This window comes from Benincasa hispida, chromosome 8, assembly GCF_027475165.1.
Source record: "Benincasa hispida cultivar pf3 chromosome 8, pf3_genome.v1.1, whole genome shotgun sequence".
NCBI lineage: Eukaryota > Viridiplantae > Streptophyta > Magnoliopsida > Cucurbitales > Cucurbitaceae > Benincasa > Benincasa hispida.
In genome coordinates, this window is record NC_143485.1 from 36,077,322 (window position 1) to 36,221,500 (window position 144,179).

Consider the following 144,179-nt stretch of genomic DNA (forward strand, 5'->3'; position numbering starts at 1 on the left):
TATTTTCAACACTTTTTGAACTCTTATCATGTAGAGCTATTCCTTTATGATTATCATTTTGTGTGATTCTTTTGAAATTTAAATGATTAGAACAACCATTACGAAAATAATAATTATTTCTTTCTCTGCCATGGCCTCGACCACGACCACGACCTCCACCATGATTATTATTAAAATTGAAAGCATTCACTTCAAGGAATAGTGTTGTTCCAGTTGGTTGAGATTCATGATTTTTATTTTATTAATAACTCGTTATTTTGTTCGGCCATGAGAAGACGTAAAATTAGTTCAGAATATTGTTTAAAACCTTTCTCTCGATCTTGCTACAGAAGCATATTCGAGACACAAAATGTAGAAAATGTATTCTCTAACATATTAGCATCAATAATTTTCTCTCCGTATAACAACAATTTCGAACTGATTTTAAATAATGCGAAGTTGTAATCACTTACTGATTTGAGATCTTGTAGCCTTGAGTGCATCCACTCATACGAACTTTAAGAAGAGTAATTATTTTTTTATGATCATATCTCTTTTTTAAATTTTTTCACTAGGGGAACTTCTATTGTAAAATAATCCATTTTCAATCCCTCGTGAAGATGATGATGAAGGAAAATCATAGTTTTTGCTTTGTTCTGTATTTCCCTCTTTAATAGTCTCTCCAAGATTCATAACATCTAGGTGGATTTTCGCATCAAGTACCCATGACAAATATTTACTGCGTTAATATCAAAGGTGACAAATTCTAATTTTGTGAGATTTGTCATGGCAACACTATCATAGAATATTATATTTACATTAGAAATCTAATAACTATTAAATATGCAAAATAATATTAATTTTATTAATTATAACGAAGAGGAAAAAATCCGACATACTTTTATGAGCTACCTTTAGCGGGGAAAACGTTAGGAACTCGTACTAATAACGTGGTATAAATTTGAGGCGTACAACGACGCACAACGAGAATATAGATATGGAGAAAATATATAATATGATAATAATATATAATTAAATAAATAGATATTAAAATAAATAAAACACAATACATAAATACATAAAATAAAATAAAATAATAAAATATGAAATAAGAATTTCTCTAAAATCTCCACTTTCTCCAATTTTTATGCCAATGTGTGTCTTATAAAACCCATCAAATATCACTATAGACACATGACTATATATATAGAGAGTGTAGAGAGAGTGACATTTGACTTTTTTTTACACTAAGAATGAATATCTATTTTATAGATAATTTGTGATATTTATAATAAAAACAATTATAAAAAACAATATATAAAAAAAAGGTAATTTGACTAAGTCAAAACTAAAAAATTGAATTAAGGACAAAAATTATGCCCTATTTTTACAAAAAGTTTCTAAAGTCTCTTATTTTTGCAATTCTTTTTCAAAGTAGCACTACATCTACACTTAATCTTGAAGACAAAAAAATATATTTTTTCCTTAATTTTACTATGGAGGTCCAATTTCATATTAATTTTGTCATGAAATTAATCTCATGATCACATTATCGTTCCTCCTTGAAATATTAATATGGTTATTTATCTCTAATCTTACTATGAATGGTATTAGAGAGTTGATCAAAACTTAACATTGGTTCAATAAAGAGAAGTACATAGTACTTAGTAGACAATGTTGATTTTCTTATAGACATACATTAACGTTAATAATAATAAAAAAAAATCGACTAAGTCTTAGAGTTATAATAATATATCATATATGATTGTTACAACAAGTGCTCATATTAGCTATGTAAAGTGAAGACTTGTGGCAAATCCTTGTTGGGCTATCTACCTTTAATGTGCGTCTTTTACATTCATCCATGATTTTACTTGTACTAGTTTCATAACATGTGCTTTTGCACGTGGTTAGTAACTTTAAAAATAATTGCCTTGAGAACATATAAACAAACAACTTGTAAGTTACTTATAAAAAAGAACGTTTAAATTATTAAAATTAAAATGTTGTGTGATATTTTTAAATTTTGAATTATGTGCTTTTTGGTTTTTATTCTTCTAAATATTTAGGTTTTTTTTTCTATGCATATCTAAATTAATATATGATCATATTATGTTTTTAGAACTCTTAATGCGTAAATTAAACTATAATTTTTAAAACAACTCATATTAAAAATTATAAAATGGTGACATCTTCGGCATAATTTGATTGGTCAAATATTATATATCCATCTTTTTAATTTTTCACTTTATTTATATATTTTTTCTTTTAAGAGAAAATTTTTATATGGTCGTAGCTAATGATTAATCTTAAACTACTATTTCAACTATATACTTCGCAAATATCAAGTTACAATAATAAAAATGTTCAAATATTATGTTATTTATGCAAGTAATCATCTTTTTATGATCCACTATATTGCGCTAATTATTTTAACTTCCAATCCTTTAAACTTATAGAATTATCCAATTAAATATTTTTCTTCAACTAATTTTTAGTAGATAATTGGCCTAATTAATGGTTATTAATAAAAATGAAGGATTGAATTTTCGTGGGGCATATATTAGTAATTAATATAAGAGAAGATATTGGATAGAAACTAAATCTAAAAGATCTTCAAGATTCTTTTTCCTTTTCAAGGATCTTTTAATATAATTTTTTAAATTTATATAAAAAAAATTATTTGAAACCATATATTTATGCTACAATCTATCTCATATTGATTACAAATAAGCCAACAATTTCCCTTAAAAATAAAATTCAAAATTGTTGTTATTGGAATGATTTTTTATATTTAAATACAATGGAATAAAATAAAATAAATTTTAAAAAATAAAATGGAGTAAACAAATTGGTAAAAAATTATGTATTCTATGAAATGAAATTTATTTAGGTGAGTTGAAACAAGCAGATAAAATATTTATATGAATTCTAAAATCAATGAAACATATTACCTTGATCACTCCATGTAAATAAATTCTTAAACTCTTAAATCAAATTCCTAAAAAGGCACACATTTATAAAAAAAGAAAAAAAACAAAAACAAATAAATAAAATTTTTTGATACAACACCCAAAAGTATTGCTAAAAAACCGTTTAAAAACTTTCAGGGCGAAGATCCATGCTCCGACAAGACAATTTGTTCCAACGGCCTCTCATAAAATTAGGATTTCTTTTGGGAATGAAATGAGATATTAGAGAGAATTTCTCCATGACCGAATCTTGTTATCTCAATAGAAATTATATATATGCACCTTTATATATTTTTTTTTTGTTGAAAATATTTCATTTGAATTGATGTATCTTTTCATAAATGAAATGACGTAGAAGTTTTAAATGACAAAAATTTGAGGGTAAAGTCGACATTTTTAAAAAATTGAAAGGAAGAGAGGAAAGTTAAAAATTCTTCATTTTTTGTCCAATTTTAATATAGTATAGATACAATATAGATATGGGAACATTATATGAGAGCTTTGATATCAAGTAACTATTTGAATATTTAGGTTAAATCTATGACCAAATAAATGAAATAAAGAGAACTCTAATAATCTATTTCAAATGTAATAAAAATTCTAAATATAACCTCAAATAAGAAAATAAGATAATTAACTAGTTATGGTAAAATCATTAACTAAGCAAATATTAACTCAATTACAAACTTTTTAACCTTCATCCTGCATCAAATGAGAGTGAAAATTTGTTGAATGGAATAAAAAAAAATTGTTTTCCCCCTAATTGTTTTAGCTATCATTTATCAACAACGACGCAGAGTTTGTACCAAAAATAAAATAACAATTTAAAAAAGAAAGAGAAAAAAAAAAAATCCAAGGCGGAGTTCTGTGTGGGGCCCAGAGGAAGGGGCAAATATAAAGGGGAAGAGTTTCCAAGGGTACGTTAGCAATTTTATATAATTTTATTATTATTTTGAGATTTTAGGGTTAATGGGGAAAACTAAACCAGCATGCCTGTCAAACAAAAAGTTACTATCCAATAGAAGCAATGCACGTCAACCCCAACCAATATTTTTCTCATCCTACGGTCTTGATTCTCCCACTTATAATCCAACGGTCTACATGAAGCTTTAGTGTGTATTTATATTCCTTCCCAATGCGGCCATCATAAAACCCTGCTTGAATCGAAGGCCTAGGGTTTAAGGTCGTCTGGGAAAGAAAGGAAGAAGAGAACGAACAGAGGTTCTATTCTCGTTTCCTGTTCCTTTTCCTTTCATTTATTTATCTTGTAATGATGTTAATCCTCATTTTTATGTTGTTGTATCTTTTTATTATTCGTTGTACATTTTGATTGCTTGTGTTCTGTGTTTAGATCTTTCGTCTTTCTGTAAAGATATTTTATTTGTCCATTTGAAGAAAATACAAAGATTATTCTCCTGAATGAACTTAGATATGTTCTGATTTGAAGGTTTTCTTTCATTCTTCTTTTGTGTATACTCGTCTTTTCGATTTCGAAAGTTTACTTCCACTTTAACGTTCTGGGTATATATGTTCTGCTTGAGAATGATTTCGTTCGTTATCGAGTCTTCTGCTGTGGTTAGGACGGATTGAATTTGATACGTCTCTCTAGACTGTCTATTTAAAACGTGCACGTTTTTCTTTTATGAGAAACAGTCGATGAAATTATTATTGTATGAAATTACATAAGGAGCAACAAGTGCCATGGAAGATTACACATACATGTGAACATAAATTAATTTTGGAAGTGCTAAAGAGTAATGACTAACTATTTTGGGTATTAACTTTAAGCTTTTTCACTTTCGAGATAACTTCGATCGTATATTCTCATAGATTTTGTTTGTTTATCTGATTATTATGGATTATAATTTATACAGTAGTATCCAACACTTTCTTTTCGATTATGGGGTTAATGTACATTGGAAATTAAAAATATTTTGTCCCTATGTAGTTTAATTTGTTTATGGAAATGTTGCAGGACGTAAACATGGCTTTTCTTAGTAAAGTTGGAAAAATATTTAGTCGGAATTCTGCATCAAGGATCGGTTCAGATTTGCAAGCTTCCAATCTGTCTATCTTTCAAACTTTTAGATTCATGTCAGGTTCGAGAGTTTTTGTTGGAGGTTAGTTGGATTCCAGTTCTTCTACTCTTTCTTATCCCTTGGTGGTTCTCTAGAACTTTCCCTGAAATCCGTTGCTTTGTACTGCAGGCCTTTCATACGGTACTGATGACCAGGGTCTGAGGGAAGAATTCGCCAAGTATGGGGAAGTAGTTGAAGGTGTGCAGGGAACTTATCTAACTAAGCATTATTGAGTAGGAAAGCTAAATTTTTTATTCTAGTGTATATACGTACTGTTACTCATCATCCGTTTTGGAAAAATTGATTAACATTTAAATTTTCTGTAAGAACAGTAACATTCGTGGGGGCACTCCTTTAGTTGGTGTTGATAAGTGAAAGAATCTGATTCTTGTCTATGCTTACCTTTGTCTTAGCGAAAGTGGTGATGGACCGTGATAGTGGTAGATCCAGAGGGTTTGGGTTTGTCACTTTCGCTGCCAATGAAGAAGCTTCTAGTGCTATTCAAGCTTTGGATGGACAGGTAAACACCAGGATGACTTTGCTATGAGTTTGTTTGGTGACCTGATGAAGGCCATTGAACCACCAGTTAAAAGTAATTCAGTTATGGATTGATATTATCACTGCTTTCTTCACCCTTGCGTTCATTTTTTTTAAAAAAAACAGGAACTCCATGGTCGTCGCATTAGGTGTAACCATGCAACTGAAAGGCCTCGGGGTGGTGGTGGCGGTTATGGTGGTGGCGGTTATGGTGGTGGCTATGGTGGTGGTGGTGGCAGCTATGGTGGTGGTGGCAACTTTGGTAGCGGTGGTGGTTATGGTGGTGGAAAGTATGGAGAGGAGGATGACAATGACTATGCCAAAAGGGCTTGAGGGAACTGCTTGATTTAATTTGAAAACAAATTGCTAAGTGTAATAATGTCTTTTGTGCCTACTTGTATCGCCAAAAACCCTAGGACTTGCACTGGTTTTTGTTTTTTATAGACATGTCATTTGTCAATTTTTACGTCTTAAATGAGATTCGTTTGGATTCAGAATCATCCCCCGAAATCTCAAAACCCTAGTTTTGTTTTGATGAATTTGAATGCCCCTCCACCAGTATACAAGTAATCTATTAATTTTTCTTCAATATTTTGTTGCTTATATTTTAGTAGTCATTACAAATTATGAAAGTTGATGAAAAGGTCTATGCTATAAAAGTTTCAATTTACACCCGATTCAGCTTATATTGAAGTTTCCTTCGTATGTTGCATTATCGAGCTTTTGCCCACTATTTCTCAACATCGAGCATCCTCACCCCTTATTTGCCCTGAATTTTTGCCCTGCGCTTGGAGAACTTGCTATTCAAAGTCGACTGGGCCTCTAATTTTTCATGTTAAAATAACATCCCCATTTTAATCCTTCAAATCAGTTTTGTAGTAAAGAAATCACTTAAAAAATGTAAAACCAAATATTGATTGGTTTTGAATGACTGGAAGTGATTTTAATCATATACCTTTGGAGTTCAATCAATGAGCTGTCATTCAATCTTTCAAAAACTAAGAATATGTTTGATGCTATAGGAGAGTTTGCTCATTGTGTGAATGTCCTTTCTTTTGTTAAGTGTAATGGGTCGTGTAATTTTGTTTCATTCACTTGTTCAAGTTATATATGATTGTTTTGGTGCTCTACCTTCTCATATTTAAGAAGTTCATGAGGCTGATCAGAACTCTACTTTTTTACGGTTAGCGTGTTGACTTAATGAATTCTTTTTTTAAGAAAAAAAAAATCATATACCCTTGGGATGATGTGAGAGTTACATTATAAAATCAACATTAGAAATCAGGTAAAAACCACCCTTCTTCCAAACTCAACAGAGCTTATCAATGGCTTCCTTCGAGAAATTCATGTTCAGAGATTGGGTAGCAATTTTGGTTTCATTTTCTCTATTTGTAAACTCCAATTCACCATCTGCTAATTCAAGCCAAGAACAACTCCTATATTCTGCATCAATTTGCTGCAGTTTCTGGTGGTTATTCAGAAGGGCATTCTCAAGCTCCTTAATACGTGCTTCAAGTCTTGACTGAATAACATCATGCAAACGCAAGCGCAGTTCCCTCGGTGACACACTATAATTTCCAGACTGAACTGTTGAGTTGCTTCCCTCTTCATTATGCTTGGTCCAACCAGAACTTTGTTCACTAATCATCTCATTCCTCAACTCACCTTCAGCAAAATCTTCTTCGAATTCTGGGTCAAGCTGCACATAATGATTTGCTTTTTAAGCTTAAGGGTGATTGCAGACCATACTACTTTTAAAACTAAAAGCGCACACAACATTTTTAAAGAATTGCAAATATAGTAAAATCTATCACTCTATTGTTGATAGACTCCTATCAGATATGGTCTAACTTATAGTCTCCAAGAATTGGATCTAAATTTTTTGCTATATTCTTTTGCATTGTGCATACATGATTGTTATATTTGCAATTGTCCCTTAACTTAAACCATCCATAATGAAACCATTGTACTTGTGTTTCTAACATGACTCTACTTAACAAATCTACATCATTACCTCTTCGTTGTCGGAAAATCTCCCCGTGCCTTCGGTGCTTATATTTAATCCTAACCTCTCGAGTTCCGCTTCCAGTTCGGCTTCGATTCTGCTCATTGATTCAGAACTCTCCCCTGCCTTATGTTCATATAGTTCTTCAGCATTGAAGTTTAATGTGTAATCCATGACATGTTTTGGAGAAGATTCATCTCCTGTTTTCTCAGAGAAGGCATTGCTATAAGTGTATGATTCACAATTATCATTACTGAGTTCCTTCAGCTTCAATGAGTCCTTCATTTCAAGTTCCTCTTGAAGATCTTGAACCAAATACTCACTCTGCTTTAACAATTCTTTCAACTTGTGAACTTCCCTGTTATTTGATATGAAAGAATACATCATACCAATGAAGAATCCAAGATATAATACAAAGGATTGATCAGGAGCACCTGAAAGGTATAAGCAATAAGTATAAGTTAGTAATCCGAGGTATGGATCAATCATCAATCTGTAGAACGAAGAATGATTCTCAAAAGCTTCTCAACTTTCTTGAAACTTTCATATTGCAATAGATTTTTCTCTTCCTCAGTTGATTATTTCCTTTTCCCAATACTACAGTCCTAATTATAAAGAATGATTAGAAAGTGTACTTCAAAGAAATAGTGGCATAGTACATGAACAACACAAGAGTCTGTTTGGTAAGGAATCTTAAAAACGTCCCTCAAACATAAATTTGAAAATAAAGGATTCAATAAAAACAAAATTATATTTTATATTTTTAGATGTGTTTGATAGTAGATTTAGAAATTGGTTTCTAATTTAAACAATTATTTAAAATGTGTTTTTATATTATATTTATAAATCACGAAACTAGACGTAGTTAACCACAAAATATTAGTCGAAAACAAACTATTGTTAATGTATTTATGAACATGTTTTAGGTTAAAAAATTTGTATAACTATTATTTTGTAATATTATATAATCTATAATACATTACATAACATGTACTTTAATTTAAAAAAAAAAAAAAAAAACAGAATTGAGCTCCTAACATAAAAATGGTATATTTCTAAACGTTTTTACCATTATTTTATATAATCCTTCCTTTTAAAATTTAAAATTAAAAAATTAGATAAAATGAAAACATAAAAATATTGTTTTCAGAATATTTAGATCACCTAATCCGAGAAAAGCTTTCAGTAACAATATCTAAATTATCTACCAAACTGATATTTACTGAACTCAGTGAATCAAAAAACATAAAACAGAGATGGCGGACAAAACAAATAATCCTAAATTACTCACATAAGCTAAAAACAAAAGGCCAGAACAAAGATGAGTACTACACCTTTAGAAGCAAAGTGTTCCATGTTAGCCATTTTGCTACAACTTCTTGACTTTCTTTCCCATTCCTTTCCTGTCTTATTACTAACTACATCAGTGATCTTTAAAGACTCAAATGGCAGTAAAGAAACCCCATATACACTTTCACTAGCATCTAAATGGGATCCCTTGGACAGCTTATTTTCCTCCATTTCCACAGCAATACATGAATCTAAAGAACTCTCATAGGTTAGAAGATAATCTTCTACAGAACTCAGAGGTTTAATAAGAACCCCACGTGAGAATCTAGCTTTAGCTGTGCTTCTGTTTCTTGCAGAGACAGAAGAACTACAAACTAAGGTTCCAATGTTATTGCTTTTGCTGCTTTCTCCAATGTGTTCTTTAGAGTTCTCATTAATCCATGATTTCAAAGTCATATTTGGTGTAGACTGCTCATTTGAATCTTGGTGACTCCCAAAAACAAAAAGTCCAAAATCTGCAACTGAAGATGTTTCTTCCATTCTTCCATGACCAAAAACATCTTCATATAGTTTCTTCTTTTGTGAAAATTTGTTGACAAAATGATTTGAATATTGAGGACTCACCAAATTGGATTCCCCAAAGTATAACTGTGATGAAGAATAATCCCCATCCTTTGACTGATTCTTCCAGTACTTAGCTGCATATCCAGCACCAGTAGCTGCTGCAACAATCCACAAATCCATTTCTACTCTCCCTTTGCTGAGAAAAATGCTAGGAAAAAATTTCAATTGAAGTTTTCATTTTTTTCATTTTTTCTTTTTCTTTTTCCCTCCAACCCCAGATGGTAAACTCTCAGCCAGAATGACACTTGAAGAATCGACTCTATTTGAGAGAAAATAACTTAGCAATCTAATGGAAAAACCAGTTCCTCTATGAAGAACTATGCTCAAACATCAATGATAGTTGGCAAAAATAAGACACTCAAATCCAGAAGTAACAAGCAAGAACGACATAGCCGTATAATAAAATCTACTATTATCATATATGGTTGTATTTATTCTGGTTGAGTTTATTAGCAGCTCCACCACAAAATGTTAAAGAGTTTTGAGGTTTTCTTTTTTGCTGTCCACTATTTTTCTTCATTTGTCTTTTTTTGATCGAAGTCCAAGTTTTTTTATTGAGGTGTTGTGAAATTTGTTTGAACATGCTAAGGCGCTAACATTTCGCACGTGTTAACATTTTAGCAGTTTGCAGTAATATATCTTTTTTGTTCTTTTGGAAACCTGACTTTTGAGTTTTGATATATTACACTGAAATTACTGTTGCCTCCTGATATAGGACAAATGATATTCAAAATGTTCTTAATCGAGTCTATTCAAACGTAGATTAATAGATTAACAGGAATAATTTCAGTCATATTGCCAATGAAATAAATGTCAAAGGCCGCGATGGATTTAATCTTCATCAAGCATCCAAATTTAATTTATTGTTTTCAATATCACTGAATGAAAAGAATTCAAGGAAATTTCTGAATAATACATTTATTTCCAAACCCATTCTTCTCTAGACAAACGCTAGAAATTCTACCAAAAGATCTGTCAAAAGAACATTACGAATCAATTTCTGTTCCTCCAAATCGGGCAAGGGGGAGCGCTACCATTATCCCATGTGTAAGCATGGTAATCTCAATATCATATTAATTGAAAAGCAAGAGGTTTCTCCCAAAAAAAAAAGGTTCAATTCAACCAATTGGGGCATTCTGGTGGAAAAAGGATGAAGCAATCTGAAAATTAATTGATAAAACAAACATAGTTCCCAGGATAGAATTGAAACTGGGTGTATTATTACAAAAAAGCTCAAAAGGCAACATCATGATAATCAAATATAGCCTCGAGATCCTAGTTCACCAATCACCAACCATTGGGTGCACTAGCAGAAGATCTAGCAACTAGCCCTCCAATGCTGAAGCTCCGGATATAATTTCAATCAACTCGGTGGTGATAGACGCTTGCCGGGTTCTATGACAAAAATTAACAAGTTCAGTTTTCTAGAAAATAAAATAAATAACACGTTTTTAAAATTGATGCAAGTTAAGGATAGAGGAGAAGGAGAAGGATCGCCAGAAAAGTTAAGAGACCTGTTATAAGTTAATGTGAGGCGATCAAGCATTTCCCCAGCGTTTCTGCTTGAGCTGTCCATCGCAGACATCCTTGCACCTTGCTCACTGCAAGCATTTTCCAATACCGCGTTGAACAGTACCTGGTAAGCATGAATAGCTTTCAGTAATCACATAAATGGCCAATGAAATGGGAAATGGCAGCACTGAGATGTTCCCGCTACAAGTCGATATTAGAAATACAGAAGAAAGAACTTATCAAATAATCGACATTATTGCATATAACATATCATAGTTCTCTTCTTTGAGTTGGTTCAACTGCAATTTTGCAGCATCCTCATCCAACAAACATATGTGCGACACGACAACCATAGACCAAAAAGTTACTTCATCACTTATTCATCCCCAAAAACTACTAGTAACCCATGGCGATCCGGTTAATGCCAGTATCTAGAAGGAAAACTTTTGTCTAAGCATTTGCTCACCTAAAATTATCAAGAACCAGTAAATTGCAATGATCACTAAGAGACCTAAGAAAAATGGAGAGCTAAGAAAAGCAAACGGGTGATAAAAGTCAACTGATTCGTATCTTCAAAATTACTCGGTGTTTTTAATGTATTAATTAAACCAGAATTTAAACTCCATGAAATTTCATATGAATTAAAAACCTCAAGTCTCTAACCTGCACGTTTCATTTGGCACATAACCATGACGATTTCAACAGTAAACTAACGCCTCACTACAAAAATAAAAGAGGCTGCAAGGATCAACTTACACAAGAAAACTGGAACTCTGCTAGATTTTGGAGAATCTCAGCCTTTGTCTCCCCGCCTTCAATCTCATATGCGTCCAGGTCACCAAGCCTACCCCCAGATTCTGCTTCTCTTTCAACAATCTAAAATACAGAATGCACAATACTCACAAAAGTAAGGGCAAGAATTTAAGAAGGGGAGAAGAAAAGGTCATTATGTAAAAAAAAATAAAGCAATCATATTACCTCAGGAGACAGAACGGTAGATGTTGTAGGCAGAAATGAGACAACTGAATGGAACTTGTTGAAAACAATCCTCAGAGCATCATATTCCACGTTCTTTAGAATATCATCAGCTAAGACAGAGACCTAAAAGTGCAAAAAGGACAGTAAGAAATGGGCATTCATAATGTCAAGGCATCCTGTCACACAAAGTTTGAAGATTTTGCTCAGTCAGTAAACCAATAGAAATTCACTCAAAACATCGGAAACATCATTTGCTGCCAGAATGGATCATAGTAGAGGCATTATTTAATAGAAAGAAACATAAACTCGTTAACAACCAATGAAGACATTCTCTGCAATGTGGTTAACTAACCTGAGTATAATTCAAAGGATTCTTCTGCAGCTCAGTGAAGATGATTTCTATGTCCTTCTTGGAGTCACGAATTAATTGAGCCTTTGCCTTCTCTCCCAATACAACATATTTTGTTTCCTTTTCAGGACCTATGGGCAGAGTAATTACGAAATTACTATCTTACTTACTGTTGTTTAACACTGCTATGGAGGATAGGATAAACAAACATTTTGCAAGTAATACCAGAATTTATCTTGTGCAGAGCCTTGCTTATCTTGACTGAGGTAGAATTAATTCCACCACAAAGACCCTTGTCAGAAGAAATGGTAACAATAACATTCTTCTTTACATCAACACCTATGTTTCCAACAAAAATAACATAGTCAAACTTCTAAATCTACGATAGAAGGGATAGAAGGGAAAACGTACGTATGGGTGTGTGTGTGTGTTATGTCTGTTGACAGAACAGTTCGATTTTTCATTCAAACAAAAGAAAAATAATGAACATATGATACATTAACTAGTAAATAACCCATGAGTATGATGTGCACTTTGACATAATACACATGGAAATTACAAAAGAAGTAAAAGGAAGCAACTCGCGTGTCAACAGAAAGTAGAAAACATATGACATAAGCATACTTGGGGTATCCCTGAGAAGTGCGGTAAATGGTTGCCAGAGGCCACGAGAATTTTCAGCACGCACTTGAATAGCCCGCAGCTTTGAGGCTGCAACCATCTTCATTGCCTTTGTAATTTTCTGAATATTTTTCACACTCTTCATTCGGTTTCTAACTGCAATCACATATATAGAAAAATGATAGTAAATCATCAGTAAGTAAAAAATTAAAAGTAATAAAACAACTCAAACAATATCAAAGAAATGCCAGTTAATTAAAAGGAAGCAATAAACCACCACAAAAGAATTTATATAAAAGGAAATAGCAGGATCCGATGTAAATAGCACCTACCCACTTGAGTGGAGATGGAGCGTACACCAAGAGGAGCTTGTTCCCTGCACAAGAAACACACATTTAGTGATTTATGTGCATAGAGAACTTAGGCAGATATGCATGATTAATGATAAGTTAAATGAAAAAAAAACCTAATGGAGTATGGCTCTCTAAAATCTTCAAATTACCATACATTTTCGAAGTCCAACATTTTTTTTTTTTTTTTTTTTTGAAAAAAAAGAACGGTAATACTTTCACGTATCTCATAAATGGAAGATCGTTGTATTTTTTTTTTCAAGAAAAAGAAAATGCTGCATATTTCAGAATAATTAGTCCAGCAGTAGACCCCAACCAATCTTAACATATAGGGTTCAGACAAATACGTACAAAAAAAAATTAACAAAAGGGAGGGAACCCTTAATTTATGAAAATAACAAGGAATTACTTCAGAATTTTATCAATCAAATGAAACAAGTTTTGAGTCTTTAACAAAAACATCATAATCGCTAAGAATCACGCGCACAGATAACGCGTATTAGGGCAAGATAGAATAAAGGGTAAAAATGAATACTCGTAAACGAGGGAAGACCGGAGAGCGGTGATTGGTTGAGGAGAGATCACAGTAGCGAGGCGCCTCCCTTCACGTCTCAGAGCTGCCATGGCCATTGCTTCCTAAAGCGAGATCGGAACTGGAAGTTGCAGATCAAAAGAAGAAAATAAGGCGGACGAATGGGGTTTTTCTCTCTTTTCAATAGCAGCGAGCTCAAACGCTTCTCACTCGTTTTTGAGAGTTTTTCGCATCTCGCTGATGCAAGGCCTATATTTACAAATATTTTGTTTATGTACCAAATCCCTTCTTCCTTTCCCCAAAATACCCCCATTTAAATTTCATAAAATGACTCAAATCATTAATAAAATTATACAGTTGGCCTTCTTTTCTTGAATTTTGGAGAATTGTGCTCTATTGGACCATTTTTCATTTTCCCATTTTTGTTAAACATTTTTAATCCAAGGCTTGGAAATCGCTTTTAAGTTGGAAGCGCCAGCACTTTGCTATCCTACTTTTTTTTTCTTCCTCGTCTGGTGAGTTCGGAATTTTCACTAACTTAAAAAAAAAAAAAAAAAAAAAAAAAGAGAGATCGGTCCATATTGTTTTTTTTTGGGTTAAATTATACGAAATATCCGTAAACTTCCTATGTTGTGTATCAAAAATATATTTCAATTTTCAAACGTTTTAAAAATATCTTTGAATTTTTAAAATAGTAAAAAAATAAGTTATCATTAGTTTCTTATGGACATCATTAAGATTTTTTGTTTTAAAAAAAAATACAGTCAACTTTTAAAAGTTTCAAAAATATTCTTAAACCATTTTTTTATAAAAAATACTTTAGTGCTATATGAATAGAAATCATTAACATAGTCTTACTTCTTTATTTTCCTTCATTTTTCTCCTCTCTCTTCTTCAATATCCTATTACTTCCTTTTTTTTTTTAATTACTTGACATTTGTTTATCTAGAATGAATAAATAAAATTGTACACTAAGTCAATAGAAAAAAATCAAGGGATTTTAGGACTTAAATGTTTTAATAAAGTTGTGTGTTAATAGCCAAATACATTTTTTTTTATTTGAGTTTTATCGTTTTGATATATTTTTAGGATATTTTTTTATTTTAGAATTTTATGAGGTTTTGTAGAATTTTATGTTCTAACTTAAAATTTTCAATTTTTAATTGAGATTATAGCTCGGTTTTGTACTAGTGTGTAAGAATTGGAAAAATAAGAGAAAAATGAGAATATCTATATGAGAAAAAAATGAGGATATCTATACATTTTTCTTAATTGGTTATTTTTTAATTCAACAAAACTTCAAATAAATTGATTATCATATTAACAATATGAGTTTTTTTTAATTTTTATCCTGAAATTTTAGAGTTATTTTTTGCAATAAGGTATTAACATTTTTTTGTTCATACACTAAAACTAAGGGTATTTTTAACTTTTCATATAACTTATGTATTTTTGAAACTTTTTATAATGTTTTTATTAACTCAAATAGTTCTAAATTTTGACCCTAAACACCATACCACGTATATTATAAACGAATACATCTTACATTTTCAAATAAAGAAAACTTTTATTTAAAAAACAAGTAACATTTAAGAAAAGTATATATTATTATATGAACTTAATTAGATATATGAATTCCTATTTTAAAAGGAATGAAATGTGTGATTTGTTTCGTTATTTTATAAAACTTGTGGTTCTCAATTAAATGATTGAGACCTTATCTACCTTCTTAAAGATTAAAGGTTTAAATCTTCTCACAACATTTTATATATACTCAGGCATGTAGTATATAATACTTAATAAAGTTTAAGATAACCAAAACTTGGTTAACCTTCTAATTTGAATAATGTATAAGAATAATAATATTAATACAATACAAATTTAGTTAATTTTGTTAAAGAATTCAGGTTGAAAAAATATAAATGACTCACAATTTTATAAGTTATACAAGATACTTCTCTCATAACCAATTGATTTTGAGATAAATTCTAATGTTTGTCAAATATAGTACTAGAGCTATGAATCTAGATGGATAATTGCTCGACTCCAGTATGGTAAACTCAAGAAACCATCTTGAAGAGATATGTTAAACATACCACATTAAAAAGGAAAAACTTTTCACAATTTTTATAAGATATATGAATTACTCCTTATTGTGAATTGATTTTGAAAAACGCATGTTTGTCTAATAAATTAAATTTGTATAGATAGATCATTAATTTTTAGATTAAATTGTAAATTTGGACTCTATAATTTGGAAAAAGTTAGAATTTAATTTTTGTAATTTATAATTAAAACTTAGACCCCATGGTTTGAAAATCTTATCAAATAATAGAGACTATTTATCAGATCTTATCGAATCATGTAAACCAAAATTCTAAGTTTTTAAAACTATAGACAAAATTCTAACTAGACTAAAATTTCCCATATAACCTAAAAGAGAAAATCAAACATGTAATTTAACCTAATAATAATCATAACCTCGAAGCAGTGATAAAACTGTACACAAGCAAAGCAACAACGTTAAATTCGGAGTAAAACCTTTACAAAGTTGTTTTCACTGCACATACAGATATGCCACAAAACCTCCATTTTCGGTGGACGGTAAAAATGAGTACCACCAGATTTGTTGAATGCGTTTTTCAACACAAGAACCAACACAGGGTAAGTTCAATTCGAAAAGCTAACCTTGAATGGCTTAAACAGCCAAGTTGCTTCACTCACATCAGAACTACCAACGTTCCTTTTTAATCCCTGCATTAAAGATTTGGAGATACTTCTCTGCAACTCTCTTGGGAGCATCTTGTTCAGTTAAACCACTCATGTTTTGAGAGCCATCAATGCTAAATGTTGGCGCCACTCTCAAGCAATGCTCCGTTTGCAAACATTTTTTTCCATCATTTCCTTCCCCTTTAATAACTGAAGGTTCAGTCTTTACTTTTGACAGGGAACGAGAATAGGAGCTAGTCGTTGCGATCGAAGAAGGTTCCTGTCATATCATTTGCAAAATAACATAAAGAGAGGGATCAGATACTGAATGATTCTTGTATCATCAAACACAAAATAAAGAATACATGGTTTGCTCATCTTTTGTTTGTTTTTTTTTTTTTCTTTCAGAACCGTGATGAGCAAATGGAAACCAATAGGAAATGGGATGGTTCGGCAGCGAGGACGAGAGTTTCCTACCTGATCTTTTATTTGAGCATTCATATTTAATGCATTGACATCGGACTCCTTGGATTTCTGTGACCCAAATTCTAATAGTAATCGCTGAATGGTAGAGTCTACATCGTTTGCAGTAGGAGACTTTTCAGCTGTGTTTCCACCCTTGATGTCAATTTCCCTTTTAACAGCATTGTCTTCATCGTGCTTTCCATCTCTGTTGGGCGTGAATTCCAGCAGGGGAACTCTGGAATCACATTCAACTGGAGAAACTGCAGGACCATATTCTATTATAGGAAAAGGAGACTGGTCGTCTTCTATTTCACGGAAGACTCCGAAAAGGAGATATTCAGCATTTAACATGTTAACAACATCTGCAGACAGATTTGCACACAAGTTATTTGGCTAGCACAAGTAAACCTGATGGTATTAATAAAAAATCAGGGAACCAACTTTAGTATATCAAATTCACTGGAACTGTATGACAAGCTCAAATATTCAGAAGGAAGTGCTAGTATCAGCATTAGTAAATGTAACATTGTGAAAAATAGGAAATTGGCTTTACTAAATCAATGTTCCATTCTTCTGATTCAGTAAGAACGAACAAAGTACGATTCCTTTTCTTAAGTTCATTTAAAGATTAAAACAATTGTGGTTAAAGTTTATATCTGTTAAGAAATCGACAATCAAAGATAAATAGAAAGCATAAATAGTGGAAAATCGACACAGAGATTTACAAGGTTCACTAACAATGTGTTAGCTACATCCATGAGTAGAGGGAGAAAGCAGTTCATTATTAGAGAGAAAATATCAGAATACAACTTCAGAGGTGTTAGTAGAGTTAGAAAGATTATATAGCACACTCTTCTAAACCTTAAGTCAAAATTGTAAATAGCATAGATAGGAATACATATTAGGTTTCTCGAATGTGACTTAATTTGGACTTCATCAACAGTCAACAGAACAGATATCCATAAGTTATTAAAGCTTAACGTAAATGTATCAGTATATCTACTACGAGGAAGAGCCCACTATGGAAAGTACAATTATGACCTCTAACACATGAATAGGAAGAACATAACAGTATCTAAATTCAAACCAATGTGAGACGAAGTATCACACTAAAGAATGCCCGAATAATGAATGTAAAAGCATTTACACTGTGAGAGGAGATCCAGCTGTCTACATGTAAATAGAATCAACTCTCCACCGTCAATAAGACTTCTTATCAATAAATCTTCTCTCTCCATAAGTTCAAACAGGCAAGAGTTATTCGTCCTGGACCTACACTTAAATCAACACTTGTGTTACACGGCTAAACAACAACAAGAATTGTACCCATTAAATCCAAAATCATAACAGACCTTTCATTATTGCCCAGAAAGAAGTACAAGGCAACATCAGCAAGATCCGGACATTCATCGTGAAATAGATCACCCCAAATATCAGAACGACTAAGCAGCTTCACTTGAAGAATTGGAGGAATCTTCCGCGTCAATTCATAAACTCTACCACATACCACACATGGAGGCTTTGCCAGGAAACCATCATAAAATTCACCCGCCATATGTGTATCGACAAATTGGAAGCCTCCCCTAAATAATAGAAATTTCTGAAAGTAGTAAATAATTTTAATTTTTCAGTGAATCAAATATATAATATTGATATTTCATTTATCAATGAAACTGTTGTTTTCTTCGATATTATATGTATACATTATCAGTAATGTTGGAACAACGGATATGAAGTACTCAACCATCAACAATCACTGCAGAAGTACCACGTCCTACACTTTTAAAACAACTTAAAAAGGACAACTTTGAAAAACTGGAACAAGGATCCGCTAAATACACACGCAGGAACAGGAAACATTGATAAATAGAAAACAGAATCGGTCAAGGCTTCACTTTTCATGAACACTAGATTTTAGATCATAGAAAACCATTTTACATTTTACAAAACTTGAAAATGCTTTCGATCAATATCAAAGAACAGTTTAAAGGGCCAGGGAACAAAGAGTCCCCTCCCGAAACACAGATTATAAGAAGACCTTCCAATCCAGGTTGATAGAGTGAGTGGTGTAATTACAAAATAAATAAATAAAATAAAATTGTACTGGCTACTCCAGTGAGTGGCACGTGATATTTAACAAATAAGAGGCTTGAATGACCAACTTATTCAAGTCGAGCAGGTAAAACACCACCATAAATCATCCTATAAACCATCCCTAAATTCGGCAAGGAATTGAACTATATATATCTGTCGAAAAAGGGTTGGTTTGCCCTAGGGGCTTATTTGTAATTATCTTATGGGCCTAGGGCTTTCTATCTGTCCATTTACTTTAGCAGTCTTTCTGTATTTCTGTATTACTTGAATAATAAAAACTAGATCGTGGTTTTTTCTCCCTGACCTAGAGTTTTCTACGTAAATTATTCGTGTTTTTTTCTTCTTTTTTTATTTTCATCATGGTATTAGAGCAAGGCAATGAAACGCTAGCCACCATTGATGAGTCTCCTTCGACGACCAATTTTGAGATAGCTGACACAATTAATGAGGCTGTCCAACAATACCTAGAGACTGCCTTACCTCGCCTTCTTCAACAAATGAGTGCCGCCGGAACGACAACCCAATCCATCGAAGGATAGATCGGACCGCACCCAACCAAGGAGAATCGGCGTCCAGATCTGAACGACGTCCAGAGCCGCGGATCCGTCGATCTCCCAAGTGCAGACGACATTCGGCGAGTAGATCCGATCACAGCCCAACCTTCCACGCACACCAGATCGGTTGACGACGTCCAAACGACGAGACTTCACCACAAATCACCAGATCGGTCGACAGCCATAGGGTTCGAAGCCGCGGCGACTTCTTTGAGTCAGTGGGTTCTCTGACCAGCAACCTTCGGTGGTAAATCGGTCGGTCCTCTCTGACTACAGTGACGCCGGTCTGGTTGCGTTTTCGACGAACTCTCTAGCAGGTATGAATGGGGTGTGTTCTGATGAGATTAAAAGCATATTTCTTTTCCTTCAGCAATAACTCGCAGATTTTGGGTCAGTTCTCGGTACAAATTCGCAAAGTGCTCAACCAGAGTCATCCAATTTACAGCTATGCCCCGAGAACCTGGTGAACTCTTTCCATTCTTTACCTGCTGCAAATTTATTATCTGGATCAATGGGACACTCTACAGGAACTACTATTGGAGAAAAGCTGAATGGCGAAAATTATATCTCCTGGTCGCAATCCATCAGAATGACTCTGGAAGGAAGACAAAAATTTGGCTATCTAACTGGGGAGATACCCAAACCTGAACCCGGTAGCCCCCACGAACGTATCTGGAGAGCAGAAGATTCATTGCTACGATTAGTTCTAGTGAGTAGCATAGAACCTCAAATTGGCAGACCGTTACTTTATATGGCAACTGCCAAGGACATTTGAGATGCAGTACAGCAATTGTATTCAAAGAAGCAGAATGCATCTCGCCTTTATACCTTACGCAAACAAGTCCATGAATGTAAACAAGGGGCTATGGACGTAACGTCATACTTCAACAAATTATCCTTGTTATGGCAAGAAATGGACTTATGCCGTGAGATTATCTGGAAATGTACACATGATGGGATGCAGTATTTCAAAATTGAGGAAGCTGATCGAGTGTATGATTTTCTGGCTGAGTTAAATCCGAAGTTTGACGGTGTTCGCAGCAAGATCTTGGGCCAACATCCTACGCCGTCACTGATGGAGGTGTGCTCTGAAATATGCCTCGAAGAAGACAGGTCTAGGGTCATGAATATTTCAGTAGTTACATCTACTGAGGCTGCTGCTGCTTTTGCCACCAAGTCCTCCGGATCTGACAGTGACAAGAAACCTCCACCTATCTGTGAGCATTACAAAAAACCATGGCACACGAAAGACTAGTACTGGAAGTTACATGGAAAACCTCCAAATTACAAACGACGTCAGTCACAGGACAAGACTGGTCCTAGACGGGCTCTGGTTAGCGACTCGGTGAATGAAAAGACCTCGACTCCGCTTCAAGCTAACGGTCAGAGTAACTTAAGTGTTGTTGGGGTCAGTGCAATTGCACACTCAGGTACGACTCAGTCATTTGGTTTTATTAGCATTAACAGAAAACGACCCTAGATTGTAGACTCTGGAACAACATACCACCTGACCGGGTCTTTTGATCATTTTATATCATATCACCCGAGTGCCGGAAATGAAAAGATTAGAATCGCAGATGGGTCCTTTGCCCCTGTCGCAGGGAAAGGACATCTTTCTCCGATTAAGGGTCTAATATTGCGTGATGTGTTACATTTTCCTAAAATTTCGTATTACTATCTATCAGTAAAATTACAAGGGACTTGAACTGTCAGACTGTTTTCTCACCCGACATTGTTTTGTTTCAGGATCTAAGCTTGGAGACGACGATTGACACTGCCCAGCACGATAGGGGGCTCTATTTCCTAACTGATGAAACTTCCTTTAAGGATGGTTATAGGACTAGTTTTATTTCTTTGAATTTCTCTACTGTTGAGACCGATTTTATGTTATGGCACTACCGTCTGGGACATCCCAATTTTCAATATATGAAGTACCTTTTTCCGCATTTATTTCATAATAGTAATATATCATCCTTACAGTGTGATGTGTGTATCCGGGCTAAACAAAGTCGTGTTTCGTTTCACTCTCAGCCTTACAAACCGTCCAAACCGTTCAATCTTATCCACAGTGATGTCTGGGGTCCCTCACCAACCACTACCTCTACAGACAAACGGTGGTTCATCATCTTTACTGATGATCACACCAGACTGACCTGGGTCTTTCTCTTGACCAATAAGTCTGAGGTGTCCTCTGTTTTCCAACAATTCTATGCGACCATAGAAACTTAGTTCAACACAAAAATTGCTATTTTACAGAGTGACTACGGACGTGAATTCGTTAATAACTCTTTAGGGACTTCCTGGTCTCTAAAGGAATTATCCATCAAAGCTCGTGTGCCTATACTCCCTAGCAAAACGGAGTAGCCGAGAGGAAAAATAGGCACCTAGTAGAGGTCGCCCGTTCCCTTATGATATCTACCTCTCTTCTTTCCTATCTGTGGGGCGATGCTATCCTCACTGCAGCCCACCTTATCAACCGCATGCCTTCCCGTGTCTTAACCTTTCATACTCCCCTTGACTGTTTCAAAGAATCGTATCCCAACACCCGGTTAATTCCTGACGTACCTCTACAGGTGTTTGGATGTGTTGTCTTTGTCCATACCCACAGTGTCCCAATCGTACAAAATTCACTTCTCGTGCCCAAAAATGTGTCTTCGTTGGGTATCCTCTCCATCAACATGGGTACAAGTGTTATCATCCCTCGTCTCGGAAGTACTTTGTGTCTATGGATGTCACCTTTCTCGAGGATCAGCCTTTCTTTCCCATTAGTCCTCTTCAGGGGAGAGTCCCAGTGAAGAGGCTAATTGGTCCACGTATTCCATTCTCCTAAAGGTGACGGCTGAACTTGAACATCCTAGCCCTGTTCTCCCTAATCCTGTTCTTCCCACGAATCAAGTCCCTTGGATAACTTACTACAGGAAGAATCTCAGGAAGGAAACAGTACCGTCTATCGCTTCTCCAACTCTAGTTCATGAGTCTGACTCGATCTCAGTTCCAGGTATGAATATCCCTGTTTGTGATACTGATGATTGTGTTGAGACTAATAATTGTAGAGTGGACAGAGATATAGAGATTGGTGAAAATGATGAGAAAATAGAAGGAATTGAGGAGGATGGAGAAACTGATGGAAAAGACAACACTGAGGAAATAAATCCAGCAAACGAGAACAGTGGAAGGGAAGTTGATTGTGTGGGAAGTCCTTCTAAAGAAAGATCCATAGATCAGACGGCTAGCTGCAGTAAGAAACTTGGAGAAGAGGAAAACCGTGATGCGTCTCTCGATCTTCCAATTGCCTTGAGAAAAAGGACTAGGTCATGTACAAAGTTCCCTATGCATAGTTACATGACATATAGTAACCTATCTCCTGAGTTCAAGGCTCTTACTACCAGTCAGTCTAGATACAGTAATGCTTCCAAGTAATATCAAGTTGCCATGGACTCTCTCAAATGGAAGGCTGCAGTTATGGAAGAAATGAGAGTTCTAGAGAAAAATGAGACATGGGAACAGGTTGCTCTTCCTGAGGGGCACAAGACGGTTGGATGTAAATGGGTTTTTATTGTCAAGTACAAATCCGATGGCTCGATTGACAGATACAAGGCGAGACTGGTAGCCAAAGGCTTTACCCAGACCTTTGGTATTGATTACTCTGAGACATTCTCTCCTATGGCCAAACTCAATACAATCCGGGTGTTGTTATCTATTGCTATTAATAAAGATTGGCCTTTGCACCAATTGGATGTGAAGAATGTGTTTCTTAATGGAGAACTCGAAGAAGAAGTCTACATGAGCCCTCCACCCGACTTCGAAAACCAGTTTAATCATCGGATTTGTAGATTGAAGAAGTCACTGTATGGGTTGAAACATTCTCTAAGAGCCTGATTTGACAGATTCACCACATTTGTTAAAGCACAAGGGTATGGTCAAGGGCACTCAGACCACACATTGTTTACAAAAAAGTCTGGTTCAGGAAAGATCTCAGTACTTATTGTGTATGTAGATGACATTGTCCTGACCGGTGATGATACTGATGAAATTATGAGACTTAAACAAAGATGGCTGAAGAATTTGAAATTAAAGATCTGGGAAACTTGCGATACTTCCTTGGGATGGAGGTGGCTCGGTCGAAAGAGGGTATCTCTGTCTCAAACGAAAGTATACTCTAGATCTCCTCAAAGAAACAGGAATGACTGGGTGTAAACCTCCTGCGGAGTATAATGCCAAACTGAGTAATGTTAATAATGGAGCCCCTGTTAGTAAAGAGAGATATCGACGATTAGTCGGGAAATTGATATATTTATCTCACACGAGACCTGATATATCGTATGCCGTGAGTGTTGTTAGTCAATTCATGCAAGCTCCTTATGAGGAACATATGACTCGTCGAACACATTCTACGGTATCTAAAGGGCACTCCTGGTAAAGGTCTTCTGTTCAGGAAGTCTAGTAAACGTGGTATAGAAGCATATATTGATTCGGACTGGGTTGGGTCTGCTGTTGATAAAAAGTCTATGTCTGGGTATTGCATTTTTGTCTAGGGCAATCTGGTCACTTGAAGAAATAAAAAACAGAGAGTGGTTGCCAGAAGTAGTGCAGAAGCCGAGTACAAGGCCATGAGTTTGGAGATATGTGAAGAAATCTGGTTGAAGAAAGTATTGACAGATCTTCGACAAGACAGTGAGCTTCCAATGAAATTGTTCTGTGACAATAAAGCAGCAATAAGTATTGCCAACAATCCGGTCGATAGGATCAAACATGTCAATCAAGAAAGACTGGACAATGGGAGCATATGTATTCCCTACATCCCTTCTAATCAGCAGATTGCAAATGTCCTTACAAAGGGGTTGTTAAGACAGAGTTTTGATTACTGTATCAGCAAGTTGGGTCTGATTGATATTTACGCCCCAACTTGAGGGGGAGTGTCGAAAAAGGGTTGGTTTGCCTTAGGGGCTTATTTGTAATTCTCTTATGGGCCTAGGGCTTTCTGTCTGTCTATTTATTTGAGCAGTCTTTCTGTATTTCTATATTACTTGAATAATAAAAACTAGATCGTGGTTTTTTCTCCCTGGCCTAGGGTTTTCCACATAAATTATTCGTGTGATCTTTTCTTCTTCTTCTTTTATTTTCATCAATATCATTAATTAGTGTACATCATTAATTAATTAACTAATTAACATAAAATGACTACATATTTAATTATATCCATTCTAACAATGGAATCGAAGAAGCAAACTGTAGAGGAAGAGACTCACTTCCAAGAGGCATGTAATGATGGGAGATAATCACGATATGAAAGAATTTCTTGTATTATCAAAGCATCCATCTTTTGTTTTCCCATATCCACCAAATTAGTGGAAGGTGAAGGAACTTCTTTTCCTCTGTTGAACTTAGTGGAAGGTGAAGGAACTTCTTTTCCTGTGTTGTCGTTAATATTGGCTATAAAACAAATAAATGGATATGATACCACTAGAAATGGAAACTAAAACTAAGCAAGGGGCTATACTGATTAGCTTGGGAGTGGATCCCACCATAATAACCAAATTTAGGAGTTTCATAAAGATTACAAAGCTCTTCTTTCTTACCTGTATCTGTGATAGGTAAACCATGCCTTGACACAGAAGAAGTGCAAGCAGGTGTATCTGTAACCTTCACCTTTTTAGAAGTTTGTACTGGGCCTACTAGCATTGGAGGTAAACAAGGAGCTAATGCTTGTTTCTTCACACCACATATCCTTGGAGGCATCACAGCAGAAGTTCGTTCTGCAAGAAAAGAACATAAATACAAATTGAACATTCAACTAAACATAAGTCAGAAAATGAAGAAAAAAAAGGAAACGCATCTGTCTAAAAGGACATGACAGACTGATGATTTTTGGCATTATATATTTTTATTTTCCCCCTCAAAGGTTGTTAGCTTTGGATCACAAAAATAGCTTCACAGATCCTGAGATTCACACTTACAAAATACTATGTGACCACGGCATTATCACTAAATAATTTGGCTTTTATCATGAGATATTGAGCTTTCATAACACAAATTATTGGACCTTGCATGATATAAACAAAAAACCTAGATCAATTTGGTTAAAAAGTATACATGCCTAAGTGAGGATACTTCGTTAGGCTAATTTTGACACATGTCATACTTCGACAATTTGATACTTGTTGGGTATGTTATTTTTTGACAAATTTGTTGGGTATGTTATTTGTTGGGTAGGATCTGGCTTTTACAGATGCGACTTTGACAACTCTATGTGGAGTTATTTTTTTGGAGACATTTGACTTTCAGTTAGCCCACCACAGAGACCTAAATGAGATGATCAGGGAGTTTTCTCTCCATCTACCTTTTAGAGATAAGGGTTTGTTTCTTATGGCTTTTTGAGGTGTGTGCTTTATTGTGGGATTTTTGGGGAGAGAGGAACAATTGAGTGTTTAGAGGTTTGGAAAGGGATCCAAATGACGTTTGGTCCCTTGTTAGATTCCGTGTTTCTCTTTTAGCTTCGGTGACAGATTTTCTCATTCCTTGATAGCTAATTTTTCACAGAACTGGAGGGTCTTTCCTTCAGCAACCTCCCCTTATGTGAGCTTGCTTTTCTGGATGCATCTGCATTGTTTCGTCGAGAAAGGTTGTTTCTCATAATATATATATTCTCATTACTTGATAGCTAATTTTTCACAAAACTGGAGGGTCTTCCTTTAGCAACCTACCCTTGTGTGAGCTTGCTTTTCTGGATGTATCTGCATTGTTTCATCGAGAAAGGTTGTTTCTCATAATATATATATATATATAAATATATAACTTGTTGCGCACATGTGGAACAATTATTAACAATAAATCTGTATTAAACACTAGTTGTACAAAATAAATATGAGCGCAACATTTATCGGGCATGTATCTTTAGAACTCAAGGACACAGTTGTACAACCTATGGAACAGATCCTGTTCAAGTAAGGTCGTATTTGTCGGGCATGTATCAAATACTTGTTTAAGCATAATAAATAGACACGAATAATAATCTAGAAATGTAATAAAGTTTGGGAGCAAAATATATCAAATCTCATTTAAGCATGTAAATGTATAAACTTATTGACCTCGAATTTCCTTCTTGTTTAAAACCATATATGTATTTTACATTTTAACAGAGATGTCAAAGTCATATTCATGTCCTAGATTTTTTATAAGATGATCTGTCCTTTCATATTCATGTCTTGTGTCCATATACATGCTTCATAGATGGATACACACACAAAGTAACAGATGCAAAAAAGAATAAGGACATGCTCGAGAACCTACCTTGAGATTCTTTTGATGCTTGGAAAAGTGGCCGGGGCATAGAGCTATCAAAAACTTTCCTGGATTTGGATGCTCTACGCAGTACAAAAGCTGTGTTCAACTTTGAAGGTTCCTTCATCCCTCCCGATGATAGCTTTATTACTTCTTCGGTGGGTAAGAACTTCACTTTACTAGTTTTTGCATGTCTTAGCATTTTAGGTTGAACCTGCAACCCTGAATCATCAGAACTTTTGGCCTCCTCTAACGTACAATTACCACAAAGCCAGTATTTGGGGACATCATGACTTTTATTGGGCATGCAATAACTGAAAACAAAGAGATGGCAGCGTATGAGAAGGGTCACAAATATGGAACTCTTATTAGGACATTGAATGGATAAAACTATAAGGGACGTTTTAACCAATCATATCAAATCAAATGATTAAAGCACTAAATGGAATTAAAGGGATTAATGTCACCTCGTTACAATTTATTAACAAATTTCATAATCTCAAGCTAAATTTTAAAGCAGTCAATTTTTCTTCAGCTTTCTTAATCAGTTCAACTAGCTAGATTCTTAATCAGTTCAACTAGCTAAAGTTTAAAGATACACGACAAGAAGATAATGCACATAATCTCCATCGAGTAGATATACTACAAGTTGGTTTCTCCTCGGAATATCCCCAACTGAAGAATATGCAATGCCATCTATGATTCAACTGACAAGAAACTAAAATACCGAAATCAAACAAGAAAAGTCAACTTGAACAGCGTCGAAGAAAAGGAACTGAAGCACAGGTAAACATACAGATGTTCGTGAACTACTTTGCACTTGGTGCAGGTTACAATCAGCTCAGCATAACCAACATCACCACAGACGTAACAGAACTGATCCTGAAAATTAAAGTAGAAACGCAAGGATCAACATAAAAGTGACTGAGAGAAAATCTAGAATGCAGGTAGCGAGTGCTAGAGAAGTAGAAGCACTAAACACGTGTTTGAATTGTTCTTAATATGGAAATGATTCTTTACTAAAACAAATCTGAAAGGAAAACTGTCGAGTAGCCAACTAACCTGCCATTCTCACGAAATGGGAAGATGAGTATAATGTAAAATAATATATACGCGTGTGGCATACAGAAAATTAAAAAGATGGAAAACAAAGATCTTCTGTTTTCTATTTTATCTACCACGTTGATATATGACAAAATGGAAACTAAAATTTGGATTCTTGGATTAAGGATTGTTACAAGCAACTAAGGACATGTTTGAGATTGATTTTGAATTGGTTAAAATGATTTTTCTCAAGTTCAAAATCATTCCAATACAAGCCTTAATCATTCAAAATTAATTTAATGCTTCATTTTACACTTTTAAATACAATTTTCATAAATCAAAACTTATTTTTAAAAATTAGAAGCATATTTTGTAGAGATTTTGAACCAGATAAAAGTGATTTTAACTATTATTTCACTCCCAAACAAGCCCTAACTCCAAAATTTGTAATACTACATTAAAATATACAAACATATATGAAGCATCATTCAATCTCCACGTAGTTTATTAACTCATGCAAACCATAAGGAAGAAAGTTAAAACCCAAAACAAAGTGGTTTCAATATTCCACCCCAAAACACACTGCACTGAACACAAATAGTCCAAACAGCAGCGCAATCCAAACATTATAATATTCACGCAAACTCAAATTCTAACCAAGCTGGTAAACTCCTGGTCTAAGAACATTATTTTAATCCAACTAAGTTTTGTCTTCTCAGAGATGGCATTCAAATAGTCTACGTCCATTTTAGCAAAAAGAGAAAGCAAAAAACAAATACACAGGTCCATGCGCAGAAGGCCAAAACAACGCAAAATAACAACGTACCGCCATTAACCGATACAGAAACCCACATTCAGCACCGCAATAAGTTATCACCCGTCTTCACTGCACATTCAATGCTGGTCTGCTAAGGGCCAGAGAACAAAACAGAAGGAACAATAAAAGAACCAACTGGTTGTACCTACAAGGCCATTAAAGATGGCAATCTTACGTAGGAAAACCAAACAATCATACAAACTAATAGCTTGAGAAGAAACGCCGTAGTGAAGCGGAAACAGAGGCATGAGAAGAAGAAGAACAACAGAAAAGGAAAAGCAAAGGAAATACGTTACTGTCTGTGGAGATTGATGGGCAGAGTTGAAGCATTAATGACCCGCTGGCGGCTTTGATGGTTTGTTGGAGAATGAGCAGTGGGAGGAAGTAGAAGAAAAGCCTTTGAAAAACAAACAACTGACCGAAAATGAAAACTTAAGGAGGGGGAAACGATATAAATAATGCAATTCGTCGGGCGCAATTTTTTCGTGAAGGGGCTGTCGCACTCGAGACGTGCCCACTCCATATGGGTCCACCGATAATAAAGCCCAAAATGGTCATTTTGAAGTTTTTTCAATTTTAATTTCGTTTGATTTCAACCATTAATTTCTACTCGCATGTGAGTTATGATTGATTTTGTTTATCTAATTTTGATTTAAAAAATAATATTTTTTAAAAAGTCATTTTCATTTAAATGTTTATGATAAAAATATTTACGTACTTTCAAAAGTATACAAGTCTCTTTGGTTTATTATATACTAAAGTATTTTTATTGATGTCAAATTACTACTATAAATAACAACTATAAAATATTATGAACCAATGAAAGACGGTAGCAGCCACCCAACATAATAAAAGTGGGATAAGTGAATTTTGAGAATATTTAAATTACAAAGAGCTTAACTATTAAACACTCAAAAACCACTTTTCTAAAGGTTTATTTTGGGTGTTTGTCATAAACCAATTTATTTCACAATCATTTTCTTTCCAAAAGAAAAAAGATTTTTTTCTTTAAATTAAATAGTTAAAGTTAAACCAAATATGCCTTTAATTCTTATATTAGTTTGTTGTTTGTTTGTTTTTCCAAAAAAGGATATCTATTAACATTTTTTCTATAAATGTTTAAAACATATTCATATATCATATTTTATTCATGAAATTTACTATTACGGTTTAATCCATTTCAAGCCAAATTAATTTTTAGAACATATATTTAAGATTCAAGTACAAGTAAATAATACAACGAATAATGTATATATATTTTTTTTAAAAAAATAAAAATAAACTAAGTTGTGGAGATTTAAACTTACACCCTCAGCCAAGAGAGTTATGTCAACCCTTAAATGTTTGTGCTACTTTGAGTATAATTTTTATTGTCAAAGTACGGCATACAGATTTTATGATCAAATTAGATATGTCAAACTAAAATGACCATCATTCAACCGATATAATATTTGTACTCAATGTTAGATGTTTGATACTCTCACCCTCTCTATTTAATATAAAACCTTTACAATGGGATGTACATTTTTTTTAAGGTTATTTTCATATTCCCAAATTAAAAAGAATTAGAAGATACTGTTTTTTACCTCAGACAGAAAAAATGAATATATTTCTGCTAACATGCCTCTGACAGAGGTTGAAGGTGAAAATTAGTTGTATACAAGATGGAGTATTTTACATAAATATCGATATTAATAGAAATTTCAAGAAGCATGAAGATAGTTTAGTTGATAAAACTTAGATTGTAGCTTAATTAGATTATAGTAGACCATTTTTAATCACAATTTCTATAAAGTAAGTAAGACAACATTTAGAGGCATATTGTAAATGTTTGTGTAAATATTGATACAAGAGCATAAATTAAAAAATAATATAGAGTTTAGAAATATTTTGAAGTAAAATGATGTGAAAATTTAATGAAAAAAATTTGAAGGCCATTAAAAATAAAAATATGTTATTTTTATGGGTTTTTCAAATTCAATTTATTTAAAAATGAAAGTTTTTGTCGAAAATAAAGCTAAAAATTGAGAAAAAATGAAAATTAGAAAAAACAACACTTAAAAAAAGGCTTAATTATTTGTCAAAGATGACATTAGTGTTAAACTATAAAATTGTGTGTAATTAGGACCATAAAATAAAAAAAAATTTAACTAAGTTAAATTAATAAATAAATAAATCAATTTTTCCTAAAAAGGTCGAAATTTTCTCGAAATCTTAAAGTTTCGTCGGAATGGGGAGGGGGACTGGAATATTCTCAAAATTTTGTCGAAATTAGGGAAAAATCAATCAATATTTTGAGGTCATCGAAATCAATTTCGATGAAAATTTTAAACTATGATTGTACGTAGCTTTATACTCGCAAGCAATTAGGATGATGTTTGCATGAAGCATGGAAGAAATGGACATGTGATGTGTGTGGCATGAAGAATATGGAGTAAATGGTGTTGATGGAAGGAAGCATGAAGCATGGAAGAAATGGCACGAAGAATATGGAGTAAATGGTGTTGGTGGAAGGATGCATGAAGAACACGTGGCAAAGAGAGAGGAAATGGAAAATGAAACGAAAAATGAAAAATTATGATTATGGAATGGAAATTTATGATATTTTATTAAATGAAAAATTATGGTTATGGAATGGAAAATTATGATATTTTATGGAATGGAATGAGTATGTTGGTATGGAATGAGGCAAAGGTTTAATATAATTTGTGATTGAAATGATGATAAAAAGTTTGTGTAAATTGACAGTTAATAAAATAAGACTAAATTAATTGCTAAAATGATAAAGAAAGATTGATGTAGGAAATATGAACTTACTTGAATTGTTTGGGAGAAATGAAGAACTTCTTTATTTTCAACACAAGATACAAAGTTCTCTAGAATTTCTCTCTGAAGGCAAAAACTAAAGATACGGAAGAAAAAACTTTTGAAGGTAAAACTTGAAGGAAAAAACTTGTTGAGGAAAAAACTTGAAGGAAAAAACTTTGCCCCTAGATTCATACTAAACTTCCTTTATAGAGATAGGAAACTTACCATGCATTACATTGGGTGGACACCTTATAACACATATGCCACCTAAAATCTAAAAACTAAACATTTGTACAATACATTGAGACTTAAGTTTAACACATTTTGTCTTCAATTGGAGTTTGTCGTCTACTTATTTGATTGAGTTGGCGTGTGGATGTGACACATTAAATTTGCAAATTCGTTGTCATCCTCGTTGAATGTTTGATGTATTTTCTTCTTGGTTGGTAGTGGATGGAGACAAAATTTGTTGAAGAATAATATTAGCTCTTCTTCATTTGATACTTGTACCATTGCAGCCATCAGTCTTGATTTTTGAGTAAAAAATTATTGATTCTTTTATAGGTTTGGCTTCATGTTGTGGGGATAGATGGAAATCCAATTTTTCACCATATTTTTTAAAGCAACAGTTGTGTTGAATTTGTCCCACCACTTGATTCGATATGATCGAGATAGGCGGGAGATGCCATTTGATTCTTAACCAAATAATTCCAGCAAAAGATCCATGCTAGATGAAAGTAATTTGAAAAACGTAAAGTTAAGTCAAAAGAATTTGAGAAAACATTATTTGAAAAATATTTAAAACTTTCAAGAATTGGGTATGGTAGGATAACCTCATTAAAGACCAAATATATCCCACCAATCATTAAACCATAATGAAAAATTTTGAATACATGTTTTGTCAAACATTATGAACCATGAATGATTAAAATTGTTTAGCTAAAATATATATTGTACCAAGCATTTTGATAATCGATGTGTGAATAGGTTTGTGGAGAAAATTGATGAGAAAATCTTTTTTCGTTATAAATACTTTGATTCCGTTTTGTTGGAGTTAGAACACGAACAATTCTAACTTTTTGAAAAGGCAATTCTATTGGGGTCATCTTTATTCTTGTTATGGGTGATTTCAATTGAGTTGGTATCAACAAGAATAAATTCATAGAATAAACGAGTTTTTTTAGGATGGTTTGGAATATAATCGAAATTTGACGGAAATGTTTTTTGAATTGTTTCAAGCATAGATTTACCTATAAATTTTGGTTCAAGAGTGGTAATATATGAGGTCTGGGTTTTATTATGGTAAGAATAGATGAAGATGATTGATAATTAAAAGTTTTGTTTAAGGGTATAATTTCTAAATTTTGAGAGTTTGAATTTGTAATGGCTTGGACGTAAGTGGTTAGAGGAGTGGATGACTCCTCAATTTTGATACAGAAGGCCTTCAAGAGATGGAAGATCCCAAAATTTGAAATTTATTTGATAACGGCAATGCTTTTGGAGTTTTCCCTTTTCGATCCTCCATTACCGGTGATGATTCTCCTTTGATAAATTGATATGCTTGAGAGTATGATGCTTTGGTTTGTGGAGGTGTTGATCGTTGTTGTTGTTCTTGATCACGATCATGTTTTTCTTCTTTCTTGCAAGTGGACTTCATTCGTTCTTTTCTTTCTCTCTTTCACTCTCTTCTTTAGTCTTACCTTGAAGAAATTCTCGAGTGAGGTAATCAGGAAGGGAGTTTGCACTTCCTTTTATAGCTTCAATTTTGAAATCAAAACAAGAAAGTATTGTTTGCCATCTGGCAAAAATTTGTCGAGAAACCAGGTTTTTAACATCCTTTTGTAAAATATATGTAGCTGCTTTGCAATCCACACGTATTAAAAAATTTTGTTGATTAAATCACTTTGGAATTTGTTGGTACATTGATAAAATCTCTTTTTGGATGGTTGAATAATTTTTTTGAGATCTTAGCCAGATACCCGAATGATATCTAACTAGTTGCTCGTTACCATTGATGGACTGTTTGAGAATGCCTCCATATCCTATATCTGATGCATGTGGATTAATGATGGATAGACATGGAAGACTTTTGACTAGATCTGGTTTTAATGATGCATGTATGTTGTTGATTCCATGGAGGGGGATTTTTTCTGAGTCTTTGGTATAGAGGTTTACATGTTTGTCTTAGAATAAAGTCTCCACGGGGCCCAATTTTTGTGCGTGAACATTCCGACACGAAAAAATGCGAAAATGGACCCAGGGGGTTAAGAACTATGAAAAAAGCCGTGTGGCAGACGGTTTTGAGGACGGAGCTCATTTGGTGCCCCAAACGGCTCCATATATAATTTAAGCAATCTAAGAATCATTGTAATTGATTTTTATTTGATGATTTCATTTAGAATTTTGTTAGCAAATTATATTTGAATATAAGGATCATCTAATTGTTTTTTGATTCCTTTATAACATTTTTTTAGAAATTATATTTGTTGTGTCTTTCTTTTAATGGAATTAATAGTTTTAAATATTGAGAAATTTTGAATTGAATTTATTAATTCAGTGAATATTGGATTTACAAATTTGAAAGTAATGTTTTAATTTAAGATTTTTTTAATTTATTCTTTTCTCATTCACTAAGAATGGATAATGTTGAGATAGGAATGAGGTTCTAATATTATTTCTTCATCTAAATCTTTAACTAATATGAAATTATTTTTGAAACAATATCCTTGATTGCATATATGTGCATTTGAAAGTTTGTAACGAATTTTTAATCGTTGACCATTAGCACCATGTAATTTTTTGGAGGTTTTTCAAAGTATTTGGTAGGTATTAAGCCTTCTCGTATACAGTTTTGATTGGCTCCTGAGTCAATTAAAACCTTAGAGGTTAAATGGTATTCCTTATTGATGACAAGATCAATAATAGACTATCATTTTTGTATTTGAACTTTATTAATAAGATTGATAAACGATTCATGTGGAATTTTATCGGTTTCGTTATCAATTTCTATGTTTTCAGGTTTTTCAGAAGTGGAAGGTTGATCAATTATTAGTTGAGTTTGAAGTGATAAGAATTCGAATTTTATTTGAGATTTTTCTTTTTTAATGGTAGAAATTTCTTCCTTTATTGTATTTATTTTTCTTTAAAGGTTGGGAATGGTTACTAGTTTTGTTTTTGGTTCGAGGCGAGAAACTATCTCTTTAAGATTGTAATGTTGGAAACTTTTTGTTGAGGTTCTTCTATAATAAGATCTTTAAGTTTTTCGAAATATTCTCTTTTGATTTCGGGGTCTTCAATTTGGCGAATGACTTCATAAAGAATCCCTTGGTCTCTTGAAATAACATTTATAGTTTATAGTTTGCTTGCATGCACATGTCTCAATTTGATTATCACTAGAGGATATTGATATTTCAGAATCAAAATTTGTTCATAGAAAGGATTCTTCATTGTCATCAAATGAGGAAGAGGAGTCTGAATGTGTAAACAAATTTAATAATTGAATCTTTAAATCTTCATCTATTTCTAAACTATTAATTTTTCCTTTTATATGACAATTTGGAGCTATGTGTTCCTTTTGTCTACATTTATAACAAGTAATTTCTTTTCTTTTAGTAGTTTTGTAATTTTTAAATCTCTTTTTGGTTTATAAGTTTGTTTGTTTTGGTTATTTTGAAAACCCTTGGGTTCTATAAAATTTTTTGTAAAATTTTCTTTTAAATTGCTTGGGTTGTTTTCTTACTGAGGGGCTTGTATTTTCTCATAACCATATTGAGCACAAAAAGATCCAACTTCTGTTTACTTATGAAATTCATTTTTCATTTTTGCTCTCAATTTAAGGTATGTGCATAAAGCTAAACCTTCATTATTGATAAAGTTAATTAATTCACCATAGGTTAGATTATCAAAAGGAATTATACAGTGATAAGTTTGTCTTATTGTTTGGCGTACTTTTTCAGCAAATAATTTTGGCAATCCTGAGAGGAATCTTTCTTTCCAAAATTTATTATTACAATCTGTGCGGGTGTAGACTTTGCTCAAGAAAACATCTTTATACTATCTGAAATCTTCAAGTTTTGGACAGGTAAAGTTGGAAAGAATTTCAGAACTTCGTTCTTGGAATTGAACGAGTTCTCCTATAAAGTTTTTGGTAATAGTGTAAATCAAAGTTGCAACGGCGTCTTGTGTTTGACTTATTTCTGAACCATTTGGTTCAACTTTAATGGTAGTTAGTATTCTTGTTTTGTCATTTGAAGATACACAATTATCCCACCATCCTTTTAAATTGTAGTGAAACCGAAAATTAGCATTTGAGCAATTTGGTGGTCTGTATTTTGGTGTATTTTGTAAGCAGTGGCTGCTAAGGTCATTTCATGCATTAAATTTAGAATTTGATGTTCTGTCATGCCATCTATGTTCCATTCATAGATGCCATTTCCAGTATATTGAGCTTGGGTTAATTGATGTCTCTTCTCGTATTGCATGTTAGGGAGAGATGGTCTGGAATAATAGTTTCTAAATTTTGGATACATAGAATTTGTTATCTTTTGAAGAGTGGGGTTATGCAATTGTTATTTTGTAAGTTATCGGGATTATTTTGTATGTCAGAATGATTTTGACCAGAAGTTTTATTTATAGTATTAATTTTTTATGTTGATGTATTAAATTCTTTTGTGGAATTTAAATTCATGTTTTGTAATTGAATGTTAATTTTGTCTAAAATATTATTAGATTCTTTACTTGAAAAATTAATTAATTTTAAATCTTTATCTGATATTTCAAAAGGTTTAAACAATAGTTTCATTTTATCGATTAGTTGAGGTTGTGATTTTATAGAGTGATGTTGAGATTCAAGTTTGGATTCTATTCTTTCTTTGGATATTGTAGGTAAAATTTTATTACAATAATTATTTGTAATTGTATATTTTTAATATCTTTTAATGTTGGTACTTTTGTTCCAATTACATGTACATTTATCATCTTGAAAGGTGAAGCTATTACTTCTTGATCATTATTATTTTGAAATTTAATTTCTTCTAAGGGAGGATATGGGGAAGTTATATATCTTTTAGGATTTGTAGTTTTCCATATGGGAAAAGATGTATTAGTATTAATAGTTTGATATGAGGGAGATGTAAGGTTTTGATAATAGGTTCTGTATTTCATCTTTGGAAGAAATATATATTTAATTTAAGTTTTCCTTTGTTTCGTAATATTTATCACGAATCTCACTTTGTTCAGTTTTGGTAAAGGATTCAAAAAAATTATTCCTTTAAGAGTTTATTTTTGTCATACCAAAACTCTTTATCTAATTCTATTTTGTTAATTGTAAAGGGTTTGGAAATAACATTTAACTGGTTAATATTTTGCATATTGGGAATAAGGTTGATTCCTTATCTTTTGTATAAAAAGGTTGTGGTATTGTATTATCAAACCGTACTCTTTGAAGATTTGAAAATCTAGGAGGTTCATATCTTGAAGATTGAAACTGTATTTCTACACTTCCGGTTAATTTTGGATCTTCAATTGAAGGTTTAAAAGTGTCTTCTAAATTCCATCTAGGATTATGAGTAATTTAATTCCAAGATAGCATTTTTGGAGTAAAAGTAATTGAGTATTCGTATTGGCTTCAGGGTTTGGTCTTTGGGAGAAGTCTTAAGAGCTTTGGGGGATAAATTTGTATGCATTAGTTTATAATGTATCCGAAATATTCCTACAATAGATTCAATTTGTGGTTCCCAATCCATGTTTAGAATTTTAATATCAAGCATTAAAGATCTAAGTATATTTGGATCACTTAAAGAAATTGAAAAGTTTGGATAACTATTGAAATAGACGGGTTCTCGTTCTAAATTTGATTTGACTATAGAAAGTATTGAGTTTGAAAAGTTTCTCTGTCTTTTATCACATAACAAGAATAGAATTGGATCTAATCCTATTCTATAAAGTGGTTTTATGGCAATTTGAACTAGTCCTATATGAAGAAATTTATATTTTTCTTGGTGTTGAATAATTGATTGTCTTGAAAATAAAAAAAGAGTTTCTGAGAGTTTATTAATTGGGACTAATTGTTCTGTGGTTTTGTTTCTAATTTTCCTATTTGATAGATTGTTTTAATTTCTACTTTTGGTATATTCCAATTATGGAGGTTCATATCTTGAAGATTGAAACTGTATTTCTACACTTCCTCCCTGGGAAGAAATTAAATTTCAGAATAATAATGATCAAGAAGTAATAGCTTCACCTTTCAAGATGATAAATATACCTGAAATTGGAACAAAAGTATCAACATTAAAAGATATTAAAAATATACAATTACAGAATAATTATTCTAATAAAATTTTACATACAATATCCAACCAAGTAGAAAGAATAGAATCCAAACTTGAATCTCAACATCACCCTATAAAATCACAACCTCAACTAATCGATAAAGCGAAACCATTGTTTAAATCTTTTGAAATATCAGATAAAGATTTAAAATTAATTAATTTTTCAAGTAAAGAATCTAATAATATTTTAGACAAAATTAACCTTCAATTACAAAGCATGAATTTAAATTCCACAAAAGAATTTAATACATTAACATAAAAAATTAATACTATAAATGAATCGGGTCAAAATCATTCTGACATACATGAAATAAAAGATAATCCTGATGACTTACAAAATAATCTGGAAGAACAATTTCATAACCTCACTCTTCAAAAGACACAAATTCTAGGTATCCAAAATTTAGAAACTTTTATTCTAGACCATCTATTCCATGCAATACTAAGAGAGACATCAATTAACCCAGGCTCAATATACAAGAAATGGAATCTACGAATGGAATATAGATGGCATGGCTGAACATCATATTCTAAATTTAATGCATGAAATGGCCTTAGCAGCCATTGCTTACAAAATACAGATTGTAATAATCAATTTTGGAAAGAAAAATTCCTCTCAGGATTGCCAAATTTTTGCTGAAAAAGTACGCCAAACAATAAGATAAACTTGTCACGGTATAATACCTTTTGATAATCTAACCTCCCATGAATTAATTAACTTTATCAACAGTGAAGGTTTAGCTTTATGCATATACCTTAAATTGGGAGCATAAATGAAAAATAAATTTCATAAGCAAAAACAGAAACTTGGATCTTTTTGTGCTCAATATGATTACAAGAAAATACAAGCTTCTTGCACGAAAACAACCCAAGCAATTTAAAAAGAAATTTTACAGAAAACCTTATAGAACCCAAGGGTATTTTCAAAATAACCAAAACAAACAAACTTATAAACCAAAAAGAAGATTTAAAAATTACAAAACTACTAAAAGAAAAGAAATTACTTGTTATAAATGTAGACAAAAAGGACACATAGCTCCAAATTGTCTTATGAAAGGAAAAATTAATAGTTTAGAAATAGATGAAAATTTAAAAATTCAATTATTAAATTTGTTAACACATTTAGACTCCTCCTCATCATATGAAGACCCCAAAATCAAAAGAGAATATTTTGAAAAACTTATCTTATTATATAAAAAACCTCAACAACAAAGTTTCCATCATTACAATCTTAAAGAGACAATTTCTCGCTTCGAACCAAAAACAAAACCAGTAATCATTCCCGACCTTCAAGGAGAAATAAATACAATAAAGGAAAAAATTTCTACCATTAAAAAAGAAAATTCTCAAATAAAATTTGAACTCTTATCACTTCAAACTCAACAAATAATTGATCAACCTTCCACTTCTGAAAAGGAATACCATTTAACCTCTAAGGTTTTAATTGACTCAGGAGCTGGTCAAAACTGTATACGAGAAGGCTTAATACCTACCAAATACTTTGAAAAAACCTTCGAAAAATTACATGGTGCTAATGGTCAATGATTAAAAATTTGTTACAAACTTTCAAATGCACATATATGCAATCAAGGATATTGTTTAAAAAATACCTTCATATTAGTTAAAACTTAGATGAAGAAATAATATTAGGAACCCCATTCCCATCTCAAATTTATCCATTCTCAAATAAATTCAAGAATCTTAAATCAAAACATTACTTTCAAATTTGTAATTCCAATATCTACTAAAGTAATAAATTCCATTCAAAATTCCTCAATATTTAAAACTATTAACTCCATTAAAAGAAAGACCCAATAAATCCAATTTCTAAAAGAAGAAATAGGTCATAAAAGAATCGAAAATTAGATGACCCTTATATTCAAAATCAAATTAATCGCTTTAAAGAATTAATTGAAAAAGATATATGTACTACGATTCACTTTTTGAGAAAGAAAGCAACACATCGTTAGCTTACCATATATTAAAAATTTTCATGAACAAAAAATTCCTACAAAAGCAAGACCTATACAAATAAATGCTGAATTATTAAAATATTGCCATAAAGAAATTCAAGAACTTCTAGAAAAGAGACTCATACGATCTAACAAATCACCTTGGAGTCGTGCTGCTTTTTATGTAAATAATCAAGTAGAAATAGAACGAGGAGTACCTCGTCTTGTCATCAATTACAAACCCTTAAACTCTGTTCTAGAATAGATACGTTACCCCATACCAAACAAAAAAGATCTAATTAACCAAATACAAAATGCCTTAATCTTCTAAAAAATTGATATGAAATCTGGATTTTGGCAAATACAAATTACTGAGATAAATATAAAACGACATTCAATGTTCCACTTGGACAATTAGAATGGAATGTAATGCCATTTGGACTAAAAAATGCCCTTCTGAATTCAAAATATTATGAATGACATTTTTAACTCATATCAAGAATTCACAATTGTCTATATTGATGATGTTTTAATCTTTTCACAATCCATAGAACAACACTTTAAACATTTAAAAATATTTCACAAAATAATTAAACAAAATGGTTTAGTTGTTTCTTTACCCAAAATAAAATTATTTCAACAAAACATAAGGTTCTTAGGATACGATATTGAAAAATAAAACCAATTCAAAGATCAATAGAATTTGCTAACAACTTTTCGGATGAAATCACTAATAAAAATCAATTACAAAGATTCTTAGGTTGCTTAAATTATATAGCAGACTTTATTCCAAATTTAAGACAAACGTGAACCTCTATACCAAAGACTCAGAAAAAATTCCTCTCCATGGAATCATCAACATACATGCATCATTAAAACCATCTAAGGTCTAGTCAAAAGTCTTTCATGTTTATCCATCATCAATCCACATGCATCACTTATTGTAGAAACAGATGCATCAGATATAGACATTCTCAAATAGTCTATCAATGGTAACGAACAACTAGTTAGATATCATTTGGGTATTTGGCTTGGATCTCAAAAAAATTATTCAACCATAAAAAAAAAGAGATTTATCAATCCTTTTATGTACCAACAAATTCCAAAGTGATTTAATCAACAAAAGTTTTTTAATACGCGTGGATTGCAAAGCAACTATAGATGTTTTAAGATGTTAAAAACCTGGTTTCTCGACAAATTTTTGCCAGATGACAAGCAATACTTTCTTGTTTTGCTTTCAAAATTGAAGCTATAAAAGGAAGTGCAAACTCCCTTCCTGATTACCTCACTCGAGAATTTTTTAAAGCAAGACTAAAGAAGAGAGTGAAAGAGAAAGAAAAGAACGAATGAAGTCCACTTGCAAGAAAGAAAAAAAAAACATGATTGTGATCAAGAACAACAATAATGATCAACACCTCCACAAACCAAAGCAGCATACTTTCAAGTGTATCAATTTATCAAAGGAGAATCATCACGGGTAATGGAGGATCGAAAAGGGAAAACTCCACAAGCATTGCCGTTATCATAAATTTCAAATTTTGGGATCTTCCATCCGTTGAAGACATTCTGCCTTAACAATCAACTCTTTCGCTATCAAAATTGAGGAGTCATCCACTCCTCCAACCACTTACATCCAAGCCATTACAAATTCAAACTCTGAAATTATACCCTCAAACAAAACTTTTAATTATCGATCATCTTCATCTACTTCTTACCATAATAAAACCCATACCTCATATAATACAACTCTTGAACCAGAACTCATAGGTAAATCTATGCTTGAAACAATTTAAAAAACATTTCCGTCAAATTTCGATTATATTTCAAACCATCCTAAAAAAACTCGTTTAATCTATGAATTTATTCTTGTTGATACCGACTCAATTGAAATCACCAATAACAGGAATAAAGATGACCCCAATAGAATTGTCTTTTCAAAAGTTAGAATTCTTCGTGTTCTAACTCCAACAAAATGGAATCAAAGTATTTATACTGAAAAAGATTTTCTCATCAATTTTCTCCACAAACCTATTCATACATCGATTATCAAAATGCTTGGTACAATATGTTTTGGTTAAACAATTTTAATCATTCTTGATTCATAATATTTGACAAAACATGTATTCAAAATTTTCCATTATGGTTTAATGATTGGTGGGATTTATTTGGCCTTAATGAAGTTATCCTACCATATCCAATTCTTGAAAGTTTTAGATATTTTTCAAATAATATTTTCTCAAATTCTTTTGACTTAACTCTACATTTTTCAAATTACTTTCATCTAGCATAGATTTTTTGCTAGAATTATTCTGTTACAGAATCAAATGGCATCTCCCGCCTATCTCGATCATATCGAATCAAGTGGTGAGACAAATTCAACACAGTTGTTACTTCAAAAAATGTGGTGGAAAAATGGTTTTCCATCTATCCCCACAATATGAAGCCAAACCTACAAAAGAATCAACAATTTTTTACTCAAAAATCAAGACTGATGGCTGCAATGGCACAAGTATCAAATGAAGAAGAGCTCAATATTATTCTTCAACAATTTTCGTCTCCATCCACTACCAGCCAAGAAGAAAATACATCAAACATTTAAGAAGAAGAGGATGACAACGAATTTGCAAATTTAATGCATCACATCCACACGCCAACTCAATCAAATAAGTAGACGATAAACTCCAATTGAAGACAAAACATGTCAAACTTAAGTCTCAATGTATTGTACAAATGTTTGGTTTTTAGATTTTAGGTGTCATGTGTCTTATAATGTGTCCACCCAATGTAATGCATGGTAAGCTTCCTATCTCTATAAAGGAAGTTTAGTATGAATCTAGGGACACAAGTTTTTTCCTTCAAGTTTTACCTTCACAAATTTTTTCTTCCGTATCTTTAGTTTTTGCCTTGAGATAAATTCTAGAGAACTTTGTATCTTGTGTTGAAAAATAAAGAAGTTCTTCATTTCTCCCAAACAATTCAAGTAAGTTCATATTTCCTACATCAATCTTTCTTTATCAATTTCAACAATTAATTTAGTATTGTTTTATTAACTTCCAATTTACACAAACTTTTCATCATCATTTCAATCACATATTATATTAAACATTTGCCTCATTCCATACCAACATACTCATTCTATTCCATCATAATAATTTTCCATTCATTAAAATATAATAATTTTCCATTCCATAATCATAATTTACCATTCCATAAAATATCATAATCTTCCATTCCATAAAATATCATAATCTTCCATTCCATAATCATATAATTCTCCATTCCATTTTCCATTTCATCTCCCTTTGCCACGTGTCATCCATGCATCCTTCTACCAACACCATTTACTCCATATTCTTCATGCCACACACACATCACATGTCCATATCTTCCATTTCTTCCATGCTTCATGCATGCAATGGTATATATATATATATAATAAGTTTAAATTAATAAATAAATATTTTACGACTTTTAAACAATTACATTTATATTAATGACATTTTGTTATTTGTTTTGTTTATGTTTTTGTAGGTTTCAACCGTATAATTCAAATGTTGATTCACCCATTGTGTTGATGTCAAACTCATGAAAACCTGAAAATATCAGTAAAAAAATTAACCTTTTGTTGAAAATTTAATACTATGATTTGCATTCTTTAGAAATAAAATGTTAAATTATATATTAAAAAGATATGTGTGAACTATAAACTGAAATGCCGTAAATTCCTTTTTTTATTAGAATTTTAAATTGTTTCAATTTTTTTTTCAATTGTTTCATTCAAATTAAGATGAGAAAGTAACGTGACAATAACTATACCACTTGGCATAAATACAAGTTTCATTTTGTCCCTAAAATTCGATGGTAGATTTTATTTATGCTCATATCATTTTGAATTTGGAGATTTTAGATTTGAAGTACATCAAAAGGGAGATTAATAGAATTGAGGGTATTCATCTTGTGATCAATTGATAAAAAATAATATAAGGGCATAAATGAAGATCTATAACATATTATTATTGCATATATTTATGAATGTTTTAACATAAATCTAATGAAGAATCTAAGCATAACTCGATCAATTGAGGAAGACATTGATTATATTGGATCAAAAAGGTCATAGATTTTATGGTGTACACCTATCATTTTTGTTAAAGTAAGAAAAGAATGTAAATGTGAGTATAACTCAACCCTCAGTTATAAGGTTAGAAATTCAAATTTCCCACCATACATACTGTCAAACTAAAAAAGTGATTAAAAAAATATCGTATTAAATAAATTTGGGTTAAATTACAAATTTGGTCCTTATGATTTGTAGAAAATTAGAATTTGGTCAATGTAATTTATAATTATAATTTAGTTTCTATAGTTTGACAAGACTCTCATAAATAGTCTATACATAAAGGAGTTTTTATCAAACTATGTAGACTAATTTCTATTTTTTAAAAGGGTTGTTTTGAATACGAACCAAAATATTTATAAATGATAGTAAAATACCACAGTTTATTTGTGATAGACCGCGATAGACAACGATAGACTATTATTTGTATATTATTATTTGTATATCACATCGCTGTCTATCATGATCTATCACAGATAGACGGTTATATTTTGCTATTAGGTGTGAATATTTTTAGCATTTTTGTCATTTAAAATTATTTTTCTTTTTAAGACCATATTAATTAATTTTTTTTCCAAAGAATTGAGACCAAATTACTATTTAACCATAAACTTTAACCTCTCATAGGCATGGTATAAAAGAGAGACTTCAAAGTTCAAACAGTTTTATACTTTTAAATCACCATGGTCGGTGCCTTAATATGATTGTTAACGAGCGTAATTTCCTAATTTCCAAAACGTTTTCTAGGACCTTATTCCTACTAAACTGAAGCGCCCTTTTGGATTATTTTTTGAATCCTAGAAAACTATTTTAGGAGAATCTCAACCGTTTAAACTGTTTCGAAAAACAACTTATTTAACGTGAAAAAGTCATTTGATGAAACTTTTAGATCTTAATTTTTCTAAAAATTTGATATCTTTCCTTACCCATCTCAAATTTTCATTTCATTAATTTATTTTCTCACATTTATTCCAAAATTTACTTGGTTCAAATTCTTATAACAATTATTTAAAAAGATTAATAATTTTTTTTGTTTAAACAAAAATGGTTGCAATTCAAATCATATTTATTTTTAAATAATTATATAACTAAATTACACTAATTTAATATTAATTTATCAAACACCTTGACTAGTTTTTTTTTTCTAATTTAAAATTAGAATTTTCCAAACACTCTTTCACTTCTATCACAGCTGATTTCTCTAGGAACATGCTACCGACAATTATTTTAAAAGCTACACAATCGCAAACGAAGATTAAATATAGATCGAAAAGAAATACAAATTAATCTCTTTTTTTTTAGGAAGCACTATCAAGGTAGACGGAAGGGAGTAGCCCAACGGTTAACTACCAGTCCGTTTTATTTTATTTATCTTTTGCCCATTCTCATTGTGCCATATGGCCTCTTATAAATGATTCATTACTTACTGTTTATTGTCCACTCTACTAAGGTTTTCTCAATGCGCAGGAATTAAGGATGTCTGGTAATTATATGTGCATGGGAAAACAATGTATGGGAATAGTACGTGGGAATTAAAAAAAATGAGATTTTGAAAACAAGTCCATGAGGCTTTATGCCCAAAGTGGACAATATCATACCATTGTGGAGATAGTTTGAGGGTCTTCTCCCTATCAAACATTTGGTGAAATGTTTGTTGGCGCTTCGAACAATCAAGTACGGAGTCTCACTAGGGTTTAGAGTAGTGCGCTATATAAACTCTCTAACCCTAGAGGCGCCGTTATGATATAATTTTCTGAAAAAATTTTCTCTAATAATACTGTTTTCCTTTTGCCCGTGGACGTAGCTAACACACGGTTAGTAAATCACGTATATCTGTGTGTCGATCTTCTCTATCTCTATGTTTTTTTTTTTTTTTGTTCTTTAATTGTCAATTTCGTAACAATACGATCGCTTAAATTATCTACACGATCGTTGAGTTCCGCTACACGATCGTCTACAAAATACTATACGATTGCTTAAATTATCTACATGATCGTTGAGTAATAAAACGCTATACGATTGCCTATCCAATGCTATACGATCGCTTACCAAATGCTACATGATCGCTGAGTAACAAAATGCTATACTATCGCCTACCCAATGCTATACGATCGCTTACCAAATGCTACACGATTGCTGAGCTCGGCTACACGATCGCTTAGCTTTGCTACACGATCGCTGAGCTCTGCTAGACCATCGTTGAGTAACAAAATGCTATACGATTGCCTACCCAATGCTATACGATCACCTACCCAATGCTACACGATCGCTGAGTAAAAAAATGCTATACTATCGTCTACCCAATGCTATACGATCGCCTACCAAATGCTATACTATCGTCTACCCAATGCTATACGATCGCCTACCAAATGCTATATGATTGCTTACCAAATGCTACACGATCGCTGAGTAACAAAATGCTATACGATTGCCTATCAAATGCTACACGATCGCCTACCAAATGCTACACGATCGCTGAGTAACAAAATGTTATACGATTTCATGGCTGGAAGGAAGGAAAATCATGGTAGGAAGCAGAAGAAGAAATGAAAACCCACACTTCTCAATGGGTATGCAATTCCTTTATTTGTGTGGGTAAAAGATACCTAGGAATTATCTTTTCCAAGATAAATAAACAAATCCCACAAACCAAACATCGGCTTTATAAACCCATTCCTATTCTCACTCTCTTTTCCCTCCAACCGTCAACCACTCAGTGTTTTCCACTATCCCTTGTATAAAAAGGATAAGTCTCCTCAGTTGTTATGTATGTTAAACATATCGAAAAATAAACAAAAAGGCTTCCTTTGGATCCTCCTGGCTTTCTTCTTTCCTTCTTCACTATTCTGCTCGACCTTTCCTTTGAAACTTCGACTGATACAACTGCCCATCTACTTCGAAGTGCTAGGTTTCTATGAATTAACCATATTAAGAACAAAAAATCAACAACTAAAAAGGTTAAAACACTAGTCAGACAAAGATGTCTAAAAAAAATTCCAACTTGAGTAATTAACAACCTAGCCATGGAGTAGAAATTAATCATCACTTCAATATATGTTTCAAGATCAACATCCGTAACATCACATATATATATATATAACGAAACTTCAATGCAACCCATCGTCTCGATATAATTTATATATATAATGTATGTGGTGGAAAATGAAAATTCAAAACCTTATAAGAAGGCAACTTAAATGATAATTAATCAAACTACTAACCACAATAGAAACGGAGAAACCATAAATTTTAGAACTCCGATCTTTTACAAACTAGCTTATTAAGTACTTTTATTGTTATTAATTCAGTTCCAAAAATATGACGATTGAGAGGGAGAAAAATCCGATGGAATCGAAATCCGTCATGGCTCTCATCGGTGGTGGTGCCAACTCTACTGGGGTTGACGCCAGTGCCGGCGCCGCCCAAAAGTCCGATGGGAGATGCAGTGTTAGGAAGGGGATTGTTTGTAGTTGTGAGGGTCGTTGATAGTGGTCTGGTGATAGGTGACGTTTGAAAGAACCGTGAAGTTCAAATATGGAAGTGGGATTGTTCCCAATTTCGATTTTCACATGATAAAATTTATCGAACAAAATTATGCATATATTGATAATTTACAGCATGCTAAGGAAGGAAAGGGAGAAGCATTAAAATTCAACTTATCCTTGAAAAACAAGATCTTCATGAAATCCTTCCTCGATCTGTCACGAATAACTCAACATCCAATGAGGACACTGCCAAACGGAGCCTTTTGTATTCTCTTTTGGTAGAGAATTGATGGGAGATGTGAGCTCTAATTCTTTTGGAAGAGGAAGAGAATAAATTGAAAGGAAAAATTTTAGGGGAGATTTTCTGAAAAATTTACAAAAGGTTATGTTCTCTCTTGGGAAGAAGAAGAAAACGTCAAAACCCAATCTATCCCTTGGGGAGAAAATTAAGGGGAGGGAAGTTATTTCCTTCACTTTAATTTTAAAACTTAAAATTAATTTAAGTTAAATAATAATTATCGTGTATATACATATAATAACTAACTTATCATATGTATATATAACTATAAGTTCTATTATATATAATATATAACCTATAGTTTTTATATTGTTCTCTCGAACCACATTTATACTAAACATGATTATATGAATCTAATTCATATAATTAGTATTTGAATTATATTCAAATAATTGATTCATCTCTTAATCAACTTTATTTTATAATGTATAAAATACATTATATTAATTATATCACATATAATTAATTTAATATAATCATATCATATATAATTAATTCTCTCCATTAATTTGAACAATTCAAATTAAACTAAAATTAATTCTCAATAATCCCAGTTGAGTTATAGAGAAGACCTTATGGACCTGTAGATTGAAGTTTCAACGGTACTTGAATAATTAATTAAACTTCTTTAATTAAATTACTCAACATCCATTAACTATCGGTCACTCCACTAAAGACCGACGACTGCCCTATTTACACTACAAATATATTTATGTGTCTGTTGGATATAACAGTCAACAATGCGATGACCATTCACAAATTACTCGTAAGTACACTTGGGCCAAAATTATCGTTTTGCCCCTGTAGTTACATCGAACTCCTTAAGTACCACTGATCCCTCTAATTAACGATAAGTCATAGTCTAATTATGACCAAATCTCTCGAACTCCTTAAGTACCACTGTTCCCTTTAATTAACGATAAGTCATAGTCTAATTATGACCAAATCTCTCTGGGCGAAGAGAGGGCGTGACGTCACATTCTTCAAGCTCCAGAATCAACCCTTAAGGGGAAACTTATCTACTTATCTCGACATTAGGGAATGAATGAATTTCGTCTTGTATAGCTGTGTTACCAGCTCCCCAATTAGACGAACCCTAAAATGGTAGACTTATTGAGTCGACAATTTGGCCACTCCCACCCATACAAATCAAGAGACCACATTCATAGACAGAAATTCATAATTCACTCAAGATTCAGGTCATGTCACCTATGGTCATCCTGGTGAAATGTAAGTCTTTATTATTAACGGCGTATATAATGAGATTATATATTTTGTGGTCCGATCTTATACAAACCCTTTTATATAGAACACCCCCGTCACATGTCTCCACATGAATGATCAAGATTAGATCATTTGTATCACTTTATAACAATTGTATCATCTACAAAATAGGTCGTATTCGTAGTGTTACTAAAATAAGATATCCAGCCTTATCCATCTACTACAGACCATTTAAGTTATCACTTAAACATGATCCATCTGTATGTCTTTACGTACATGTTTAAACTACAAAAGATAACCTTGGATGCTATTTGTTGGTTTTGTGAGTTAATGCTACTAAACATCGAATAAAAACATCTCATATTTTATTAAATAAATAAATCGTTTGTACGTTACAATTACAAACTATAGGACTCACGAGATTTAGGGCATCAATCCCAACAACTATCATTTCAGAGACTGATGTCGTTCCAGGTGATATTGGAGTCGTCGTCACCGGAGTTACTCCACCTCCGTTGGTGCTGCCACCACTGGAATAATATTTAATAGTCAGCATTAATTTGTGTTATGTTCATCATATATTGTCAACTTACTAATGAAGTTAATTATATCTAGAACAGAAAAATAAATAAAACGATGATTTATCGAGAAAAATTAATAATTTAAATATTTTTTAAAATTATTTATTTTTAAGAATGAACTGCATTTTCTCTCAAAATAGTAATAATGATTATTTGTTAATAGTAGATGAGAGATCAAACATCCGATATTAAGAGATATAACGTTTTGCTTACGAACTAATGTCCGTTAGCACCAAACTGATTATGATTTTTCTTTATTCTAATTTTAACATTGTTTTTTTTTTTTTTTTTTAATTTTTAGAAACGAAGTTTCAAAATAAAAAACAGAATTCTTTTTCCTTCAAAACAACACCCCAAGTTTTGTATGTGTGCTTTTTTAGAAGACATCTTTAGATAATTATTTTTAAATGTATTTATACTCTTTCTAGTGCTTTTTAAAATTTTACGGGAATACATCTTGATCTCTTCAATAACATGTTTTGAAGAAAAACCTAGTAGTTTTTGTTTTCTCCAAACAATGAACCTAATGTTAGACATATTTAAATAATAATATATTTAATTAAAGTATGGGCTATGTACGTGGATTAATAATTTATTACATTGAGTTATTTTATTAGATTGAGCCTAATTAATTAAGACCCTAGATTCCTAAATAATTTATTACATTGAGTTATTTTATTAGATTGAGCCTAATTAATTAAGACCCTAGATTCCTAATTGAGTATGGACTTAATAGGTAGAAGCCCATTCCTAGTTAATTAGGGTTTAATAGAACGAACTAGTATATAAAGAGACCTTAGTGCAATGGTCTCCAATATACCAAAACAATAAGCACTCGGTCTTTTTGAATCCCATCTAGAGAGATCCCACTAATGAGGAAGACCATAGTCATCCATCATCATCTTGAAGTTATCATCAATATCATCAATTTTGCAATGGAATCCGGTATGTTATTCTTGACAATTTGATATGAATGATCCTAGGGTTTATCTATTCAATATAAATATAAAGAATTTATTCTTACAAGTGGTATCAGAGCATGAATTTCATGTTGGATTGTTAGTTTATGCATTTTTCATTGGTATTGTTGATTAAATTTTGGTTTCGGTAAAGAATTTAAAGAATTTTTTTTAAAAAATGGTCGGCTTATTATAGCAGCGTAGTAAACTCATCGACAGTAGGATGGAAATCTCGGCGGTCATTTTTTTTCTTTGGCAATATGTGTTCTTGCAACCCGTATTCTTGTCTGTGGTATTTGGCATACCCATCATTGATTATGAATGATGTGCTAGTGGTGGATTAAAGTGAATTTTTTTTTGTTGATTATTTTGATTGAATGTGGTTTCCTAAAGTTTTTTTTAAGGAAAAAAAACCTTAGTACCAATGTAATGAAATCCACTGGAAAAAAGTTAAAGACCGATCGAAGGAGTTAGGTCTTTAGTTGTTGCAAGTTTTACCCATCAAGACTTTCGGTTAATGACTGACTGGAGTTGTCGTTGAGCGAAGGTATCGGTCAATTACCGATTAAAGTTTTGCCCGCGGTTCTTGGTTTTAATTATCAGTTTTTTTTTTCTTTTAATTCTTAATGGATGACTTTATGAGTTCGTTTTTAAATTTGATTAATAATGGAAAAGTTAATGTTGTCGCTGTTTTTTTTTTTTTTGAAACTCATATTCATCAAGTAAGTATTAACATAACTTTTCAGTTTTTAAAAAAAAAACTGATCGAATTTAGTGAATTTATTTTTTAATAGTTTGATAATATTGAATTTTTCAACTATTTGGATTAATTGCTGATTGAACTTTTTGCCCGCGTTTCTAAGTTTTATTGATTAATAACTTGGTGAAATTCTTGAAAAGGGTTCTTAGTTCTTGATTGACAAGTTTGTGAATTAAAATCTACAATTTGATTGTTTTTGTGATATTCACATGTTTATGTTACTTTAATTGTACTATGTGTATGCAATTATTAAGTGAATTTTGTAAAAGACTATTTGGTGTTCTTCCTCCTTTATTTTGTGTACAATAATATTATTATATTATTGTATCTTATATTTTAGATTGAATTGGTAAAAAATAATATGTTACCAAAATAACCTCTATTATCTAGATCGTTTTAATTATGAAATATAAGAAGTGCATATTCATGAATTTATGCGGATAATTATCGGCCCAAAGGAAGATAATTATTTGGCCAAATTGTGGGTATGCATGTGGTAATGAGTACGTGGCAATTATAAGGATTGTTCATGTGAAAAGTAGTCGGTCCAAAGAAAGGCTATTTTTTATTTATAGAGTTAATTGTCAGTACTTTGATTACTACATTGAGAGTACCATTTTTTTTGTCCAAAGGCTGGACATCAATGTTGTGCTAGGTATCTTGTTAAAGGGCCAACCACATATGTGAAATTATTTTGTTATGTTTTAATTGTGAGCATATGTTTTGTTGTTTATTGTTTCAGTTGGTCTTACTCAAATATCTGGAAATCTAAATTCAATCCCTAAGTTGAATGGATTGAACTTCAAGATTTGGAAAGAAGCCTAGAGATACTTCTTGGGTGTATGGATTTGGATCTTGCATTAAGGACCGATAAACCTGCTTCTACTGAGGAACAACCAAATATGGCTAACATAGAGAAGTGGGAACGGTCAAATTGCATGTGTCTGATGATCATTAGGCACGCCATTCCAGAGTCTTTTCGGGGCTCTATCACGGAAAGTGAAAATGCCAATAAGTTTTTTGCTTAAATTGAGAAATATTTTGCTAAAAATGAGAAAAGGTAAGCAAGTAGTCTTTTGACTTCTTTAACTTCTATGAGGTATAAGGGCAATGGAAACATAAGGGAGTATATTATGGAAATGTCCAATCTCGCAGGTAAATTAAAGGCACTTGATATCGAGATAAATGAAAATTTATTCGTGCATCTGGTACTTATCTCTCTTCCTACACAATTCACTCAGTTTAAGATAAGCTATAATACTCAGAAGGATAAATGGAGTATTAATGAGCTTATTTCACAATGTGTGCAAGAAGAAGATAGGATTAAGAGAGAAAGGATAGAAAGTGCTCATTTGGCAATAGGCTCTCGTGATAAGAAGAAAAGGAGAATTGTGGATGCTGCAGAAGGGACATCTCAGCAGAATAAAAATAAGAAACAAGCTACTGAAAATCCTTGTTTTTTCTGCAAAAAGAAAGGCCACTTCAAGAAAGATTGTCCCAAGTACGCCAAGTGGCGTGTAAAGAAGGGTAAACTTCTTACTTTGGTTTGTTCTGAAGTTAATTTAGCTTCTGTACCTACAGATACTTGGTGGGTAGATTCTGGTGCTACTACTCACATAAGTATATCAATGCAGGGTTGCCTGTGGAGCCGGCCGCCAAGTGATGCTGAAAGATTCATCTATGTGGGCGATGGCAAAGCAGTTCAAGTTGAAGCTATTGGAAATTTTAGATTACTTTTAAAAACTAGTTGTTATTTGGATATGAATGAGACTTTTGTTGTACCGTCATTTAGACGGAATTTAGTTTCTATTTTTCAGTTTGGACAAATTTGGTTTTTCTTGTTCTTTTGGAAATAATAAAGTTAGTCTTTTTCAAGATTCTAAGTTTATTGGTACCGATTCTTTAATTGATAATCTATATATGTTTGATTCTTTTGCTTCATTTAACAAGATCCTGTTATCTAATTCATGTGGTACAAAGCATAAATTAAATGAGAATTCTGCTATGTTATGGCACAAGCGTTTAAGTCACATCTCTAAACAGAGAATTCAGAGACTTGTGTCAGATGGAATTCTTGATTCTCTTGATTTAAGTAACTTCAACGTTTGTGTGGAATGTATTAAGGAAAAACAAACAAACATAAGAAAATTAGATGCCAATAGATACTCAGACGTCTTAAAACTAATACATACAAACATTTGTGGTCCATTCCCTACGGCCTCTTGGAATGGACAATAATATTTCATTACGTTCATAGATGACTATTCAAGATATGGGTACCTATATTTAATTCATGAGAAGTCTCAATCCTTGGACGTTTTCAAGTCTTTCAAAGCTGAAGTTGAACTTCAACTTGGAAAGAAAATTAAGGCTATCAAATCTGATCGTGGGTGTGAATATTACGGTAGATATGATGGATCCGGTGAACAACGTCCAGGGCCCTTTGCCAAATACCTAGAGGAATGTGAAATCGTCCCGTAATACACTATGCCGGGCAAACCCAGCATGAATGGTGTAGCAGAAAGGCGAAATAGAACATTTAAGGATATGGTAAGAAGTATGATTAGTCATTCTTCTCTACCAGAATCCCTTTGGGGTGAGACACTAAAGGCTGCAACATATATCCTTAATAAGGTACCTAGTAAAGAAATAGCCAAAATCCCTTATGAGTTGTGGACAGGAAATAAGCCTAGTATTAGGCATCTTCACATATGAGGTTGTCCAGCTGAGGCTAGGCCTTATAGGCCTAATGAAAGAAAATTGGACTCAAGAACTATTAGCTGCTATTTTGTTGGGTATTCTGAGCACTCTCGGGGTTTCAAGTTTTATGATCCCACTTCTAGATCATTGTTTGAGATGGGAAATGCTAGATTTTTTGAGGATGTTGAATTTGGGGGGGAAGATAACATAAGGAAAGTTGTCTTTGAAGAGGAATTGGTTTCTTTTCTTCGTGTGATTATAAATGATGTTCAGGCTCCAATTCCTGACTTCATTATTGAACCAATTATAGAACAAGACAACATTGAAGTCCCCGTTGTTGAACCTGAAGTTCAAACTCAACAACCTCAAGAAGTGCCACTAAGAAGATCTACTAGAGAGAGAAGAAGTGCAATTCCAGATGATTATATTGTGTTTCTTCAAGAACATCAGAATGATGTGGGCGTAATGGAAGATGATCTAATCAACTTTCAACAAACTTTACAAAGTTCTAACTCTCAAAAGTGGATAAGTGCTATGGAAGAGGAAATAAAATCCATGAAAGACAATGACGTTTGGGAACTTGTCGAATTGCCATCAGAAGTAAAACCCATAGGTTGTAAATGGATATTTAAAACCAAAAGGGATTCACATGGCAATATCGAAAGATACAAGGCTTGTCTTGTTACAAAGGGTTTTACTAAAAAAAAAGGCATTGATTACAAAAAAACTCTCCCTGGTTTCATCGAAAAACTTTTTTAGAGTAATCATGGCACTGGTAGCTCACTTTGATTTAGAGCTACACCAGATGGATGTAAAAACTGCGTTTCTCAATTGGAATATTGATGAGACGATTTATATGGTGCAACCAGAAAACTTTGTGTTTGATAATTCAAAGTCTATGGTGTGCAAATTAAAGAAATCCATCTACAGTCTCAAGCAAGCCTCTCGTCAATAGTATCACAAATTCCATGAAGTGATAACCTCATTTGGTTTTGAGGTGAGCATTGTGGAAGATTGTGTATATCACAAGTTCAGTGGGAGTAAATCAATCTTTCTGGTGTTATATGTTGATGACATACTCATAACTAGTAATGATGTAGGTTTATTGCATGATACTAAGAGATTTCTCAAAAGAAATTTTGAGATGAAGGATCTTAGTGATGCTTCTTTTGTATTAGGAATTGAAATACTACGAGATCGTTCTCAAGATATTTTGAGATTGTCATAAAAGAACTACATTGAAAAGATCTTGAGTAGATTTGGCATGAAAGAGTGTGCGTAGGGAGATACCCTGATCGCTAAAGGTGATAAATTTCATTTAGGTCAATGCCCCAAGACCACACTCGAGACTAAGGAGATACAGAAGGTTCCCTATGCATCAGCCGTTGGAAGTCTAATGTATGCTCAAGTATGTACGCGTCCAGATATTGTGTTCATAGTTGGAGTGTTAGGCAGATATTTGAGTAACTCAGGGATGGATCATTGGAAAACAGCCAAACGGGTTATGAGGTATTTACAGAGAATAAAAGATTATATGCTCACTTATCGGAGATCAGAAGTTTTGGAGATCATTGAGTATTCTGATTCTGATTATGCTGGATGTCAAGACACTTTGCGATCCACTTGAGGCTATATCTTCATGTTGGCTGGAGGAGCTGTATCCTGGAAAAGTGTTAAACAAACTCTTATGGCTTCTTCTACCATGGCTGCGGAGTTTATAGCATATTATGAGGCATCCAATCATGGAATATGGTTGCGGAATTTTATCATTGGGCCGCCGATAGTGGTTGGCATAGAAAGACACTAAAATTATTTTGTGACAATAAGTCAGCTGTGATGTATTCCAACAATAACAGAAGCAATACGAAGTTAAAGCATGTAGACGTGAAGTTTCTGGTTGTTAAAGAAAGAGTTCAGAATGGTCAAATTTCGATAGAACACATAGGAACAAACTCTATGATGGCAGATCCATTGACTAAAGGTTTACCACCTAAAGTTTTTCATGAACATGTTGCTCACATAGGTGTTGGTCACTTTTCTGATTCCATGGTTTAGTGGGAGTTTGTTATTGAGGATGTTCTTTGACCTTATTTTGTTTATTTTCTATATAGAATAAAGTTGATGGTTTATGTTTTATTATCTAAACTTGTTTATCATGCATGCATTTTAGCATGCGGTTTATTTTTAGAATGATCTCATTAAGGAATTTGGACCAGTTGGAAACAGGCATGATCCAGATCACTTTGCATGTAGTTTCCATGCTATCCATCCATACTTGATCTATGTCATTGAATGTATTGGAATTGGTGATCAAGGAAGGTTTAGTTATAAGGGTAGTGACAAAAGTCGCCTTGATTCCATGCTAATACAGAGATGGACCAGATTGAACTAAAGGGGAATTCTATTATTGAAATAACCTGTTTATGCACGCTTAAGGTTTATATGATTTAATTATATTAGGTACATAGACATAGCCAAGTGGGAGATTGTTAGATATATTTAAATAATAATATGTTTAATTAAAGTATGGGCTATGTATGTGAATTAATAATTTATCACATTGGGTTATTTTATTAGATTGGACTCTATTATGTGATCTAATTAATTAAGGCCCTAGATTCCTAATTGAGTATGAACTTAATGGGTAGAAGCTCATTCCTAGTTAATTAGGTTTTAATGGGAACCCTAATTAAACTAGTATATAAAGAGACCTTAGGGTATGGTCCCCGATATATCAAAACAATAAGCATTCAGTCTTTCTTGAATCCCATCTAGAGAGATCCCACTAAGAGCATTCAGAGTTTTGGTTGAGAAAGACCATAGTCATCCATCATCATCTTGAAGCTATATGTTATTCTTGACAATTTGACATGAATGATCCTATGGTTTATCTATTCAATATAGATATAAAGAATTTATTCTAACACCTAATACTGTTTTTTCCCTTTTAATTACTGAATATATATAGATATCCCTTTTTAAAAATAGCATTTGATAAGTCACTCCATTATAATTCTAAAAAATTATTATATTTCTAAAAGTCTAATAAATATATGTGTATGTATAACTAAAAATTATCTATTATTCTCAAGATAACTTTTCCAATAGTCTATTTCAGGGGAAAAAAAACTTTTCAAAGAGTCCATAAATTCCCATTAAAAAAAAAGTGAAGCAAAAAGAACAATACATTTGACAAATCATTCAAATCGGAATGAGTTAAATCTAAAAAAGTATGCCTAATTTGCTATTTCCTAAATTTTCATAATTGAGAAACAGGTGAATTAAAAATATAATCTCTAAACTTTAAAGGCTTATGTATAGCCGATCTTTGAACCGTTATAGTAGTATATAAGAGATACCACCTTTCCATTTTTACGTCTAATAATATATAAAATGTTTAATAGATTTATGAATTATTCTTAATTTCATGTTTAACAGATATATAATTTTGTATCCATGAGGTGTTTTTAAAACTTACAAATATGTTGCTACATCAAAGCCTTCTTAATCACAAAACTCAAAGTCTAACTATTCACATAAAGTTAAAAAAATGGTTGTTTTTAAATATAGTAACATGTACCAAAATATTTACAAATATAACAAAATATTATTGTCTATTAGTATCGGTCACTGATATATTGTGACATTTTAGTATTTTTGAAAATATTTTCAGTAATTTTGTCACCAAACAATTTTCCTTAAAAAACTATTCAATAAGTCAGATACATGTATCCAACATAAAATTGAAATTTCAAAAATTATTAACAAGTTCAAATAGAGATGACCCCATGGGGATCCACCCCGAACGTGTGGGGAATCTCTGATTGGACGGGAGATGGAAGAGTGAGGAGAATTTTTTTTCTGTTAGTAAACGGAGACGGGGATTACATTCTCCGGCCCTGATGAATATAATACACACATATATATACATACACACGCACAATAATAATAATAATAATAATAATAATAATAATAATAATAATAATATTTTTTAAAAAAACCTCAGATTCTGCAAATAGAATATGTAATAGATTGAAGGATTAGATATTTTCTCGTTTTTATCCTAACTTTTTCCTACTTTACAACATTTCTAAAATGTTTTAATATTTAATATTTTCTTATTTTTAAGATCACGAACATCGTAATACTTAAACTTCTAAAATTGAAGGTTAGACTATAATATCGTAATATTTAATATTTAATTTATTATTATTATAAGAACTCCATAAAATATTATTATTATTATAAGAACGTTTTATAGTGTTTTCTTTGAATAAAAAAATATTGAAAATAACTAATTTAATATATAAAATCTTATTTGGTTGAAAATAAATTTAAACTTTTTATAAATAAATAAAATATATAAAAATTAGTGGAGAACTTCTTTCTAAAAAAAACCCGATCACCATCTCCATCTCCATCTCATGGACATTTCTTACTTAAATTAAAAGTAAATAACGGTATATAAATAAAAGTGGAAAGAAGTAATAAAAAGCCGTCTGTAAAAAGTTGAAGGAATAAAGTTTGTAATTTAACTAAATATCAATACACGTACAAAAAAATTGGGAACTATTCCAAGTTTTTCTTTTAGAATTCTGTCTCAATCGGATGTCACCTTTCAGGATTTAGACTGTTTGTGAAAGGAGAGAAAAAGTAGCAAAAGGACACATGGAGTCAAAAGTAAGGGTACAATTCTCAAGAACCCTAAGAAAGAAGCTGAAGAAAATTAGGTAACAATTGAGAAAATTACTATCTTAAAACTAAAATAACTACTTAAATTCTCATTTGTTATTTTAAAATTCTCATTTGTTATAATATTGATTATTTGCTACTTTTTTTTTACTATTTTACATTTATTTTTTTATTATTTACTATTTTCTTCTCAAATTAAAATAATTTACACATCAAATCCATACTATTATAATCCAAATTAAAATAATCTACGTCTCAAACAAAAACTATTATAATTCAACTATAATAATCTAAAATTATAATAACTAATTTCTTACCTAAATGTAAAGTTTGGTGTTAAAAGTTTGGTTCAAAACCCTAAAAAGTGGCAACAGAATTGAGATCAAAATGGCTCACCCAAAAATCACGATACAACCCAACTACCCACACATACAAAAGGAAAAGGAAAAAAAGAAAAAAAAAAAAAACGATTCTGATGTCAAAATTTCCCATTGTCCCCATTGTTTAAATTTGGGTTAAATAACATTTTTAGTTTGCAAGTTATAAAAGAATATCGTGAATTAAAAGAATATAGCGAGCTTATTGTAAATAATAATAATGATGATAATAAAAAAACACAAACTTTGTCATTCGTTTCGAAAATATTTATATACTTTTTAAAGTTTTAATATTAATTTTGATCTTTTATAAATGTTTTCAAGACTAATCTTGAAATTATGAGTTATTTAGAATCTATTTGATAATTATTTTGTTTTTTCAATTTTTTGTTTTTAAAAAATTAAGTTTATATTATCATATTTTCTTATAGTTGTTTGCATCTTTCTTTCGTACAAGTATTGAGTTCTTAGTCACATTCCATAAATAAGAACAAGTTTTAAAAGCTATTTTTTTAATTTTTCAAATTTTGGCTTGATTTTTTAAAACATAGATAAAAAGTAGCAACAAAAGAACAAATTTAGAGGTAGTAGAGGTGTTTATATGCTTAACTTTTTAAGTTTGTATCATAGTCTCTATTTTTAAAATGTTTATATCACGTTTATTTTTTTAAATAAAACTTGGTGGTCATTTTATGACTATGAGATATGGCAGATGTCAAAACTTCCTTTCTGAATGATAATCTTGAGGAGACTATCTATATGCAGCAATCGAAGGGGTCCTTTTAACAGGGTCAAGAGCAAATAGTTTGTAAGCTTAATCGATCCATTTATGAATTGAAATAGACGTCTCGATCTTGAAATATAAGATTTAATACTGCGATCAAATCTTATGGCTTTGACCAAAATGTCGATGAGCTTTCTGTCTACAAGAAAATCATCAACAGTTTAATAGTTTTCATAGTGTTGTATCTACTCATTGGAAATGATGTAGGTCTAGTAACAGATGTTAAGCTATGGTTAGCCGTCCAATTCCAAATGAAATATTGAGGAGAGGTGCGGTTAGTTCTAGGGATCCAGATCATCAGTGATCGTAAGAACAAAATGCTAGCCTTGTCTCAAGCATCGTACATTGACAAGATGTTTGTCAAATATTCGATGGACAATTCCAATGGGGGTTTATGACCTTTCAGGTATGGAATTATATTGTCTAAGGAACAATGTCCTAAGACTCCTCATAAGGTTGAGGAAATGAGATGAACTCCATATGCATCAACTTTTGGCAGCCTTATGTATGTAATATTATGTATTAGACCTAGCATTTTCTATGCAGTGAGAATTGTCAGTAGATGTCATTCCAATCCAGGATTAGATCACTTGATAACAGTTAAAACCATCCCCAAGTATCTTCGGAGAACAAGAGACTACATGCTTATGTATGGAGCTAAGGATATGATCCTTACAAGATATATTGACTCAGATTTTTCAGACTGATAAGAATTCCACGAAATCCACATTAAGATCAGTGTTTACTCTTAACAGAGAAGCTGTAGTTTGGATAAACATAAAACAAGACTGCATTGCTAACTCTACCATAGAGGTAGAGTATGTAGCGACTTGTGAAGCTGTCAAGGAGGTTGTATGACTCAAGAATTATTTGACAGATCTGGAAGTTGTTCCTGACATGTCAAAACCTATCACTCTATTGTGATGATAGTGGTGCTATGGCTAATTTCAGGGAGCTTAGAAGTCACAAGAGAGGAAAACTCACTGAGTGCAAATATCATCTCATCCGGGAGATTGTGCATCAAGGACGTAAACCATTGAACTTGTTTTACTAGATAATTAATTTTAAATTCTCTTAATTGTGTATTAAAATTATGCAAACTTAAGCTAAGTATGTTTAATGGATTATGTCTTTGAAATGTTAAGGGAAGGAAAATTTTCTAAGTATCACGAGTATATGCGCTCAGGTTGTAAAGCAGTCGACGTGTAGGAAGTTGAGAAGTTTAAATAATGAAAGGTTGAGAAAAAGGGAAAGAAATTATGTTAAGTATGGAATGTTGAGTTATCGGGTGAAATAGAAAGAAGTTAACACTTAGAGAAAGCAGAGGACTTCATGTGTTGGAGCTATGAGGCGCCATGCGGCCAGCTCTATTGAACTAGGTGGCTAGAAGTCTAAGAAAGGACATTATGGCTAAGTACAACAATGCGGTATGAGGGAAGTATGCGACCAACCTCGTCTGTCAATGTTGAGGCTAAGTTGACGAATGAGGTGACAGAGGATCATGTGTTGAAGGTGTTGCTCAGAGGATGTGACGAAGAGTAGAAGTATACACTGGCAGGAAAAGCTTAAATGGCTGCAAGACCATGCAGTAAAGTTAAACTAAGGAGTCTAGCTTCATTAACTTGTACACAAGCCAGATGGCGGTCTTATAGAGCAGGGTCAAGAGCAAAAGGTTTCCAAGCCTAAAAGATCCATTTATGGATTGAAACAAGCATTTCGATCCTAGAATATGAGATTTGACACTATGATCAAATCTTATGACTTTGAATAGAACGTTGACGAACCTTGTGTTTACAAGAAGATTGTCATAAGGATTGTAGCTTTTTTTATTTTATATGTTGATAATATTCTATTAATTGGAAATGGAGTAGAATCCTTAATTGATTTTAAGAGATGACTAGTTTCGCAATTCCAAATGAAAGATTTGGGAGATGCATAATATGTTCTTGGAATCCAAATAATTCGAAATTGCAAGAACCAAACACTAGTATTATCTCAGGATCTTATATAAATAAGATGTTGTCTAGATATAAAATGCAAAATTTCAAGAGAAGCATGTTACCTTTGTTGGGTTTTATGTCCTAAAAACTTGCAATTTGTAAAATGATAGATATTTTCATTATCAATATACTTGTTATTGATTTCATAAATTGTATGAAAGTCTAAATCCAATAAACTAAGACCCATGACTATTGTATGAGTACTTGAACTTTATGTGGAAACATAAGAGTGGATCGGGTTCGAGTAAATAGTCAAAATGATCTATGGTATATTAATGAGGTTGGGTACCTTATTCTGGTAACACCATTTGATGCGGCCTACTCTGTAGTTGTTACAAAGAATTGTAAAGTGCTATATATGATGTGATCCTAATTCGTACATGTTATGACATGAAGAGTGGGGGCGTCCTATATGAGTTTGCATAAGATCAGGACCAAGAAATAAATCACTCTTACTTTATAACGTTGTTTACTGTTTAAGACTGACTATTTCACCTAGATGACCTAGGTAACTTGATCTTAATCCTGAGCTAACTATGAACTCCTGTTTATTCGGGATTTCCCTTAGATTTTCATAGTTGAGGGTTGGCTTAACAACGTCGGCTCAATAAGACTCCCATTTCAGGGGTAAGAGCAGATAGATAGCTGGGGACATAGGGTGCAAGAAGAAGTTCACACCTACCCGATTTAGGGATAGAAGAAAGGTTGTTCTCTTAAATACTGAATCCAGGTCTTGAATAAGGGGCCCCACCCTCTCACTGGGATGAGAGAGTTTGGTTTGATGATTGGATCACAAACCAGTTGTTCATTAGAGGATTAGTAGGGACTTGAGGAATAAGATGTAATCTCGGGGGTAAAATAGATATTTGACCCAACCGTTATTACGAACAACCTGTGAATGATCGACTTGCTGATTATAGTTAAATCATGTGGACATAATATATCTACAGTGAGGGGAGTGCAACTATGGGCTTTAGTGGAGTGACCTATTAGTTAACGAATGAAGATTAATTTGGTCTAATGAGTTTAGCCAATTAATCTCGAATCGTTGGAGCCCATGATCTGTAGGTCCGCGAGGTCCCCCTACTAGCTCTAGAATAATGTGATAAGTTAATCTGAAACGTTCAAATTAGAATTAAGGAGTTAGTAATTATATGAGATATAATTATGTTTAATTTTAGAAGTAAACGGAATAGGAGAATTTATATTTAAATATAATTTAAATATATAAAGATGGATATGTGTTAAAATTAATTTAATATTTGATATTAAATTAATTAAGTTTTATTTAATAAATAATTTATGAAATTAATTAAATTTTCATTTTTTAAAATCAAATTTTTATTTTTTTTGGATAAAATTGGAAAATTGGAAAACTAAAAACACACAAAATGGAAAAAAGAGTTTTTCCATTATCCATCACCTAAGTAGTTCACACACGAAGCAATATATTTGCCTTGTCTTCTCCAAGCATGAGCTGCAACTCATGCAGCTCTTCTCTTTGCATGTTGATCTGCAATATAATGAAGATATTGGAGTGAAAATTGGGCATGCAATCCATAGAGTTTTTGAGAGAAAAACTGGTTTGAAGAATGGTTCTTCAACAAGGTTGCTGCACTGAGCTTTTCTCCTTCATCCCTTGATTCAAGCTTGTTTTGAGCCCCACAACTCAATCTAGAGTACTAAGAGAATAGTGGGGAAGATCTTGAGGTGGTCTACAATAAGATATGGAGAAGATTGCAGCTGGAGAAGGAGCTTTGAAGAAGTTCTACAAGAGGTATGTCTTGAAACCCATTTATCCTGCAAAAGCATGCTTTATATTATGCCAAAATCAGTGAATTTGCATGCTTAGATGATCCTTATGCTTTCGCTGCTATTGATACAATGCTACAACCTTTCAGGCATAGAATTCATTTGTTTAAGTAATAATGTTGTAAGACACTTCAAGAGGTTGGGGTTATGAAACGAATTTCCTATGCATCAACGGTTGGAATTTTGATGTATACGATGTCGTGTACATGCCTCGACATATGCTATATAGTTGGAATAGTCAGTAGATATCAGTCTAATCTTGGATATGATCATTAGACTATTGTTAAGGACATCCTCAAGTATCTTTAAAGAACGAGGGACTATATGCTCGTGTATGGTGCTAAGAATTTGATCCTTACCGGATACATCGATTGTGATTTTCAGACCGATATGGATTCAAGAAAATCAACTTCAAGATCAGTATTCACTCTGAATGGAGGAGTATAAAGCAAAGTTATATTTCTGACTCCACCATAGAAGCAGAGTACGTAGCTGCATATGGAGCAACCAAGGAGGCAGTATGGCTTAGAAAGCTTTTGACCGATTTGGAAATGGTTCCAGTTCCAAATACATCTTCCGATCACCCTCTATTGTGATAACAGTGGAGCAGTTGTAAATTCCAAAGAACCAAGAAGCCATAAGTGCGGAAAGCACATCGAGCGTAAGTACCATCTCATCAGGGAGATAGTACACTGAGGAGACGTGATTGTCACACATATAGCCTCAAAAGACAATTTAGTTGATCCTTTTAGAAAGGCCCTCATGGCTAAAGTGTTTGAGGGTCATATAGTGGATTAGGACTATGAGATAGATAAATCTAGGGTAAGTGGGAGAATTACTGGGTATATGATGCCCTAGTTTATTGTATTTATTCTCTCCTACTCAACATTTTAGATATGAAAACCCACTGAAGTTTTAGTCCAAGTGGGAGTTTGTTGGGTGGTATGTCCTAAAACTCGCAGTTTGTAAAATTAAACATATTCTATTAGCAATAAAGATGTTATTGAGGTTTATTCAATAACACTGTTATTGAATATAGAATTTGCATTTGTAAAAATTAAATCCAATAAATTAAAAAATCTACAGCTATTACATGAGTACTTGGAATTTATGTGGAGACATAAGAATGGATCAAGTTCAATTAAGTAGCCAAAATGGTTAATAGTATACAGATAAGGTTGGGTACCTTATTCTGGAAACACTATCGGATGCAGTCTACTTTGTATTTAGTACAAACGTTGTGACCCTGAATCATTCATGTGGAGATATATAAGTGGGGACATCTTGTACAAAGAGTTTGTATAAGACCGGACCAAGAAATAAGTCACTCTTTCTTTATAACACCGCTTACTGTTTAAGATGGACTATTTCAAAGTGATAACCTAAGTAACTTGACCTTAATTTTGAGCTAACTACGAACTCTTGTTTTGGGATTACCCTTAGATTTGCATGGGTGAGAGCTGACCAACAGCACTGGCTCAATAAGCCCCCCAGATAGATAATTGGGGACATAGGGTGCAAGACAAAATTCACTCCTACCAGTTTTTAGGGATAATGGAGAGGTTGTTCTCTTAAGTACTGACTCTAGGTCTTAAACAAGGGACCCTACCCTCTCCTTGGCCCGAAATGGACTCGGTTTGGTGATTGGATTACAACATTAGAGGATTAGTGGGACTTAAGGAACAAGATGTAATATCAGGGGTAAAACAACTTTTGACCCAACCGTTATTACAATTAACTTGTGAATGGTTGACCTACTAATTATGGTTATATCAAGTGGATAGAAATATATCTACAATGAGGGGAATGCAACTACTAGGCTTTAGTGGAGTGACCCGATAGTTAACGAATGTTGATTAATTCGATTTAAAGAATTTAGCCCATTAATCTCAGATCGTTGGAGCCCAGGATCTGTAGGTCCATTAGGTTCTCCTACTAGCTCACAAACGAACTAAACCTTAGAATAGCGTGATGAGAGAATTTGTGAAGGAAATAGAATTCGAGGATTTCCATGAGCAGCGGAATAGATCATTCCAAATTACAATCATGAATGAACATTACAAATTACAGTCGTAAACAAAACATACAATTATGCAATCAATATAGAAATTACAGCATGAACAATCAAATAAACAAGGAGAATGCTACAAACGTTTGTTGGCTCATCTCTACGCTTCTTGCTCACAAACGCTCAAGCAACATGACCACAACATTGAACGAACACTTCGCACTCGTCCTCAGCGATCGCCAAGGTCACGAATGCCCCAACAACACGAACGACATCCTCTGAACCTCGACGATGTTGAGTTGAGTATGACACCACCAAGAAGGTTACCTTGGTATTCTCAGTGTGAGAATTCAAAGGGCGGGCTCTGTGTGGACTTGGAATGAGGCAGACGAAGGAGGAATGAACAATCCTGTACATGATTGGGCAAGTGGGAGAAGACAGACACCTATAGCATAGGTTGATGTCTAATCGTTTAGCTAAAGCTAAGTGATCGTCTAGCAAAAGCTAAGCGATCGTTTAGCTCATCACTTAGTACCGTGTTTATAGCCTGATAACTTATAGAAATACAAGTTATTTATGTTGCCTTATTCAGATATTGCGGCCAAAAGAGAAAGAATATGCGTCGATTGTATGAAAATTAGCTCAGAAATACAATAAATATAAATTATCGCAAATACACCCACTAACATCATTAAGATGGTAGAAGAGGATATTTCTACTTTGTTTTGCAGGAAACCAAGTCACCACTTGCGATCAAGGCTCAATGAGAAACTGAACAAAGCATCTCGTCACATTGCACCCATCAATCAACAATGAAGAGACGATTAACGTAATGACGGCACAATGCGACAGTCGATCCCGAGCTGAATGTCAACCACATGCGGTAATAAAAACAATACCGCATGCGAGCAACCGATCGAAAGATACAGCTGAGCAATGCAAACGTGGAGGATTGTGACATATGTACAACTAATCATTGTGCAGATTTGACGGTCTGATTGCATAACAGAAGGAATATTTATTCCTCCATCTTCAGAATTTTCATAACAATAAGTGGGGTCTATAAGCCAAGAGTCAAAGCTTTTCACCTATAAATACCCCCATAAAATTAAGAGAAGATATACTTGATACGGGGGATACTTGATACGAGGGCTAATTGATGCTGGATTATTGAGAGAGAGGCTGAGTTGAGTACTGATCGGAAGAAATCTAGGAAGAGAAGAGACGAGGCCGAGAGGTGAGTCTCAGTGCAATTCTTTCAAACCCCCAACGTGAAGCTCTGTGCTTAGATCCCTGCTACCGGTTGAGCAAGCCTGAGAGGGAAGCTCATCCTTTCGCACGATCCATCCACGCCGGCAAGCAAATCTCCATCTAGATCGGCGCCAAGACGTTGGCATTTATTTTTATTTGTTTCTAACTCTATTTCATCAATTGTATTTCATTCTCTTAATCCCTTCATTCACAAATCATGTATCAGACGCTAAATAGTTTTATTAAGTGTCTCGATCATTTCTGTTTCCACTTCTCTATCTATTTCCATTCCTCCATTAATCGTTTTCTCCATGAAGTTTTCGTAATCCCTTGGTAATTAATATGAATTAAACGAGTAACTTAATCTGTGATAAAGAGATAAATGCGTTTAGCTAAGGCATGCTAGACGACATCTTCACCTGTGAGAGCAGAAGTGAAGATGGCATTCTGATCTGTCGAGAGAAGGTTAGAAGAATGCGTTAACTAAAACGAGTAGTACTTCTAGAGATGGAAGCAACCTTGCATTCATGAAGTTCGTCCTTGTTTCACCACAGAGATGTGGGAACGCGGCCGATCACCGAGAGGTATACGCCAAGCGAAAAGCGGAACCGTACCTATATCTTTAACGCAATTAAAGAACTTGCGATGTTTGTATTAATTATCTTTTCTGTTTCTGCTTCACACATAAGACTTGCCACCGCATAACACGATCTTTGTAGATTCTTCACAGTCAGCCTCAAACTCGGTATCTTGTATCATGAAACTTGTATCTCGTATTATCTTAGCTTAGATTTACTTTATCGCAATTTATTTTATTATCTCATTTTTACCGCTTTACTTTACTTTATCGCATGTTTAATTACTTGTACACAAAACTCTTTTATAAATTGAAAAACCCCTGTTCGCATGTATCACAAACATAACGCAATAACCTCAAACAGTCCCTGTGTTCGATCTCGGATCACACCAAGAAACTTGCAGTGGAATTATACTTGGTTCCAACGTAAGGAAACTTGTGACAACGCACAACATACTACAAGAACATTCATTATTAACGCATATCTAGAAGTTGTATCGCATGGACTTGAACCGTGCTTGTAGTTTATATAACATAAAAGTTTGCGTAACAAAGTTTATGGCGCTGTTGCCAGGGAACTTGTAATGGGGACATGGACTTGTTCATTCATTCATATCCATATTTGTATCAGCACATTGTTTAAGACAAAATTTCTGTCAATAAGTTTATGGCGCTATTTTCGGGGATTGGTTAACAGTTTATTGTTTAAGTATGTTTATGGTGTTTCGCAGGATAGATCTCGTTGGACTGGTTGTTCAACGCGGAGAGCAGCTTGACGGTTTATGAGTACTGGTGCTGAACCAGAATTCGAAGTTGACCCTGAGATCGAGCATACCTTTCGCGCACGAGCATGTCAAAATCGGATAAGGCGAAAGAAAGCAGCGAGCATGGCAGATAATAACGACATAGCGGTTCCCGTAGTAAATTAAGGGGCTGTACGACCAACGCAGGATCCTGTTTTCCTGGCTACTGATCGCAACGTTTCCCTGAGGAATTATGTGGCACCCAACCTGTATGATTTTTCGCCTGGGATTTCGAGGCCTATTGTTGAGGAAAACACAAGGTTCGAAATAAAGCCGATATGCTACAAATGATCCAAAATGCAGGGCAATTTGGGGGTCTGCAAGGTGAAAACCCGCATGCCCACTTGACCAATTTTGTCGAAATGTGCGGCAACTTCTCACTACCAGGTGTTACCCCAGAGAGTATTCGACTGTATCTGTTCCCTTACACCTTGAGGGATGAAGCCAAGAGGTGGGCTCACTCACTGGAGCCAAACGAGATCACATCATGGGATCAACTGGTGGAGCGATTCATGAAGAAGTTCTTGCCACTGGCCGTCATCACAAGGCGACGAAAAGACGTGTTGAACTTTGAAAAAATGGAGAATGAGACCCTGAGCATCGCCTGGGTACGATTTAGAAGATTGGTGAAAAATTTCTCACATATCGGGATAACTGATTGCGTTTTGATGGAGACCTTTTATAATGGTCTGAATAGATTGATGCAGGCTATTGCTGATGCCTCCGCAACAGGAGGTTTTATGGACAAAATGAATACTGAGGCTAAAGTCATCCTTGACCGTATATCGCGGAACATGGATGACTGGATTGATGATGGCTATAGAGGCCGAGGCGTCGAACGAAGAAAGAATGAAACTGCCATTGTCCCTGCGGAGACAATGACCACGTTGGCCACTCAGATGGCCGAGGTGACCTCAATCCTTCAATCGATGGCAATCAATCAAGGAGTCATCTCCCAACAATCAGCGCGACCTACTGCACCGACTCAAGTAGCCACAATAAGTTGCGTTAATTTTGGAGGGGCTTATGTAGCAGAAATGTGTCCATCGAATCTCCAGCAAGTATGCGCCATCCAAAACAACCCTTTTGGTAACACTTACAATCCTGGCTGGAGGAGCCATCCTAACTTCTGTTGGGGAGGAAATCCTAACCAAAGAGGGCCAATCAACCATCAGAGTAGCAGTCGAGGAAATCCTCCTTTTCACCATAACTCGAACCAGGGGCAACCAAGGCAATCGCATAACCAGCAACCCTCATCTTCAAACAACTCTGCAAGCTCATTGGAGGTCCTGCTTAAATAATATATGGACAAAAATAACGCAATAATGCAAACGCAGGCGTCTTCAATTCGAAACTTGGAGATCCAAGTGGGCTAGCTGGCATCTGAGCTGAGAAATAGAGCACCAGGAGCGTTGCCCAGTAACTCAGAAGCCTCGGGATCCAATGGAAAGGAGCAATGTCCCTAGGACATTGGGCAGGCAAGCCGGACCACCTGCAGGGATGTGGATTGCGCTTATTCAATGAAACGTATCTTCCGGTCCATATCTCATATCTATGTTTAATGCCTTCTTTAAATTCCTGTCTTATTGAATTCCTAAATTTTGTCTTTACTGCTTTATTTATTTCGTTCCTTGACTTTATGAATTTATTCTTCATTTATTTTCCTTGCACTTATTTCTATACTGCCTTTAATTCTCTTAAGTTTTTTTTGTAATTAATGCGTTAGTCCTTAATTGGTGAATGATTGAGTAATAAAGAGAAATTTATTGCTGCAAGTCATAGCAACTTGCATTGATGAAAAAAAAAATAAAATGAAAAAAAAGAATCAACATCTAGTATGCAAGGCGATGATGGATGCATCTTGAACCAACAAAGATACGCTTTGCATTCATCCACCTCGAATGCGTTGAAGCCGAGGGGTGTGTTGCGCACGTGTGTGTCCTTTGCCCGTCTTTAGAAAAATGCACTATGTTGAGGTAGTATTGCGCTGGTAGTAATGTCGTGCGCTCGATCCTCCAGAAATGTGTTTAGTTAAGGGGTGTGTTGCGGGGATGCATGCGTTGTTGCCCGTCCTCTGTGAAGATGTTTTTGTGTTGGTGAACACATTGCGTTAATCTTTACCTTGCGTCCATTCGAATAAACCATTAAAGAAAATTCTCTTTGTCATTTGAGGAGTTCAATCATTTCGTATCCTAAAGTAATGATGATTCTGCAGACGAAAGGACGTTTTTCTGAAATTCTATAAATGAGGGAAGTTTGAGTGATGGGCCTTTTGAGTGTCTCGAGACCTATCACCATGAAAATCGAGTTGGGCCCACTACGACCCAACCTATAAATAGGAACCCTCCCCTATCTGTGAATTCTTTACCTTATTTTGCAAACTGAAAACCCTAGCGCCCAGCATATGAAGCTTTCTTCTTCCCAGAAACCCAACAATTTTTCCAGTCCTCCCAAGCTTATCATCCATGGCCGACCAAGCTTCCCAACACTCTGCTTCACCATCAACCCCTTCCTCTGACCAAATCGCCAAGCGAGAGGCAGCATTCCTCGCTGCCAGTTGCAGACTTGCTGCCCAACCCCACACCGTCTCGAGAGTCGCAGATCCAAATATCAATTATATGAATGAGATTCATATAAGTGAATCTACTATAAATGTAATTTATATTAAATGCCATGTATGGTTGAGAGAAAATACATCTACATGTTATATTGTATTTGATACAATATGTAACTATAGATTATGTGTTATATGGGATATAACATATAGTTTATATACATATAATAAGGTTGTTATTATATGTATAATTATTATTAATTTAATTTTATTAAATTAATATTAATTAATTAAAGGAAGGGAGTTATAATTCCCTCCCCTTAATTTCTCTCAGCCAAATACGTGATAAGATTGGTCAGAGAGAAGGATGGTGCTAATTCATCTTTCTCCATGAAACAGTGAGAGAATAGTTCTCTCTAAAAACAAAAAGAGAAGAAAAGTTCTTCTTCTCCCTCTCCTCCTCTCCATCTCTTTCCCTTTTCCAAAACCTTAAGGCAGAGCCCACACCTTCTGCCATTCTCAATCCCTAAGGAGAATACAAGAGGCTCTGTTTGGTGGTGTCCCTTTTGGAGAAGAAAATTTGTTCATGACTTGTTCGAGGGATTCTTGAAGAATAGTCTTCAAAGGTAAGGGTTTCTTAAACCCTAAGTTTTCTTTTATTAATGCATGTTGTAATTTATGTAAATGCATATCTTGTTCTTGATTTACTGTAAAACTTATATTCAGTGAAAAATGGATTTGGGACGATCTTGCTTCCGCTCAAGGTTCTCTCCTCATAGAGTTCCTTCATGGAGCTCGTGATCTGTGGGTCTATAGATGTCCTTACTAGCTCACAAACGGACTAAACCTTAGAATAGCGTGATGAGAGAATTCAAAACGTTCAAATTCGAATTAAGGGAATAAGTAATTATATATGATATAATTATTGTTTAATTATTGAATTACACAAAGTGGAGAATTGGATAATATTTAAATTTGATTTAAATATTAATTACATGAATAGGGATTTATTTTGGAATAGGTATTTATTAATTTAATATTTGATATTAAATTAATTTAAATTAATTATATTTTTAATTAATGATAAATAATTAATTTTAGTTAAAATTAATTATAAAACTAATTATATTTATATATTAATTAATGAATTAATATAGTTCTAAACTAAATTGGTTTTTTTTTTAAATCAATTGAAAAATGAAGAGGGATGTGAGTGGGAAAATCCCACCTCTCCTCTAACCTCTTCCACCAAAAAATCCATTAACAAATGAGGCTAATTGGTGTCACTTTTTCATACAATGTATTTTATATGAAATTATTGAATAAAATCGAGTTTAATCAGTTGAGAAATTGACTTGCATGGTTGGCTTTTCTCACATTTTTTTGAAGAAGGGTTCTTCAACTATTGGACACCAAAACCAGTAATCCTCTCCCAAATTCCCTTGAATTCCTACTCATTTTGGATCCCACAATCCAATCTAAGGTCCTAAAGAATAGTAGGAAAAATCAAGTGGTAGTTAGCAACTTGTTGGAGAGGAACTTCGTGCTGGATTTGAAGTTTTGAGCAGTTCTGCAAAGGTATAACTTCGAAACCCTATTTCTTTAAATATTTATATGCTTACTTGATTGCTAAAATCGATGGAATTAGAGTGCTTAAGATCCTAATTGCTTCCCATGTTGAATGTCAACACTATCAATTATGTAGATAGATGTTTGATTTGTCAGCAGGTTAAGCCAGTACGTCAAATACCTATAAGATTGTTGAACCCACTTCCAGTACCTGAGTGGAAATGGGAGCATGTAACCATGGATTTTTTGTTTGGTTTACCTAGAACACCCACGGTTATGATAGTATTGGGTAATAGTAGACAGGATGACAAAAACAACCAAGTTTTTGCCCGTTAGAGCCACATCTACCCTTAACAACCTATCTAAGCTATATGTTGATCGAGTTGTGAGCCGATTCAAGGCTTTAGTATTCATTATATCAGATAGAGATCCAAGATTTACCCCAAAGTTTTGGCTTAATTTGCAAAAGGCACTTAGTACTATGTTGCATTTTAGTACAACGTTCATCCATAGGTGGATGGACAGTTAGAACGAACGATTTAGACCCTGGAAGATATGGTGAGAACTTGTGTATTGCAGTTTAAAGGTAGCTATGATGCACATTTGTCATTGGCGGAATTTTCTTATAATAATAATTATCAGTCCAGCATTGGTATGGCATTGTATCAGGCTTTGTATGGAAGACCTTGTAGAACTAGTGTGCTAGAATGAGGTCGGTGAAAGACGTTGATGGGACTAGAGTTAATTCAGACGACATCAGAAAATGTTAAGTTAATAAGAGAAAATCTGAAAACAGCTCGTGATAGACAAAAGAGTTATGTAGATAAGAGAAGAAGAGAGTGGAGTTCAAAATTGGAGACCGAGTATTCCTGAAGTTATCTATGTGGAAAGGGATACTCAGATTTGGTAGGAAAGATAAGTTGAGTCCAAGATATATAGGACCTTACAAGATAATTGAACGTGTAGGACCAACAACTTACAGGTTAGCATTACCTACTGAGTTATCTAAGATACATGATGTTTTCCATGTATTTATGTTAAGGAAATATGTACACGACCTTACTCATATTCTCCAAGAGCAGCCAGTGCAATTGAAGGAGAATTTGTCTTATGAAGATGAACCAGTTCAAATTTTAGACAAGAAAGAGTAAGTGTTGAGAAATAATACTATTCCATTATTAAAAGTCTTATGGAGGAATCATGAAGTTGAAGAAGCTACATGGGAAGCTAAAGATCAGATGAAAACCAGATATCCACACCTGTTCACGTGAGAAGCTCAGGGCAAATTTCGAGGATGAAATTTCTTTAAGGGGAAGGTAAATTGTAAACCCTTGAACCCTTTTTACTAGTTAATTAAGTTTAAGTTCTCTTAATTGTGTATTGAATATGTGTATTAAGATTAATGCAAACGTAAGCTAAGTATGCTTAATGAATGATGTATTTGAAATGTTAAGAGAAGGAAAATTTTCTAAGTGTCACGAGTATATGCGCTCAGGTTGTAAAGTAGTCGACATGTCGAAAATTGAGAAGGTTAAACAATGGAAAGCTGGGAAAAAGGGTAAGAAATTATATTAAGTATGGAATGTTAGTTCTCGGGCGAAGTATAAAGAAGGTAACACTTAGAGAAAGTAGAGAACTTCATGCGTTAGAGCTATGAGGCGTAATGCGGCCAACTCTATTGAACTAGGCAGCCATAAATCTAAAAAAGGGATGTTATGGCTAAGTACAACAATGAGTATGAGGGAAGTAAGTGACCAACCTTGTCTGTCAATGTTGAGGCTAAGTTGACAAACAAGACGATAGAGGATCATACATTGAAGGTGTTACTTAGAGGATGTGACGAAGAGTAGAAGTATGCGCTGACAGGAAAAGCTTAAATGGTCGCAAGGCCATGGGGTGAAGTTAAGCTGAGGAGTTCAACTTCATTAACTTGTAAGCAAGCCAGGTGGTGGTCTTAGAGACGGTAATTAGAAGATAAGTATGCTAGGTGACATTTAATTAGGCTGGAATGTTCATGCAAACCTAAGTATAAATTAATCTTAAAAAGAAAGTAAATGGTTTGCCAAAATTTTCTTACACCTAAGGAAAAGAGTGCTGCTGCCATCTGGAGACTTAGAAAGTGTGAAAAGTTCTCGGAAAGCTTGAGAGAAGGTTGGAGGTTTCCAATTAACTCAAAGGGAGAAATGCTCAAGTTCTAGGGTAAGTAAAAGTTAAGACGTTTATGAGCAAATTTGGTAAAGGAAGCTTAGCTAGTTGAATGCTAGAATTAAAATAATGAAATATGGAAATTGAAATTTGAAATGATGTTGTGGATGAATAAGCAGGCAGCTCCACATGAAGAGTAAGCAAGCAGCTGATCAATTGATGATATGCATTGATGCGTAGACAAAGAGTTCACAACTACGGTTCTCTGAGTACGTCACATAGTAAGCATTCAACGAACAAGTTAAGAAGGTGTTTCAGTGTTTACCCAAGCACTAGGGGTGTTCCAAAAACCCGATAACCCGACCAACCCGGACTACCCAACCCAAACCGTAAGGGTTAGGTTGGGTTAGATTTTATTTTGGGTTAGGTTGAGTTAAAAATGTTAAAAAATATTAAATTCGGGTTGGGTCTCGGGTTACCCCATTTCCGGGTCGACCCGACCCAACCCGAATTTATATATATATATAAATAAAAGTTAAAACTTATAACTTAAAAACAGTCAGATTAAAAAAAAAAAAAAACAGAACCGATGACCTAACGCGGCCCAACCCAGAAATTTTGGGTTGGGTTGACCCTCCAAAAAAGAATGAATAGGGTTCATTATTAGCCAACCCGAATTTTTGGGTTGGTCCACAAAAATGTTCTAACCCGGTTGAACTCGGACTATGTACACCCATACCAAGCACCTTGAGGAAGGATTTTCAATTCTCACCAAGTTATAAGGTAAGAGGGCTAAAGAGAGCTAATGCAATGAAAATGGTTTATAATGCGTCGAACTTAGTTGCGATGCGATGAATTACTAGTATGTGATGAAGTTAAATTTATGCGTTAAGCTCAAAAGGGAGCCGATTATGCTGATCAAGGAATCTTTCCTTATTTCAGGGCAAACAAAAATAGAAGAGTCTTATAGACCCCTTAGATAAGTAGCTTAAGACAGTAAGTGACTAGTTTTCAAAATATTTTCAAAATGTTTTACTTATGAATGTTCAACGCATAGTTAATCTTACTTTAATGTTCACCACATGCTTTTAGTATGGAAATTGAGTTTAACGTATGATAGATGTTTTGAAAGATAGTTTTTATATGAAATCTCTTACTTGAGTTTTCATGCCATGACTTAGCATCTGTGATGATATGAAAACCCACTTCTAAACTTTGGTATCGAAGGAATGGTAAGGTAGCTAGTAATATATCAAACATTGCTACTGAAGGTATGGTAAAGTAAGCAGGATCCTATTCAGTTCTACGTACACGTAAGACTTATGATATCGATGTAGATGAAATCGAGCAAAAGGGCTCTCTCTCAACTAATGTTAGTAGGAATTGAGCAAAAGGGCTCTCCCACATGTTCAGGCGAGGGAGTAGAGGAATTCTACAGATATGTTGATGAGTTTTAAACCAGAGTTTTCATGTTATGTTTTCTTTATTTCCTAGTTGCTATTTCTGAACCCTGGTATGTTAATGAAAATATTTTATTATTAAGTTGTTCATACAATGAGTTACATGAAGGAACTTGTGAAGGCCTTGAGTGGAAACGTGAGGATTGGTCCCAATTTTGTTTTCACATAATACCAATGTACAGTAAACAGAATATGCATAAATTAAATTTACAGCATGCCAATTGAAACAAGAAAAGGAAATTTAGGGTTCAAGAACTCTTAACTTTGAAGAACTCACTTCTTCATGTATATCATCTTCTCCAAAATGTCACGTTCTGTCACGAACTTGAAACCCTAATGGCCACCACCACGAAAAGAACTTCATGTATTCTTTATTGGGATGAGAATCACTAAGGAGTTTGTGGACTCTTAGATATTTGGAAGAGGGGGAGAGATTGAGAGGAAAGCGAGAGCAATCTGTGGTTTTTTTTTTTTTCCAGAGAATCCTTCTATATTTGCTTTGTGTAATTCCCTCTGTAAAAGAAAAAACCACTCATCAAATCTCCGTAACCTCCCATTCATTAAGTGAGTTGAGAGGGATCGAGGGAGGAAGTTATTTCCCTCCCTTTAATTCAAAATTAAAATTAAAATTAAAATAAATTAATTTTAGTTTAACACACACATGCACACACACGCACACGCAAACGCAAACCACATGCACGCCCACGCCCACGCCCACGCCCATGCCCACGCCCACGCCCACGCCCATGCCCACGCACACGCACACGCCCACGCCCACGAACACGCACATGCATACACACACGCACACGCACATGCACTCGCATACCCATACATCTACGCCCACACCCAGGCCCACGCCCATGGCCCGTCCGCATGCACGCATGCATACGCACATACGCACACGCGCACGAGCGTGCACACACATACACACACGCAAACACACACGCACACGCACACGTGTGCGCGCATACACATACACGCACACGTACACGCACACCCCCACGGCCAAGGCCACGTCTACACCCACAACGTCACGCACACGCTCAAGCACACACATGCCCATGCCTATGCACACGTCTACGCGTACACCCACGCACACGCACACGCCCAGACATACACACACACACAAACACACACACCTATCTACCCCCATGGACATTGATACTCATGATTATATAGTGGAAATAAGGATGATATGTGTTGATGGATTTGCGTTGTGCACTCAAGTTTCCCCAGCAGAATTCAAATGTAAATTCCTCTGAGTTTCCTGGTAAGTCTAGGGTCGACCACAGGGACTTGTGAAAATAGATTGCGTTGGTAATTTTGATGAAAAATTTGCGGTAACCGGGTAAATAAATAAAGTGTTGCTTTGTTTATTGCGTTGATTAAAGATAAATAACAAATGCAGTGGAGTTTGAAAAGAGTTGGTAAATGGGAAATGCGATGAATATGCGGTGAACGGGTTGAGAAGGGTTTCGGCTAACACTCCCTAGCATGCGTTCATGCTTGCGATCATGCAACATGCATACAACAGTAAACCACCTCTCGGTGCGAATACCATGGCTTCTAAGGCTAGAACACATGCGATATATGCGATAAGTCTACAGGGTCTACACATAAACCTCTATTTCTATTCATGCGATGACAACATGACATTCACACAAATATGCGACCACGTAATATTATTCCCATTCCTAGGATGCATGCGATGCAAGTTAACAAATAGAGATTATCTCTAAGTCCCTATCTCTTGTTTATGCAAGCCTAATCTTGCTCTTTCGAGTTCAAATTCTAACCTAGCTCTCTCGAGACATTAGGTTCTTTCTTTAGACTCTCTCTCGAGTAACTCTAAAGGGTATTTTGCACAGCATAAAACAAGATAATCGCAAGCAATAAACTTCCTAGGTCATGTTAGTTTAGTTCTTCTCAACCCATTTGACTAGTTTAGCTACTCATGCGTATTAAGAGAGTAAGCAGATGTAGAAATAGAATTTCCATTGAATAGATATGAAGATGGAGTACAAAATAAAAATGCAAGTATAATAAAGAGCCTGGTAGCAACTTCTTGCTGCCATGCGTTTACACTGTTTCTACTCGTGCTCTAAAGATAATCTCGCTCTAGCGAGAGTCAGCCCGCTCTTTGCTCTTACGCCCCAAGGTTCTCTCTCGAGTTGACCTAGGCAATCTCCAGCGACACCACTCTTCTCTTAATCCGCCTTAAGATGGAAAGGAAATTATGAACATAAGGAACTGGTTAACTCGTCAACCACTTCTCTGAAGAATTCCCTTGGTGTTTATAGAGCATCCATGGTTAAAGACGGCTTCTCTCTCCTGGTTGTACAGATGGGACAACTTTGATTCCTGACTGATGCGTCGGATAATTGTTACCGATAAAGCTGAATGTACTTTGTGGCCGTTATCGGCTGTCAACTTAATTTGGATTCGATTGTCATCAGCTTTTTGTCCCATTGCTCTTAATTATCCTTTCACCTAGATGCGCCCACCATGTTGCGCTGACCAAGTTGCGGCGATCCTTCTCGGGCGAATGTTTACGAGCACGATCAACACAAAGCCTTGCGGTGAAGTTGTGCTCGACCAATGCGTTGATGAGCATTCTCAACACAAGTCCTATGATCGCAATTTTTGCATTGCGTTAACGCATATTCTGCACAAAAATACAAAAATCAATAGTTTTAATGCGCTAAATGCATGCGACCGCAATATTATAAAATTTATGCTTAATGGACGCAATTTAACATATTTCATCAACGCAATCCAACATTGTTTAAGAACTTAGCACTATGATAACGTGCATTTTTTCCCTTTATCACACCCGCAAATTTAAACAATGCTTGTCCTCAAGCATAAGCTAAAGATTCCTTTAACAAGTCAACCACAAAGTTCTTTTCCTAGATTTCTCAAGGATACTTCATTCAAATCCTATATACCTGAATTTCCTTAAGTCTTATTCAAGTCTCTTCTTAAAATATTTCTAAGACCTAGGGAATGCAAGCTTAACTTCCAAAAGGACTTTACTAAATTTCAGAATATTGCATGATTTATTTCAAAAAAAGAAAATTTTCTTCCGGGGTGTCAAATGATTTTATCCTTGCACAAAATTTTTTTCTTCATTGCTATTTCTTTCTGACCTTGCCTTGATCCGAGTGCCTTGCCTTCGTTTTGGCTTGCCCCCACGTCATGTGGACATCTAACTACGGGCAATGCACTCTTTCTTAGATTAAACTCATACCTATTTGGCAGTGGAGTTACGGTCATTGATTTTTGCGTTGATCCTGGTGACTTACTTTCGTTTTGGCTTACCCCCACATGTGTCATGCGGACATCCAACTATGGGTAAGTACCTTTCACAACTTAACTCTTATCAACATGGGTTTCCCATTGCGTTGACAATGGAGTTGTTATTCTCAATTTTTTTTTGTAAAGAAATAGTAAGGTCGGAAATAAATACCCCACCCCCCAAATTTAAAATGTGGCAATGTCCTCATTGCCAAAAGATTAAAATAAGTCATGCGATGGTCATAGAATGCGTTGTAAAGAGAGTTTGAAAGAAAGCAAACTCCTAACTTCCAGAAATTTTTCATGAGGTGACTATCTTAAGATTAAGTTGACTCTAATATATATGAAGGAAATAGAAGCATATTTTTCATCATTGAAATCATACTTGGCAAAGAAACAGAATGCGGTAACTCACTAAATTTATCTATGTCAAATGATTGGGGTGATTAAAGAGGATGCGGTGATAAAACTTTGAAGACTAAAATGCAATGTGATAGCGCAAAGTTGGAAATAAAGATAAGGAAGAGTATACCCCCAAATTTTGCGCTGTCGTCCGCATTGTATTGACGCATCCGTCTTTGCGACGATCCCTCTTCTTTGGGTTGCGGTGATGGAGTAAGATAAGTACTTTATCGCGTAAATCTCTGCAATCCAGCGCCTCGATTGTTGCAAAAAAATAAAGAGAGGGTCAAATTATTTTAAACAAAATAAAACTTGTTATCGCATTTTTTTTTTTGTATTTTTGTAGATAGAAGATAGTGATAGTAAAGTAAGGATAGATCAGGATTGAAAAGATATAGTAAAAATTTTGAATAATGGAGAAGAGTTGAAGAATCGATGTTTCCCAAAACTTGCGTCCCTGAGAGATTGCGATCATTTGATAACGCAGGGACCACCTACTTCCTTCTTTATTCAAAGTTCTTTTAGTTCCACGGAGTCGACTTAGCGATGCCAGCTTTCTCCATGATATGCCTTTACTCGCTGCCCATTGACTTTGAATATGTTGGCTCTGTCATCATTTGATAATTCAACCGCGCCATGTGGGAATACTTGTCTGATTATGAACGGTCTGGACCAACATGACTTTAGCTTTCCCGGGAAGGGTCGCAAACGTGAGTTGAAGAGCAAGACTTTTTGCCCAACTTGGAGGTTCTTACCGCATATGCATTGATCATGCCAGCGCTTGGTGCGCTCTTTATAAATTTTCGCATTTTCATATGCATTGTTCCTCCATTCTTCTAGCTCGACCAGTTGCATTTTCCACACTTTCCCTGCCTTCTTCAAATCAAAATTCAGGTTCTTTACCGCCCATAGTGCCTTATATTCCAGCTCCAAAGGCTAGTGACACACCTTACCAAATACTAGCACACAGGGGGACATTCCTATGGGTGTTTTAAATGCAGTCTGGTATGCCCACAATGCATCGTCAAGCTTTATTGTCCAGTCTTTCTGTGAAGGCTTTACTACCTTCTCAAGTATCAACTTAATTTCTCGATTGGACACTTCAGCTTGCCCATTCGTTTGCGGATGATATGTAGTGGCCACTTTGTGGAGGATATTGCACTTGCGCAGCAGCTTCTTGATATTGTGATTGATAAAGTAGGATCCTTCATCACTTATGATGGCACTAGGAGTACCAAATCGAGTGATAATATTTTTCTTCAGGAACTGGAGACTACCGGTACATCACTTGCGGTGCATGCTATTGCCTCTACCCACTTGGAGACATAATCGAAGGCTAATAAAATATAGTGTTTACCATTCGAAGGGGGGAATGGTCCAATGAAATCAATCTCCCATACGTCGAATAATTCCAACTCTAAGATAGTGTTCATTGGCATTTCTTTCTTCTATGAAATATTGCCTGTGCGTTGGAATTGATCACATTTCATTGCGTAGTCAACCACATCCTTGAATAATGTAGGCCAAAAGAATCCACTTTGCAAAACTTTGGCTGCGGTGCGCTGCCCTCCAAAGTTCCCACCATATGGTGAGTTGTGGCATTGTGACAATATGCATTGTTGAGCAGCATTTGGTACGCATAACCGAATAATCTGGTCTGCACCTCTCCTATACAGATTTGGCTCATCCCAATAATGTCTGCATTCATTCTTGAGCTTCTTCTGTTGATGATAGGTGTAATCTTCAGGGAATTATTCACAAACCAAATAATTGACGATGTCCGCATACCAGGGCAATTCTTCTATGTGGAATAGCTGCTCATCCGGGAACATGGCACTCACCTCAGACTCGTTGCGCTCGACTTCAGGATTTTCCAGTCTAGACAAGTGGTCCGCAACTTGATTCTCTGTCTCCTTCCAATCAATTATTTCGATATCAAATTCTTAAAGAAGGAGAACCCATCTGATCAACCTCGACTTTGCGTTCTTCTTTGTCATTAAGTATTTGATCGCTGAATGATCAGTGTGGACGAGTACCTTGGTTCCTAATAGATATGCCCGGAATTTTTCCAATGCAAAAATCACAGCCAAGAGTTCTTTCTCTATAGTGGTATAATTTGTTTGAGCAGGGTTTAAAGTTTTACTCGCATATGCGATGGGGTGCAAAATCGTTTTTCTCTTTCACGCTAAAGCTGCCCCCATCGCATACCTGCTTGCGTCGCACATGATTTCAAATGGCAATGTCCAGTCCGGTGCAATCAGTACAGGTGCGGTAATCAGTGCATCTTTAAAACTCTGAATGCGTTGAGGCAGTTATTGTCGAACTCAAATTTTCTGTCAGCCTCTAGCAACGCACTCAGTGGTCGTGCTATCTTAAAAAAGTCCTTGACAAATCGTCTATAGAATCCAACATGCCCCAAGAAGCTTCACACAGCCTTTACGCTGGTTGGGAATGAAAGCTTCTCAATTGCGTCAATCTTTGTCTTTCGACCTCCAACCCATCCCGAGAGACCTTATGAAATGACATTTTTGTCAATTGAGCACCAAGTTCGTCTCTTCACATCTCTTCAGAATTTTCTCTAAGTTTGCTAGGCAGACTTCATAAGTGTTCCCATAAACGGAGAAGTCATCCATAAATATTTCCACTGAGTTCTTGAGATAATCTGAAAAGATCGCCATCATGCACCTTTGGAATGTGCTCGGCGCATTGTAGAGGCCAAATGGCATGCGGCGAAAAGAAAATGTCCCATATGGGCAGGTGAATGTGGTCTTGTTTTGATCTTCAGGAGCTATCATGATTTGATTGTATCCGGCATACCCATCCAGGAAGTAGTAAAAATCATTCCCTACTAGTCGGTCCAACATTTGATCAATGAATGGCAAAGGGAAGTGATCTTTCTTTGTGGCCGCATTTAACTTGCGGTAGTCCATGCATATGCGCCATCCAGTGATGGTCCTTTGCGGTATTAATTCGTTGTTCTCATTTGGGAGTACCATCATTCCGCCCTTTTTCGACACACATTGCACAAGGCTGACCCACGTGCTATCTGTTATGGGGTAGATAATGCTCGCATCTAGCATTTGATAATCTCCTTTTTGACGACCTTCTTCATTGTAGGGTTGAGTCTGTGTTGATGTTCAATTATTGCTTTGTGGTCATCTTCAAGACGAATGTGGTGCATGCAGTATGCGGGGCTAATTCCCCTGATTTCAGTGAGCGTCCAACCAATTGCTCACACATGTTTCTTGAGAATGCTCATCAACGCATTCTCCTGATCTTTGTTGAGCACTAAGGAAATGATCACTGACAGCTTCTCATTCTGCCCAAAAAATGTGTACTTCAAATGGGTTGGTAGGGTCTTTAGTTCAAGTGTTGGTGGCTCCACTAAGGAAGGTTGCGTTGTTTTTCTTTGATCTTTTTCTGTTGGCTCTTCTTCTTGCTTTGCGATCATTTCTTCTTCCTTGTTTTTTTTTGTTGTGATCGCATTGCAGGCAGCAACGGATGCATTTTCATCCTCTTCTTCATACTCTTCATCATACTTTTCTTCTTCAATCAAATTCAGGTCATCATCAGAATCTTGCAGGTCTTCTTCATCCAAAAACTTCATGGCACGAATTATATTAAATTTGAGCTTTTGTCCGTTAATAATCAAAGTGATTTTCCCCTTGTGCACATCAATTTGAGCATGACCCATTGATAGGAAAGGTCCCCCCAAAATGATGGACACATCTTTGTCGGCCTTATAATCTAAAATGATGAAGTCAGTTGGCAGGATAAATTTGTCGATTGTTATCAGCACATCCTTCACCTTACCTTCTTGATGGACCAGAGATCTGTCGGCCAATTGGAGAGTCACCGATTTGGGCACAAGTTGCCCCATATTTAATTGTCTAAAAATTGACATCGACATCAAATTTATGCTGGCCCCCAAGTCACACAAGGCTTGCCCAATATAGAGTCCTCCTATGAAGCAAAGGATAGTAAAGCTCCCAGGATCGCTCATCTTCGGTTGGATTATGGATTTGGAACTTTGCGTTAATGCCACCGTGGAAAATGTTCCAGCGCTCCTCTTCTTAGTTACCATGTCCTTCAGAAACTTGCCATAGGCAGTCATTTCCTCAATCGTTTCACTGAAAGGAATGTTAACATGTAATTACTTTAACATAGATAAGAAGCGTTGGTACTGTACCTCTTCGTTTTTCTTCTTCTTTAGTCTCTAAAGGAAAGGTGGTAACTGAACTGTCACGGTTCCCATTTCAGTTGGCTTCGAGGTCGACGTAACCTCAGGTTCTTCTACTTCATTTCCTCTTTTTTCTTCTTGCATTACCGCAATCCTAGGTACAGCTGCAATGAAAGATGTTCTACTAAGCTCCTTTTTTTCTCCTTCCACGTCTTCCCACTGCGCAATGTCACAACCTGACATTGCTCCTTACCTGATCCCCCCGAGTTGCGTGGAAGTTCGGTTGAACTTGGCAGCACCCCTTGCGGTCTACTTTTAAGCTCATTCGCAATCTGGCCCATCTGTAATTCAAGATTGCGGATGGACATGGCCTGACTTTGAAGCACCGTCTCGTTTTTCTCTATATATTGCTGCAATAGGCTCTCCAAAGAAGATGATTGTGGTTTTTTTTTTGTGAGCTACTTGCTTGATTGCTCGGTTGACTGTTGTTGCATTGAAAGAATCCTGGTGGCCCTTCTTTTTGCACCACAGGTTGAAAATTTTGTTGTTGATTCTTCCAAGCAAAATTGGGGTGGTTTCTCCACCCGAGGTTGTAGGTGTTTTAAAAGGGATTATTTTTCACAAAGTAGACAGATTGTGGATTTTGCGGGCAATCTTCCATCGCATGCCCATCACCACAACTCGCACACCTTGCATTGTTTTGACTGATTGCGTTGCTTTGCCCACCTTGTGGTGTTGGGCTGCTGATCGCCATTCCTTGGATCAAATTCATCATTGCGGTTATTTGGTTTTGTAATGAAACAATAGCACCACTGTTTGCGTCAGAGTCTTTAAGTCTCAATCTCTGGTAACTCTCTCTCCAGTCTTCATGGTTCTTAGAGATGCGATCTGAGATATTCTTTGCCTCATCATATGTTTTGTCAAGCAGACCACCAGCGGCTGCCACATTGGCAGTGGTCTGTGAAGTGGGATTCAAACCATGATAGAAAATCTCCATTTGAAGGCAGTCTGGTAACCGATTATGTGGACAATCCCGGACCAACCTTTTAAACCTCGCCCAAGCATCGCTGAATGATTCGTCCATTTCTTGTTCAAAATTTGTAATAAGTTTCCTTTGTCTTGCGTTCTCAGTAGGTGGAAAATACTTCTTCATAAATTTCTCCACTACCTACACCCAAGAAGTGATCTTTCCTGGTTCGAGAGAATATGCCCATTTCCTAGCATGATCATAGAGAGAAAATAGGAATAACGATAGTTGAACTTCTTCAGCAGAGATGTTCGGAACACAAAAGTATTGCAGATTTCAATAAAACTTCGGAGGTGAGAGTGCGGGTCCTCACCATGCCTTCCTCTGAATTAACCTGCAATCTGGATCATCTGCAGCATCACCGGTTTCATTTCAAATCTGCTTCTGTTGAGGGCAGGCCTCATGATTCCCAGAGAGAAATCATAGAGGTTTGGTGATGCATTGTCCCTAATGGGCCTATTGCGATCGTTTGCCAATAGAATCGGATTCGCCATGACATTATTATCATTTGGTACTCCATTTCCAGGCTGCTCCGCCATCTCTTCTTTATCGGATACTGGTTGCTGTTGGCGGTCTCTCAATCTTCGTCTAAAAGTTCTTTCAATCTCCTGGTCATAATTTACCAGAGATTGAGAGTTCTGCAAAGAAATAAAAAAAAAATACCGTTAACAAAATATTTTTCCGAAGTCCCCGGCAATGACGCCAAAAACTTGATACTCGTGATTATGCAGTGGAAATATGGATGATATGTGTTGATGGATTTGCGTTGTGCACTCAAGTTTCCCCAGCAGAATTCAAGTGTAAATTCCTCTGAGTTTCCTAGTAAGTCCAGGATCGAACACAGGGACTTGTGAAAATAGATTGCGTTGGTAATTTTGATGAAAACTTTGCGGTAACCGGGTAAATAAATAAAGTGTTTGGTTTTTTGATTGCGTTGATTAAAGATAAATAACAAATGCAATGGAGTTTGAAAAAAGTTGGTAAACGGGAAATGCGATGAATATGCGGTGAACGGGTTGAGAAGGGTTTCGGCTAACACTCCCTAGAATGCATTCATGCTTGCGATCATGCAACATGCATACAATAGTAAACCACCTCTCGGTGCGAATACCATGGCTTTTAAGGCTAGAACGCATGCGATATATGCAATAAGTCTACAGGGTCTACACATAAACCTCCCTTTCTATTCATGCGATGACAACATGACATTCACACAAATATGCGACCACATAATATCATTCCTATTTCTAGGATGCATGTGATGCAAGTTGACAAACAGAGCTTATCTCTAAGTCCCTATCTCTTGTTTATGCAAGCCTAATCTTGCTCTTTCGAGTTCAAATTCTAACCTAGCTCTCTTGAGACATTAGGTTCTTTCTTTAGACTCTCTCTCGAGTAACTCTAAAGGGTATTTTGCACAACATAAAACAAGACAATCGCAAGCAATAAACTTCCTAGGTCATGTTAGCTTAGTTCTTCTCAACCCATCCGACTAGTTTAGCTACTCATACGTATTAAGAGAGTAAGTAGATGTAGAAATAGAACTTCCATTGAATAGATATGAAGATGAAGCACAAAATAACAATGCAAGTATAATAAAGAGCCTGGTAGCAATTTCTTGCTGCCAAGCGTTTCCACTGTTTCTACTCGTACTCTAAAGATAATCTCGCTCTCGCGAGAATTAGCCCACTCTCTACTCTTAATCCCTAAGGTTCTCTCTCGAGTTGCCCTGGGCGATCTCCAGCGCCACCACTCTAAAGAAGCAACTGGTTAACTCGTCAACCCCTTCTCTGAAGAATGCCCTTGGTATTTATAGAGCATCCATGGTGAAAGGCGGCTTCTCTCTCCTGATTGTACAGATAGGACAACTTTAATTCCTGACTGATGCGTGGGATAATTGTTATCGATAAAGCTGAATATACTTTGTGACCGTTATCGGGTGTCAACTTAATTTGGATTTGACTGTCATTAGCTTTTTGTCCCATCGCTCTTAATTATCCTTTCACTCGGATGCACCCATCATGTTGTGCTGACCAAGTTGCGGCGATCCTTCTCGGGCGAATGTTTGCGAGCACGATCAACGCAAAGCCTTGCAGTGAAGTTGCACTTGACCAATGAATTCCTATGATCGCAATATTTGCATCGCGTTAACGCATATTCTGTACAAAAATACAACAATCAATAGTTCTAATGCGTTGAACGCATTCGACCGCAATATTATAGAATTTATGCTTAATGGACGCAATTTAACATATTTCATCAACACAATCCAACATTGTTTAAGAACTTAGCACTATGATAACGTGCATTTCTGCCCGTTATCACACACGCACACACATACACATACACATACACATACACACGCTCACATGTGCACACGCACACATACGCACACACGCACACATGCACACGCGCATATACGCGTGCACACATGCGCAGACACACACACATATACGCAAAGACACACACACAGACGCACAGACGCACACACACACACACGTACATACACGCACACGCACACATACGCGCACATGCACACAAACAAACACACATACACACACGCACACGCGCACACACACACAGACACACAAACATACAAACACACAGACACACACATACACACACGCAGACACACACACACACACATACACGCACACACGCCAACACGTACTCACGCGTACAGACGCACATACACACGCACACACGTGCACACACGCACATGCACACATGCACACGCACACACACGCATACACACACGCACACGCACACCCCCAGGCCCATGCCCACGCCCACGACGTCATGCACACGCACACGCCCACACCCACACCTACACCCACACCCACAACGTCACGCACACGCACACACTCACACACATGCATACATAAACACACACACCCACACACACGTACACACACTCACACACGCGCCCAGCATATGCACATGCACATACACACACACACACATGCACACATGTACACACGCACACACGCACACACGCGCACACATGCACACACGCACACACGCACACATGCCTACAGACAAACACGTGCGCGCACATGCGCAGACACACACACACACAGACACACACATAGATGCACAGACGCACACACATACACACACGCATACACGCGTACACTCACACACGCACACACGCGCACACACATGCGCACACACGCGCACACGCTCACACACAAACACACATGCACATGCACACGCACACGGCCTACACGCACGCGCACACGCACGTGCGCATACACATGCACACGCACATGCACACCCCCACGGCCACACCCACGATGTCACGCACACGCACACGTACACGCATACGCCCACATCCACACCCATGCTCACGCCCACACCCACGACGTCATGCACACGCTGACGCCGACGACCATGCACACGCATATGCCTACACACATGCACACACGTACACACATGCCCACGCACACGAACACGTACACACCCAAGCACACGCCCATTCGCATGCACACACACACGTACATACGCACAAACGTACACACGCTCACATGCGCACACGCATACGCACATACATGCGCACATGCGCAGACACACACACAGACACACAGACACACAGACGCACACATACACACACACACACCACACACACACATACATGCACACGCGCATACATACACATACAGACACACACACAGACGCACAGACGCATACACACACACACGCATACACACACACACGCACACACACACGCACACACGCACTCACACACGCACACACACATGCCCGCATGCCCGCACGCACGCGCACACGCACACGTGCGTGCGCTCGCACACCTACACGCACACATACGCACATGCACATGCACATACACACAAGCACATGCACACGTACACCCCCATACCCACGACGTCACGCACATGCACACGCCCATGCCCACACCCATACACAAGCACACACAAACACACATGCCTCCCCACACACACATACGGCCGCGCACACGCACACGCACACACACACGCACGTACACACACATGCACACATACGCACACACGCTCGCGCGCACACACACATAGAGACACACACATAGATACATACACAGATGCACAGATGCACACACACATACACACATGCACACGTGCACATACACATACACACACACAAACATACACACACACACACGCCCACACACGCACAGGCGCATATACACACATGCACACACGCGCATACACGCACACATGCACACACGCACACATGCACACACACATATACGCGCGCACACACACGCATACACTCACACACGCACACACGCAAAATTTCAATAAAAATAAATTACTATTGTATAACCTATGGTTTAATATTGTGTTTTACTTAACTCATCAATAGTATTTAATATAAATCTCATTTATATTAAATTTAATTATATGAATCATATTCAAATATTTATTTCCTCTCAAATAAAATTTATATTAAAATGTATCATATACATTATAGTAATTGTATCATATATAATTAAATCAAATTAATTATATCACATATTCTATTATTCACCACTTAATTCGGCGCATCAGTCAGGATTTAAAGTCGTTCTATCTGTACAATCATGAGAGATAAGCCGCCTTTCTCCATGGATGTTCTATAAATACCAAGGGCAACCTTCAGAAAAGGGGTTAATCAGTTAATCAGTTCACGAGTTTATGAATTAGAAGCTCAGCTCGTCTTTGTTCATAGTTTTCTTTTCGTATAAGGCGGAGCAAGAGAAGAGTGGTGACGTTAGAGATCACTCAGGACAACTCGAGAGAGAACCTTGAGGCGTAGAAGCAGAGAGCGGGCCGACTCTCGCAAAAGCGAGATTATCTTTTGAACACGAGTAGAAAAACAGTGTAAAAGCCTGGGCAGCAATCTCAGGCCATTTATTCTATACTTGCATTGTTGTTTTGTACTTCATCTTTATATTTATACAATGGAAGTTTTATTTCTACATCTGTTCACTCTCTTAGCACACATGAGTAGCTAAACTAGTCGAATGGGTTGAGAATAACTAAGCTAACATGACCTAGAAAGTTCACTGCTTGCGATTATCTTGTGTTATGCTGTGCAAAATACTCCTTTAGAGCTACTCGAGAGAGAGTCTAAAGAAATGACCTAATGACTGAGAGAGCTAGGTTAGAATCTGGACTCGAAAGAGCAAGATTAGAACTGTATAAACAAGAGATAGGGACTTAGAGATAAGCTCTGTTTATCAACCTGCATCGCAAGCATCCTAGTGATAACTTATAGAAATACAAGTTATTTATGCTGCCTTATTCAGATATTGCGGCCAACAGAGAAGGAATATGTGTCGATTGTATGAAAATTAGCTCAGAAATACAATAAATATAAATTATCGCAATACACCCACTAACATCATTACGATGGTAGAAGAGGATATTTCTACTCTGTTTTGCAGGAAACCAAGTCACTGCTTGCAATCAAGGCTCAACGAGAAACTAAACAACGCATCTCTGTCACATTGCGCCGTCAATCAACAATGAAAAGACGATTAACGTAATGATGCTGCAATGCGACAGTCGATCCCGAGCTGAATTTCAACCGCATGCGGTAATAAAAACAATATTGCATGCGAGCACCCGACCGAAACATGCAGCTGAGCAACTCAAATGCGGAGGATTGCAACACGTGTACAACCAACCGTTGTGCAGATTTGACGGTCTAATTGCATAATAGAAGGAATATTTATTCCTCCATCTTTGGAATTTCCATAACAATAAGTGGGGTCCACAAGCCAAGAGTCAAAGCTTTTCACCTATAAATACCCTCATATAATTCAGAGAGGATATACTTGATATGTGTATACTTGGTACGAGAAGAGAAGAGACAAGGCCAAGAGGTGAGTCTCAGTGTAATTCTGCCAAATCCCCGCCGTGAAGCTCTGTGCTTATATCCCTACTACCGATTGAGCAAGACTGAGAGGGAAGCTCATCCTTCCGCACGATCCATCCACGCCGACAAGCAAATCTCCATCCAGATCGACGCCAAGATGTTGGCGCTTATTTGTATTTGTTTCTAACTCTATTTCATCAATTGTATTTCATTCTTTTATTCTCTTCATTCATAAATCATGTATCCGATGCTAAATAGTTTTATTGAATGTCTTGATCCTTTCCATTTCCACTTCTCTGTTTATTTCCGTTCCTCCATTAATCGTTTTCTCCATGAAGTTTTCTTAATCCCTTGGTAATTAATATGAATTAAACGAGTAACTTAATCTGTGATAAAGAGATAAATGCGTTTAGCTAAGGCATGCTAGACGACATCTTCACCTGTGAGAGCAGAAGTGAAGATGCCATTCTGATCTGTCGAGAGAAGGTTAGAAGAATGCGTTAACTAAAACGAGTAGTACTTCTAGAGATGGAAGCAACCTTGCATTCATGAGGTTCGTCCTTGTTTCACCATAGAGATGTGGGAACACGGCCGATCACCGAGAGGTATACGCCAAGGGAAAAGCGGAACTGTACCTATATCTTTAACACAATTAAAGAACTTGCGATGTTTGTATTAATTATCTTTTCTGTTTCTACTTCACACATAAGACTTGCCACCGCATAACACAATCTTTGTAGATTCTTCACAGTCAGCCTCAACCTTGGTATCTTGTATCATGAAACCTGTATCTCGTATTATCTTAGCTTAGATTTACTTTATTGCAATTTATTTTATTATCTCATTTTTACCGCTTTACTTTACTTTATCGCATGTTTAATTACTTGTACACAAAACTCTTTTATAAATTGAAAAACCCCTGGTCGCATGTATCACAAACATAATGCAATAACCTCAAACAGTCTGTGTTCGACCTCGGATCACACCGAGAAACTTGCGGTGGAATTATACTTGGTTCCAATGTAAGAAAACTTGTGACAACGCACAACATACTACAAGAACATTCATTATTAACGCATATCTAGAAGTAGTATCACATGGACTTGAACCTTGCTTGTTGTTTAAAACTAAAATTTGCGTTACAAGTTTAGGGTGCCGTTGCCGGGGATTGGTTAACGGATTATTGTTTGAATATGTTTGTGGTATTTTGCAGGACAGATCTCTTTGTACTGGCTGTTCAACGCGAAGAGCAGTCTGACGTCTTAGGAGTGCTGAAGTGATCCAGAAATTCTAAGTGGACCCAGAGATCAAGTGTATTATTCGCGCACAAGCACATCAGGGCCGAATTAAGTGGTGAAGAAGCATGGCTAATGATAACGAGTTCCTGCAGGGAATCAAAGGAAAAATGGGCTAGCACAAGGCTCCATATTTCTTGCTGCTAATCATGACGTCCCAATGAGAGACTATGCGACACCGATTTCTATAACTTCTCACCAGGAATCGCAAGACAAACGGTTAAGGAGAATGTAAGCGTTGAAATAAAACCAATTATGCTACAGATGATTCAGAATATGGGTCAATTTGGAGGATTACAAGGAGAAGACCCACATGCGCATTTGACGAATTTTGTAGACATGTGCAACGGATTCTCCATGCCTAATGTAACTCAAGAAAGACTTAGGTTATATCTTTTCCCATTTACACTGCGGGATGAAGCGAGAGGTGGGCTCAGTCGTTAGAGCCAGATGAAATCGACGCATGGGAACAATTGGTTGATAGGTTCATGAACAGATTCTTCCCTCCAGCCGTCAACGCAAGGAGACGGAGGGATGTGCTGAATTTTGAGCAAAAGGGTTATGAGACCTTGAGCACTGCCTGGGTGCGATTCCGTCAGTTAGTGAAGAGCTATTCGCATATCGGGATTCCCGATAGTACTCTGATGGAAACCTTTTACAATGGCTTAGACCAATCAATGCAAGCAGTTGCCGATGCCTCCGCATAGGGATGACTAATGAACAAATCATATACGGAAGCAAAGAATATCTTGGATCGCATCTCGTGACATTCTGATGAGTGGATTGATACCAGGCTCGAGGTGAGAGGTCTGGAGCAAGAAAGAGTAGAACATGCCGATGTATCAACGGATACAATGAGCGCACTGGTCGATCAGATGACTACAATGACCTCACTCCTCCAGACGGTGGCTAACCAACAGAGAACTCTCTCTCAAGGATCAACGCAAGTTAATGTGTTGACTCACGTGGCCGCAATGAATTGCGTCCAATGTGGAGAGGGACATCCAGTAGAAGTTTGCCCATGGAATCAACAACCCGTATATTCTGTCTACGATGAATCGTTTGGCAACATTTACAACCCTGGTTGGTGGGATCACCCAACTTCAATTGGGATGGGAATCATAACTAAGGGTGCCACTGTTTTTATCAGAATAATTATCATGGGGATAGAGGCAACCCTCCGGTCTTCATTACTCCGGACTGTAACCCAGGTAATTCTCAAAGTATACCACCCTGTGACCAATCGTTCTTATATGATACCTCTTGCAGCACCTCGTCTCTGGAGACATCGTTAAAACATTACATTGAAAAGAGTGAGGCAATGAGAGAATTGCAAGCTGACTCCCTTAAAGAACTAGAAGAGAAGATAGATCAACTTACGAGGGAATTAAAGAAGGAAGTGCCTGGTATGCAGCACAACAACTCAGAAACATGGAGGTAGTGAGGTAAAGAACAATGTCACGCAGTGACATTGAGAAGTGGCAAAACAATAACCCCTATGCCATCGGTACCAGATGCGACAACAACACCAGTAGATTTAATTGTCAATGGTGACCAATCAAACAGTAATGGAAAAAGTACCAGTTTAGAAGCAAGTTCACCTACAAAAGATGAAGCTCCTCAAGACTTGAATTTTCAATCAACGCAACCTCCAGATAATGAAACACAGCAAGAATAGAACCTTAACAAACAGCCAACACAACAAGAAGTAAGGCGGGATCCTCCACCTTTCCCATCTAGGCTGAAGAAGAAAGACGATAGTAAGCAATTTTAGAGGTTCTTGGACGTTCTCCGATAGCTACACATTAACATTCCCTTAATAGAAGCACTAGAGTAGATGCCGAGTTATGTAAAATTTCTCAAGGATATCCTTGCCAATAAAAGAAAGATCGGGGAAAATGAAATAGTTGCGCTAACATATGAATGCAGTGCACTATTTCAAAACAATATCCCTACTAAAATGAAGGACTCTGGGAGTTTTAGATTGCTCTGCATGATAGAAGGGAAGATGGTCGGGAACACGCTGTGCGATTTAGGGGCAAGCATAAATCTAATGCCCTTGTCGATTTTTAAGAAGCTGGATATCGACAACGTAAGACCAACCATGATCACATTACAGTTGGTCGATAGATCAATAAAGCATCCTGAGGGCAAGATAGAGGATGTACTCATGCAAGTTGACAAGTTTATCTTTCCAACAGTTTTTTTCATATTGGATTACGAAGCTGACAGAGAAGTCCCTATCATCTTGGGTCACCCATTTCTTGCAACAGGGCGAGCACTGATCGATGTGCAAAAAGGGGAATTGACCACCAGGGTCGACGATCAGGAAGTAAAATTCAACGTGTTTAATGCGTTGAAGTACCCAGGTGACATAGAAAACTGCCAATATAATGAGGAACTGCGAGAAGAACATTGGCATGAACCCTTGAAGGAGTTGGAGGAAGAAGATCTTGAAATTATCGCAATATTGGAGGAGGACTGCGCCACAATTCATACTAAATCAAAATTTGAACCGCTCAAGATATCTGAATGGACATCACAACGCATTAAGCCATCTTTGGAAGAACCACCCGTGCACCTAGAGTTAAAGTCGTTGCCCGTGCACCTTAAGTATGCTTACTTAGGAAGTAACAACACGTTACCGGTTATCATTTCCGCATCGGTGAGTTAGGAGAAAGAAGATGCGCTCATACAGATCCTAAGAAATAACGCAAAGGCCTTAGGATGGACCTTGGCAGACATTCGAGGAATTAGTCCCTCGTATTGTATGCACAAGATTTGTCTGGAAGAAGGAAAGACAGGATCGGTAGAATGGAAACGCCGCTTGAACCCGACCATGAGGGAGGTCGTAAAGAAGAAAATAGTGAAGTGGCTGAACGCAGGAGTAATCTACCCGATATCTGATAGCAGCTGGGTGAGCCCAGTGTAGTGTGTTCCAAAGAAAGGGGGGATGACAGTTGTCACTAACGATAAGAATGAATTAATTCCCACAAGAATGACTACGGAGTGGAGAATTTGCATGGATTATCGCAAGTTAAATTTGGCCTCTAAAAAGGACCACTTTCCACTCCCGTTCATTGATCAAATGCTAGACAGACTTGCGGGGAATGATTTTTTCTGTTTTCTTGACGGCTATTTAGGGTACAATCAAATTGCAATTGCGCTGGAAGATCAAGATAAGACAACATTCACGTGCCCATTTGGTATGTTTGCATTCCGATGCATGTCATTTGGACTCTACAATGTGCCAGGCACTTTCTAACGATGCATGATGGCAATATTCTAAGATTACTTGGAGGAGTCAGTCGAGGTACTCATGGATAATTTTTCAGTCTTCGGCAATAATTATGACTCCTGTTTATCTAACCTGGAGAAGGTCTTGAAGAGATGTGTGGCAACAAATCTGGTTTTGAACTGGAAAAAATGCCACTTTATGGTGGAAGAAGGAATAGTTCTGGGTCACAAAATCTCTAAAGTAGGATTGGAAGTTGATCAGACAAAAATTGACACAATTTCCAAGTTACCCCCACCAGTAAACATGAAAACACTTAGGAGCTTTCTGGGACACGCTCGGTTTTATAGAAGATTTATTCACAACTTCTCTCAGATCGCAAGGCCTCTAAGTGCGCTCCTTGAAGCTGACAGAGAATATAATTTTGATGATGCATGCACCAAAGCATTCAACACTTTGAAAGATGCGCTCATCACCACACCCATTTTGGTGGCGTCGGACTGAACGCAACCATTTGCGTTGATGTGCGATGCTAGCGGATATGCTATGGGTGCAGTATTAAGTCTGTGCAAGAAAAAGGTATTGCATCCTATTTATTATGCGAGAAAACATTGAATGATGCGCAGGAGAACTATACAACCACAGAGAAGGAAATGCTCGCAGTGGTATTTGCACTGGAGAAATTTCGATAATACTTAATCGGAAAAAATGTTGTAGTGTATACGGATCACTCTGGGATCAAGTATTTGATGACAAAGAAGGATGCAAAACCAAGGCTTATACTGTGGGTGTTACTACTGTAAGAGTTTGACCTGGAGATCAAAGACCGGAAGGACACCGAGAACCAAGTCACGGATCATTTGTCAAGATTGGAGAATTACGAGGTTCAAGGTAAAGAAAGATTCCTCGATGAGCTGCTGATGTCAGTGGGCATTAATGTTCCCTGGTATGTAGACATCGTGAATTTCATTGTTTGCGATCAAACACCAGATGACTATACTTACCAACAGAAGAAGAAGCAAAGACATGATGTCAAATTTTATTTCTTGGACGACCCATTCCTATATTGACTTGGTTCTGATCATATATTACGTCGATGCGTTCTTGAGCACAAAGTCAAGCAAATTCTGGAGATGCGTCATGAGTCCATCCTTACGGAGGACACTTTGGGGGGCAACTGACTGCCACAAAGGTTCTATAGTGTGGTTATTTCTGGCCAACACTATTCAAGGATGCCCAAGCCCACATTGTGCAATGCGACAGATGTCAGAGAACAGGGAATATGTCAAAGAGAAATGAAATGCAATTGACATCAATCTTAGAAGTGGAATTATTTGATGTTTGGGGAATTGACTTCATGGACCCGTTTCCACCATCAAAAGGTCATCACTATATCCTAGTCGCTATTGATTATGTATCAAAATGGGTAAAGGCTATCGCATGTGCCAAGAATGATGCAGCCACAGTGGCAAAGTTTCTTAAGAAGAATATTTTTGCTCGATATGGGAAGCCACGAGCCTTAATCAGTAATGAGGGCTCTCACTTTATCAACCGCATAATTGCCACCCCGTTGACTAAATTTAATGTCAGCTATTGAGTTGCGACTGCTTATCACCCGCAGACTAATGGGCAGGATGAGATTTCTAACCGAGAGATCAAAACTATCTTGGAGAAGGTAGTCAATACTTTCAGGAAGGATTGGTCACCTAAGCTTGATGAAGCACTGTGGGCATACTGAACTGCCTATAAAACACCAATTGGCATGTCCCCATATGCCTTGGTCTTTGGAAAGGCTTGTCATCTACCGCTCGAGTTGGAACATAAGGCGATGTGGGCATGCAAGAAGCTGAAGTTTGATTTAGCAAGTGCGGGGAAAGTCCAGAAGCTACAATTGAATCAGTTGGTCGAATGGCAAAGGGACGCCGATGAAAATGCAAGATCTATAAGGAGAAAACCAAGAAGTGGCATGATGATGCATAAATGACCGGACATTCACCGAAGGTCAACAAATATTACTATTTAATGCTTATTTGCGATTGTTCCCAGGAAAGTTGAAATCTCGCTGGTCTGGGTCGTTCAAAATCAAGACTATCTTTCCTCACGATGCAGTGGAACTAACAACTTTAGACGAGAACAACGCGTTTAAAGTCAATGGTCAACGGATTAAGCCATACTACGGAGGAAAATTTGAGTGACGCATGGACACCATTGACTTGGGCAAGCAGGATTAAACCACTTGCGGGGGAAGCGATTGCGGTAATTCTGAGAACTTCTTTTAATCAGCATCCCTATCTATGTTTACTTGCTTTCTTTATAGTTTTCTTTTACTACTTTCTAAATCACGTTATTTACTACTTTTTAGAAGTAGCATTTAATGCTTTCTGTAATTATCTTCAATTTAATTTTTCACGTCATGTTTCATTCCTTTAATTTGTATACATTAGTAGCGCCGTTCTTTAATTTTTTGAATGATTGGATGAAACATTAGATACTGCAAAGTCTTTTCGACTTGTGCTTTTTATGACTTAAACAGGAAAATTAAATAAAATTTGGTATGTAACGCGATGATGGGTGCATTGTGTGTTAACAAGAGACAACTTGCGTCCATTACACTCAAATGCATTGCGTTGAGGGGTGTGTTGCGCATGTATGTGTTCTTTTCCTATCCTTAGTGAAAAGGCACTATGTTGAGGTAATGATGCGCTGGTAGAAATGCCGTGCGCCTGATCCTCCAGAAATGCGTTGAATTAAGGGATGTGTTGCGGGAGTGCTTGCGTTGTTGCCCGTCCTCAACAAAAATGTATTTGCGTTATTAGAAGCGCAGTGTTAACTTTTAGCGTGCACCCATCTGAATCAGATTAAAAAAGATAACTTCTCAATTCTTTGATTCTTTGTATAGGCAATAATTTTGTATTGCGTTAATTTTTAATTATTTGTATACTTTGTTAATATTCAATACAAATGAGTATGTATTCACTCATTTTTGCCTATGCCTTTTTCTTTATCATCCTTTGACAATATTTGCGATGTCTAATCTTTTATTTTCTGCGTTCTTCATTGCGCTGCCATGATGTAATATATGTTTGTACTTAGAAACATTTCCCATACTTTGTAAATTCTGACCAACACTTAGTTAATTCTTAGTTTACCAGTACCTTACCTTTTATCTTTCAAAGTTCTGCTCAAACATTCTTTTTGAAATTTTTATTCTAAGTGTTTGTCTAGCCGACCCAAACAACGCAATGAGGCCCTTGTTCATCTTTAAATTTGGGGGTGGGGAAGGTCTGAGCATATAAGATCAAGAATATGCGATCTTCAAGAAAATGCATTCATATTTCCAAAAAAGAAAAAAAAATATTTGTTATACAAAACTCCAATGTCAGCGCAAGGGAAAACCTCAAAAATAATCCCAACATATTAAGAGTTTAGTTGTGAAAGGAGTCTGCTCGTAGTTGGATGTTCGTATGACACCCGTAGGAGCAAGCTAAAATGAAGGTGAGTTTCCAAGAACAATGCAGTATGAAAATAAATGAAATAGAAAGAAAAATAAAAGAATGCAAGAGACAACTCTTCTGAATATCATAAGTAAAGTTGAAATTGGCACACAACCGTAGTTGGATGTTCGCATGACACCCGTGGGAACAAGCCAAAACGAAGAGTGTAACCATGACCATCAGTCTCAAATAAATGATGCAAAGTTTGACCACCGCATATAGACATATCAAGTTGTTTTGACAAAGAAGAGATAAACATTCTATTTTAAAAAACTAGAAAAGCATATTTGAGCAGAATTTTGTTATATAGAAGAATAAAGTAGAGCTTTGTTAAGAATTAAGAAGGATAGAAGGAAATTGCGTTGTTAAGAAATGTGCCTAAGTGTAACATTCGAGCAACCAATCAACGCAAAAATATAGGATAGGAATTGAGCATTATTACCTTAGTAGAAGATATGCTTGAGGACAAACATATATCTAAATTTGGGAGTGTGATAACTTGTAGAAATACAAGTTATTTATGCTGCCTTATTCAGATATTGCGACCAAAAGAGAAGGAATATGCGTCGATTGTATGAAAACTAGCTCAGAAATACAATAAATATAAATTATCGCAAATACACCCACTAACATCATTACGATGGTAGAAGAGGATATTTCTACTCTGTTTTGCAGGAAACCAAGTCACTGCTTGCGATCAAGGCTCAACGAGAAACTGAACAATGCATCTCTGTCACATTGCGCCCGTCAATCAACAATGAAGAGACAATTAACGCAATGATGCTGCAATGCGACAGTTGATCCCGAGCTGAATTTCAACCGCATGCGGTAATAAAAACAATATTGCATGCGAGCACCCAATCAAAAGATGCAGCTGAGCAATGCAAATGCGGAGGATTGCAACACGTGTACAACCAACCGTTGTGCAGATTTGACGGTCTGATTGCATAACAGAAGGAATATTTATTCCTCCATCTTCGAAATTTCCATAACAATAAGTGGGGTCCACAAGCCAAGAGTCAAAGCTTTTCACCTATAAATACCCCCATAGAATTCAGGGAGGATATACTTGATATGGGTATACTTGATACGAGGGCTAATTGATTATTGAGAGAGAGGCTGAGGTGAGTACTGATCGGAAGAAATCAGGGAAGAGAAGAGACAAGGCTAAGAGGTGAGTCTCAGTGCAATTCTGCCAAATCCCCGCCGTGAAGCTCTGTTCTTAGATCCCTGCTAGCTTAGATTTACTTTATCGCAATTTATTTTATTATCGCATTTTTACCGCTTTACTGTACTTTATCGCATGTTTAATTACTTGTACACAAAACTCTTTTATAAATTGAAAAACCCCTGTGTTCGACCTCGGATCATATCGAGAAACTTGCGGTAGAATTATACTTGGTTCCAACGCAAGGAAACTACAAGAACATTCATTATTAACGCATATCTAGAAGTAGTATCGCATGGACTTGAACCTTGCTTGTTGTTTAAAACTAAAATCGGCGCATCAGTCAGGAATTAAAGCCGTCCCATCTGTACAATCATGAGAGAGAAGTTGCCTTTCTTCTTGGATGTTCTATAAATACCAAGGGCAGCCTTTAGAAAAGGGGTTGATCAGTAAATTAGTTCACGAGTTTACGAATTAGGAGCTCAGCTCGTCTTTGTTCATAGTTTTTTTTCGTTTTATGGCGAAGCAAGAGAAGAGTGGTGACGCCGGAGATCGCTCAGGGCAACTCGAGAGAGAACCTTGAGGCGTAGAAGTAGAGAGCGAGATTATCTTTTGAACACGAGTAGAAAAGTAGTGTAAAAGCCGGGGCAACAAGAGATTGCTACCAGGCCCTTTATTCTATACTTGCATTGTTATTTTGTACTTCATCTTTATATTTATATAATGGAAGTTCTATTTCCATATCTGTTCACTCTCTTAGCGCATATATCGCATACGTTCTAGCCTTAGAAGCCGTGGAATTCGCACCGAGAGGTGGTTTACTGTTGTATGCATGTTGCATGATCGCATAGCATGAACGCATCCTAGGAAGTGTTAGCCGAAACTTTTCTCAACCCGTTCACCGCATACTCATCGCATTTCCCATTTAATCAACTCTTTTCAAACTCCACCGCATTTGTTATGCTTTTATCATCGCAAACAACAATCCCAACAATTTATCTACTTATCCGGTTACCGCAATTTTTTCATAAAAATTACCAACGCAACCTGTTTTCACAAGTCCTTGAGTTCGACCCTGGACTTACCAGGAAATTCAGTAGAATTTACACTTGGATTCCGCTGAGGAAACTTGAGTTCTCAATGCAAATTCACCATCGCATATCATCCATAATTTCATTTCACAAAAATAAGCATTAGCAGACACACACACACACACAAGACACACACACGCACACACGCACACACGCACACACACATACACACGCACAAGCGCACAAGCACACACACACACACACAAACGCACACGCACATGAACACGCACACGCCCATGGCCTGCACATACGCACACACGCGCACACTCCCACACACACGCACATGCACACGCCCACACACACACACAAACGCACACGCATATACATACACACGCACACGCATGCACATGCACACACACACGCACACATACACACACACAAACACATGCACGCACGCGCACACACACACACACATGCACCCACGCACGCATGCACGCGCACACACATGCATGCATGCACGCGCACACACACACATGCATGCATGCACATACATACACATGCATACACGCGCACACACACGCGCGTGCACACATACACACACGCACACACACACACACACATGCACATACACGCGCGCGCACACACACATGCACACACGCACACACGTATACACGCACACACGCATACACACGCACGACACACACACACGTGCACGCGCACACACACATACGCACACATGCACACACGCGCTCGCGTACACACACACCACACACGCATGCATGCGCACACACACACGCACGCACACACACGCACGCGCGCGCATACACACACACATACATACACGCGCGCGCACACACGCACGCGTACACATACACACACACGCACACACGCGCACACACGCACGCACGCACACATGCACACACACACACACACGCATGCACGCACGTACACACACATACACATATACACAAACACACATACACGCGCGCGCACACACGCACACACATGCACACACGCACGCACACACGCACACACGCACACACACACGCACACACACACACATAAACACAGACGCACGCACGCACACACACATACACGCACACATGAACACACACACACACACGCATACACACGTGCGCGCGTACACACACACACACACACAAACACACATACACGCGATCGCACACATGCACACACACACACACACACACACACATGCACATGCACACACGCACATGCACACACGCACACACGCACACAAGTGCACACATGCACACATGCACACACACACGCACACACACACACATGCACACACACACACATTATAATTATATATAATTAAATTAAATTAATTATATCACATATAATTAATTTCCTCAAATAATTTGAACAATTCAAATTAATAAAAAATGGATTCTCATTTAATCCTTGTTGGGCTATAGAGGGGACCTCATGAACCTGTAGTTTGAAACTCTAATGGTACTTGAATAATTAATTAAACTCTTTTGATTAAATTATTCAACATCAATTAACTGTCAGGCACTCTACTAAAGACCAATAGTTGCACTCTTCGCACTATAGATATATTTCTGTGTCCATTGAACATAACTAATCAAAAGTGCAATGACCCTTCATAAATTGCTCGTAAGTAAAGTTGGGCCAAAATTATCGTTTTACCCCTATAGTTACATCTAACTCCTTAAGTACCATTGATCCCTCTAATGAACAATAAGTCATAGTCCAACTATGACCAAACCCCTCTTGGGCCAAGAGAGGGTGTGACGACACATTGTTCAAGCCTCGAAATCAGCTCTTAAAGGGCAATTTATCTACTTACCCCAACATCGGGGAAGGAGTGAATTTCGTCTTGTGTAGCTGTGTTTCCAACTCCCCAATCAAACGAATCCCCAAAATGGTAGGCTTGTTGAGTCGGGATCTGTCTACTCTCACATACAAATCAAATTACTGCCTTCATAGGCAAGAGTTTACAACTCACTCAAGATTTAGGTCATGTTAGTTATGGTCGTCCTGGTGAAATGTAATTCTCAATTGTGAACGATGTTATATAATGAGACTATTCATTTCATGGTTTAGTATTATACAAACTCCTTTGTATAGAATATCCCCGCTCACATGTCTCCATATGAATGATCATGAGCAGATCATTTGTAGCACCTTACAACAATTGTAACATCTATTAAGCAGGTCATATCCATAGTGTCACTAGGATAAGGTACCCAATCTTATCCATCTACTACAGACCATTTAGGTTATCAGTTAAACTTGATCCAACTGTATGTCTCTACATACATGTTTAAGCTACAGATGATAACGTTGGATGTTAGTTTATTGGTTTGTAGGTTTAATGCTACTAAATGTCAAATAAAACATCTTATATTTTATTAAATAAATAAAATGTTTGTACAATACAATGACAAACTACAGAACCTTACGAGATTTAGGACATCAATCCCAATAATTTCCCATTTGACCTAAAGCTAATGGGTGTACAATATAAAAGTCATATTAATATACAAGTACACAAACCAATAAACCAGGGCATAGCACGTGCCTAGTACAAAATCTTCTACTTGCCCTAGACTAAATGTGGTTTGTCTCGTAGACCTATACTCTATAGGTGACCCTCAAACACATTAGCCGTAAGGGCCTTTGTAAATAGATCAGTAACGTTGTGCTCCAAATTATCTACATGACGATCACATCCCCTTGATGCACAATCTCTTGGATGAGATGATACTTCCACTCTATATGTTTCCCGTGCTTGTTGTCACACCCCACCCCGCGCCCGCCTCCTGGACACGAGGAGAGGCGTGAGGGACCGCACATTCCACACTTTTGTGATACCTACTGCCCACCTGAACCTCTTTACTCTCAGTAAACTTTAAGCCAAAGATGTAATCAACAATTATTTGACTAACTCATTTCATTACCAACAACACAACATTTATACAACTCTCAGACGTAGTTACAAAGTTTACATTAACAATTCTAAAGACCGAAAGAGTGCCTGTGGCTTGTAGCAGATCTTGATCTTAGTAGAATCTTGGAACTCCTTAACCTCTGCTAGGGGGAGAGGGGGAGAAGAGATAAAATATGGAAAACGTAAGCTACAAAGCTCAGTGAGTGAAAACTTTATACAAACATAAGTTTGATTTCAGAAATTCATCTTTGGGAAAACAATTCCACAATCAACAATAATCACATAACAAAATGTAATCTCCCCAGCCTGTCAACTGGACAACCCTAACATGATTATGTATCTTTCCCTGGTACTCTCTGTAAATAACCCGCGATGACCAACGTGGACACAAGCTCAATACCCTATAACCTGTCGACTGTGCATATGTCGACATTTCTTGTTAGACATGTTTGGGTACGTTGACAATCCCATTCAGATACACTGATAATCCTCTGACAATCCTAACCAAGCTCCATAAAGCATGCTAACAATATCTCGGGTATAATCCCTGTTCCAACACAATGACACACCAGATGTTCCGGGTATAAATCCCATTTCGTAATGTAAATATACACACATTGTGACAACAACAACAATCAAATCCAGAAAAAACACATTTTTCGGTCATCCCAATATTTCTTACAACCTATATAAATCCCATTTCCTATGTAAACGATGGAACAACCACTCACCTTTTTTGGTAAGGAACTTTCCTCTCCGAAGTTCCTTACGTATCCTTGGTTTCCCTTTTGGAACCCTAAATTCCAGATTCAATTATAAGCTTAGATTACTCATAGTTCCAGACCTTATTTTAAGATACTTCCTTTTGAAAACATGTTCTAAATTGTCTCAAGAAGCTTACCTTAAAATATTAGCTCATAACTCTTCGTTGTTAAGCCGGAATTCTCAAATCATTAAGACTGATCCAAGCTTACCTGAGAGCTCGACCATTCTATCTTTTCCTGACTCTCCAGCCTGATTCCTTGGTTTTTCTTCTCTAACAGCCCCACCTCTAAAACTAGACTCTCTCAGATTTTGAGTGCCTTTGAAATCACTCCAAACGCACGAGTACTTTGGAAGAACTCTTCGTCCCAAGTTGATGCTACTTCCAGACCTTCCTGTTTGACAGCATCCTCTCCTCTTGGAACCTCTTGACCAACGCATGGTCTTGCTACCAACGCATGCATTCCTTCATCAACGCATAGTCTACTCCCAATCAGCCCTCATACACTCTTCCTAATGTCCTTTTGAAGAGAATTCAAGCTATGATATGAAGAGAAGTCCTTAGCCCTATTTATAGGCATTCAAAGTCCTTCCAAGGCCGACACCTCCTACATGGCTGCATGTCCAAGCATCCTTTCTTCCCTATGCCAACGCAGCTCCTTGCCACCTTCAGATTGAAGTGTTAGCTTCTCCTTCATCCAACTCAACCTAACCGATTTGCAAGCTCTTTGGTGCATCCATCTCCTACTTTGAGTTGTCCTCCTCATGCACACTTCCTTTGCATGATGTCCACCTTCTACTAACTTAAACTTAACCCTTTCTCAGTTAGTCATCTTCAGCCCATGGCTTCCTTATCAATGCATCACTTAAGCCATACGCAAGACATTGCAAGTCCTTGGCCTCATGTCCTTTTCTCTCGCATGGCTTACCTTTGGCTCATGCGCTCAACTAGGATTATGACCAACACTCTTCCAATGCATACTATTTGCTCAAGCCTTGTCCTATGTGCCCATATGCCCTCGGATGTCCTTAGCACATAACACATCACCAACGCATAATATCCTTTGGGTTAAGCTAGGTCTCAACTCAACGCCTCATGGTATATCTTACCATCACCTAGCCTCTTGCTAATGCATCCCTTATGACTAACGCTAGCATGTCCTTGTTTGCCAACGTCCTTAGTTTCTTGCTCAAAACCAATGCAAACTAACCTCATAAGCTTTATGTACCGCTAGCCTTAGTAACGCAAAGACATTTCACCATGCATCCACCATGGCTTGTCTTTTCACCTAGCTCATCGTCTAGCTCTTCCGTTCATTACCTAGCTCATCGTCTAGTATTGTTGCCGCTCAGCATCCAACGCATAACCCAATGCATAGTGTCTATGCCTAGCATAGCACACAGCCTACCGTACAACTCTTGTTCATCGTGTAGATCTCGCTAGTGTAGCGCTGATGCCCATCGTGTAGCGCAGCATGGCTATCGTCTAGCACCTACATCCATCGTCCAGCGTCATCGTCTAGCGCTGATGCCGATCGTGCAGTGCCAACACCCCATTGCTTACTGCTATCGCCCATCGCATAGCGCTATCGTTTAGCATGACTCTCTGCATCGTTTATCGCTGCACCGTGCCGTATGATCGCCTACCACATCGCTTAGCTCTATACATTTGCTAGATGATCACCTACATCATCGTATAACGCCACTCATTTGTTACACGATCATCTACCTCATCGTATAGCGCTGCTCATTTGTTACACGATTGTCTAGTGCGTGCAACTCCAACGCCTAGCGCCTACTGCTCGCGCACACTTGAGGCTGTCGCATGCTTTGCTAACCTCTCAAGACCTTGGTTGCTGCATGCCTTCCCACGCATAGCGTTTCTCTTGACCATACCTTAGCTCCTTCAACGCCTAAATAACCTCTCAAATGAGCATGTCCAATGCATGGCACAACACTTAGCCAATTTTCTAGCCTCTAACGCATGGGTTATACTTAGCCAAACTTTTACTAGTTAAGGCTTATCTTAAAGCTACTTAACAAATCTATTTACACTTAGAATTTCCTTCTCTTTAACATAGGATTAAACTTACACTTAGTTAATTTCCTTTAATTTCTTGCTTAAGTAGGGAAATTGAAATACGAGTTTCACACTTGTAACTCCAAGGCTCTCAAGAATTAGCCACAAAACCCTTATTATCACAATAAAAGGTGATAGGCTTTGACATGTCTAGAACCACTTCCAGATTAGTCAAAAATTTTCTAAGCCACACAGCTTCCTTAGCAGGTTTACAACGTACTCAGCCTTTATGGTGGAGTCAACAATGCACCCCTGATTGGTGCCCCTCCAGTCTACTGCTCCTTCGTTAAGAGTGAACATGGATCCTGATGTGGATTTCCTAGAATCCTTATCAGTCTAGAAATCAGAGTCCGTATATCCTATAAGAATCAAATCCTTAGAACCATACACGAGCATGTAATACCTTGTTCTCCATAGATACTTGAGGATGTTCTTAATGACGGTTCAGTGATCAAATCCTGGATTAGATTGATATCTATTGACTATCCTCACCGAATAGCAGATATCAGGTCTAGTACATAACATCGCATATATCATGCTACCAATAGCTGATACATAAGGGATCCGTATCATTTCCTTAACCTCTTGAGGTGTCTGAGGATACTGTTCCTTAGACAATATAACTCCATGTCTGAAAGAGAGTAAACCCCTTTTGAAGTTCTGCATAAAAAATTTAACAAGCATTTTGTCAATTTACGACGCCTAGGACAAGGCTAGTGTTTTTGTTCTTTCGATCTATAAAGATCTGATTGCCAGAACAAACTGCACCTCTCCCAAATCTTTCATTTGGAATTGAGACGCTAGCCAATTCTTAATTTCAGTCAGTAGACCTATATCATTCCCAATGAGTAAGATGCCGTCTACATACAACACTAGAAAAGCTATTGAACTATTGTTGATTCTCTTGTAAACACACAACTCATCAACATTTTTATCAAAGCAATAAGATTTGATACGATCGCAGTATCAAATCTTATGTTCCATGATCGAGAAGCTTGCTTCAATCCATAAATGGATCGATTAAGCTTCAAAATATTTTCCTTTTGACTTTGGGTTATGAATCCATCAGGCTGCTCCATATAAATGGTCTCCTCAAGATTGCCATTCAGAAAAGTAATCTTAACGTTAATTTGCCAAATCTCATAGTTATAATATGAGGCAATGGACAGGAGGATCCGCATAGACTTCAACATGGAAACAGTTGAGAAAGTATCCTCATAGTCAACTCCCTCAACTTAGGTATAACCTTTTGCACAAGTTTAGCCTTGAAGATTTTCACCTTCCCATCAGCACCCCGTTTTTCCTTCTAGATCCATTTGCAACCTATAGGTTTAACATCATCAAGTTGATCTACAAGATCTCAAACAGAATTGAAGTACATAGTCTCCATTTCGAGATCCATAGCTTTGTTCCACTCATCTTTGTCAACATCCTCCATTGACTTCTTGTAAGACAATGGATCCTCAACAACTTCATCAGCTACCATAGCTAGGATTTCTATTAAAATCCATAAAACAGACAGATAGGTTCGCAACCCTCCCACTACATCGAGGTTTCTTCAAAACTTGAGGTGGATTTGACTTACTAGATGAACCAACTTCAACAACTCCTTGTTGAGGTGTTGGGTTCTTAGACAACTCTTATTGAAGGTTCAGTAGTTTCCTTGGAAAGTTCATTCAACACAATCTTACTGTGGGGTTTATGCTCCCTTATGTGGTCATCTTCTAAAATTGTAGCATTTCGACACAGACACTTAATTTTTTTAAGGATCGTAGAAATAACCACCTTTCATTCCTTTACTGTAACATACAAATAGGCACAATTTTGAACGAGATTCCAATTTCTTAGGATTTGCCTCAACCAAATGTGCTCAAAAAGCCCAAATTCTGAAATGGCGTAAATTAGCTTTATGATAATTCCAAAATTCCAAAGGTGATCTTGTAACAATCTCAGATGGAATACAGTTCAAAATATAAGTTGCAGTTTGTATTGCATAACCTCAAAACGAGTCTAGTAGGGAACTATAGCTCATCATAGATCGAACCATGTCGAACAGGGTTCGATTTCTCCTTTCTGATACACCATTCTGCTTATTTGTACCAAATGCTGAGAGTTGGGATAAAATTTCATGTTCTATCAAATAGTTTTGGAATGTAAAATCCAAAAGCTCTCCAGCTCGATCATATCGAAATGTCTTAATTGTTTTATTTAATGCATTTTCAACTTCAGTCTTAAACTCTTTGAACTTTTCAAAAGCTTCAGATATATAATAATAAATAAGAATCATACATTAAATGCATAATTAAAAAAAAAAACTATTGGATCGGAATTGGACACCTAATTAATTAATTAAATTAATATAACACTTATATTAATTTAATTAATTAAAACAGCTAACTATTACAAATTAATATGCAAACCGGTTCGAAACAAGTGAGCCGAGTCTTGAACTATACGAACCGAACTGCCCAACACCCAACCGACCACGAATCACTCGAACCAACTAAACCGAATGCGAACCAACTGAGATATGAACTGAATCAGGTGCGAATCGAAAAAAAATTCCCTCTCAGAGCGTTCAATGCTAGGTCACAGCGTTGCAATGCTACGGAATTTTTTGTTCGCCCGCCTAATCACGATGTTGCAACGCTACTATACAGTAGGCACTGTATAGTTGTGATCTCCTTCGAATTTCCTCTGTTTTTTGCCTTGTTTTCTACAGATTTTAACCGAAATAATCACGAACGACTCAGAAACAGTAAATTACAACTTGATCGCAAAAGTTATGCCCAAAACAGGGACCCTTGCAAACCTATTTGTAAATTCAAAGCATTAAATCTAAATGATCAATCCCAAAAACTGTTGGGGTTGCTGCCATAAACTCTCGTTGGGTCCTGTAGTTTGTAAACATTGTATTGAACAAACGCTTGTGATGTAATAATATATGATATTTTCTTCACTCTTGTCTATGAAACATGAGATGTTATAATTGCTTTATCACAAACTAATAAACTAAGCTCCCTAGCTGTCGTTGTAACTTAAGCATATATGTGGAGACATACAGGAGGTTCATGCCTTAAGTGATGACCAAAATGGTCTGTAGTATATGAATATAGGAGGGAAATCTTATCCTGGTGACACTATGGATGCAACTTTCTTTGTAGATTGTTATAAGTGTTGTGACATGCTACAAATGGTTTGATCTTGATCATTCATGTGGAAAATGCGAGCGGGGGCGTTCTATACAAAGGAGTTTGTATAAGATCGGACCATGAAGTGTCATTAGTCTCGTTATATAACGTCGTTCATGACACATTTCACTAGGATGACCATAGGTAACATGACTTTAATCCTAAGTGAGTTGGGAACTCCTGTCTTTGAGGGCAGTCTTTTGATTTGCATGGGTGCAAGTGGCCAGATTTCTAACTCAAACCTACCACTTTGGGGATTCGTCTGATTTGGGAGCTGGGAACTCAGCTACACAAGATGGAATTCACTCCTTCTCCGAAGTAGGGGTAAGTAGATAGATTGCTCCCTTAAGGGCTGATTCCGGGGCTTGAACGATGTGGTGCCACACACCTTCTCATGGCCCGAGAGGGTCCACACATAGTAGGACTAAGTTGTATTGTTAGAGGGATCAGTGGTACTTAATGAGTTAGATGTAACTACAAGGGCAAAACGGTAAATTGATTGAACTGTACTTACGAGCATCTGTGAAGGGTTATCGTATTGTTAATTGGTTATATCCGATGGAAACCTAAATATATCTATGGTAAGAAGAGTGCAACTGTCAGCCTTTAGTGGAGTGCCTAGTAGTTAACAGATGGTGGATCTCATGGCTAAAGAGTTTAATCAGCTATTCATATACCGTTGGAGCTTCAAGCCACAAGTTCATAAGGTTCCATTGGTAGCTCAATTGATTCAAGTTGAGAATAAGTTTTTGGGTCGGTTTGAAGTGTTCAAATTGACAAGAGGGAGTTTGATTATATATGATATGATTAAACTGGTCGATTATATATGATATAGTTGACATGATGTATGAGATACATTAATTGGAGGAAAATGATATAAATTATATCTCGTGGAGGAGAAAAGGACTATGGTTTAAATGTTGCATATGATGTGATATTAAAACTATAGGTTATAAATATGATAAGTTTGTTATTATATTTATTTATAATTAAACAATTATGAGATAATTGTTAGTGGTTTTCTCCATAACCGTACATGAATGTGGAAGGTTGCATTTAGTTTTCATAACTGAGGAATAAAATGAAAATAGTTTTCATTTTGCAAAAATATCGGGTTATCGCTTCACAAAGTTGTACACTGCCAATCGTATAGTTAATGAGAGCCTACACAATAGCTCAAGTTTTCCTAAATGATCGTGAACACATGCAATCGACCTAAATGATCGTGTAGCTTTTACTAAGCGATCACGTGCGAGAGCGATATAACCTAAACGATCAGACCCGTTTACCTAAATGATCGTGCACCTTTTTCTAAACGACCAAGCACCCATCTATACGATAGACACAAAATCTCTCCCACTTGCTTGGTAATACAATTATGTTTCCTCCTGCCCTCTACCAAATCAAACAGAGCCCACATCTCCTGGATTCTCACTCCGAGAATACCAAGGTCACTTAGTGGTGGTGTCCTCCTTGCTGCTTGTTCGTGTAGAAGACCGTTCGATGGTGAGCGACAGCGAGATTTGGTAGACGATTGACTTGACGATCACAACCATAGCAAGTGGTGTTATTCCTAGCGAGATCAAGAGAAAGATAGAAGAATGGTTCTTCAAAGGTGAGTCTTTTGGTTCTTTGTATTTAAGTATTCAAAGCATGCCGTAATTTATTCTGTGATGCATAACTTGTATGTATGTTTGTGAATGCAGTATTTCTATCACAATGAATTTGGAACGATCTTACTTTCGCTCATAGGTACTCTGTGATAAGAGTTCCATCCAATAATTATAAACATTCACCAAAAGCATTCATCATATGAATAGAATTTTTACAGAATGAAAAATCCCACTAATTCTGTAAATCAATCTTGGAAAAACAAACAAAAGAGGGACGAAAACCACGCTCTGATACCAATTGAAGGAATCTGTGAAGGCCCTGAGTGGAAACATGGGGATCGATACTAATTTTATTTTCACAAAATACCAATTTACATTAAACAGAATATGCATAAATTAAATTTACATCACGCCAATTGAACAAGAAAAGGAAATTTAGGGTTCAAAAAACCCTTACTTTGATGAACTCACTTCTTCACGTATATCAGCTTCTCCAAAATGTTACATACAGCCACGAACTCAAAACCCTAATGTATATCACCACAAAAAGAACCTCATGTATGCTCTATTGGGATGAGAATCACTAAAGATTTTTTGAGCTCTTAGATATTTGGAAGAGAGGGAGAGATTGAAAGGAAAAAGAGAGCAATTGATGGTGTTGTTATGGTAAGGATTGCGTTGGTGGAAAATGCGTTGAGCATGCAAGTTTTCTCAGTAAGATCCAAGTATAAATCTTACTGAGTTGCCTGGTAAGCCCAGGGTCGAACTCAGGGACTAAGGAAAACAATATGCGGTGATAATTTTTTATCACTTTGCAGTAACAAATAAATCAAGGAGTTGGTTGGTTTGCTGTTTACAATATAAAATGTATGCGGCGGAGTTGAGAAAAAAGTTAATAATACAAAGGATGCGATGATTATACGGGGGAACGGGTTGAGAAAGGGGTTTAGCTAACACTTCCTAGGATTGTTTTCATGTTATGCGATCATGCTACACACATACAATAGCAAATCATCTCTCAACGCAAATACTATGGCTTCTAGTTTTAGAACGCATGCGATATATGCGATGATGTCTATAGGACTTACATCTAAGCCTCTATTCTTGTCTATGCGATGACGAATAACTCACACACATACAAGGCAACTGCATATTACCATAAACTATCTTTAGGGTGCATGCGATGCATGTTGGCAAACAAAGCTTATCTTTAAGTCCCTATCTTTTGCTTATGCAGATCTAATCTTGCTCTCTCGAGTCTAGATTCTAATCTAGCTCTCTCAAGTCTTAGGTTTTTTCTTTAGATTCTCTCTCGAGTAGCTCTAAAGGGTATTGGGCGCAACATAAGACAAGATGATCGCATGCAATGAAGATCATAGGTCATGTTAGCTAAGTACTTCTCAACCCATTCGATAGATTTAGCTACTCGTGCGCGTTTTAAAGATAGTGAACAGATGTAGATAAGTAAGTTCCATTTTATAAATATATAATCATAGTACAGAATGACAATGCGGAAAAGAATAAAGAGCCTAGTAGCAATTTCTTGCTTCCCAAGGCTTTTACACTGTTCTTCGCTACTCTGCTCAAAAGATAATCTTGCTCTCACAAGAGTTGACCCTCTCTTTGTTTTTCCATGCTCCCTGCCACTCTCTCGAGCTGACCAAGACGATCTTCCGACATCTCTTCCCTTCTCTCACTTCTGCCTTCTAAGTCTAAGAAACTAAGAACAAGGCTAAGTATCGTCTAAATGGTGAACTCTAAAAACTGGGTGACTCAATGAACTCCTTCACTGAAGATGACCTTCGGTATTTATAGAGCTTCAGGGTGAAAAGCTTATTCTCTCTTATGATTGCACTGATGGGATGACATTAATTCTCTGTCTAATGCGCCGAATAATTGTCACAGAAAAGTTGAGTGTACTTGCAACAGTAGGTTGTTAACTGCTTGTCAATGGCTTGTCAACTTAATACGGAATCGACCGTCATCAGCTTTCTATCCCATCGTGATTTATTAGACTTTCACCCAGATGTGCCCACCTTGATGCGCGGGCTCTATGCGGCCATCCTCTTGAGCAGATATTCGCGAGCGCAAATAATCGCATAGCCTTGCGGTTGCAATCTCTTAATGCGCTCGGACGTTAATTTCTTCGAACCACATTTTCGCCTTGCGTCAACGCATTTTCTGCATGAAAATACATAAATTAGCTGTTTTAATGTGATGGACACATGCGATCGCAATGTTATGAACTCAATGCATTTGAACGAAATATTGTATATTTTTACCATTGCAATCCTGCATTGTTTTATAACTTTGCGCTGTAATAACGTGCATTTCTGCCCATTATCAGCAATCTGTGGATTTTTTTTTCGAGAATCCTTATGTATTCTCTCTATGTAATTCCCTCTATAAAAAAAAAACCATCAAATCTCACGTAACCTCTCATTCAGGAGAAGGAAGTTATTTCCCTCCCTTTAATTCAAAATAAAAATAAAAATAAAAATAAAAATAAAAATAAAAATAAATCAATTTTAATTTAAATAAAACTATTATATATATATATATATATATATAATAACTATAGGTTACATGACATAAAACATATAACCTATAGTTTAATATTGTATCACATACAACATAACTAAGTTTTACTTCTCTCACTAATGGTATTTAATATAAATCTAATTTATATTAAATTTAATTATATGAATCAAATTCATATAGTTATTATTCAAATCATATTCAAATATTTCACTACAAGAAAAAGAAGCTCCTCCGACACCTAAATCGGTCATAGGGAGCTCGACATGAACTCCCGACACATAAAGAAGTGCGTTAAGCGGCATCGGGAGATCCCATCTGGTAAAAACCAGATCCCCTTCCCCATACCTCTTTTTCTCCATTACTCAAGTTTTTAGAACCCTAGCCGTCGCCCCTTCCCCTTAGCCTTCCCCCTTGCGCCGCGACCACCCTTTCCTCCTTTCACTGTCGCCTATTTCCTTCCCCTTCCCCTTCCCCCTTGGCTGCCGCCCCTTCCCCTTCCCTTCTCCCTTAGCCGCCGCCTATTTCCTTCCCCTTCCCCCTTCGCCACCAGCCACTTCTTCCTTATTAACCCTTTCATTTAACTCAAACTAAAAATCTCCTCTTCGCGTCTCTTCTCCATTTCCTTTGTTGTTCATTTCCTTGCCGTCATCGTTCCATTGCGTGTCGTCCGCCGCTCTTGTGTCCTTCGCAAGCTTTCAACAGATTCGCTCACATCCCTTTCATTTATTTCTTTTATTTTGCAAATTTAAGCCATTGTTTAATTTCTCATGAATTTAAATTCCGATTAGTCTTTGAAATCCGATTACTATTTCTTTGATTTATTGTCATTTAGCATCTATCTCATTTGTTGTTCTTTAAATTATATCTAATGTTTCTAGCATATGGTTTTTTTTCCTTCCTTTTGCACTAATTTATATTGACCCATTTCATTACGTAACAATTTCAGTAATCTAGTGGATTGTGGATGTTATTGTGAATTGGGAATATGAATGTTACATGTAATTAATATTATGGATGTTATCGTGAATTATGGATTATGGATTGTGGATGTTATTGTGAATTGTGGATTATGGATGTTACAATTTCTGCAATTTGGTGGATTGAGTCTTTTTTTTCCTTTTAATTCTTAAGGTTAGGGATTTAGCAACTTGCTTGACTAAAACTAATTAAAAATATATTTCAAGTTTACTATGATGTTTGTGAGAAGTTGACACATGTATAAGTAAAATGATACATCACATAGTGTTCACCTCTGTTAATTCAACTAACTAACTTAACACAGGAAAATTGAACTTGATACCCCTAAACTCTATACCCCTAAAAACACTTTGGTTTTCAAACCAAATCAATTACATTAGGGGCAAAAAAAGGGGACTCCTTTTACTTATTACTTAATTTTGGACTGAGTTTAGGGGGGAAAAATCAATCATATTAGGGGAAAAAAAAGTCAAATCACCTATTAGAGATTATTTAAAATTTTAAATTCTTCGAACAAACTTGTAATTGTTTATTAAATTAATAAAAATTCATGCTTAATAAAGACTTTGTACTTTGTCCTCTAATCCAAGTTATTGTTTTGGATTACAAGATTTATTTTTAAGGATGAATAAAGAATGGATTAAATTAAGGAATAAGTTATCAGTGGAGTATAGAGCATGAGTATCCCAGTTTTTAGATATGGCGAAGTTTCATGTTAATGATTTCAGACGAATAAGATGTCCATGCAAGAATTGTATGAATTCAGTTTGGAAAAAACTAGATATCGTGGAACAACATCTATTAACATATGGAATATCTCCTTCATACTATGAATGAGTATATCATGGAGAGCCAGTAAACCTATCTAGAGGTTTGAAAAGTTATACAACTCATTCAATACATAATGTTGAAGTAGATAGTATAGAGGGTAATGTTGTCGAAGAAAATGAGATGTTGAACTTATAAATGATCTACAAGTTCTAATTGAAAACGAAGATACAAATGAAGAAAGGATTGAGAATGAAATGTCCTCTAATGGTCAAGAAAGAGATACCATGAACTTATTCGAGGATTTAGTGACCAAAGCACGTAATGAACTATACCCTGGTTGTTTACAATTTTTGTCTTTTAACTTTTTAGTGAAGTTGATGCATATCAAAGTTCTCAATGGTTGGAGTAACAAATCGTTTGTGTATTGTATTGGAAAGAATTTACAAATTTATGAGTCTATTCATGCGTGCAAATATGATTGTGTATTGTATTGGAAAGAATTTACAAATTTGCAACAATGCCCCGTTTGTGGTGAGTCTCGGTACAAAGTTAATGATGGCAAGGGTAAAAAAGATGCCACATAAGGTATTGTGTAATTTTCAATTGATACCGAGATTAAAACGATTGTTTGCATCAAAAGAAGGTGCTTCTGACATGAGATGGCATAAAGATGAGTGAGTTGAAATAGAGGATGTATTGCGACATCCAGCTGATGTAGAGGGGTGAAACATTTTGATCGTGAATTTCCTCGTTTCGCTTTAGATCCCCAAAATGTTCATTTGGGATTAGCTTCAGATGGGTTCAATCCATTTGGAAATATGAGTACTTTTTATAGTATGTGGCCTGTGGTGATAATTCCTTATAATTTGCTCCAATGGAAATGCATGAAGGAAATAAACTTCTTCTTGTCCTTGCTCATACCTGGTCCAAAATCTCTTGGAAAGGAAATTGATGTTTACTTGCAGCCGTTGATTGAGAAGTTGAAAGAGTTATGGACAATTGATGTGCAAACTTATGATTCTGTTATTGGTGAGTTTTTTCAACTATAGGTCACCTTATTATGGACTATTAATGACTTTTCTGCGTACGGTGACCTATCTGGGTGGAGAACAAAAGGTTATCAAGTATGTTCAATATGCAAAGAAGATAATTCATCCTTCGGGATAAGAGGGAAAATATCATTTATGGGACATCAACATTATCTTCGAGAGAATCGTAGTTGGCGCCAAAGTAGGCAACATGATGGAAAAGTTCAACGTAGACCTTCTCTAGTCATAATGAATGGAGAAGAGATCTTACAACAAATAAATGTTGGGGTTGATGCCCTAAAGTCTCGTGTCCTGTAGTTTGTAAACAGATTGTACGAATGCTTGTGTTGTATAATATATGATATTTTACTTCACATCTTGTATTTTGCTCAGTTGCATGTTTTATTTGCTTTACCACAAACCAATAAACTTAAAATCCCTAGTTATCTGTATGTAACTCAAGCATGTATGTGGTGTCATACGAATGGATCATATCTTAAGTGATAGCCAAAATGGTCTGTAGTATATGGATATAGGAGGGAAACCTTATCCTGGTAACGCGACGGATGCAACCCGCTTTGTGGAATGGTCACAAGTGTTGTGACTTGTCACAGATGGTCTGATCCTGATCATTCGTGTTGGGGACATTCGAGCGGGGGCATCCTATACAAAGAGTTTGTATAAGACCTGACCACGAAATGTTAACATCTCGTTATATAATACTGTTCATGACAGAGACTTCACTTCACTAGGATGACCATAAGTAACATGACCTCAATCCTGAGTGAGTTGGGAACTCCTACCATTGAAGACGGTCCTTTGATTTGTATGGGTACGAGGGGTCAGGTCGCCGATTCAAACCTACCATTTTGGGAATTCATCTGATTTAAGAGCTAGGAACTCAGCTACATAAGATGGAATTCACTCCTTCCCCCAAACAGGGGTAAGTAGATAGATAGCTCCCTTAAGGGCTGATCCCGGGGCTTGAACGATGTGGCGCCACACACCTTCTCTTAGCCCGATAGCTTCCTTTTCTCTCCCACTTGCTTGTCGTCTACACAATTAGTTCTTCCTCCTACCTCTACCAAACTCACCAAAGACCACACTTTGGCTTCTCACTCCTAGAATACCAAGGGCTCCTTTCTGGTGGTGTCATCCCTACTGCGTTCATTTGTTCGTGGTTGATCGTGCTAATACAGCTGATGCATTTGCTGACGTTTGTTGATCGGGTAGAGGTCTTCCGCTGCGGTGAGTTCCAAAGCTTGAAGAGCATCTGGAACTGGTATGAGAACTCTTTCCCTTATATTTTAGTGTTCAAAGCATGCCGTTAATTACTGTATTTTTGCATAACTGTATATTTGAATGTATATGGTGTATTTCAATCATAGTGAATGGAAAGATCCAACGACGCTCATGGATGCTCTTCATTAAGAGATCCTTCAATAAATACATTGAACTTTTTTGTGCTTAGCAAACATCCATTGAAGCAAGATAAAAAAAAGAAAACAAACTCTAAACTGGACTAAGAAAAGTATTTTTTTATCAAACTTCCATATTGGTCCAGACATTTGTTACGACATAAATTGGATGTAATGCATATTGAAAAAAAATATATGCAAAAATTTGGTGGGCACATTGTTAAATATTGAAGGAAAGACAAAGTATACAACAAACGCTCGATTAATTTACAAGATTTGAAGATAAAAAAGGACTTACACTTGATACAGGTCGATAATAGATTTGTAAAACCACATGCAACATACACATTAACTAATAATGAACGGATTTCATTTTGTAAGTATTTGAAATTATTGAAATTTCTTGATGGATTCGTGTCTAACATATCATGATGTGTGAATGACAAAGATGGAAAAATATCGGGGCTGAAAACACATAACTGTCATGTGTTGCTTCACAGATTACTCCCTATTGATATTAAATGTTAATTTAGATAAATTAATTTTATTATTTTAAAATTAATTTAAATTAAATGAGGTATTGAGTTCGAGTTACAACTCCCTCCCTCTCTTTTCTCTCCACTCACGTAAGTGGGTGATTTTTAGATTTTGATTATCTTTAACCTGAGAGAGAAAAGAGATAGAAGAAGAACATTGTTTTACAGAGAAAGGTTCTCTGAATTCCTCTCATCTCTTTTCATCTAAAACTCTTATTCTTAGCCAGAGCCCATCACTCTTGGGTTCTCTACCTGAGAATACCTAGGTCTTTAATTGGTGGTGTCTCAATTAGCCTTTTTGGCTTTGTTCATGATTTGCAGATCGAGGGATTTCTTCAATTTCTTGAAGAAGGTCTTCAAAGGTAAAGTTTCATGAACCCCTAAACTTCTTGTGGTTAAGCATGTTGTAGTTAATTTTATAATTGCATAATCTATTTGTTTATTCTATAAAATTTCTTTCTCTATAAAGAAGGGATTTGGGACGTTCCCGCTTTCGCTCAAGGGCCCTTCAATATAGGATCCTTCAATTGGTATCAGAGCCAGGTTTTGATCCCAAATTCTAAATTTCTAAAAAAAAATTAAATTTTACATTTCTGATGGGTTTTTCCTTTCTGAATTTTGTTCACAATTCATGTGATGAATAGCCTTGTAATGAATGTTGTTTTGTTAATGGATGTTTTGAGATAGGATACTTAGTTTTAAGGCTTTATCCTTTTACAAATTGGTTTGTAAAGGCCCCTGTTTTGGGTATATTTTTTTATGCAATAGAGTCTGTATTTAAAGTTTTGAGTCGCCTGTGCTGTTCCTGGTGAGTTTCGGAGGAAATTTAAAGCAATGCTATGATGAGGAAGAAAGCTTTTGCTACAAGATCTGTAGTGTTTTTTTACTGCAAGAACGCAGCTTTGACTACAATGTTTGTTACGTGATAACTATAGAGAGTTCGATGGTGGGCGGTTTGGTTCGAGCGGTTCAAGGCTTGGTCTATTTTTTTCAAACTGGATAACTCTTATTCTTATAATAATTAGCTTTTAAATTCCTTTTATATATCCTATTCTGGTCCATTAACTATTAGTTTTAAATATACATGTGATGTATGTTTTTTCTTATATGTCATATAGAATTAAAACCCACCATAGGTTAGGCATTTATATTCATGTATCATTTTATATTATAAGTTTTATAATATATGTATATGCATGATTTAAATTATATAGCATGCTCATGCATCATAGAGTATAAATGTTATAGTATATGTATGCCTGCATTTATAGCATATCCATGCATCATTTTTATTATAATTGTTATAATATATGGTTGAATGAATGTATGGATGTATGCTATAGTTTGATTCTTACTTTTTTATATAATTGTTATATATGTTAGTAATGAATTGAGATTTCATGAAGCATGACATCACCTTAAGTTAATTTATAAATGTTATGATTAACTAAAGTATGTCAAGCATGCAATGAATATTTTAATTGTTTCATTTATTTATTATCATTATAACTAAATGAATTTAGAATTAAAATTCAGTAATTAAGAGTTGCACGCAAACCTTAGATTATAATAATCTTTTAAAATTGTTTTAAAACATGATTGAGATAGACCTAAGATCACATTTCTAATAAGATTATAAATTTTAGTTTAATCTTTCAAGCAGTTTAATAGGATTAAATTGATTGTTAATGAAAGATTGAATATGTGACAAATGTATCTATAAGGGACCTTTTGTCTAAGGAGGGTTTTGTCTAAGCTGGAGTACTTAAGATGACGGAAACGTCACACCCCTACCTGGGAACCTACCTGAAAAGGTGAATTAGATATATTTGTTACATGCATGCAAGTTTGATTGAAGTATATTAAAGAGTTTAATGGACCTTAATCAAAATTGTTTAACTATCCAAAGACAAGTGTTGTTTTGGGGAAACTAAACAATACTTAGTTAAAAACCAGTAGCCGATTTTTTCTAAGTTAATTAACCCCAGAAAAAACGCTCAGTGGGAGGAAAATGGGGTATATGGTACTTCATTTCATCCTTTTCACGTTTCTCCCTTAAGTTCACATCGTGAGATCTATACTCGGTCTCGAGGCACCATGGGTGTCCCCTACGAGTGGAATTTGTATAGATTAATATCAAAGTGAATGGAGAGAGTGTTTATAGTAAGTGAGAGTGGGACGTGCGACAACACATCCCTCAGTCTCTTTCATTAGATTGAGGTAAAGTTTCATGCATTGCCTCGTGGGTGTCCTTCTAAAGGATGATAGTTATGCATGACGCTTTATTCAATCTCTAGAAATAGATAGGGTTGCTTTAGTTTCATATCCCAATCGGTTTTTCCCTATGGTTAGCTCATTGGGGCAGAACTCTAAAACCTAAAATGAAGGGTTACACTTACAAGAGTTGTTAAGAAAGTTAACAAATTCTAGATCGAACAATGGTGACTGTTAGTTGCAGTGACAAGGTGTTGTTTTTGTCTAATAGTTGAGAATGTCTCATTTCAGTGAAAGGGCACTTGATCACCCTTCAGTGACTTTTTTCTTATCTCACTAAAACATCATTGCAAAATGGATGTCACTTGGGGTAGATTAGACTTTTTTTGCTAAGAAACTGATTGGTTGTCTTAGTGGTTTAATGCAAGTAAACTAATTATAAATAATTTGTATGGTTTTAGTAATTTTTTATTACAATGGCTACCGCTACTCTAAATTTGCTTGTTGCTGATAAATTAACTAGCAAAAACTATACATATTGGGAAAATACAATCAACACAATTTTGATCATTGATGATCTTTGATTCGTCATAATGGAGGATTGTCCTCCCATTCCTGCTCCAAATGCTCCTCGAAACGTTTAAGAGCATACGAGCGTTGGATAAAGGCAAATAAAAAGGCCCGAGCATATATCTTGGCCAAGCCCATGCTCAGGACTCATGAGATCATGGAGTCCCTAGGGGGAATGTTCCGACAACCGTCCACACAGTTCAGTCATGACGCTTTGAAACACATCTTCAATGCCCGTATGAGAGAAGAGGGTCAATGCGAGAATAGGGTCAAAACATGGTCCACATCAATGTTGGTGAGATGAATGGGTCTAGTATTCGAAATCCGGATTCGGCCTCTAATGGCGAGGCATTCCCCATAAACCAACACGGGTCCTTTCAGCATGCTTTGTCCTCGGTCACCCAACATAAGATTGCTCCAAGCTAAGCACGCTTAACTTTGGAGTTCTTATGATTGAGCCACTGAAAAGGAAGGTGCACCTTGTTGGTATAGGTCATAACTTTCAATTCTTTTAAGCCTTTCTTAACCATACTTTCATGTCCTTAGGATCCCTCTCATTCGGATGTGATACCGGTTCATTCGTGTACCCCTCCTGAACTCGGGTCGTTACATGTCAACCAGCTTCCCCTTGGTTCGTCCTCGGACCACATCTTACTGGGAGAGGTTCCGCTCTGATACCATCTGTAACGACCCGATCCCCTAGGACTTAGGTAAGGCCGTTACTAAAATAAATGCATGCAAAGAATTTAAAACGACGCTCAGTTATTTGAAATAAATGCTAATTAAAACAAGAGAAGTTCAAAAGACATTTATTAAATGCAATTGTTAAAACGAATAATTGGGTACCCAAAATTCTTAAAGACCAACAAAAGTATATAAAAGAAATAATCCTTAGAAATAATAAGAACTCAAATTTCAAGGTGCGGAAGTGAAAAAGTCTAGTCCTAGTGTCACGATCACGAATTTCGCTACGCCATCGCCGGTGCATCTTTACCTTTTCCTGAAACATCAACATAAGAAAGGAAGAGTATGAAATACTCAGTAAGTAACCCCACCACTGGGGTCATGCTAGGCATCTATGTCATCTAGATACCCATCTATGGCACCACCTATGGCACATAAGCACATGAAACAGACAAGAGACTGAGTCATATCCTATTGTAGTTAAGTATGCCCACAAAACTGGTGAATCCCGAAGGAAACACAAAATTGGTGAATCCTGGAGGAAACACAAAACTGGTGAATCCCGAAGGAAACACAAACTGGTGAATCTCGAAGGAAACACAAAACTGGTGAGCATCTAACTAATCAATGAGGATATTCACACAGTCTCAACGTTCTAAGAATCAACACCGTACAATTCTAAAACATACATGAAATCCTTGGTACCATAGCTCCATCACATACATATAATCCTCAACAACATATTATACAACATTCATGTAAACACATCGTAATTCTATAACATACAAGTATGCCTCAACACCAGCAGATCAGATGTTGACATATGAAAACACATACCATCACATACTAACGATTGTGTATTTAAACAATTCAGAACTCGTGCCAGAACATACTTTGAATCATGTCATACTATCAATCAACATGCTAACAATTTACCATAACATACACTCACCATGCTAGCATACAACTAAAACCTGGCTTGTGAGTAGTTCCAGTTGTAAGATTACCTACCTTAATCGAAAATCCACAGATAAAATCAGACAACCAAACGATGATAGTGGTTTGAAGTAATAGCCCTAACATACGAATACAACCATTAAATCTCAGTCCAACAATAATTGCGAAATCTCATATTCAAATTCAAACTACCCAAAAGCTTACCCTAAGAACTTGATCAACAACCACTTCCAAAATCTCGACTCCAAAATCTCCTTCTAACAAATTCTAATTCCAACGAACGACAACTTAGAACCTTCAAAACATGAATTAAATGATTATTTAATCCAATAAACAATGGGTGTCAAAAATACTTCAAGAAATCCATCTCATAACATTGACCTTACCTAAATCCAAGATCTGTTCAAAACCAAGAGTCGGCGGCGAAAGCTGGAGTTGAATGGTGGCCCCGTGACAGAAACTCGAGCAACCCGTTGGACAGATCTATGGCGGCAGACCAGCGGCACAGGGGTTTGTAGGGCTGGACGGAGGAGTGGCACGCGGCTACGAACGGCGGCTTCTCCGATTCAGGCTCGAAGCAGGCGGCGGCGACTCAGACAGACGGACAGAAGAGGGTATGAGGGAGTCGCACGATGCGGTCTATGGTGGCCGAAGGGAGAATCGGCAGTACAACGGACGATTGGAGTTTGGGCAATGAGGGAGGCAACGACGGAAGATATAACAATGAGGGTGGGGGTTCCTTTTTGTGAGAGGAAGAAGGAGATGTTTGGTTTTTTTTTTTTTAAAAAAAAGAATAATAATAATAATAATAACTAAAAAGGAAATAGTATAATTATATTTAATTCATTTCCTTATTCCACTTTATACTATTAAATTCCTTTCCTTTTCAAAAAAAAAAATTAATTCATGTCATTAATTTTCAAATTGAATTTCAAAATTGAATAATTTTCACGCCAACACTTAAATTCTCGCACTTATACTTCAAATCCAAAATTCCAAACATGCCCTCCAACTAAGGACAATTACTGAATTTCCAACTAATAAAGTTACTGAAAATTACATTATTATTAAATAAAATTTTTTTTAAAAAAATGTGGGATGTTACATACATACCTTCCAATCCTTGCATAAAAACAAGGATAAGAAAGGTGAGGCAAATGTTGTTTCATCTTTCAAGAAGTTCCATAGAGGTTCGATCTCTGGAACTAAGTTTGTACCTTCTTCCTCTGGCATCAAAAAGTGGAATAAGAAGAAAGGTGGGAAGGGGAAAGCTAACTCTATAGTTGCTACACAATGAGGCAGAAGACCACCCAAGGCTGCAGAGGAAATCTATTGCCATTGTAATCAGGATGGTCATTGGAAGAGGAACTGCCTCAAATACTTGGCAGAAAAGAAGAAGGCCAAGCAAGGCAAATATGATTTACTTGTATTGGAAACTTGCTTAGTGGAGAATGATCATTCTATCTGGATTATAGATTCTATGGCCATTAACCATATTTATTCTTCATTTCAGGGAATTAGTTCTTGGTGGCAACTAGAAATTGGTGAGATAACGAGGGTTGGAACTAGGCATGTCATCTCGACTATGGCAGTGGGAGGCCTTCGGTTGACTTTACATAACAAATTTCTTATTTTAGAAAATGTATATGTAGTACCTGATTTAAAAAGGAACTTTGTTTCTGTAAAGTGTTTGCTTGAACAAAGTTATGGTATCAACTTCATTGTTAATAAAATGTTTATTTCCAAAAATGTTGTTGATATTTGTCCTGCAAAACTGAAAAACAACTTTTATGTGCTAAGACTGTTAGCTACTAAGGCACTCTATAACACTGAAATGTTTTAAAATTGCAGTAACTCAACATAAAAGACTTAAAATTTCTCCTAAATAAAATGTTCAACTTTAGCATCTAAGATTAGGACACATCAATCTTAATAGGATTGAGAGATTGGTGAAGAAGGGACTTCTAAGTGAGTTAGAAGAAAATTTTTTACCTGCGTGTGAGTCTTGCCTTGGAGGAAAAATGACTAAAATACCTTTTATAGGAAAAGGTCACAGGCCCAAATAACCTCTAGAGCTAGTACATTCAGACCTCAGTGGTCCAATGAATGTCAAAGCTAGAGGAGGGTATGAACATTTCATCATCTTTACTGATGATTATTCAAGATATGGGTACGTTTATTTAATGCAACATAAGTCTGAATCTTTTGAAAATGCATTAAACAAAATGGTTAAAACATTTTGATCTGATCGAGGTGGAGAGTTTATGGATTTATCATTCTAGAAATATTTGATCGAACATGGAATAGTATCCCAACTCTCAGCACCTAGTACATCTCAGTAGAATGGTGTATCAGAAAGGAGAAATCGAACCTTGTTGAACATGGTTCGATCTATGATGAGCCTTCCTTACTTGACTCATTTTGGGGGTATGCAGTAGAGACTAAAGTGTACATCCTGAATTGTGTTCCATCCAAGAGTGTTGCTTAAACACCTTTGGAATTTTGGAATGGTCATAAAGCTAGTTTACGTCATTTCAGAATTTGGGGTTGCCCAGCACATGTGCTTGAGGAAAATCCTAAAAAACATAAACATCGTTCAAAATTGTGCCTATTTGTGGGCTACCGCAAAGGAACGAGAGGTGGTTACTTCTTCAATCCTAAAGAAAACAAAGTGTTTTTGTCGACAAGTGCTACTTTTCTTGAAGAAGACTACATAAGGGAGCATAGGCCCCACAGTAAAATTGTGTTGAATGAACTTTTCAAAGAAACTATTAAACCTTCACAAGAGTTGTTGAAGAACCCAATACCTCAACAAGAGTTGTTGAACTTGGGTCATCTAGTGGGTCAAATCTACCTCAAGTGTTGAGAGAACCTCAACGTAGTGGGAGGGTTGCAAACCCACTTGTCTGTTACATGGGTTTAATTGAAATCCTAGTTATGGTAGTTGATAGAGATGTTGAGGATTCATTGTCTTACAAGAAGGCAATAGAGAATGTTGACAAAGATGAGTGGATCAAAGCTATAGATCTCGAAATGGAATCGATGTACTTCAATTCTATTTAGGATCTTGTAGATCTACTGGATGAGGTTAAATTTATAGGTTGCAAATGGGTCTAGAAGAGAAAATGGGGTGTTGATGGGGAGGTACAAACCTTCAAAGCTAGACTGATGGCAAAGGGTTATACCCAGGTTGAGGGAGTTGACTATAAGGAGACTTTTTCACTTGTTGCCATGCTTAAGTTTATCCCGATCCTTCTGTCCATTGCCTCATATTATTGACGATGAGATTTGGCAGATGGATCTCAAGACTGCCTTTCTGAATGGCAATCTTGATGAGGCCATTTACATGGAGTAGAATCCAAGGTTAAGAGCAAAAGATTTGTAGGCTTAATCGGTCCATTTATGGACTAACGCTAGCTTCTCGATCTTGGAACATAAGGTTTGATACTGCTATCAAATCTTATGGCTTTGATCAAATTATTGATTAACCTTGTGTATACAAGAGGATCATCAACTGTTCAGTAGCTTTCTTAGTATTATATGTAGATGGTATCCTACTCATTAGGAATGAAGTAGGTCTACTGACTGAAGTTAAAAACTGGCTAGCAACCCAATTCCAAATGAAAGATTTGGGAGAGACTCAGTTTGTTCAAGACATTCAGATCTTTAGAGATTGAAAGAACAAAATGCTAGCTCTTCTCAAGCATCATACATTGACAAAATGTTTGTCAATTATTCGATGCAGAACTCCAAGAGAGGCTTACTACCTTTCAAGCATGAAGTGATATTGTCTAAAGAACAGTGTCCTAATACACCTCAAGAGGTTGAGGAAATGAGACGGATCCCCTATGCATCGGCTATTGGCAGCTTGATGTATACGATATTATGTACGAGTCCCGACATCTGTAATGCAGTGAGGATAGTCGGTAGATATCAATCTAATCTAGGATTTTATCACTAAATCGCCATTAAGAATATTCTCAAGTATCTACGGAGAACGAAGGACTACATGCTCGTGTATGGTTCTAAGGATCTGATCCTTACTGAATACATGGACTCTGATTTTCAGACTGATAAGAATTCTAGGAAATCCACATCAGGATCAGTGTTCACTCTCAACGGAGGGGCACTAGTCTGAAGGAGCACTAAGCAAGGGTGCATTGTTGACTCCACTATGGAGGGCGAGTATGTAGTGGCTTGTGAAACTGCTAAGGAAGCTATTTAGCTCAAGAGATTCTTGACAGCTCTGGAAGTTGTTTCAAACATGATTGTGATATTAGTGGTGTTATGGCTAATTCCCGAGAGCCTAGAAGTCACAAGCGCGACAAACACATAGAGCGAAAGTATCATTTCATCCGAGAGATTGTGCATCGAGAGGATGTGATTTTCATGCAGATAGTTTCGGAGCACAATGTTGTTGATCCATTTACAAAGGCCCTCATGGCTAAGGTGTTTGAGGGTTAACTGCAGAGTATAGGTCTATGGGACAGGCCACGTTTAAGCTAGGGCAAATGGGAGATTTGTACTTTCCAGTTTGTGCCCTAGTTTATTATTTTGTTTTGTGTACTTTGTATTATAGTTTGACTTTTATATTGTACCACCATTAGCTTTAGGTCAAGTGGGAGATTGTTGGGGTTGATGACCTAAATCTCGTAGGGTCCTATAGTTTGTAATTGTATTGTACAAACTTATTATTTATTTAATAAAATATATGATTTTTTTTAAAATTAGTTGCATTAATCAAAAACTAATAAACTAACATCCAAGGTTATCTTGTTGCTTAAACATGTATATAGAGATAGGAATTATGTTTAAGTGATGACCTAAATAGTCTGTAGTAGATGGATAAGGCTAGATACCTTATCCTAGTGACACTACAAGTATGGTCTATTTTGTAGGTGTTACAATTGTTGTAAAGTGCTATAAATGATATGATCCTGATCATTCATGTGTAGATATGTGAGCGGGGATATTCTATACAAATGAGTTTGTATAAGACCGGACCACGGAATGTTTAGTCTTATTATTTAACGTTGTACATAATAGAGACTTACATTTCACAAGGATGACCATAGGTAACATGTTGTGAACTCCTGCCTATGAAAGCAGTTCTTTGATTTGTATGGGTGAGAACGACCAGATCGCCAACTCAATAAGCCTACCATTTTGAGGATTCGTCTAATTGGAGAGCTGTGAACACAGCTACACAAATTCACTCATTCCCCAATGTTGGGGTAAGTAGATAAATTTCTCCCTTAAAGGCTGATTTCGGGGCTTGAACAATGTGATACCACACTCTCTCCTGGCTTAAGAGAGGTTAAAGCATAGTTGGACTATGATTTATCGTTCATTAGAATGATCGGTAGTACTTAAGGAGTTAGATGTAACTGTAGAGATAAAACGATCATTTTGGCCCAGCTATACTTACGAGCATTTTGTGAAGGGTCATTGTACTGTTGACTGGTTATATCCAAAGGACACAGAAATATATCTGTCGTTCAAAGAGTACAGCTGACGATCTTTAGTGGAGTGTTCGTCAGTTAACAGATGGTGAATAATTCAATTAAAGTGTTTAATTAATTATTCATGTACTGTTGGAGCTTCAAGCTACAGGTCCATGAGTTCTCCTCGGTAGCTCAACGAGAATTAATGAGAATAAGTTTTTAGATTAATTTGAATTGTTTAAATTAATTGGGGGATTAATTAATTATATGCAATATAATTAATTCTAAATATATATGATATAATTACTATAATGTATTTGATACATTATATTATTAAGTATTTATGAGAGGAAATAAATATTTGAATATGATTTAAATATTAATTGTATGAATTGGATTCATATTATTAAATTTAATACAAATAGGATTTATAGTAAATGTCATTAGTGAAAGAATCAAAGCTATAGATCATATTGTATATGATACAATATAAAAACTATAAGTTATATGTTATATTTGATATAACATATAGTTGAATGTATATATTATATGATAAGGTAGTTATCATATAAATTTATATATTAAATGATTTATTAAATTAATTAATTATTTAATTTATTTTTAAAATTAATTTTTGGGAGAGAGTTGTAACTCCCACCCATCTTTTTCTCTGGGACGTATAAGTGGGAGTTAAGGATCTTATCTTGTTTTTTGTTTTTACATAAACCAAGAGACAGAGGTGAAAAGGGTGAAGAATTTTGTTTTTTTTCTTCTCAATCTATCTCTACCTTCTCCTCTCCCTGCTTCTCCTTGTCTCCCTCACCAAAATAGCCAGAACCCTACTTCTCTTGGATTCTCATACAAAGAATACCGAGATAGTCGTTCGTGGTGGTGTTAATCAGTTTGATGGAATCCATTAAAGACTGTTCTTCGAAGGTAAAGGTTCTGAACCCATCTAATTTCTTCTCTTTAATTAAGTTTATGAATGCTATAAATTTTAGATGCATAATGTATGTTTACTGTAAAAATTTTGTATTCTTAAATTGGAAAATTTGGACGATCCACTTTCGCTCGAGGACCCTTAATTGGATCCTTCAATTGGTAAGCTGCGTTTATGGCCCAATTTTTTTTCCCAAAATATCATAATTGTTTTTACAATTAATGGTGGGATTTAAACAAGCTGTCAAATTATTCATGTGATAGTTGTTTTGATGGTTGTTTTGAAATTGTTGGATAATTTCAAGATTGACACTGTTTTCTATTGCTTTGAATTTACTTTTGGTATGTAAAAGCCCATGTTTTGGGGCATATTTTTTTTGCTATCGAGTTTGTATTGTTTGTCCTTGAGTCACTTGTGATTGTTCCCGACCTTTTTCTGGAGATTTTGAGGTGAAAATCGGAAGAGTTTTGAAGGAGTTTGAAATTGTACAGGGCACGACGTAGCGTCGCGAATTCAAAATTGTACAGGGCACGAAACTGTACAAGGAGACTTCGTAGCATCGCGATGCTCCGAGATGGAGTTTCCACGCAATTCAGCTCCAGTTAGCACATGGTTCGTAGTCTGCTGGTCCAGTTCGATTCGTGGATTCTCTAGTTCGAGCTGTTTGGGTTGATTGGATCGATTCCTGGTCTGGTTCGAGCGGTTCAAGGTGCGATTCACCTATTTCAAATCGGATGGATAAATTTCTTGTAATAGTTAGATTCTTTGCTTAATTAAATTAATATAAGAGTTATATTAATTTATTATTTTTGTTTATTGTCCAATCCCAATTTAGTGTGTGTAATATAGCATGTTCATTCATGATATAATAAAAATGTTATAATATATGCATGCATGCATTAATAGCATATCCATGCATCATTTATATTATAATTTTTATAATATATAGTGAATGTGTGCTTGTTTCATTAACTATTTTTACAAATGTTATATATGTTAGCAATGAAAGGAATTTACATGAAGCATGACAGTACCTTAAATAATTTATAAATGTTATAATTTACTAAAGTATATCAAAGCATGCAATGTATGTTTTTCAATTTGTTTCATTTGTTTATAATGGTTTTGACTATATGAAATTAGAAATTAAAATTGATAATTCAGAATTGCATGCAAACCTTAGGTTAAAATAATTTTTTAAAATTGTTTTAAAACATGATTCAGATAGACCTAAGATCACGTTTCTAATGAGATTAGAAATTTAAGTTTAATCGGTTTAATAGGATTAAATTGATTCTTAACAAAAGATTAACATTGTAACAAATGTATCTATTAGTGACCGTTTGTCTACGGCTAGTTCTGTCTAAGCTGGGGTATTTAAGTTGACGGAAACGTAATACCCCTACCTGGGAACTTACCTGGAAAAGTGAATTAGATAGATTCGTTATAAGCATGCAATGTTTGATTAAAGTTTGTCAAAGTGTTTAATAGACCTTAATCAAAAATTTTTAACTATCTAAAGGCAAGTGTTGTTTTTTGGAAAATTAAACATTCACTTAGTTAAAATCAGTAGCCGGATTTTCATAAGTTAATTAACCCTATGTAAAACACTTAGTGGAAGGAAAATGAGGTATATAATACTTCACTTTTTCTTTTCACGTTTCTCCTTATGTTCATACAGTGAGATATATACTTAGCCTCAAGGCACCTTGAATTTTCCCCTACGAATGACATTTGTATAAATCAATATCAAAATGAATGGAGAGAGTGTTTATAGTAAGTGGGAGCAGGACGCGTGACAACACATCCCTTGGTCTCTCTCATTAGTTTGAAGTAAAGTTTCATGCATGGCCTCATGGCACCTTGAGTGTCCCCCTAAATGATGACATTTTTGCATGATGCTTTATTTGAACTCCATAAATGGATAGGATTACCTTAATTTCATGTCTCAGTCAATTTTTCTCTACAGTTGGTTCATTGAGGCGGAACTTTAGAATTTAAAATAAGGGGTTACACTTACAAGAAATGTTAAGTGAGTTTAACAATTTTTGGACCGAATAATGGTGGCTGATAGTTATAGTGACAAGGAGTTGTTCTGTCTATTGGCTGAGATTGTCTCATTTCGATGAAGGGGTACCGATCACCCTACGGTGACTTTTATCCTGGCTCCCTGAAACATCATTGCAAACTAGTTGTCATTTAGGGTACATTAGATTATTTTGCACAAAATTGATTGGTTTGGCTTAAGTGGTTTATTGGAAATAGACTATTATTAATAATTTGTATGGTTTCAGTAATCTTTTCAATATGACTTCTGCTACCCTAAATTTACTCGTCGTTTACAAATTAACGCGCAAAAATTACACTTCTTGGAAAAACATGATCAACACTATCATAATCATCGATGACCTCCATTTTGTCCTAATGAAGGACTGTCCTCCCGTTCCAACTCTCAATGTTACTCGAAATATTCGAGAATCATACAAGTGATGGACACAGCAAACGAGAAGGCCCAGGCATACATCTTGGCAAGTTTTAACGAAGTCTTGGCCAAGAAGCATGCGCCCTCATTCAACACTTACCTTTGAATAGTTAAACAATTTTGATTAAGGTCCATTAAACTCTTTAACAAACTATAATCAAACTTGCATGCTTGTAACAAATCTATCTAATTCACCTTTCCAGGTAAGTTTCCAGGTGGGGAGTTATGTTTTCGTCAACTTAAAAACCCAGCCTAGACAGAACTAGTTTTAGACAAAATGTCCCTTATAGATACATTTGTTATAATATTTAATATTTTAATTAAGATCAATTTAATCCTATTAAATCAATTAAAAGATTAAACTCAAATTTCTAATCTCATTAGAAAAGTGATCTTAGGTTTACGTGATGCATGCAATTATGATGTGATTTTGCGGTGATGTGTGTTATGCGATGATCATGCAAGTTTTCCTAACACGACCCAAGTATAAGCTTTATTAGGATTCCTGGTAAGTCCAGGGTCAAACACAGGGACTACTAGGCAATTATGCAACAATCACTTTGATTCTCTTGCAGTAGTAAAAACAAATGAAGTAGATGGTGTTTTGATTAAGGTTTTTCCTATGCGACGGAGTTTGAACACAAAGTTGATGAACACGTAGAGTTACAAGGAGTATGCAATGAAAGGGTTGAGATAGGGTTTAGCTAGCATTTCCTAAGATTATGCACGAGTTATGCGATCATGCTATACACAAATAACAGCAGGTCATCTCTCAATGCAGAATGCCATAACTTCTACTTCTAGGACGCATGCGATGTGTATACAATAAAGTCGATAGAACTTATGTCTAAGCCTCTATTCTTGTCTATGTGATGATGAATAATGCATACATAAAACAAGGTGACCGCATACAATCATTCCTATTTCTAGGGTGCACGCGATGTGTTAATAGCAATAGAACTTATGTCTAAGTTTCTATTTCTTTCTTATGCAATTCTAATCTGACTCTCTCAAGCCTAGATTCTAATCTGACTCTATCAAGGCTAGATTCTAATCTGACTCTCTCAAGTCTAGATTCTATCTTAAGACTACTCTCCCAAGTATCTCTAAAGGGTGAATGACGGTGAATGACGCATACATAAGACAAGATGATCGCATAAAATGTAAATCTTAAGTCATGTTAGCTAAGTACTTCTCAATCCATTCAGAAATTTAGCTACTCATGCGAAGTATGGAGAGATTGAACATAGATTGAAATGAGATTTCCATTTTCTGTAAATAAAGTACTAAGTACAAAATAACAAATGGAATTGAGAGATGAGAAGCCCGGTAAGCAATGTCTTGCTTCCCGTGGCTTTTTATACTGTTCTTCCACTCCAACTTTTTTCCATATGTATATTCTTGCTTTCGCAAGTGTTGGCCCTCTCTCCCTTGTAACGCTTTCTGATAGTCTCTCGATCTGTCCGAGAATGATCTCTTGGCTTCGTTGTCTCCTTGCTTTTCTCCGTCCTCTAAGTATATGTACGAGTAAGTGCGTGAACGGACTATTAACTCTCTAACTTCTCAACTTGTTACTTGTTAACCTTCTTACACTGGTGACCTTTGGTATTTATAGAGCTCAAGGTGAAGCAGCCTTCTTTTCTAATGATTGCAATGATGGGCGGTATTAATTCTCCTGCTCTGATGTGTCGATTAAAGGTCATCTAAAGTTGAGTGTACTTGCTATAGTGTGGCTTTAACGGCTTGTCAACTAAATTCGGACGTTATCAGTTTTTCGTCCCATCATGATTTATTATGTTGTCATCTTGATGCGCAGTCTTTATGCGGCCACCTTTTTAAGAAACTTCTCACGGTCGCATGATTTGCAATCGCAATCTTCAAGCGCGCTGACGCCTTGTTCCTTTGGATTGCAATTTCCCTTACGCCATTGCATTTTTCCTACACTTAACTATTTTTATACGATGGACGCTTGCGATCGAAATTTCTTTCAGTTTAGCGCTTTTGGACATGATATTGCTTATTTTGCCATCACATTCTCTCATTGTTTTACCTATTTGAGCTGTAATAACTTGTATTTCTACCTGTTATCACACCCTCAAATTTAAAATAATGCTTGTTTTCAAGCATAAACTAAAGATTTCCTTTAAAAAGTCAAAACCTTTTTTTTGTAGCAGAAGTATTTACTGGTTCCCCGGGGAAATACGTTTTTGCTTTTTGTCACACCCCGCCCCCAAACCACCTTCTTAGCCTGGGAGAGAGATGCGACTGCTGCAGTTATCAACCCTTATGCTGACACTTACTGCCTAATGATTCTTGCGGAATAACTCTGATACCATACTATAACTTATACACGACGGAATGATTAAGTCAAGGAGATAAACTATAACGGGTTCAGTAGGCCCATCTTTTATTACGACAGTGATAAACGTTTATACAACTTAAGGACTTAACAACAAAGTTTACAACGACAACCATAAAAACCCTCTGGAAGTGTAATTAGGGCACATGGCACCTTGTCCTTAGCAGCACCCTGGAACTCCTCATCTTCCGCTACCTGGTGGGGGGGGGGGGGAGATTAAGAAAACATTTTGAAGAGTGTGAGCTACTAAGCCTAGTGAGTGGTTCTTTTAAGATGAAATTCACTTTGAAAATCATCATTTTTGGGAAATCAATCACATAATAATAATCACAATGTACCCATGCATGATCATGGATTTATTCATGCAATGATTAACCTTTATTCCAAAATGCTACACGTGCCATGCATATCATATCATCAATCAATGCAATCATCTATGGAAACCTTTCTATGACCCCAATTCCTGCCAATGTGCACATCGACCATTTTATTTATCCCGCTAGACATGCTTAGGTACTTGACCATATTTCCCGACGGTCGTCACCAACTATTATTTCCCACCGACTGAAGCCGACCATTATTTCCCACCGACCGAAGCCAACCAATTTTTCCCGCCAAACATCTTTTGTTAAGCATGCTAACCACATCCCGGGCATAATTGCAGTTTCCATAGTTACTACACAAACAATATCATGGCAATCATCATATTACCAAAAGCATGTATTTTGTATCTACAGATACATATATTCCAATATCATAGTATAAAGCTAAGTGAATACTTATAATATGCATTTACTATCAACATTGTACAAGCACACAATATTCTTTATTTATCAAAGCAACATAACACTCACGATATATCGGAACTATAACGCTATAACACTCACACTATGTGTTAATTATCAAATCTATAACATTTACACTATCTGTTAATTATCAAAGCTATAACACTCACCTTAATTGCTTAGGAGCCTTTCTAATAGTTCTCTGTTCTACCTCGGGCTCCCTTTTTACCCCTAGAATCCATATCCCACTTTCAGCTTAGATTACTCATAGTTCTAGACCTTATTTTAAGATACTTCCTTCTAAAACATTATTCTAAAATGTCTCAAGAAGCTTAGGGTAAGCAAATATTAGCTCATAAATCTTAATGGTTTAGCCGGAATCATCCAAAAATCAAGACTGGCCCAGCTTACCCGATAGCTCGACCCCTATGTCTTTTTCTCATTCTCCAGAAAAATTCCTTAGATATTATTCTCCGGCAGCCTCACCATGAAAACTAGACTTTCTTATCTTTCATATGGCTTTGGAATTACATCAAACGCTCAAGCAGATTGGGAGATCTCCTCGTCTCAATTTGGTGCATTCTCCTTCACCCTCACCGTCCAATGCACTCTACTCTCCCCCCTCTTTTTACGAATTTTATGATTTGTGATTTGAAAATGAAATCCCAAAGGCTCTATTTATAGGCGTTCAAACCTCCTATGGTGTTGACACCACCTACTTGGCTACATGGCCAAATGTTTAATCCTCCCTTTATCAACGTAGGCTGACTTCACCCTGGTTCAATGTGTTCTTCCGAAACGCATCCGACACAATTTCTTAGGGTTTAAGAATTTCTCTTAATCGAACACCTAAAATTTAATTGACATTTGCCCTTACGTCTTTAAGCTTTGTTTGTATCAATTTAGGGTTTTCAATGCATAATCTATAAGATCGTGGCCAAATTCAACACATAAATGCCTGGCCATTCGATGCACAGGCAGTTTCCTTCGATCGCGTGGGCGTGACATTCGACTGAGGCGTTTAGGCTACTCTCGCTCTCTCCCACTTTCTCGCTGGTCTCACTCTTTCCACTCTCGCTCTCTCCAACTTTCTCGCTCAAACTCTTGCTTTCTCCACTCTCGCTAAGGATCTCGCTTTCTCCAGCCTTCTCGCTCATTTGGCTCTCGGTAGTGTCGCTCTCTCAAGGTTTCTCGCTAAGGATCTCGCTCTCTCCAGCCTTCTCTCTAGCTTGGATCTCGGTAGTGTCTCCCTTTCCAGGTTTCTCGCTAAGGATCTCGCTCTCTCCAATCTCACCAGCATCGCTCTTTCCAATCTCGCCAGCGTCGCTCTCTTCTTCTTTCTCTCCAACTTCGCTCTCTTCCAGTCTCTTGCTCAGCCAATCTTGCTCTCTCCCATTCTTTCGTTGCCTCCACTCTCACTGATATCTCTCTCTCTACTCTCATTCTTTCCAATCTCGTTAGCTACTGTGAATATGGTTTATCTTCGTGCAACTTCCACACGAATTTTCCCAAATAATTTTCTATATTTTCCTCAATTCTTCAATCCTTTCTTCACTATTCAGGATTTAAGTCTTCAAGGTTTTCTCTTCTTTTTATCCTTTTAGGGTCCTCTCTACTTGTACTCCAGAATCAAATATGGTTATCGTAACTATAATACCTAACCATTATAGTTTACATTCACTCTTACTAATTGTTGATCCATAGAATGTGACAATTATTACAGTTATTATGACAATTGTAAAATTATTAGATTATTTACATAACATAGGATTTAACTTTCTCCTAATTAACCCCTTAATCACATACTTAAGTAAGAAAATGGAGATCCAGGTTTCACACTTTTACCCTACCTGGACTTCTCAAGGTGCCTTATTCAAATTTCATGAACCAATGCCTTCTTAATTTCTGTCCTGATCTTTTTCTAAAATATTTCTAATCTTTAGGGACAGCAAGTTTAACCTTCAAAAAAGCTTTATTCGTTTCCAGGACATCGCATGACTTATTTCAAAACTTTCTCCAGCTGGGGTGTTTCCAAGTGATTTTTATCCTTGCGCGGTTTAGATATTCTTTTTGTGATCTTGCGTTGATTCAAGTGTCGAGCCTTCGTTTTGGCTTGCCGCCAAAGGTGTCATGCGAGCATTCAACTACGAGCAAGGTACTCTTTCTCAGTCTAAACTCATGCCTATTTCTTTATTTGGCAGCGGAGTTGCGATCACTTGATTTATGCGTTGATCACGATTCCCACCTTCATTCTGGCTTGCCCCCACGGGTGTCATGTGGACATCGAACTACGAGCAGAATCCGATCTCAACGTTATGAATTTTTTTTCTTTTTTTTGAAATTTCTAAAAGTAACATGGTTGAAAAAAAAAATACTAGCACCCCCAAATTTATACATAAGAATGTCCTCATTACTGATAGACGAGATAACGCATGCGATGAACATAGGAAATTTCGTAAAAATCGTTTTGAAGGAAAACTGGTAGCCCGCTAAATTTTAGAAATGTTTCATTTATTGACTGTCCTGAAATTAATTTGACTCTAGTACATGCGGTAAGAAATAAAGGCATGAATTTCATCATTGAAGTCATAATTGGTATGGGGAAGAATGCGGTGACTAAATAAAGTAATCAAAATTCAATGATTTAGTAAAACCAAAGAGGATGCGAAACCAAAGAGGATGCGATACTTAGAATTTCGCAATATTCAAATGAGATGCAAGAAGTGAAAAATTGAAATAAAATGAGTCAAGGAAAGACATAACCCCCAAATTCGCTCTGTTGCCCGCATCATCTTTGATCGCATCCTTGCTTGCGGTGGGCTGATTCTTTGATTGTGATACGCTAATCGAACCGATCGCGTGTTTTTAGGTTATCGCGTAGCTCCATCGCAATCGTTCACTACGATCATTGGTAAATATTGAGAGGGTAAAAGTATGAAAGACATAGTTGGAAATTCTAAAGAGTAGTGGTTATGCAAAAAGTAAGATAAATTCATGAAAGAAAAATATCAAAAGGATACTAAAAAAACGATTCGTCTGTGATGAGTGTGTATCACGTATCACCGTAGGGACTACTCATTTCTTCTTCATTCAGGATTCCTCAGGTCCACAGAGGTTTTCTTGCGATGAAAGTCTCCTCCGTGATACATCTTGACTCTTTGTCCATTGACCTTAAATGTGTTGGTCCCTTCTTCATTTGTTAATTCAATCGCACCATGCGGGATTCTTTAATTATGAACGGTCTGGACCAGTGTGATTTCAATTTTCCCGGAAAGAGTCGTAGCCTAGAGTTGAATAGCAAGACCTTCCGACCAACCTGGAGCTTCTTTTCACACAGTCGTTTGTCATGCCAATGCTTTGTACGTTCTTTGTAGATCTTGGCATTTTCATACGCTTGAAGTCTCCATTCATCTAACTCGAGCAACTAAGTTTTCTCTCCTCCCCTGTAGTCCTTAAATCAAAGTTAAGCTTCTTCACTGCCCACAGCGCCTTGTGCTCTAATTCCAACAGTAGATGACATGCCTTCCCAAGCACCAGTGCATACAGGGACATGCCTACGAGTGTTTTATAGGAAGTCCTATACGCCCACAAGGCATCGTCTAGCTTCATGGCCCAATCCTTTTGTGAGGGGTTCACCATCTTTTCTAGAATTAGCTTGATTTCTCTATTAGACACCTCGGCTTGGCCATTTGACTGGGGGTGATATGCGATGGCGACCTTATGATGGACATTGTACTTGAGCATAGTTTGTTAATGATGCCATTGACAAAGTGGGAGCCTTCATCACTTATTATGGCACGTGGGGTGCCAAAACGAGTGAAGATATTTCTCCGCAAGAATTTGTAGACTGTCGCTGCATCGTTTGCGATGCATGATACCGCTTCAATCCACTTGGAGACATAATCGACAGCCAACAGAATGTATTTATGACCATTTGATGGTGGAAATGGTCCCATGAAGTCTATGCCTCAAACGTTGAAGAGTTCCAATTCCAAAATAATGTTCATCGGCATCGCATTCTTCCCTGAAATGCTTCCAGTGCATTGGCACTTGTCGCATTTCATAGAATAGTCTCTCGCATCCTTAAGTAAAGTTGGCCAATAATACCCGTTTTGTAAAAATTTTATTGCTGTGCGTTGACCTTCGAAATGTCCGCCATAGGGTGAGTCATGGCATTCAGAAAGTATGCGCTAAAAAGTAGTATCTGGCACACAGAGTCGCAAGATCTGGTCTAGTCCCCTCTTGTAAAGATTCAGCTTGTCCCAGTAATAGGATTTACATTTATGCATGAGTCGCTTATTTTGGTTGGCTGTGTAATATTTCGAAAATTGCTCGTAGACCAGGTAATTGACAACATCTGTGTACCATGGTAATTTTCAAGTTTGAACAACTGCTCATCTGGAAAGGATTCGTTCACCTTCGACTGAATATGGTCTACTTTCAGATTCTCTAATCTCGATAGGTGTTCAGCAACCTGGTTCTCCGTACCCTTGCGGTCAATTATCTCCATGTTAAATTCTTGAAAGAGGAGAAACCTCGGATTAGCCTCGGCTTTACATCTTTTTTGGTCATTAAATATTTTATTGTCGAGTGGTCGGTGTGAACTATAAATTTGGATCCCAATAAGTAAGATCTAAAATTTTCAAGCGTAAAGATTACCGCAAGAAGCTCCTTCTCTGTGGAAGTGTAGTTTACCTGGGCGGAGTTCAATGTTCTGCTCGCGTATGCAATGGGGTGTAACATTGTCTTTTCCTTCTATGCTAACACTGCCCCCATTGCATAACCACTGGCATCGCACACTAGCTCGAATGGCTTTGTCCAATCGGATGCGATCAAAATAGGCACGGTAATTAATGTGTTCTTCAGTACTTCGAATGCATTGAGGCATTGTGAATCAAAGTCAAAAGTTATGTCAGCCTCTAGCAACGCACTCAACGATCGAGCTATCTTAGAGAAGTCCTTCACAAATCGTCGGTAGAATCCTGTATGTCCCAAGAAACTCCTTACAGCCTTTACATTTGCTGGATGTGGAAGTTTTTCAATGGCCTCAATTTTTACTTTATCCACCTCTAGCCCCTCCTTATAAACTTTGTGCCCTAGCACAATTCCTTCGTTAACCATGAAATGGCATTTCTCCCAATTTAGCACCAGATTGGTCTCTTTGCATCTTTTTAGAATCCTTTCCAAGTTTTTCAGACAAACTTCATACGTTTACCCATAAATTGAGAAATCGTCCATACAGATTTCCACTGAATCCTCGAGATACTCGAAGAAGATTTCCATCACGCACCTCTGGAACGTGCTTGACGAAAAGAAAACGTTCCATATGGGCAGGTGAATGTGGTCTTTTCTTGGTCTTCAGAAGCGATCATTATCTGGTTATAGCCAGCATACCCATCAAGAAAACAGAAGTAGTCATTTCCTGCTAGTCGGTCTAGCATTTGATCAATAAAAGGTAAAGGGAAATGGTCCTTCTTCGTTGCCGCATTGAGCTTCCGGTAGTCCATACAAATCCATTAGCCAGTGACGGTCCTCATAGGTATTAACTCATTGTTTGCGTTCGGGACTACCGTCATTTCTCCCTTCTTGGACACGCATTGCACGGGGCTAACCCACGTGCTATCGGCGATTGGGTATATGATACCTACGTCTAACCATTTAATGATCTCTTTTTTTACAACCTCCTTCATCACAGGGTTCAGTCTGTGTTGAGGTTCGATAGACCCTTTCTGATTTTCTTTGAGACGAATGTTGTGCATGTAGTATGTTGGGCTAATTCCTCTTATATCCGCTAGCGTCCACCCGATTGCTTTTATATACTTCTTCAGGATGTTGAGCAATGCATTTTCTTGTTCTTCTGGTAGTGCAGAGGATATTATCAACAACAAGGTTTCATTCTGCCCAAGGAAAACATACATCAAATGACTCGACAGAGTTTTTCAGCTCTAAGGTAGGTGGTTACTGTAAGGAAGGTTTTTGTATTTTTCTCTCTTCATTCAAATTCAACTTTTCTTCACTGTTTACTATCTCCGTGATTACATGGCAAGTTTCTACGGATGCTGTCACATTCTCTCTTTCTTCATCTTCTTCTTCGGACTCCAATTCTTCATCGCAACTGTCTTTATTGTTAGAATCTGATAGGCCTTCATCTTCTGGATACTTCATCGCTTTGATGATGTTAAACCTGAGCTTCTTCCCATTTATACTCATCGTGATCTCTCCTTTGTTCACATCAAATTGAGCACGACTAATAGATAAAAATGGTCATCCCAATATGATAGGCACATCATTGTTCACCTCATAATCTAGAATGATGAAGTCTACCGGTAGAATGAATTCATCAATTATGACCAAGACATCCTTCAACTTTCCCTTAGAGTGAACTAGGGACCTGTCTGCAAGCTGGAAAGTCACCATCGTGGGCGTCAGTTGCCCCACATTCAACTGTTTGAAGATTGAAAGGGGCATTAAATTTATGTTGGCCCCAAGATTGCATAGTGCTTGACCGATATATCCCGCCAATTGAGTAGGGTATCGTAAAGCTGCCTGGGTCACACATCTTCGGTGGGATTATAGTGTTGGATTTTTGCGTCAATGCCATCGTAGCGAACTTTCCTGTGCTTCTTTTCTTTGACACCATATCTTTAAAAAACTTGGCATATTTCGGCATTTTCTCTATCGCTTCTGTAAAAGGAATGTTGATGTGTAGCTATTTTAATAATTCCAGAAAGCGATGATACTGGCCTTCATCATTTTGTTTCTTTTTTAGTTTTTGCGGGAATGGTGGTAGTTGTACATTCACTGTTTCGTGGTCTAGAGGTTTGGAGGTGGTCGTAACTTCCGGTTCCATCGTCTCGGGCTCTTCTGATTCATTTTGCGTCAATGATTTCTTGGATTCCATCACATTCGGATTGGTCCTACTAAGCTCTTTTCTTTCTTCCACCGTCGTCTTTCCACTTCGCAGGGTAACTGCTTGGCGGTGCTCTTTCCCTGTGTTCCCTAGGTTGCACGGGAGCTCAATTGAGCTCAGCAGCGTCCCTTGCGGTCTATTTTTCAGCTCTCCCGCAATCTGTCCTATTTGGATTTCTATATTGCGGATGGAAGTCGTCTGGTTCTGGAGGACTATCTCATTCTTTTCAATGTACTGTTTTAATAGGTTCTCCAGATAGGATGATGACGGTGCTTGCGAGCTGTTGGCTTGTTGTTGCTGTTGACCGTTAGTTCGTTGGAAAAATCCTGGAGGTCCTTCTTTATGTGCCATCGATTAGTAACCTTGCTGTTGGTTATTTTTCCAAGGAAATTAGGGTGGTTTCTCCACTCAGGGTTGTATGTATTTGAGAAAGGGTTGTTCTTGACAAAGTAGATTGATTGTGGGTTTTGTGGACACTCTTCAATCGAATGCGATTCTCCACATGTAGCACAACTGGTGCTCATCTGTTCAATTGTGTTGACTTGCCCTCTTTGCATTCTAGGATTTTTGATTGCGATGCCCTGTAACAAATTTATCATTGCATTCATTTGATTTTACAAAGATGCGATGGCACCATTATTTGCGTTGCTTTCTCTTGGTTTTACTCGTTGATCGCTTTCTTGCTAGTTTTCATGATTCTTAGATATACGATCAAGAATGTTTGTAGCCTCATCATAAGTCTTTTCTACCAGACCGTCTACTACTGCCATATTGGCAGCTGTCTGCGATACAGGATTTAATCCGTGATAGAAAATTTCCATCTGGAGGCAGTCTGGTAATCCGTTGTGCGGACAATCTCGCACTATTCTCTTAAACCTCTCCCATGCGTTGCTGAGTGATTCTTCTTCTTCTTGTTCAAAATTTGTGATTAACTTTCTCCTTTTGGCATTCTCCGTAGGAGGGAAATATCTCTTCATGAACTTCTCGACAACCTGTTCCCACGAAGTTATCTCCCTTGGTTCAATGGAATATGCCCATTTTCTCGCTTTATCGCATAACGAAAATGGAAATAGCGTGAGTCAAACCTCTTCAGGAGAGATATTTGGGAACACAAAAGTGTTACAAATTTTAATAAAGCACCGGAGATGGGCGTTCGGATCTTCGCCACACCATCCACCAAACTGTCTGGCTGTCTGAATCATCTGTAACATAACCGGCTTCATCTCAAACCTTGATCCATCCAAAGCTGGCCTCATGATTCCTGGGAGAAATCATACAAGTTAGGTGATGCATAGTTCTAGATGGGTCTATTGCGATCATTCGCCATGAGGATGGAGTTTGCCATGATGTTGTTCACATTTGTGGCTCTTTCTTCCGGTTGTTTCGCCATTCTGGGAGTTCTTCCTTGTTGTCGGCGGTTGTTTCTTTGTCTTCTTCGAAATGTTCTTTTGATCTCTAGGTCGTAGTTGGGCTCAGAAGCGTGTCCTTCGCTCATGCGACACCTGTTTCTTCCCTTACTGAAGGAATGGAAATGAACAGAGGTCGAAAGCTGCAAAGAAAATCAAAGAGGTTTACTGTTAGCGCAATATATACTGCCGTAGTCCCTGACAATAGCGCCAAAAACTTAATGCGTACAATTATGATGTGATTTTGCGGTGATGTGTGTTATGCGGTGATCATGCAAGATTTCCTAACAAGACCTAAGTATAAGACTTATTAGGTTTCCTGGTAAGTCCAGGGTCGAACATAGAGACTACTAAGTAATTATGCGACAGTCACTTTGATTCTCTTGCGGTAGTAAAAACAAATGAAGTAGATGGTGTTTTGATTAAGGTTTTTCATATGCGATGGAGTTTGAACGTAGAGTTGATGAATGCATAAAGTTACAATGAGTATGCGATGAAGGGGTTGAGAAGGGGTTTAGCTAGCATTTCCTAATATTATGCACAAG

The 144,179-nt window shown here is 36.2% G+C and overlaps 4 protein-coding genes, 1 non-coding gene and 1 pseudogene across 8 annotated transcripts; 3 read left to right on the plus strand and 3 right to left on the minus strand.

Moving 5' to 3' along the window:
• Positions 1 to 3,961: 3,961 nt before the first annotated feature.
• Positions 3,962 to 6,155, plus strand: LOC120083577 (glycine-rich RNA-binding protein 5, mitochondrial-like). Its single transcript, XM_039039397.2, has 5 exons — positions 3,962 to 4,172; positions 4,927 to 5,071; positions 5,159 to 5,227; positions 5,443 to 5,549; positions 5,693 to 6,155. Exons 2-5 carry the CDS (start codon positions 4,936 to 4,938, stop codon positions 5,897 to 5,899), a joined length of 519 nt encoding a protein of 172 aa, XP_038895325.1. The 5' UTR covers positions 3,962 to 4,172; positions 4,927 to 4,935; the 3' UTR covers positions 5,900 to 6,155.
• Positions 6,156 to 6,768: 613 nt separating this feature from the next.
• On the minus strand, positions 6,769 to 9,908 carry LOC120083576 (uncharacterized). Its single transcript, XM_039039396.2, has 3 exons — positions 8,906 to 9,908; positions 7,581 to 8,005; positions 6,769 to 7,265 (listed from the first exon to the last, which is right to left on the minus strand). The coding sequence occupies exons 1-3, from the start codon at positions 9,603 to 9,605 to the stop codon at positions 6,876 to 6,878; spliced, it is 1,515 nt and encodes a 504-aa protein (XP_038895324.1). The 5' UTR covers positions 9,606 to 9,908; the 3' UTR covers positions 6,769 to 6,875.
• Positions 9,909 to 10,625: 717 nt separating this feature from the next.
• On the minus strand, positions 10,626 to 14,185 carry ATP3 (gamma subunit of Mt ATP synthase). The gene is made up of 9 exons (XM_039037743.2): positions 13,831 to 14,185; positions 13,278 to 13,321; positions 12,949 to 13,101; positions 12,550 to 12,663; positions 12,328 to 12,455; positions 11,976 to 12,098; positions 11,754 to 11,873; positions 11,000 to 11,121; positions 10,626 to 10,880 (listed from the first exon to the last, which is right to left on the minus strand). Exons 1-9 carry the CDS (start codon positions 13,923 to 13,925, stop codon positions 10,811 to 10,813), a joined length of 969 nt encoding a protein of 322 aa, XP_038893671.1. The 5' UTR covers positions 13,926 to 14,185; the 3' UTR covers positions 10,626 to 10,810.
• Positions 14,186 to 16,282: 2,097 nt separating this feature from the next.
• Positions 16,283 to 29,212, minus strand: LOC120083490 (PHD finger-containing protein 6). 4 transcript variants are annotated; one of them, XM_039039264.2, is made up of 10 exons: positions 29,083 to 29,212; positions 28,801 to 28,860; positions 27,727 to 27,812; positions 26,940 to 27,244; positions 25,229 to 25,405; positions 24,899 to 25,082; positions 18,354 to 18,584; positions 18,149 to 18,273; positions 17,014 to 17,363; positions 16,283 to 16,816 (listed from the first exon to the last, which is right to left on the minus strand). In XM_039039264.2, the coding sequence occupies exons 2-10, from the start codon at positions 28,804 to 28,806 to the stop codon at positions 16,559 to 16,561; spliced, it is 1,722 nt and encodes a 573-aa protein (XP_038895192.1). In that variant the 5' UTR covers positions 28,807 to 28,860; positions 29,083 to 29,212; the 3' UTR covers positions 16,283 to 16,558. The 4 variants fall into 4 exon arrangements, with proteins under 4 accessions (XP_038895192.1, XP_038895193.1, XP_038895189.1 ...); XM_039039265.2 differs by having other exon boundaries at positions 24,899 to 25,061; positions 28,801 to 28,936; positions 29,083 to 29,211; XM_039039261.2 differs by having other exon boundaries at positions 28,801 to 28,936; positions 29,083 to 29,211.
• Positions 29,213 to 52,066: 22,854 nt separating this feature from the next.
• LOC150034541 (uncharacterized) lies at positions 52,067 to 94,770 on the plus strand (annotated as a pseudogene).
• LOC120084357 (small nucleolar RNA R71) lies at positions 84,929 to 85,035 on the plus strand. The gene has a single exon (XR_005483716.1). It is a non-coding gene; the product is annotated as a small nucleolar RNA R71 (small nucleolar RNA).
• Positions 94,771 to 144,179: the final 49,409 nt, after the last annotated feature.

Coding starts and splice junctions, on each gene's coding strand:
- LOC120083577 (XM_039039397.2), top strand. CDS start 4,936: ATGGCTTTTCTTAGTAAAGTTGGAAAAATATTTAGTCGGAATTCTGCA. Junction 5,228..5,442: donor GTATGGGGAAGTAGTTGAAG/GTGTGCAGGGAA, acceptor CCTTTGTCTTAG/CGAAAGTGGTGATGGACCGT. Junction 5,550..5,692: donor TTCAAGCTTTGGATGGACAG/GTAAACACCAGG, acceptor TAAAAAAAACAG/GAACTCCATGGTCGTCGCAT.
- LOC120083576 (XM_039039396.2), bottom strand. CDS start 9,605: ATGGATTTGTGGATTGTTGCAGCAGCTACTGGTGCTGGATATGCAGCT. Junction 8,006..8,905: donor GGAACACTTTGCTTCTAAAG/GTGTAGTACTCA, acceptor TATACCTTTCAG/GTGCTCCTGATCAATCCTTT. Junction 7,266..7,580: donor GATTTTCCGACAACGAAGAG/GTAATGATGTAG, acceptor CATTATGTGCAG/CTTGACCCAGAATTCGAAGA.
- ATP3 (XM_039037743.2), bottom strand. CDS start 13,925: ATGGCCATGGCAGCTCTGAGACGTGAAGGGAGGCGCCTCGCTACTGTG. Junction 13,322..13,830: donor CGGTCTTCCCTCGTTTACGA/GTATTCATTTTT, acceptor TTTCTTGTGCAG/GGAACAAGCTCCTCTTGGTG. Junction 11,874..11,975: donor CTACCGTTCTGTCTCCTGAG/GTAATATGATTG, acceptor TCTGTATTTTAG/ATTGTTGAAAGAGAAGCAGA.
- LOC120083490 (XM_039039264.2), bottom strand. Junction 25,406..26,939: donor AGCATCAAAAGAATCTCAAG/GTAGGTTCTCGA, acceptor CTTTTCTTGCAG/AACGAACTTCTGCTGTGATG. Junction 18,585..24,898: donor TCATTACATGCCTCTTGGAA/GTGAGTCTCTTC, acceptor TCTATTATTTAG/GGGAGGCTTCCAATTTGTCG.